General features: G+C 43.5%; 4 protein-coding genes across 5 annotated transcripts; 1 reads left to right on the top strand and 3 right to left on the bottom strand.

Moving 5' to 3' along the window:
- Positions 1–397: 397 nt before the first annotated feature.
- Positions 398–27,158, bottom strand: rassf5 (Ras association domain family member 5). The gene is made up of 6 exons (XM_070851162.1): positions 26,551–27,158; positions 13,641–13,768; positions 4,223–4,336; positions 3,321–3,654; positions 3,118–3,233; positions 398–2,894 (listed from the first exon to the last, which is right to left on the bottom strand). The coding sequence occupies exons 1-6, from the start codon at positions 27,128–27,130 to the stop codon at positions 2,751–2,753; spliced, it is 1,416 nt and encodes a 471-aa protein (XP_070707263.1). The 5' UTR covers positions 27,131–27,158; the 3' UTR covers positions 398–2,750.
- Positions 27,159–28,753: 1,595 nt separating this feature from the next.
- ikbke (inhibitor of nuclear factor kappa B kinase subunit epsilon) lies at positions 28,754–38,912 on the bottom strand. Its single transcript, XM_070844405.1, has 21 exons — positions 38,674–38,912; positions 38,110–38,209; positions 37,728–37,865; positions 37,450–37,579; positions 37,193–37,374; positions 35,715–35,875; positions 35,278–35,388; positions 34,988–35,167; positions 33,812–34,008; positions 33,461–33,519; positions 33,240–33,331; positions 33,025–33,126; positions 32,645–32,702; positions 31,781–31,893; positions 31,635–31,711; positions 31,513–31,552; positions 31,312–31,413; positions 30,477–30,573; positions 30,218–30,309; positions 30,043–30,114; positions 28,754–29,916 (listed from the first exon to the last, which is right to left on the bottom strand). The coding sequence occupies exons 2-21, from the start codon at positions 38,206–38,208 to the stop codon at positions 29,853–29,855; spliced, it is 2,166 nt and encodes a 721-aa protein (XP_070700506.1). The 5' UTR covers position 38,209; positions 38,674–38,912; the 3' UTR covers positions 28,754–29,852.
- A 2,059-nt stretch (positions 38,913–40,971) lies between these two features.
- On the bottom strand, positions 40,972–94,405 carry srgap2 (SLIT-ROBO Rho GTPase activating protein 2). 2 transcript variants are annotated; one of them, XM_070841400.1, is made up of 23 exons: positions 93,978–94,405; positions 64,600–64,792; positions 59,103–59,265; positions 56,185–56,247; positions 54,306–54,521; positions 53,799–53,927; positions 52,654–52,875; positions 52,387–52,488; positions 52,080–52,277; positions 51,854–51,938; positions 51,283–51,310; positions 50,980–51,010; positions 50,216–50,276; positions 49,935–50,012; positions 49,674–49,808; positions 49,477–49,582; positions 47,180–47,404; positions 46,006–46,085; positions 45,443–45,641; positions 44,854–44,991; positions 44,374–44,605; positions 44,171–44,281; positions 40,972–44,073 (listed from the first exon to the last, which is right to left on the bottom strand). In XM_070841400.1, exons 1-23 carry the CDS (start codon positions 94,042–94,044, stop codon positions 43,510–43,512), a joined length of 3,426 nt encoding a protein of 1,141 aa, XP_070697501.1. In that variant the 5' UTR covers positions 94,045–94,405; the 3' UTR covers positions 40,972–43,509. The 2 variants fall into 2 exon arrangements, with proteins under 2 accessions (XP_070697501.1, XP_070697509.1); XM_070841408.1 differs by having other exon boundaries at positions 45,443–45,623.
- A 1,119-nt stretch (positions 94,406–95,524) lies between these two features.
- LOC139211874 (protein FAM72A) lies at positions 95,525–97,552 on the top strand. The gene is made up of 4 exons (XM_070842300.1): positions 95,525–96,080; positions 96,319–96,396; positions 97,063–97,187; positions 97,288–97,552. The coding sequence occupies exons 1-4, from the start codon at positions 95,929–95,931 to the stop codon at positions 97,380–97,382; spliced, it is 450 nt and encodes a 149-aa protein (XP_070698401.1). The 5' UTR covers positions 95,525–95,928; the 3' UTR covers positions 97,383–97,552.
- Positions 97,553–121,896: the final 24,344 nt, after the last annotated feature.

The raw sequence follows: 121,896 nt of genomic DNA, 5'->3' as shown, positions 1-121,896 counted from the left end.
ATGGATTCCTTTGCAGCAAATCTCACTCCAGTGTTTGGTTGGAGTTCAGTGTCCAGGTCAAAGACACTTCTGCTGCACGGACCAACACTGAGAAGTGAAACTCAGTGGGTTCTCTTTCTTTTCCGTTACCTTGTCAGTCAAGGTAAATAAGAGGCGTCTCCTCTACTGTCTAGGCTATACCCTGTCATTTATAACTGTCTGAGAAAGACCGTTTCTGTGTAAGAAAATCTTTTCTGTGATGTGATGAAGACCTACACAAAGTGATTTTCTGTTCACATTAGAGCGACACACAGGGAACCATTCTGAGCCTCATAATGTAGAGACAACTTAGAATAGAGAAGAGGAACCACAAGTAACATTTTGTACTACTGCATGAGACATGAGGAGAACATTTCCATAAAGGGATGACCTTTTTATTTCATTTTGATATTCTGTACAGTTCTACTGCTATATTTATACACACTTCTGAACTTAAAACAAAATAAATTGAAAATAATGCATTAAGTCTCAACATCCTTGACATAATATCATATGGATAAGGGGGACCATGAAATAAATAACACGCACGCGCACACACAGAAAGGGTTTGTCGGAAAAGACAGAGTGTATTAAGGGTGGAGGAAAGAAATAAACATTACATATGCGACACCACCCAAGAAACACAGATTTGCACACATGCAAAAGCACCCATACGAACACTCAGGCACCTGTGTGCTGAAACACACCTTACATAGATACACAGGGGCACATGAAACAAAAGGCACTGCCAGCAGGAACAGCTTGGGCTTTGGGTGGTGGTGTTAAAACAAACAAACAGGTTTGGGTTTACTGAGAAGCATGTGCTGATGGACAACGGGCCTCATTTATCAGTATTTCAGTCGTATTAAATAAAAGATGGAGGAGAAAAGGGTGTGTGGAAAATGTTTACAGTAAATACTTTGGTTAAATGCATTCATTTTATGATACATGCATGCCAAATATCCAAAACAACCCATGTAAAAGGTGTAATGTACTATATCACATGCGCACTCAATGCATGTTTTAATACTTGATAAGTGAGGCCCCATGAGGGAGCGCTGATGACACACAGACACTCATTAAAAAACACTATTCACATTATCCTCACTGCCCGAGATGAGCACACACACACCAACCAGTAGGAATGATACCAAAAGAATATTAATATTCATTGCAATAACAACAAAGTTAAACCTTGTCACTCTTTTCCAGTGTCTACATAATACATACGCTTTGCAAACACATCATTGGTACATCATAGCCATTATCATGAATTTTATATTATTTTTTGTTTCTTTTTTTAGGTGGAAGGTGGGAGGAGATTATAGGAAAAAAAAAAAAAAAAAAAAGCAGAAATGCAAGCCCAGCCGCAGAGTTGTGGGCCATCCAGTGACCTGCATCTATATGTGCAAAAAACAGAAGCTGATTTAATTCTTACTTACACCACCTTTAATAAGATAAACTTCCAGATGTCTCTCATCGCTTTAGAAATTCTCTCAATAGATCTGTCCCTCTAAGCTTTGGTGTAAATATCCTCTCACATTCAAGCACAACCCATGTACAATAACAGTGTAAAATCACTTTTACAATAAAGTGTAAGATCTGTAAAGGTATGTGGAGTGCTTCGCTCAGTAGGAGTTCATGCAAGGTTGCTTAGATCAGGATTTAAGGGGGGAAATTAAATCACAGTTAACATCTGAGAAGAGGTTTGTCTGTGTGGGGAGAGGATTAGTAACTGGGTCAGATTGAAGATTTTTCTGTCAGCGAAGCACCTGACAGCTTTTTTGTTTCCTGCATGCCGTTAAAGTGGGTAAATAGACTGATTGGAACAAATAAAACTGGGATAAGAAAACTGAGGTTTTGGACGAAGTAGGTGGAGTTGGGTTCCTTTCCTCCTGTAGTTTTTCCTCTTTGCTCAATGCATGCTCCCTGAGAAAAATCAGAGAATGGATCTCGCTTTCTTATCTTTCCTTTCCTTCTGGTTCTGGCATCTAAAGTCTCCAGCCTAGATCCTAACAAACGCTTCCCGCATGAATCCACACGTCTTATATTCCAGCACAAAAAGAATACATTTGGTGATAACCCTATACATCAATTCCAAGAAACAAAAACGCTCAGTATGATTGTCCTTCCATCCCAAAGAGATGCTGAGAAACGTAATCATGCCTTCTGTTTTAATTCTAACTCTATGTGCAGGGGGATGAGCTGAGAGACTCATGCATAAGTAACACTTGCAGTAGCAGCAGCAGCAGTAGCAGAAGAGGAGGGAATCTTTAAAAACACTATTTTAATATCAGTCCCAAATGAAGTTTCAAGTTGGAGTTTCAGATCTTGCTGTGATCTTTCTGTGTGTGTGTGTGTGTGTGTGTGTCCTTGGCAATGAAAACACTTCTTGTCCAATCAGCTTGCGGACCACACACCCCGTATCCTTTCACGACGCTTTCAACCCCTGATTCTCTCCACGGGGAGTGGATGTATGGATTTGGGGGGGGGGGGGGGGCTTATATGCATCCTGAGAAAGGGTATGCGTCTGTGTGTGGATGTACTGTATGTTTGTGCATGTGTGTGTGTGTTGGGAGGGTGGACACAAGTTCAGTTACGGCTCCAGTCTCTGAATAGATCATGGCGCCTTGAGGGGTCGGTGTTCAGAGGGCCAGTCTCCCTGGGTTCAGTTTATAAGGTAACAGGTGAGGAGGAGGAGGAAGGGTGAGGGGAGGGGAGGGGGGGGGGGGTCAGGGGTCATGTTGTTGTAGGGCCTGTTGTAGTTTCTGTCGGTACACAGCGTATTTTTGCTCCACTGTCCGCATGCGCTCTGCCTCCTCTTTCTCCAGGATTACCAGGAAGTTTTGTAGCTCAGGGACAGAGAATGCATGCCACTGTCAGAGGAAGAGTGAAAACACAGAAAGAGTTAGTCTTTGCTACTAGCGTTCTATAAATGTCCACCAAAAAGAGATATCATCTCAGGAGCCTGGAGAATTTCCATTTCATGCTAGATAAAGTAGGTAAAAATGTGTGAGAAAATCACTGACACTTCAAATGTGCTTGTATACTACAGGTGTGTGTGTGTGTGTGTGTGTATAAGAATGTGTGCTTCCTCACCTCCACCTCTCCGGTCTCATTTTCCTTCAGGACAAAGGTGAGCTGCTCTGGGTCAGGCCCTGCTATCAACCTCAGAAGAAGAGGACGCTCACACAGAGGAAGTTTCTGGAACAGATCTGGAGGGACAAAACGCTCATCATTCAATACGGTCCGTTCCATTTGTTTTCTGCAAATTAGCTGCTAACTTGGTGTCTTTCCCTCACCCTGACTGTCGCGGTGCGTCTGCCTGTACAGCGCAAACTTGCGGGGATTGTCCAACACCATGAACTTATTCAGCAGGCCCTGGATGACCTCTCTCGTGGTGGTCAGAGAGCTGATGTGGATCTGCTTCATGCAGTCGCATGGTAGGTAGAAGGATGTTCTCTTATCACTCTGCCCACAGTCCGTCCCTTCCTGGCAATCTGACGGTGCTTGATTGTGGCTGCCCGTCTGCCTGGACGCTCCCTCTGAGCTCGCTGCCTTCATGTCGGGGACCGTGACTGGTCGACTGAGCCTCAGGTGGACCTTAATGAAGCCTGTATAGGATCCATCTGAGGCCTAGAGCACACAGAGAGAATGAGGGAGACAGTGAGAGAGTGGATGCACATTTCAGTGTTGGTATGTGAACGACATCAGGACTGGAAAGAAATATTGTATGTGCTTCTTTAAAGATGTAGTTCTGGGAAATAGCTTGGCAAAACAGCAAATAAATATAGTTCCTAAAATGTTGAACTATTTCTTTAAAGTTATAATGACATGCAAACTGCTTTTTTCACCTCCATCACCTTTACCAATGTTTGACATATACATGGAGGTGAAAAAACAACAAATATAAAAGGATATTTTAGAGTTATATCAGTTACTTTAATTTGATGAAATCATGCATCTGTGGAAAAGCATTCAAATCAATACCATGCACCTCTTATCTCATGTATACTAATATCCTACTTCTGTTTACTTCTGTTCCTACTTTTATATAATACCATTATATCCCTGCTCAATTTCCTGTTTCTATTCATGGAATTATGAAAGAGAGGAAGTTCTAAAAAATTTAGCGTTATTGTTTGTTTGACATTATTATAAAGTGCAGCACTCTCACCAGCAACAACAAGTGTTCAAAACTCACCAGGTTCATGCCATTTTCAGACACTTGAGTGTTATACTCTTCTATCCTTGTCCGCACCTCTTCCTCTGACAGGTCCTTTGTTCCTCTCTCCTCTTCCTCCTTTGCTTCATTCTGCTGTAACGCAGGGAGAGAAGGGATGTCAGTGTTCAAATGTCAGAGTGCTGGTTGTACTTGTGTTGTTATTATTATTATTATTATTATTGGTATTTTAACCAGCAGATGGTGCTGCTCCCATCATAAGTCCTGTAAAACACAAATGCTCTGTCTTCCTTTGCACAAATTTATGAATAGACATCTGAGAACACCAGAATCAAGAGAAACCCCTCCATCCTGCACCCCTTTAAAAAATTGGCCTGACTGACTTGCAGGCACACCAAGTGTCATATTTGATAAGAAGACTAAACAGCATCAAGGCCATTTCCTGCACACTCTGGTCTCTCTCTCATAGCAACTACTTGTGACAACACCTCCATCTCCAATACTGCATGTTTGTAAGCTGCAGGAAGAAAAGCTGCCTCTCTGTGGCTGATGGGAATTCTTATAGACACCAAGCTATCTCTTCCTCCTCATTACACAACTCCACACAGAGACAGGAAATGTTGTGAATGGAGCAAATCCCACATTCAGCATCGCAGCACAAGAATATTGACAGCACTGCCTCCCTCTAACTCTTACTCATGTTCCTCTGTGACTAAGACAGAGTGAGAGAGACAGAGAGAGGAAGAAGCGACGAAAGGAGGAGAGGGAGGGAGGCAAACGGGGGGGGGAGGCAGTGAAGGAGGCGAGTAAGGGGTAAAGAATGATGAAAGAGCGGCTGCTGAGCCAGCCTTAGCAACACACAGTTTGACTGGGTTATTTATAGTACAGTGGGATGCATCCTCTCTGTCTTACAATAGCATTTTTTTTTTCCTTCTACTGTTCGTTTGTATTTTCTGGGGCAGAGAGAGAGAGAGCATGTGTGTGTGAGAGAAAGAGAGAGAGAGAGAGAGGGAATGCTGGCAGCAATCGTTTTCGTAGGGGAGTCCTCGGGTTGTGTGATGAAGTCACCGTTTCATTCAGCAGAGATGCAGTGTGGAAGTGTATGCGAGTATCTGTGTGTGTGCACACATAGAGATTGAGGCCCCTTGTGGTAACAAACAACACATGCAGGCGCACACACACACACACACACAGCACACACACACACAGCACAAGTGTAGCTTAGCTGACATTTAGAAAAAAGAGTTGATGGCATTATAACATTTATTTAATAACATTTATTTATTAATTTCGAGGCTGACGTTCGGAGACGGATCCAAGGACGGGACTGTGCGTGTGTCCATGTGTGGACAGAAACAGCAAGAACAGAGGGACTTTTCATTTTGCCTACCACATAGCTCATTCTTTTTGCTGCCGCCTTTATCTCCTCCACACATCAGCCACTCCTCTGTGCAATTATGGCCCTACTATCAGTTAGGACACAAAAACACATTTAAAAATAAGAGTTTACAGCCCTGTTTTTGCATCTCCACAGACTCAAGTGCACTGCACTAATTACATTCATATAAGAACAAAATTAAATCCCCTACATTTGCTACAACTGTAGGACAAACATCAAGCCTGTATGGCAAATTCAGTTGTTAAGAAAAGAATCTGGGGAATATGGAGGAGTTGACTTGTATGTAAAATTCCCCCCAGTATAAAGCAACAAAGTGAAAAGAACTTTGCAGGAATTCCTGTGTTTGTATGCAAGTTTCTAAATGTATCAGAGGCAGTGCCCTGCCTCTCTTTCTGCATACCAGTGAGAGTGGTCTGGGGACAATGGAGAGGGACAATAGAGCAGTTTCCGCCCCTGAGAGTTCCACAAAGTCCTGGGACATCGCCCTGATCCGATCAGGTCATGAGGGAGAAAATGATCGGCAAGACACAGAGACGGAGAGATGTGAACCCTGAACAGGCTTGCAGACGGCTGTCTGCACTGCGGTTACAGGAAAACACCTAAGTTTTGAGTATAAGCACCGTTGTGTGTGAAGTGAAGCAAAAAATGCAAAATCACTACTATTCCCACAGTATGTCATCGGCTCTAGAACTCTATTTTCAGTGGTCATTATAAAGTGAATGATACAAAATGATGCAAGTCATATTAAGATAAACTGTTAGAGCTGTTTTACTGCTTTCCCACTCTGTCATGTTCGTTTTTCATTCATTTAGTGCTTTTATAAATTATTATTTAGATTTTTCATTTTCATTTATCATACACAATGTTAGGCATGGAGCGTCCACTGTACCCAATGACAAATGTGATCAAATACAACAACAAGAGGACAGTTTTACCCAGAAAACGTTAGACTCATTAGACTGATAGCGAGTGCACACACTGAATGATATGTCACTGACTGATTACAGGTGACAGGTCCAGGCCATTTAATCCTATTTAAATGATCAGTGATTCACATAGATGGAAAGTAGCTTAAGTGTGTAACGTATCTGGGACTGTTACATAAGGATCACACACACACATATGTGCACATGACATGCAGATACGCACACACCCCCCTCAGGGTGACGTGAGTAAGTGTTGGTGCTCTAACTCTGATGAGATCAGACAAGAGAGGTCATATGACTGCTTGAAGTGTCTGCAAAGTAGTCAGTATTAAACCATGTGCCACGCCCGTCTGTGTGGATAAAGCCGACTACGTTTTCGCTACTTTGAACTTACTCTTGACTTTGTCACTCAATCCTGTGTGTGTGTGTGTGTGTGTGTGTGTGTGCGCGCGCTCGATTGACATCATGATCTTCGGGAAACATTAGACTCGAGGATCTATTACTACTGGCCAAGATTGAGGACATGACGAACACAGTGGAGCTAAAGTAACAATAACAAACTAATTCACAGCAAAACAATCTTGACAGAAAGCAGGAGAAGCACGATGGAGAACCCACACGCTGATTTTATTTCACAGCTCAGAGAACGCTGTGTGCCAGCACTGCTAGTACACACACACACAAGTGTATGCTCTCTCTCTCTCTCTCTCACACACACACACACACACACACACACACATACACACACACATTTTTGACATATTTCAAATGAGAGGTTCTGTGTAGAAAAACATACTTCAGTATCAAAAGTAAATGAAATTAATGATACATCAAATATTCATTGTGTTGTCAGTGTTTTTTTGTTCCCAGTGGTGCTGATCTAACTTATTTCTATAGCATTGTAGCATACAGTCTTTGTCCATAAACAGGCGACAATAAAAACATTAAATATTTCCATCAGAAATGTTCTGCAGTGTAGGTGTAAAGCTGCACACAATAGTACTACAAAACTGTACTTAATACAGTACACTTCTATTATAAGTACTGCATTAAGTCCACCTCCACACACACACAGACGATCTTTGTTTCCTACCAACGCTGCCTGATGTGTGCTGCGTATCGACGCTGTAGAGATTTCTGCTGCACATGTGTATGTGACAACGGGTGTTTTAGTGTTGATGATCACCAACAGCAATGTGACTCATTCATGTTTACTGTATCAAGAAGCGGACTAGAAAAAAACTGAATATATCCCTCTGGTTCACACACACACACACACACAAGGTTGCACAGCTATCCTTATTAGGACACTGCATTGACTTCCATTCAATGCGTTCACCCAAAATCTAAACCTAACATCAACCTTATGAGCAGTAAAAGTAACAAAAACTCATTTTTAAAAATTGAACTGATGAAAATTGAGAACCAAAGACTCAATCAGTTAGTCAGTGGCCATTCTTTTGATTGACATTTTGGGTGGAAGTAATGCTGTAAACAATAAATGTCAGTTGGCTCAGTTCAGCCCTGCTGATCATCAGAGCAACACTGTTTCAAATAAAACGAGTTTATCTAAATCAAGTTTATCAATCACTTATATTATCAATTTGTGAGCATTTTCATGACTTTTTTTTCCAGTTATTTTTTGTTGCTTTCACCCTTGAGGCCACTTTGCTGAAAGGATGAATTTTTGTGTTGTGAATGATGAATGATGAATGATGAATGCAAAGCGAGGAAATATGAGACATGGCTCCGTTTTCATCACATCACAACTGCTAAATTAATCATATTACTTGATAATTTAATACTCTTTTTTTCATTTCACACTGATTTTTACTCCTTCACATGCCTTTTCACCACTTCCATTTTTTTTTTAAATAATTAATTGTTGTTACTTCCACCACTCAAATTACCAATCCTCAACACACACCTCACCTCTAACCTTAATCAGGACCTCAGAAATTACGTTTTGCCTTTTTAGGACCAGGCTTTGGACTACTGGGCCTGACAAGGTCTGTGTTTATACTGGTCCCACTTACGGTCCCAGTAAGGATAGAAAAACACAAATGCACACACACACACACACACACACACACACACACACACACACACACACACACCACATTAAAGATGGCTGGTTAATCTGGAGCAAAAGGCTCAGCTCTGGAAATAATTCATAAAGAAAAGAGGATCTGACCTCCTCTTCCTCTGTTTTGCTGAATGTAAGTATCTCCCTGTGTGCCTGTGTACATATGCTTGGAAGAAGACTTGACATAATGACACATTTTTTAATTCCTTACTCACAAAGTATAGGGCATGATAACATCTCTATTCACAGGATGTCACACAGATTTTTGCATGTCTCCTTTTCATATTCAAACACAGGGACACAGGACACTTTGACTGCAGGGCTACTTTTAGTGCTCTACCAGAGGACACAACTGAATCGCTAACAATAATGTAGAACCATTCCCTCCTATGTATAGCTGACTGAGCAGCTATACCATCGGCCTGTGGCAAACCATTTTTCCTTGGCTGAGAAATCAGTCTCCATCAGCTGGCAGCTTCTGTGCTGGCAGCCCAGACAAGCTAACCCCAATACCCTTCTGTTTCAGTACGGCAGCAACCCTAACTCCACACACTGACAACACAGCTGGTCAATTATTCAGAGATTACCTTCTCCAAGTCAGACACCAAAGGCACTGCCAGGACGAGGGCAGCGAGGAGGAGGGCTGAGCATGTTTGACACAAATGGTAACGTCCGTGTTGTTTCATCTCAAAGCTTCTTGTGCAACCGCAGACACTTTCTTCTTTTCTATCTGTCACATTTCTATCTGTCTCTTTTGCAATAGTAAATAGTTCACTCACCTCCAGTGCATCATGGGAAAAGCAGAAAACAACAAACAAGCAGCACCTAACACCCTACAGTGAAAGTAATACTGCAGTTACAGTGCATGACACAATTATGTGTTAAATAACTGCACGTACAGTAGACCAAAACCATATCTCAGGAAGTGCCAACAAAACCATGAGTTGCTATGGTAACTAGGTAAATGGTTTGCTACAGTTAAGTAGTTGCCCTACACACATGCGTGCACGCTTTCCAATACAAAATTATCAGCTTTGTTTCTACGGAAACCTCTCCCACACGCTGTAGAGAAGAAGCTTCTATGGAATCTGTAGGTTAACCTCATTACGTCAGTAACACACACAGTAGCCTTCACTCTGCAAACAACCTTTTTAGACTATAACTTTAAATCTATGCTGGTCGTTCACATGATAAATGAGCTGCCAAAAGGCATCAAGGTTGATGAACAAGGCTGACAGACTGCCAGATCAATGTCTGTCAACAGATGTATGACAGTAACCCCCCTCCTACACGCTCACACACATTCACCTAGTACCTGCCTACTTAAGAATGCACAAACACCACCACTTCCTCTTCATACTTCTGCTTTTTGATAGTACGTTTTTCGATTTAAATGGCAGATTGTTTCCCAGTCACCCTGAAACACCAACCATCTGACCCATCTGAGTGTGTCTAACTCTTACAATTTCACCTCTCAGAGCGAGTGTGGTCCTGAATCTGGTACCTTAGCTGCATGCTTGGGTCTGCGGAAGAACGAGGTCTTGGCTGTGAAGAAAGTGAAGTCTTCACTCTCGTCATCCAGGCTGCAGTACCCACTGCTCATGCTGTTGCTGCTGGTCATGGAGGGGGTCAGCACTGTGTTGACAGTCATGGAGGGCTCCAGAGATGGCGTCCGGCACCGGCACAGCTTGAGGAAGTGTTGGTTTATCTCTAGCACGCAGGGCTGGTGCGACACTCAGCCACAATCAGAGTCTACACGCATCTAACTGTCCTTTAGTCATCCAGAAAAAGTCAGCACTCCTCTGCTGATACATCCAGAGAGTTTAAGTCCCACCTGTGAGGGCGAGACAGGTGAACTCGGCTCAGATTCGGCGTTTTGCGTGCCACCGGAGAGGGGACCAGGAAATCTGAGAGCGAGCACAGATGTGTCACTTCCTCCTGCCGTGTGTATATGTGTGCTCTGACCACGGTGTCACAAACGCACGCGCATCGTACAGTATATGCACCTGGTCATTTGCAGCTAAACATTGGCATGTACACACTGATACACAGCATGTAGCTGTCTCACATAAACACACGTATAGGCACACACTGGTGTCACGGAGTCAGTTTACAGGTTGGTTTCAAGTTAACCCTGCTCACCTGAGAGCCTGTTATGCGCGCGAACAAATGCTCATAAAGGCAACCACGCAATACCACATCCTGCTTTCGCCCTGCTCTGTGTCACTGTTGCGACCCACTGCGTAGAAACGAAGAACCCTGCGAATGAAGTTCCGGGTGCAGTGATGCAGCTCACTTGTGCCGGCATTTATCTGTGTGAGCATCCATCCGACCGTCCAGAGTAAACAGCGGCAGAAGAGCAGCGGCAAGACGTCCACAGACTCTCTACTACCTCCTCTCTCCTCTTCTCTCAGTTGCTTTGGCAATACTACCAGAGAGATGGATGCCTCCCACTCAGCCTCTCTCTCTCTCCCTCTCTCCTTCGTGCTCTCTCCCTCCCTCTCCTCATTCTTTCTCTCTGTCTGTCTGTGCACCCGCTTTGCTCCCTCACTCCCTTGCAGCCTTGCTCAACCATCTGTGGTTGAGTGTTATCAGCCTGCAAGCGCCCTCCCCCTCCTCCCTCCACTCTGCTCTCTCTCTTCCTGCAAGCCACTGCACCCTGCAGAGCATGGCCACTTCCTCTTACAAAGAGAGCAGGAGAGGCATGGGTAAGTAGAAAGAGAAATGCTGATGAGTGAGAGATACGAAGCCTTACAGCTCCTGTTTTACATACGGAAGTGACAGGAAGCAGCAGAGGGAATGGGGAAGATGGCTGCTATTCTAGAGAGATCCTGCTGCAGCGTGCAATTGTTCACTAGAAGCCATCACCAAACACTGGAAACATGCTGTGTTTATGAAGAACCGAGCCATAATTAGGGCTTAAGTTTTAACACCCCAAACCAGTCGGGGACAGATACACACCAGCAAAAAACGCATAACCTCCACAGCTGCACTACCATTGCAGGTTTGATGGTGGAGGGGAGGGCTCACAATGCTTAAGGTGAGATTAAGAAAATAATGAATGAATGCCCTCAGGATAGAGATTACAGTGACCTCTAGCCTTACACTGACCCCACATCTGCCCTCTGACCCTGGCAGTGACCCCCTAGTTAAAAAGCATCTAATGCCCCTGTCACTGCCGAGATTGATGGCGCATATGTGCGTCTGTCCGCACATGCTGTCTCTGTGTGTGTAATATGATTTTGAAATGTACTCAGACATGATTATAGGTAAACCTATAGGCTACAGGAGGGCTGCAGCGTGCACGGACAGTGTGTCACCCTTTCATCGGGTGTCTTTCTGTCAGGTTTGAGCCAGCCGAAGACTGATTACCTGCGGCTCTGCTCCTCGCTTCCATCAGTGTAATCACGGAGGGAGGCAGCACGCAGGGGGTGGGATGCTACACACACACACACACTTGCATACTGAGCGACACTCCTGCTGGTTTCAAGTCGATGAAGCCAGGTCAGTGTGCTGCATGTACTGTACATGCACATTGAGGGTAAGAGGAGATCAATTTCTGCTGATGCACACACAATAAGGAGCTGTAAAGATAGAGGGGGAAACACAACAGAAGTGCTCTCACAACTGCAGCTATAAAACAGAGCAAAAGGGGAGAGATAGGACTGCAGGAAATGAAATGTCATATCTCCTCTTGTCTGCAGTTTGAGTGTACCCTACGAACCAAACAACACTGCGGAGGGAGACAGGCCTTAGTCACAGAGTTCATATACCTCCAAGACAGACATCATCAACGCTCACTTAATTCTGAGTTTTGGCTCATTATCTTTAACTACACAGTCATTAAACTCAGAAAGAGCAGCATTGGTTATGCTAAAAATGACTCCACAAAAATATGCCATTATATTGTTTGAGTTTGGAACACTGGAAGAGGAGTTTGTACAGATGCTGCCTGACATTTGGTAAAATTTACTCAGTTCATCCACCTTCTCACTTGCTCCCTTCAATTCTCACCCGTCCAATCGACATGTTTCAGGATAGCATGATCGTGTCTATTTGTTCACGCTCTCTCGAAGCAGAGTACGAGCTGGCACAGCACCAGTGGTCTAATTTTGTGTTATCTGTCCCCTGGGTATGGAGTCGCTGCCAACATTCTGCTGCAGGCCTGTGGGGTTATCCAGCTTTCTCTTGTGTGTGTGTGTGTGTGTGTGTGTGTGTATGGACCACACTGCGTGGGTGACTGAAGCTGGGCTGCCAAGAGCAGCTTGCAGGCTCACACTCTCCCAGGTTCCTCACACACACAAAGAGTGGGTGATGCACTATTCTGAGGATGAATTTTACATAATTACTGTATAACTGGATAGCCTGTGGCTCGTACAGTATGAGTATGAAAGCCGAAATGATGGATTTTGAGTTTGACTCGATGCATAACACTGAAATAATGGATACCTAATTACATTCCACTAGCACACACAATATGTTGAGCCAATGCAACTATGCCATAATACAGTTCCCTACAGAGAACAGTGATTAACCTAATTAGTTTTCACTCAAATTAGAGAAGCTGAGGCAGTGAGAAGATCAGGATGCACCACTGACTGAATAAATCAAACCCATACTACAGGACAGGGATGACACAGAAATGGAGGGAGGCCATGAGAGAAACAGAGGAGGCAAAAGAGAGGGAGGCACATCAGATGCTTTGGTGACGTAGCATATTTTGTCCCAGCAACATGCTGCGACCAAAAAAAGCAAATGAGTGCATACATGAATTCATAAGTAGACGACCGAGGAGGAGGAGGAGGAGGGACAACATGTGGTGAAAGAGGAGGATGGTTATGTAAAAGTGTCGGACCGGAGAGATGCTGCAGAGACTGACTCACGTACATCTCGCAAAGTAGCACGTTATTGCAGGGTCATTAGGTTTGCTCTTTGCTCAGTGCTCCTAAAAATGCCACAAATAGATCTCCACACTCTTTTCACTTAATACTTAGTAATATATATTTTTTGTGGTTTCCGAACATTCACCTTGTGTTGAGGGGCTGTGGAGGAGCAGTCGCTTTTGGAAGATGGAGTTTCTTCGGACTCTTGGTCCCTCTTGTTGCAGTCTAGTTGGACCTGGCTCTCACACTCCAGGTGGCAGGTGTAGCTGCAGTCTGAGGAACACAAAAACACACCCATCAGAGACGAGAGCACACGCGGTCACATGTTGTAGGACAGGACCAGACGCTGACAAAAACAGTGAATAAAATACTGATCCAGCATTGTGAACTGTACCCCACTGTGGTATTTCATCTCAGACTGTAATGCCCATTAGTCACCTGCAAGTGTGTAAGTTTCAAATGACAAAGATAACCCACTAATGCTCCATTTGCACAGAGAACTAGCTCCATCTAGTGGTGAAGACCAGACACACACCTCTGAGGCGCTGGAAGATATCGTATTCATTAACAAAACATACCTTAGAACACGTATTTGTGTGGAGTGACTTCTTTCAAATAGAACACACAGGATACATCTGTCCACTTCATAATATAACATGTAAATTTGACCAGCAATAAACAGTTGAACTCACAACTTAATCTACTAACTACACCTTTGAGACCTGCTTCCATACAGCTCATTTACCCATCTGACGGCAGGAAACACTCAGCTCTAACTGTCACAAACGAAATATGATATTTTCTGATGCAGACACATTACACAATTTATAATGGACATACTGCACAAGGTCCAGCATGACAGACTCAAATACATGATGTAATACAGACATAAGCTATTGTATCATAACAATGGATGGCCACATTTATTTTACACGTTCAAGGCCAACAAAGTGTACCAATATAGCAGCCTTAGTGTGGCCGACTCCCATCTTGCTGCTCAGCTCGAAAAGAAGAGATTTAGGTACTTCCCCCCAAAACTTCCCTAAATAGTCTGATGTTCTTTAATTTTTTTATTGGTTCCACATATGACAGCCTTGGCTCGCAGACTTTATTGTGGTCAGAGGTTTTTCCGCTGAGATCTATGGCCTCACAGCTTACTTCTCCTTTGCTGGTGAGATAATCCATGCAAAAGAAAAGAGACATTTTAAAACCGCATGGGCCAAGAGAGAACTGTAGTTAGGGAGAACCTCTGAGTCAGATCCTTGTTGTGGTCCTCAAGCAGGAAAGCTTCTTAAATAAAACACTGCACAGTAGGCGACACGCAATCAGCCCGTTCGAATAAAAATTTTCAACAATGTTCTGTTTAAAAACCAAACCAAACAACACAGTCAGTGCTGAATGAATGAGGTGAGCTCAGCCTGGTTGGTTCTCTGCCTACTGATATCAGTGGCTCTGTCTGTATCCCGCTAAGAGAGGGACACCACCTCGTCTCTCACGCTCAGCATCGGCCCCGTAACCATGGCAACAAGCTTCTTGATGACTGGTGTAGAAAGAGCAGAGCTGTACTTACATATGGTCACTGGTAGAAAGACGTGTGTGGAGGTGTTTTAGATATTAATTCGCTACAAAACTCAGATTAATGGCCACTTTCACTTTCATTTAAAAAAAAAAGGTTGTTTGAGAATGAAATTCTCCGTGTATTTTGCACTGACATGGAAAATAGTAGGCCTGATTACTGCAGAAGGGACAAGGAGGAGAGAGTTAAAGGGAGGACAGGGCTTATTGTCCAGAGGGATGTGTTTAGCAAAGAAAAAACGTTCAGATAAAAGATGCTTTGCTTATGACAGTTTAGAGGTCACTGCAGTAAGAGAGGGAGACAGATGTAAGTAAGTGCGTGTGACAGACAGGTTGGCAGACAGAGAAAGAGCCAGAGGGACGGGCCGCAATGCCTCGCTGACAGGAGGGATGTGTTGAGGAAAGAGTAGAGTTCAGATAAGGGAAACTCTGCACATGACAGCTTAGAGGTCACTGCAGAAGGAGAGAAAGAGAGGAAACACACGGGCGAAGGGAAGAGAGAAACTCCTATCCTGTCCTGCTTTCCTTCATTTACTCCATCCACCCTCACTTTGGATTACATACTGGGCCTACACCTCCACATGCAGTGGTAGAGATATTTGGGTTTTTTTGGGAAATACTCTTCTGTGCTTTCCTGCTGGCTAACGTAGCTTAGCACAAACAGCACTGCATGTATCACTCTATAGCGGTCAAAAACTCCACAGGGTAGCTTTAAGGTTCCTCTGCTGTCACTCAACAGAAATTGGTGTTTGTGTTGGGCGGTGGTTACTTAGAGAAAACCCTGCACTTGTCTTTGTCCTGATAACTGATTTAGAGGACAGGAATTGCTGCAGGGCAAACAGCGAGGAAAATAGGAGGAACGCTCAGAGACCGAAACCTTTCCCCATTCCACACCGTCAGACACACCACTGTCAGCAAGTCACGGTTCACCTAGGATCCAGATTATTCCCACACTGATAACACACACTGTCTTGACCTCTCACTCGCACACATGTATAGTACTGTAGACGCACACAAGGAAATCAGCATTTCAGCATTTTGGACCGAGAACTGCCTGTTATTAAAGTGACAGACGAACACGTAAATAAAAATTTGAGCAGCGTGTACTTTTGCTGACATCCTTGTGAAAACATGGTTAAATGGGACATCTTGCTTTACACCTGAGTTTGGATTTAAGCTAAATTAAATTACAGGATTAGGTTCAGTTCAGAACAGGTGTTACAGGGAAGGTTAAAGGTTCTACTTTCAGTGGATTTAAGGCCACCATATGTGCAACTGAAGTGATTGTGGATTTTTCTTGTACGTATGCAGTATAGGTGTGTGCCGTTCGTGTAGGTGTTTATTAGTGTGCAGGCCAGGTATTAGGTGCACCTCATTGGCATGCTGCACCATACATCTGTGAGTGCTAATGAACAGGTGGAGAAACTGCAGCAGTAATCCAGTGACCCAGAATGGCTTTGAAGGTTGTGAAGGTGTGCTGATGCAGGCACAATCACAGAGACTCATGAGGGAGACGAATGAAAGAGAAAGCATAAAAGGAGGGGGGGTCAGCAAAAAAGAAAATTTTTCTTGTGTGACTTTTTTTGACAACCGTTCGACTGCCTGAGCCGAAACTCCCCTCTGGGCTCCATGTCTGGACTTGCAGGGGTTTCCCTTTCGCTCTTCTGTGGAAAGTACACTATTGTGCAAACTATCATATGAGGAAGTTGCTTTAACTTTAAGGCAGTGAGGCATATTCCCCCCCCCCCCGTAGGGATTTTCAGGAGAAGCTGTGTTCAGGTCTGCTTACAGGAATGCCACAACCGGTTCAGTTAGAAGAGCCCCCGTCAATGGACTCATCACATGCACAGACACATTTGCAATTGTACTATTGCCATCCTACTTCCATATTTATCACTCCAAATCAGGCTGAAAAGTACTTTCTTCTGTCTTCTGCTCCCTTTGACTGTAAAGTGCTTCAGTCACACATAAAACTTCAAGAACCTGTTTCATTGGGCTCTTTTGACAGTATTTATGATCTGTAGGCGAGCTAATCTGGCTGTCACTGCTCATAGTATCAGAGTCTTTTATTTTACTGGCCTTTTAATTCACTTTGTCAGGTAAACTGAGCCATGATTGATGATTGATGACTGATTCTTTTGGGGATTTTCATATATTTATTGTGATTTTGGTTTGGTTTTCCCTTTTTTGTAATAGTATAGTCCTGATATTTAGCAATTTTCCGTTAAGCACCTGATCTTATCTCTTAAATTTGAATCACATGTTTTGTAACTATGTGTGTGTATGTGCTACTGTTGTGTTTGCTAGATCCAACGTCCTGTAAAAGACATTAAGATATCCTGATTAAATAAAGCTATTATAAAATTTAGACAGTTTCATGATAGTGAACCCACATGTGCATGTGGGGACGGGACATGAAGAGATGACTGTAATGAAGCTGAGCTATAAACACTCATCAGCATCTGTTCCTCCTGCACAGAGCCATAATGTCTACAGTCTGTGTGTGTTGTCTCAACACGAGGAAGGGCTGTGGTGTTGTGTGTCGCCATGCTAGACTGGCCTCGCTTGCTCCTCCACGGCAGGAGATGCGTGCACAGACTCCCCCCTTTGTCTCTCATCCCATCATTTCAGTCTGACTGCTTTTTAAGATGACACTGCCTCCAGACAGAGCGAGCCGATGATGGAGACGGAGAGAGAGACAGCACTAGGAAACTCACATCGGCCTCGTGGATAGAGGCGAAGGAGCTTTACATGTACAGCATGCAGAAATCTATACGTGGTGGCTGTGTTAACGTCCACTGCTCTGCACTTGGGTCGATAACACCCGCCGCGAGGGAAGACAGGAAAGGAGGAGCTTTGATTGCAGCGTGTTAAATTACGGCAATTCTGTGCTCAAAAGAGGACATTCAGAGTGTCTTGGTGGAGGCTGCTGAGTGATAGAGTGGTCGTATTTCTCTTCTCTATCTTGTAAAAAATCCCAGTCTTTTGTTCTCTTTCCACTCCCGTCACCATTGGAAACCAGAGGAGCCAGAAAATTGTCCCATTTCTGCATCATCTCCTGTAACTTTCTGGAAGGTAGGGGATGTGGGTGGTTGTTTTTTTTTCTGTGAGACAGTGGGTGTGGGACAGACAGGATAGGGATACAGATACAGATTAGCAGGTCATGGAGGATGTTTGTATGGCACCACATGGAGACAGAGGGAAGGACATATTGTGTATGTCTGGGTGAGGAGGGAGGGGGTAAATAGAGGTTAGGGCAGCTATAATGTAGGGGTGAGGATATTAACACGGCCACTAATGAACCTAAACGGAGCTCTGTGTGTCTTATAAAGGAATTAAAAGCAGCTTTGGGGTCTTTGGGGGGCTTTATCCAGTCTGATCCCATCATAGCTCATTTGGAGCAGTTACCTATGTTTTCCTACTGCGCTGCTCATTCACACACACACCATGGCACCCATACCCATCTCGTTTTTTAACCCCCATTCCATCATAACAAATCAAAAAAGTATGCTTTTGTTCTCATACATTCTCACTCAAACACGCGCTGCACTGCCACTGCTCACCTCGGCATCTGTGTGTATTTGGGCGCATACAATCATTTCATATTCCATACTGACATTCTTTCGTTTCTTTTATTTCGTTCGCTACAGCATCTCTATCTCCCCCTCCATCTGTCAAGCTACAGATGCTCCCCGAATTAACCAAGCAAACAAGAGAAGAACCAGGTTCTCTTTTTGTTTTGTTTTTTGTGGCTTATTATGTCCAATCAGCTGCAAATGGATGCAGATGAATACTTAAGGTGATATTTTTTGTTTCTTGAGATTATTTCAGTAGCTTAAGACTTTACTCAGTATTCGTCGAAATAGTTACATCACATGATGACAACTGAGGCATCTCCATGACAAGTGAGCAAACTCAACATCAGCTAATGGAAGCCACCACAAGTGGCTGAAAGCTCCGCAAGAAATCTAATAAGTGGATGTTGAGTTTGGAATTTATTTTTGACAAAAAGTACAGTCTCAAAAATAAACCTTTAAGCTCAATCACAACAATGTTCAGAGCAGTGAAATGGTTTCCAATGTTGATCAGACAAATCCAAAATCCAAATGTGTACAACAAAAAAATCTTCTCACACTAGATGGACCAAAGACTAGTCAGAATCAAAGCAGCAAGTTGCTAAATTTTTAGCAATTTGGAGAATTTGAGAAGAATTTCCAGTCAGCATCATCCAAGATTACGACTTAGACAGATGATAATAATACACAGAAGGAGCGATATAAGAGGAACTGAGGAATCTGGTTTGGTCCAGTTCAGTCTTAGAAGGATTAACTGGGTTTCCTTACAGGGAACACCATCTAAAAATACCCATCATCTGTCTGCAGCAGCTCGCGCTGTTGATGCTGTTTGTGAAGCTTTTGCAGCATGACGTCACTCAGGTGAAGTGGTGAGGTTTTAATGAGCAGCTCCCTGAGTCATGTTTGGTCAGGGTCTTATCGGGCTCACACAGGAGGGCGCACACACACACACACACACACACGCGCACACGCACACGCACACACACACACACACACACACACACACACACACACACACACACACACACACACACACACACACACAAAAAGCTGAAGTAACATCTTTTTTTTCTTCAGCTGTCAGTCTCTTGCTGTGAATGAATCAATAATTCTGCAGCACCCAGCCATTTTTCTCCCTCCTCTTTTTACTCCAGCCATACTTTGTGCTAATGTTACATTATGTATTCCCCCCCTCCAAAAAGAAAAATACGACTGCATTAGCCTGTCCTCTATTTGGAGAAAACATGGGAAAAATCGATACCATGCAGCCTCCAACAGACTAATTCTTATCTCAAATTTCTGCTACAAATATGAAAGCCAATATGATAATCCAGTTATGTAGGATTTTTCTCGACAGTTATGCAGTTGTGTAGGTTTCCTGTGTTTGTGTGTGTGTGTCTGGAGCAAGAATAGACTGTAGATCCAACTGCTTTCATCTGACCTGTTTACTGGACTATTCTGCCGTTTACAACCAATCTGCAGCCTGTTCACACACGATCTTACACACATAGACACTGTGTGCTCTTACACAAAAGCGAGAGGGATAGATCGGCCGATGGGGTGGGGGGGGCGTCATGGACAAAGAGTAACAGGGCTTGAGGGCATTGCAGTTCACAGATAGACAGACTGATGCACACAATACCCAAATATTTTGGCCCACAGCCGGCCTTTGAGGCCAACCCGGCTCAACCTGTCTACTCATCATCTTTCCTTGCTTTCCAAAATACTGACCCCTATCACAACCAAACTGACTGGGATTTAATGTAAAACTTGTAAGTCTCAATTCCCAGTTTTTACTACTTGTGCACATCCCATTCTCCTCTCCATACCTGAGGTGGTGAGCAGAGATCCATTAGAGGATGATCGTCGGAGGATCCTCAGGCTGTCACTCCAGGAGCGAGACTTGGGCAGCCTCTTCAGCAGCCGTCCCAGCCGGCGTGACACCTGCCCGAAACAGGCGCTGCCAACCTCCCCCTCCGAATCACCCTCCGGGTACACCTGGCCGAGAAACGCTCTGCCCACCCTGGCGCCTTCAACTCCCCCTAACCCGACCCCCACCCCAGCCTGTGCCTTCGCTTCCTCCCGCCCTGGGACGAGAGGTGCTATCTGTGCCATGGATGGAGCATGGTGGCACCATCCGGCAGGCACAGTCCTGTGCGTGTAACCTTCGCTGGCCCTCCTGTCCTGTCCCCGGCCACCCCTGTCCCTCTGAGGGCTGCCCCAGCGCCAGCCCCCCCAGTTCCCCCCTCTGCCATCCCAGCGCAGCCACTCTGCCACCGGTGCCACGCTCCGAATAAACAGCCCCCTCTCCGCTCGCTCTGCCACCCCTCCACCTGTACTCCAAACACACTCCCTAATGCTCTCACCTCTCTACTTGCCTCACACTTTTCTCCTCCGGCCTGCACCTGACCGGTCCTCCTGACACCTCAGCGTGTGGACATGAGTCCTGAATCCCTGCTGTACTACTTGTTCCTCTCTAACGTCTCTCTGTTATCACTGCTCCCTCATCCTCTCTCCTCCTCTCTCCCCACTTTCTCTCTCCCTCTCTCTGTCTCTACTGCAGCACCCACACACTCTGCAGTAACAAACAGCCAGTTTAAAGAGACAGAGACCCCCCTCGCAATACTGGCTTTTTTATTCCTCTCTCTTCTCTCTTTCCAGCAACAGGAGCCTTTCTCCTTTCTGTTCCCTCAGCGGGTGACACTTCCACATGGTGGGATCTCTGTACAACAGAGCTGAAACGTTACAGACCACTGCAGAGGTGATTTACCGACACCACCTCCTCTCTTCTCCCACTTTTCTGTCGCCTTGGTGTGAAACCCTACAGCTTGGATGAGGGGAAGTGACTCAGCCATCCTGTCTAACCCCACAACAGTAACATATCTTGTCAGTGTGAAGGACATGCATCACCTCAGCAGTGTGTGTATGGGTGGTTGTGTGTGTGGGTTGAGATGATGCGCAGTCCGTTATTAATATATTCACTGTGAAAAAGAAAGACGGAGCGAGCTACTGGGCGCTCTTCTGCCCTACTTCAGAAATTGGAGAGTTTGGAGGAACAGGATGTGCTCACCAGTTTCACTCACAAGCGAATGACATAATCACGAGCAATGCCATAAGAAGGTTACGCTCTGATGTCACCTCTTTTTTTTTTTTCACTGCAGCACAGAGTCTGACGTTATGTGTTTTTTAAAATCCCAAATCCCAAAATGATTCTCAACTAACAAGTGCCCAGGAATGTCTTTGTTGTGTCCTTTCTGCCCTCGCCACATCTTCCTCTGCAGTCCTCCTGCTATCACTATCCAACAAGGGCGACCTAAATATAGCCTGGTTGAAAATCCCCACTGTTCTGCCATACATACAGGCGAGCAGCAGTACACAGTGAGGAGAGCACAAACCACCATGCAAGAAATTTCTGCAAAAACAAAACCCCCATCTGCATGTTCTATCTTTCTTTTCTTTTTTTGTCAAGGTCGAAAAAAATGTTAAGCAGTGGGTGACTGGGCTCTTTCCACATGTTTGTTTCTAAGAAACTGAAGAAAGATTCAGTATAATGGAGGTGGTGGCTTGATGAACATGTGTTCATTAGCTTTCTTCAGTGCTCAATGCAGCCTTGTATTCAGATTCTGTTTGTTTTCAGCTTAAGATATGCGGGCACTGAATGAATGCTTTGGTCAAAGTCTAGTTAAAACTATATTCATCGCAGGTCTGGCAGAGCAGCAGCAGTGGTATGTCGGGACAAGCAGGTTATGAGCCATTTAACACAACCCTCCTCCTATGTTTTCGTCTTCTGCTGTGAATGGAGCTTTGAGAGGACCAACGCGAAACAGCTCAAGGGTTCTTAAAACAAGGTCTGCATTGTGGGGCAGAAGTAAAATAAGGAAGGGAAAAAAGTACCAAAAAAACATCCTCTAGAAAGAGATCAGGAATGCCATGGGGCATAAAATACACTCAAAGGGTTTCTGTGAAAGTCTGTAGCAAATGTGTGTGTGTGTGTGTGTTTAGGTGTGTGCATGTGTTGCTTCCATGTGTCAATGCGAGTATCCCTCCCCGTCTCTGCAGTGACCAGCACACGACCCAACATCTGCTGCTCTAACAACAACCACCTCCGCTCCGTTTGCAAATATTTAAGCGGGAATACTGTTTAGCAGAGCTTTTATCATGTTCAGAGATCTAGGTGAGCTTTGATCTCTGGGATAAATCGACTTGTTCTGACACAAGGAGCAGAGATATACAGGGCCAATAACAAACCAAAGTAAACAGTAGGGGGGAGAAGAAAGGTTCACACACACTTTGAAAATACCGTGGAGTACCTAGTTATCCAATTTAGCTGATAGCAACAGAAAATTTGACAATTTGTAACCATTTGAATCTTTCATTGAGCAAAATGCCAGAAATTCTCTGATTTCAGCTTCTAAAATGTGAGATTTTGCTGCTTTTTTCTGTTTTATATCATTGTTGATGCAAATTTGAGGTTTTTGGTCAGACAGGATGAACATTATTGACATCTTATAGCCAGAGCAATTAATTGTATTGTTGCAGCCTAAACTAAATATGTGTGTGTATGAGCCTCTCTTGATTGCCTCTTAAGATATTTTTTTTGTTTTTAATCCTCATACGCAGCATATAAAGTTAATGGTTTACAACACATTAATGTGGCTGTGAGTAAATATGTGTACATTTTGTTGAGGTTTTGATTTTGTTTTATTTCATTGTGTTTTTCCCTCTATGAAGCAACAGTTAACTTGTATTCAAGCACTTATTAACATGTATTAAATACATGTTCAAATTAGAATTAAAATCAATAAAATTGCTGATGGATGTTGGTAAAAATATCCTTGAATCTGCTTAAGTGCTTAAACCATTAATTGGTCATTTGCTGCTTAGACGCTATATTGGGAAGGTTAAGCGTTAACCTAATGAGGTTTAAGTGGCAACTAGATAAGTGGAAATTGTGTATACACAGTAAAAGGTGCATGTCTTTTTGTTTAACAGAGATTGAGGAGAGAACTGAAGCCAGTGGGTCAGAGCACTGGTGCCACAACAGCATGGTTCCCTGAAAGCTTTAATTAAATATTAATCTGACGTCTGACTCTGTCTGCCAGCCTGTAATCCCAACCTCTCCATCCCTGAGACATAATCCCAGGCAGGAGATACCCAGAGCGGGGATTAAGGAGGCTACCATTGCCCTCCCTCCCTCTCTCCCTCCCTCCCTTCCCACCTCCCCTGACCAGCGGCACAACATGGAGAGATGACACATCAAATCATAAGAACAATGACAAACAACAGCCACTGACAGGATGTAGCCCCTAATCTACTGAACAGATTTATATAACTCTTTCAAAAATCATTTTTATAATAGTAGGATTGTTGTGTATTATACTGTTAAGTGTGTTTTCCTGTGCATATAACAGTATAATGTTTGTCTTTTGCATATGAGAAGGGAGAACATCAGAGTTCGTCCCCAGATTAGTGTCACTGAAGTAAACACTTAGAGCTCATACATGTTTGGACTGACACTTATCAGACATGTTGCTTATATGCTTCATTATTACTTTTTTAGAGACTATTTTTTTGGCATTTTCTGCTTTATTTGAAAGTGGCAGTAGAGAGGCCAGACAAAGGCAAAGACTCCGCCTTAATAAACGGCCCTCGCTCTGCCAGGTGAGCCACTAGGGTACCCCATATGTTCCATTATTTCATACCCCCATTAGGCCCTGATGCCACATATGGCTCTCATCTGTATCTGAGTAGTGTAGTAAGCATATATATAGTGTGGGGGTGTTGGGGGACGTACCACAAATCAAACTCCCAAGAGGGGCAATAAAGATACAAATGGACGAAAGCCAGCGGTAGGAATAAATTCAGAGGACTACGCAGCGACAGAGCGGCAGACTACGAGGCTGGGAGCTCTGGCTAGATTGACAGATTCCACTGTGGGGCAAGGCCACATCACAACCGTACATGGGAGCTCTCAACTGTCCCAGGGGGGGGAGGAGCTGTATAGCCGTTCCTATGAGCTTCATATTCAACAAAGCCAACGCAGATACAGGGAGGAGGGCGATAAATTGGAGACAGACAGAGGGAGCGAGGCGCACAGCAAGACAAAGGAACGGAATGATGGTTGTTTATGGTCGCAAAGGCCTCCGTCTCTCACTCCCTGTCATTTGCTGGGTGTAGTTGAAAGAAGAGCGTGTGTGCGTGTGTGTGTATGCGTGCTGTTTCTATTTTGGCAGTTTTGGTTGCGTCTCTCCCCACAAAAATACCCCAAAATGCCTACATTTGTGTTGCTTGTCATAAATGTCCTGGTGACCCCCACCACTGTGTGCCGCATTCATCTCTGATGTTTTCTGAGAAAAGGGAGCAAAAAGGACACTTTAGAGGGCAGCTGCTGGCAGCATAAAACTACAGCTAATTAGGTTGTTATGAAGATTAAAAAACTTGTTTAAGTTCTTGGGTTGTAAAGAAACTCATGACTGTGTGTGTGTGTGTGTGTGTGTGTGTGAATAGTGCTCCAGTAATCACTGCTCTCGCTCCACTGAGCTCTTGCTGATAGCACACTAAATCAGACAGCTCTGCAGTGCTGGACAAACTCTCGCTCTTTTCTCCCATCCCTTACTCACCCCGGCTCTCTTCGGTCCTCATCGCTCTTGTTCTAGCTGTCCGTCTCTCCTCATCCCCATCACCCGGCCTTCCTCCACCTCTCCACTGACTCTTACCACTATTTTTGCTATCCCTGTTTCCAGCTACTTGTCCTCCTTCCCCTCTCTTGTCCAACTTCCCCTCGGCTCTGTGCCTCTGTGTGTTCTTGAACTGTCCTTTTCTTCTCTCACTTCTTTCCTCACTTTAAATCCTCTCTTTAATTGCTTTATCGCACACTGCTCTGCCCTGAGTGCTGCTGACACAATGCCAACTCAGCAGCCGCATGCACTCACAGACACACGCGTTCACAACATACACACACACGAACATACACAGCATGTATGTATGTATGTATGTATGACTGTACAGCATGTGCACAGAAAAGCCACCTCACACACATGCTCAAAACCTTTTGAGCATGTCCAGCAAACGGTGTGTGTGTGTGTGTGTGTGTGTGTGTGTGTGTGTGTGTGTGTGTGTGTGTGTGTGTGTGTGTGTGTGTGCGTGCGTTCAAACCAACCAAACAAATACCCATACTGTCAGGTCCAATGGGTTCGGCACAAACTCTCTGTGTCTCAAAGCTGTGCCTCCATCAGGCACAATGAATGTAAAAAGTTTTAAATGGCCTTAAAAAAGCACTCTGATATCCAGTTAGTGAATCTCTGCACAGGTCTTGGAGCAAACACTTTGTTCTCAATAACCTAAAACACCAAAAAGCATTAGTTCATGGACACTTGCAATAAACTGTGAGCTTTAAAGACATTTCTGCAGGGTGTCTGGATACCAGAAATGCACCTCTGTGAATTCTGCCATCTTTCCCTCGCTCTTTGAGCTGAGGCTGCAAATCACAGTGAGAACTCTGGGAGGCAAAGCTGGAAGGACGAGATAATGGGCTTTCCATGGAAGGTTTTTGGCTTTGTCTGTGGAGCAAAATGCTTGGAAATGTCCTTCCCTGTCACACTGACTGGCTCACAAAGGCACATGCACACTTCTTTGTGTACAAACACACACACACACCAGTATGGAAGAGTTCAGCACCAGGTTACTTGTACCCTTCACAAAATAACCAAATAGTGAACCAGAAATAAGATACAGGTCAGGAAGTCCCCCATTGTCCCCCCACCATCTCAAAAGGGAAATAAATACAACAGATGAGTCATTAGAGCATTTAGGGTTCACAAATTGTAATATGAGACAGTGCTGGTGGGTAACTAATGTCATCAATCTCCTCTGGGCATTCACAAAGATTATCTCAATACAACTTACTTCGACACTTGAGTGCCTGTGCGGTGATCTGACGGCTGCAGGCGTCACACCAGTCCTGCTGAACAGACTTGGCCTCGAACCGGTGTCCTTCTCCCTTCTCGGTCCTGATCCGGGGGTCCTTCCCCCGGGGAAAGATGGACCAGGCCTCCCTCCGGGGAGGTTCGGTGCGGACCAGCCTGACGACCCCAGTCCTGCCCTGTGTGAGCCGCGGGAGGCCGCCGCTCTCTGCTTGTGCTGACACGGAGGAGCGGTGTCTGCTGTCCCCGCTCCAGGTGTCCCGTCTCCCGTGCGGCGCGTCCCGGTGCCGGTGAGCTCCTCTGAGTCCATTAGGAACCGACCCGTTCGGCATGACATTGACACCCGGCCCCTTGAGAGAAGTCCCCCTCCGACCACCTGTGTTGTGGTTTGAGTCACAGTCGACGTTGCTGTTGCAGTCACCGGTCATGTGCCCGGTCCGACTTAGAGGAGCCTTGGCTGGGGAGCGCCTGTCGCAGTCCACGCTCCTGTCTTCTCTGCCCCGGTCTGCGCTACGTGGCGCAGCAGGGGCGGCCGGAGCTCCGCATCCTTCACCGGGCATCATCCCTGCTGCCACGGCCGGTCCTCCAGCTTGTCCCGGAGACAAGAGATGAGCTCCGGACCCCCCCTTAGCAGGGACCGAGCCGCGCTCCCCGCTGCTCACGGAGCTTCTCCTGAACATCATCTTCTCCGAGGACGGTTTCCTCGGCAGGGAGATCTTCTTTCTGCCGCCGGCCAGTTTGAAGAGCAGAGGCTGCGGCTCCGAGTCCAGTCTGAGCGGACCCGGGTGCTGCCCCACCACGCTCGCAGACGCCATTGTCCTGCTCCCCTGGAACTGCTTGTGTGTGTGTTTGTCTGTTTGGAGTCTGTATCAGAGTGTGTGTTTACTCCGTGCCCGGAATGTAAACTCAACTCACGCCTGCGAGCAGCGTGTAGTAGTGACGCAGGGGATCCGACCACTTTAAATACCGTGAGCGCGCATCTAAGAGACAGGCGCGCGCACCGTAATCCCTTCCTCACACTGTAGGTCTGATTTGGCATTAACTGAAGTATTACTGAGCACTAATTCACTGGATAACAACACTTAACTTCCTAATAACTGACTGTAATTTGTCAGCTGTTTTCTTTACTATTGCTACCAGGCCTTTGCTCTAAGTTTAGTCATAATAATAATCTTCTAAAACCACTTGTGCTAAAAGTAGACTTCTGAAAGCAGACTGGCATAAACCAGAGACCACAATCACAGATGAAGAATCTGTGCTGAGCCACCACAGTCTGGATTAAGAAGTATGACTCAGGGAACATAACGATAATAATAACGATAATAAGGATTTTGGTTTCCTATTCAAATTGTCCATACTATGTCAAGATTTCTTTAAAAACGTGGTTATAAATATTAAAGAACAATGTCATATAGTGCCTGCTTTTGACATTGATGGTTGGGGTTTGACAATGGAAAGTCATCTATTGAATGTAATTAATTATTTATACTTTTTTGTGGGTGCTTAAGTGGTGTGGGCAGAAGTGTGGCGTCACCGTTGAACCTACACAACAATCAGTTATCTCAATAGCAAAAAAACCTTTAATGTCTGATAAAATTGATGTGCAGACATGAAACAGGGCTGACACAGCGGGACAAAACTGTGGGCCTACAGTATTTGCTGAATATTGCCATGCTGAGCAGCAGTGAGAAAACCTAAGTGGTAAAAACACAGTGTCACATTTGTTGTGTGGATGAGGAACAGAAAAGTTATCAGACTTTCCACTTTGCCAAGAGCACGTCATATGAGCCACACAAAACCAGAGGCAGTTACGCTCTTCCCCCCCCTAAATAAATCGAAAAAGCCCCCGACGACACCCACACCAACCACACACAGGTCGAGAGAAAATCTTTCAATTTCATTCTCTGAACTATGATGTGTCACAACAGCTCATTTGTTTTCTGTTTTGTTTGAAACCTTTTATGCTCCCAGCACAGACACTCCCACCCACACCGAATTTAATGTTAAAGTAACTGAATATGAGAGTTTGCTGTTCAGTACACAGCGATTCATCCTCACAGAGGTATGCTGCTACTGTAAACTTAGTAGAGGGAACATACATTGGCTTTCACTTTCACTATTCAGCTGCTGTAACTTCATCAACTGAGATAATGTAATTTCTCAAGACATAAACAAATGACCCCAAATGTGTGGCAAAAGAGTTTTAAGTATAGTAAAAGTCAATTCAGTGGTATTTCTCTAACCTCGTGCATCGCCTGTGACCCCTTTATAAACAAACCCTGGGGCTTTCCCAGCGTTAATGTCATTTTGTTTCTGTGAATTTGCTGTAGTTCTGTCCAGAGGAGACACTGTGGCCACACTTCCCTGATTCTGTTACTTATCTTTCACAGTGGAAACCCTATGATAGAACACAGAGAAATAACTTATCATTCAAGTTGAACATCAAGAGGAAGATAGAGATACATTTCACTTGTAGACTACTGCCCTGTGGGCTTTGGAGAAGCTGGCAATCAATGATGTAATCAAGCACTGCTCAGTCAAGTCAACCTAGAAATTAAGTCAGGGGAAACCGCGTGAATGATCAACCATTGGGAAAAAAGACAGCAGATGACTGAAGCCCCTCTTTCAACAAGCACACACACAGACTCAAGACAAACACGTACACAGACAGAGAGAGATTTACAGTCAGTCTGGTTAAATTAATCATTTAAGGTTTTCCAGATGTCGCAGCGCTTCTTCTGCAGGATCAAGAAGAAACACAGCCTCTGAAAAAAAACTCTCTAGTAGCTGAGTTGGCATTCATTTCTCTTTATCCTGACAGTCCATCACCATGACGGCCTATTAGAAATACAATAGTACTAAAGGTATTAATGAGGTTTATATCGAACTGCTGTACTCAGCTGCCCCACACACACACACACACACACACACACACACACACACACACACACACACACACACACACACACACACACACACACACACACACACACACACACACACACACACACACACACACACACACACACACACACACACACACACACACACACACACACACACACACACACACACACACAAAATCCATCAGTGGCGTTCCCTGCTTCTCCATCCTGTGCTTCTTATCTCTAAACTGAGATCCACATTTTATTGATTGTCTTTGGCTGCTTCCTCTTCGTACAACACGGCCTGCAGGAAGTCCTTGAAACAAGATCCAGCCCTTTGTCCATAACTGCTCGTGAAGCAGCTTGTCAGACAGAGTGTGTGAATTTAAGAGTTAAGATGTCACAGTGTAGAAGGTCTGGCCAAGTTCGGCTCCAGAGCTGCTGCAGGGTTCACAGCTCCCAGACTGAAGGACAGAACAAATACAATCAATCAACATCATGGTTTCTGACCTACATTATATTAGGGGGGGTGGAGGAGGGGGTGACTTTTGACAGATGAGATGCACAGACGAGTGAGTCGCTTCACTGACCTCTCAATAATGTTGTTGTTACACTGAAGTTCTCTCACCAAAATCTCCATTTCATCCTTCAGCCGATGCATCCTACAGCAAAGGGAGATATGTTATCAGGGCAATCGGGTAACCGTCTCTATCTCGCACACACACACACACACACACACACACACTAACACACACAAAGACATACCTAGAGACCATCTGATCCTTGGCTGTGGGTGTGACCCCAGGCTGTTGTGTTGCACTCTTGGTCTGCAGATTGAAAAGGATTCTGTCCAGAGCCTGAGGAGGATTGATGAGATGTTACATCGCTGAGATGCTAATACTCCCAAATCTATCCAACTAAATAAAAATTCAAAATAATGAATAACTTTTACTAATCAGGGCAAGAATATATATTATTGTGCTTGATCTGAGCTGCAGAGACGGAGAGAAAGTCAAAAGTTTACCTCGTTTTGGCGCTGATCACTCATTTCCAGGTCTGCCAGCAAGCCTGTGGAGAAAGAACTGAAGTCCTGCAGTCGTGTCTGCATCTCCAGTAAAACACTGCAAACACACACTTCAGTCAGTCAAAGCTGCCGTCTTTACAACATTTGAAATTTTAAACCTGCTATGGACAATTGTGAACAAAAAAATGTATTCCACAATTAAGCAGTTTTGAATTTTTTGAATTGTATTTTATCATGTCCGTCTTATTAGACCTTTCTCTTAAAGCCAAAACAATACTAGAACATTAACCAGTTTTAGTTCACAAACGTTAATCAAGCCAACAGTTCCTCCGTGTCTGCAAAGCCTCATTTCAGTGTGTGAGATGCAACCATCTCACTGATTTGTTTGAAATGAGTAGATCTGCTAAATAGTAGTTCTGCAAATATTTTGTTAACACAGGAGCAAAATAGGTGTTGGTGGATGAGAAAAACACAAAGAGACCATTTTATGCAGCCATTTTAAGCAATATAAAAAAGATTTAAATGGAAACTTTAGTAGAGTCAAGAGTAATAAAATGTACAATTTCAACATCAGTTGCTTAACAACTGTGATGTGAGGATTAATAATGACTGCCAACTTAATCTGTTTGAGACGGACTGCTGAATACCAAGGTCCTACTGTCCTGTGTTAATCTTCTCCATATAAGCTTTCATCATCTGTGTGAATGGCTGTCAAACCAAACAAACTTGCTGTAAATAATCAAGCGTGCTTTGGATCAGACCGCTGAGGTGAATCTGGTCCAAAGTCTCCACTGTGTTTGGACTTGAAAAACGTGACTTGAGTGCCTGCGCTGACCTGCTCCACGTCCTCGTCGAGGCCAAAAGCTCTTTGTATCTCTGCACGCAGTCTTCTCTAAAGAGAGCTTTCACTCGCTTAATGTGGGATGACAGGTGGATTCTGGGATGGGGGAGTGAAAAGCAGATTACAGAAGGGCTGGGAATAAAACGCTGGGCAGGCTGAGAGAGCAGGACAGCAGCCGTGTGGACGCATACTTACTTCTCAAACTTGTGGATCTGCTCATCGTTATATGCCAACTCTATGGTGAAAATAAGAAAAGAGTGAGATACTGTCAATTTGATCACAAACAAAGAGTGAAAAACACAAGGAAACATACATACTGCCAGTAAGTCTGTCTTTACGATAATGCTGATGAATGGCCATTATCTTCTGGAGCAGCATCTCCATCTTCTGACAGCTGTGGGAGACAAGAGGTCAGAGTTCAACCTGTAAAAACACCCTGAGGCTTTGAGTCCCTGTTGAGTACCTCTTGTCATTGGCCAGTGTCTCTGCTAGCTTGGCCTGCTCTATCTGCAGATGGTCCAATCGGTTCTGAAACTCCTGGATGCCAGCGGCGTATATTGGCAAGTGCTCATGGACCTGTGGAGAGAGGCAGCCAGGGATTCTGATATCTCAATCAACAACTTTGCCACAAAATGAATGATTTGAAGCGCTTTATCCTGAATTAGTTTACATTTACAGCAAATGTGAGAGTATGGCAGTGTTGCACCTCTATCTAATCAGTCTTATCACTCAGGCATATGGTAATGTATACTCCTTGGGCATCCTGGTTGATTAGAATTCACTGTTTTTGCATGTGTTGTGGGTTTGAATTAATTATGACTCTCTGTCAAACCTCGTGATTTTTTACTATTTACTGGAATGTGTCTGTCTAGAAGGCTGGATTTGTCTTTTTCCCCATTCATTATATACGCCCAGATGAAACATGATTGTTGGGAGGCTCCAGTGCTTTAACATCTGACTTATTCTGTGTGGATCTGTTTATCCACGCAATATTTGATTCATCTCTGCAACATACAACTATTGAAGGTATAGGATGTAACAGATATAGTGTACAATTTTATTATTTTTTCTGATATTCTGTATTGTGAATGTCTCTATTATAGAGTTTTATATTTTATATTCATGTTTCTTGATTATGCACCAATACACCAATGTAAATTCATTGTTATGTGAAAACTCACTTGGAAATAATCCTAATTCTGATTCTGATATTCATGAAAGAATAACTGCATAAAAATAAGGAAAAAAACCCAATTCTCAACAACATTTCCATCAGCCACGTCAGGTTAAGCTGTTTTTTGTGATGCTTCTTCCTAACGCCACTCACCAGCTGCAGCTTGTGACTGTTATCAGCTAAAGCTTGGTCTTCTGAAGCGTAATGGCCTCTATCAAAAGATACAACAGATATGGGAAGAAATAGGGGGAAAAAGGAGGAGGCTGTAAATTAGATTATGACAATAAAAAATATGTGATTTCTCTACAAGTGTCAACAAATTACACATGTCAGAACATACTAAATTCATACAATAAGCAATCCAAAATTACAACACACACACAATGGCAAATTCAACCTCAAAAAGCAAGTATAAGTCTATTTTCCTGACTGCTGTGTATCATAATGCATGCCATTCAAATGTTTATCTGTGCAGTTAATCACCCCAAGCAAGAAATCACAGATTCCCCTTTAGAGTGTCTAGACATACTCACAGTGTGCGAGTCCTCTGTTCTACACTGAGGCAAGACTGCAGTCTGATGGTTATCATTGTAATACTGTTCATCACTTCGCCGCACTCCCTGCGCAACCTCATCCTGAGGAAAAGAGAGAACCAGAGGGGAGAAGGAGTTTGACAGGGGTCATTACATAACCGTGGAGGTATTTCTCTTAAATAAATAATCTGTATTTTAGCATGTGTGCGCCTCACATGTAGCTGTAGTATCCTTGCAGCAGCAGCTCTCGGTGGTTGTGCAACAACTTTACTATCCTCAGATACTGGTGGACCACTCCCACTATTACCTACAGAGGAGTGGGAGGTTACAGAAGATACTAAATAATGAGTTGGAGGGTTGCTATACACAATTAGAATTAAAAAAATAACATAATAGGAATGGAGGGGAGGGGAGAAAATCGGTGGAGCAGCGGTACCTTGGAGAAGTTGTAGTCTGCCATAACGTCAAACCTGGATGGGATGATTGGAGTCTCTGCTACAGAGGAGAGAAAAAAAACCCCACACTCCAAAAATGATGACTGTACTGTAACAGCGTGTACCTATGTGTGCCTGGGCATTAATAACTGCATTAATAACCTCTAAAGAATCTAGCAACTACAGAAATAAACTTGCCCAATACAGCTCATTCACAAAGATATTTATGTAAGTAAGTGGGACGCTGGAATACACCTCAAAACTTTTTCAAATCTCCCTAGCGGAACAGCAAAGATTAAAGAAGAGGAAAGCTTAAGACTTCACAGAAAGATATGTGTCTCAGATTGTCTTACGTTCTCTGAAGGGCAGGCTTGTATTTGCTTCAGGCCCGTTGCTGAGCAGAATGAGGGGCCGTGCGAACAGTGTATGCGGGAGGTTGACCACCTTCATGCTGCCCTCCAGAGGGAGGTCGTGACCCAGGTACAGCAGATGTTGCAGCTGCACTCCTACACCAGTCTGAGATGCCACCTCCTCAAAGAATACTGACACCCTGAGAGGAGTTCAAGATAAGGGCAGTGCTCTTAGTCACTGCAGCAACTATGAACATGTCATAGCCTTTACTTTGTTTGACTAAGGTTAACCAAATGAGGCTACATTTACATAGATGTGGCAATAACAACAATATTATCAGAGGCTGTTGGCTGCATGAACAATAAGACATAATTGCTTACAAAACATCCAAACTGCGTTATGGAAATAATTTCCTGATTCACCAACGTAAAATGTAACTCAATCATTTACAGTCATGATTCAGCCCACATCACATTGTGTGCCTCTAATTAGAAACTGCACATGTACAACACACATATACTCTGTTTTTCCAGACTCTCAGCCCTGCAGGGATTCAATCAACTGAGCAGGAAAGCCTTCACATGAGCAAACTGTGAACTACAGATATGATCGAGTGATCAGGAGAGACTCTACTGTAAAATAATCATTCCCATTATCACATTAAAAGCATCATACCAATTGTTCGGAATGATTCCGCAATTGCTTTGGTTTTTTTTTGTCTGGTTGGTGGAATCCTAAACTTAATGAGTCATGTTGTCAATAACTGATTCAATGTTTGACCAAAATGCCAACATCCCACCTTCCACTACATCATTTAAAAGAATCCACTTTGTTCTAAATCCCCACCTACTCTTGTGCTATGGTGTAAAGTAAACAAAAACATCAAATGAACAGGCCAAGAACAATTAAAGGTCAGGAAAATACGTGCATAGCACTGTACGCAACAAGCTTTGTGCAGCCATGAATACTAACCCTTTTCCCTTCTTTCCTGTTGTGAAATCAACATTATCTCAAAATAGGACAAATATGGGTAGAATTCTGCAGTTTGCACAATATTAAGACATGAGGAAGTTGTGGCATCCTTGTCTTCTTTCCTGCAAAAATCTGCCACCTGATAACTGGTGAAAAATACTTCTTATTTCAGTGTGATACAATTTAAAAAGTCCCCTCTGACTTACGTGTTATAGTGGTGTATGTAGATGCAATGCGCTGTGGCCTGTTGCAGAGAGAAGAGGTGAACCGGCTGCCGCTGCAGTATGTCTGTGGTGGCTGTGAAGAACTGATCGAAGCCCCAACACCTCTCCTGGTCAGCCTCTAGTATACCTGCTAGTACTGGAACCAGCTGCACCGTCAGACCCCTTCAGACAGACAGACAGAGATGGAGATAATAATGAAAAGAAAACAGCATGTTCTCATTAAAGAGTCTCTAAGATGCATGTTGAAATGCTCTTTACAGTATGCGACATACTGTGAGAGTTGACAGCTGTGAGGTAGGTTGTAGCTCCACTCTATAGGTCCGTCTGCCACTCGTTGTATTCCAGCTATTGCCCCCACAGGCTTCTCTGTAGTTATTTTGAACCTACATGACAAAACAAACACATCAGGCTGACGGATCATTGATGGACATTCAGGTTCTACCTGATACCCCAAAAAGAAACAACATGCAGCAAAGCATCTTTGTCCGAGAGAAATCTAAGCCTCTGGCACAGTTAAGTGGTGAGTTGAGTGGTGTTTTCATTAACAAAGGAAAAAAAGCCATGTACTGGTGGTATGTTTTCAAATACTGATAGGGAAGTATAATTACTTCATTTCCCATAGCTCAAGGGATGGTGTTCGATACTCAGTGCTGCTATCATCCATGTGTGGTCTGTGATTTACCTTTTCATACCTTATGTAGTGACTTACATGGTGGGCTTGTTCCTGCGGGGTCCTCCGTACGGTGTGAAGGGAAGACTCCCAGTGGCAGCATGGTAAAATGTCACACCAATACTCCACAGGTCGACGCTCACTCCGTAGGACTTCTGATGAGGCTTACGCAGCACAGCACGCTCATACATGTCTGGGTGCTGCACACACACAGAAATACACAGAAGATGAGACTCATGAAAGTCTGCGGAGGTGGTGGTACGGTCAGTGTAACAGTGTTTTGTGTTCACATGTATTCTTCACCAGGAAGACTCCTGGTTAGGGAACATCACATTTAGTAACATGCAGAAATGTAACAGTATAATGTGTGGTTGCTTTTATAAATAGCCCAACCAATTATTTAATCCGCACATACAGTGACTATAACATTTATCCATTTGTCCACTAGAGGGCCACACAGTCTTGATAATACAAATTGCTTTGAGACATCAAGATCTGAGCTTCACAAAGCCTTTTCAACACAGTCAGGCTGTCTTCACCATGAAACCACTGGTTATACAGGATTTTCACATCAAGCTGGAGGGGATTTACATGCAGTGGTGGGGTTTACAACAAACACTAATCACATGCAACAGGTAGAAATTCAGATAAATGTTTAGAGGGTAAGCTATCCTCATGTAGAAAGGAACAAGTTACAAACAACTACAGTACAAAAGGAAGCAACTGAATTACTGAGAGTGATAGAGACTACACTGGTTGCATACATAAGGCTGTGAAAATGGGCACCAGGAAGGAAATGTAATACTAACATACAAGTGCCTTATTTTCTCAGGAAAAGCTATTATTACAAAGGCAAACGGCAATGCTGTTTCTGCTACCAAACCTTGAAAGCTTTCCCTGGAGGAAAACTGAACTGAATAAGAAGGTTACCCGATGTGCAATAATCTTATAACCAGTGATGTAATGTTATTTTATCACTTTTTTTTTTTTTTTAAATGACTTTGCTGCCTTTATTTGTGCAGGACATCAGGTGAGCACGAATGCACTTTCTCAGTAATGTTCCCCTCCACTGAGGCAACAAAAAGGTTTTCTGTTCATAAACTCGTCTTGTGCTCTTTAAGGCTACAGCAATGGAATATGAATGTGACAGGATATGTTGAGATTGCCTGCGGGCTAACCTGTACTAAACGTGATGCACGAGAACTCTGCACACAACACAGGGTGGAAACAAATCTCTATAACACAACTGCGGAGACATCAAAGTGGTTTATGAAAATGTAATTTCCACCAGCGTTTCTTGTGGGCTCATCTTTTGTTGTTTATGACCTTCACCAAGTGGGTTATGTTCTCAGACCTGTTTCGGGTTTAGTTTGCAGGATTTATCAAAAAGTACCTCACACATTTTAATGAAATATGGTCAAATGTTAAGGACACCCTATAATCTATCTATCTAAGTTACTTTAATGAAAAAACAAAAGTCATTTTTGATTGGATGTTCCCATTTTAATCAATCTTACCAGATACTCTTCAGTTCCGTAGATAGACACAAACTTTTCATCATCATCCAGCTTTCTTGCTGCTCCAAAGTCAGTCAGCTTGTAAAAAGATTTGCCATCTTCTCCAACCTGCCGCATGATGTTGCCGGGCTTAATGTCTCGGTGTACCACTCCATTTTCTCTCAGGTGGTTCATCCCCTGCACTGAGGAGAAGAAAGAGAACAATGCTCCAGTTTGTGTTATATGAAATTATTGGGAAAACCAAGCTACACACCCACCTACACACTGCAAAACTGTGAGGAACTCTGTTTCAGGCAGGCCAAAAGCATTTTCTGGTTCCTCAAGCAGGCTGAGCAGACTTCCTCCTGAACAGTACTCCATCACCAGCACCTTCTGTTTAGAGGGCAGCTAGAGAGCGAGACATTAGGAGGTGAGCTGCGCGTCCTTCAACACTGTAAACATTATAAAAATATTAGGAAAAACAACAAATTGAATACTTGATTGATTTGATACTAAAACTTTGTTTTGGTCTTTGCTCCTCTCGTGGTAGCCGTACCTCCTCCACAGTGAACAGTCTGACAATATTGCTGTGGTTGAGCTTCCTCAGCATCTCAAACTCTCTCATCTGGACCTCATGGGGGCGGTTGTAGCTCACCACATTAAACACCTTGACAGCCACCAGCTCACCGGATCTCTGCAGACACACATTTACACCAGCACAACACATCACAGCATCATGTATGAACGTCATTAACAGGCCGCATCAGCACTGCAACCACAACCTTTTCTAATCACACATCCTGATGTCGCTTTGGAGCCAAAACGTGGGCTGAAACATCAGAGTTTAAGGCAGCAGTGACGTAAACGAGCTGATCGACGGTGAATAACAACTTGACAGTGTGTTGCGATAATAAATCATCCACAGTGTGGATTCCCACCTTGTTGCGTGCCTTGTAGACACTGGCAGTAGCCCCCTGTCCCAGCACATCTTGTGAAGACCACAGGTAGTTTGTTGTACTGGCTGTTATCCCTGACATACTGGGGGGAAGCAACATTGATAATAATTAAACAGAGAAATAGAGAAACATTAACACAGACTGGGGAGAAACACAAGTCCTCTTTGTCTAGGTGTACTTAAAGGGATAAAAAAAAACATCCTAAATCAATTATGAAATACAGAAAAAAGGAGCTACACACTAACTAGTTAGTTGCTAGAAGTAACTTATAACAACACCATGACAGCACAGACATCCCAAACTCTAAGCTACCATAGACACACTGAATTCCTTATGGAGATGTTTACAGACAGTTAGCTAAGCTACATATGAGCTAACTACACTTTTACATTGTTTTAGCTCAGTATCTGTAGACTGTAAACTTTACCAACAATTAACAACTAAATATGTTAGTAACTATGCTACTTAGTGGACAGCTAACAGCTATTTAGCAAGTTCATTTTAACTGAGTAACTAAAGTGAAAGCTAGCTGTAATGTTAGCTTACCTGGACTGCTGTAGCTAGCCGTGTTTTAACAGAAGTCCTCTAGCAAATGTCCCCGGTAGCCCTTAAACACTGTGCAGGCTGTTTACCAAGAAAATAACCTCGTCTCGTCAGTCACAGCTTCAACACTTGACGGTAAATCCCATTTAGGTGAAAACACAAGACGCCCACGGGTGACACTTCTTCCGCGGTGCCGAGCGGAGACAGCAGCATACCTGCGGGAAGGGCTGCTCTCCGGACAGGTGAGGTACCTGCAGGACCGGGGCGACAACTGTGGCGCAATAGACTGAACCCGCAGACTTCGGCAGCAGGCAGCACTGCTTTGTCACGTCTGTTTCAGGATGTGTGGTTGTCACACAGGGCGGCCTCTGGTCCGTGGATGAAGGCGGAAATGCAGCCAAGTGCAAACATGACAGCTTCTCCCTCCGCCTCAACTTCCCAAATGTTCCACTCTCAGAGAGCACAGAGCCGCATGCTGGGGCCCTTTGCCTGGGGGGTCCTGGGGGGTCCTGGGCCCCCCACACCCATCCAGATTAAAGGGAAACTAATCCAGGTTTTCCACCCTTACTATTCCCTGGTATTTGGAAGGACAATCAGCAGGTTTACAGTCATAATCAGTTGTTTCCTTGAGATACATTTGAGAGCATCGGGCCGTGAACTCATCACGGTTCACCCACAGTGAAGGACCATACAGTCTATGTATGATGATGATGATGATGATGATGATGATGATGATGATGAAATATGATGATTATTTAACAAGGAAAAAACAGTGATACCTCTAACAACTCATTGTGATTACAAAGCAAAGTTTCAGACATACAACATGTGACAGATTTCCGATCACAGTATGAATGTATCATAAGAAGAGTCAGGTCATCATATCCAGGATCACATCGGGACAATTCACTGGGTCAAAGCACCTACAGCCTAATTCATCTTCCCCAAACACCTAAAGAGGGACCATTATGGCTGCTGTGAGGGACTCATAGTTCATGTTTTGATATATTTAACCATTTCTGAGCCTCTGTCAGCTAAATCCACATAGCTCCTGCTGTAATAGTTTGATATGATTGTTTGATGCACGTGAATTAGTCCAGACAATATTACTGAAGACAAAAGGAGGGTAAATGTGCAGCTTTTGCTGCTCAAGTAGGAAATGCACAGACTGGACAGGTGATCTGTGGGATTTGTAGTTTACCAAATGTTTGTACTTTTACATTTTTACCCCTATAAAATGCACCCATACAAGTTTTTCTCTCCCAATCCCTCACCTCAAGGTATGTGCTGATACTGAGTACTGATCTGATACCAGTGTCCTCTTTTCCACAGTTACACAAATAAATACAAATTTAACATCTGCGTAGCTCCATGTTTGAAACTCTTGCAGGCATATTAGGTAATTTCTTGTGAGTCACAGAAGTTCAGTTATCAAGTAATCAAGTAAAATAGTAATAAGATTAATATTGTTCAGTGTTGATATGTAATTTTGTATCTGACTAACCCTTTTCCTTGTTTACTGTCTACAGGTCACTTCTTAGGCGCTTGAGGGGCTTTTTCATGTAGCTGTCTTCTACTGAAGGGGCACTCCAGAGATTTTGCACATGAAGTTCAGTTTACTCGACACTATGAGTCATTCTCTGTTGTATAATATCTCCTGTGGCTCTGGTGGGAACTACAGTTTGAAAAAAATAACCCTGATGATGTCAGTAGGGTTTTATTTTTCATCTCAGACTGGGCTTTTTTTCTTTTTTAACAGAAAGTATGCATTGCAAACTAGAGGTGTGGAGTTTTAAAGAGGTGAATATTTATGAGTCAGTGCAGGCTCTAATGAATGAGTCTGTTGAGTTGCATCCTGGGAAATGTAGGATCCAACAGCATCATCCTTACAAGGGGCTAAAAGTAGGAATATCTCGGCCTCTGTCGCTTCAGTTTTGACTGATATTTTTTTTATCTGCTTCTTGCAGGTCTCCCAGCTTCACGAAAGTGCAACACCAAACCACTAGAGGACCCCTTTGACCTCAGTTTTGTTTAAAGCTTCTCTTCCGTCTACACAGCTTAAGTAGGTTTGGTTTCCAATAGACCAGCAAAACATGTTGGTTAATGAAACCCCTCAATTTGTGCAGCACTTTGTGTCTTTGTGCTTTTTACTCTTGATCCCTCACAGGATAAATAGATTTCAGTGTATTCTATCATTATTTTTAATCAATAATATGTAATATTTTCTGTATTATTAAAAACAAAGGATTCGAGAATCTTTATAGCAAGCAATGTTTATTAAAAAACAGATCTACTACAAGAACTACACATAGAATTATATAAGGCCTATTTGATTAAACTACTATTGCTATTACTGTACAATATTGTACCAAAAAAGAGTGTACCTCTGTAATGTACAACATTGTATATACAAAGTACATCTGAACACAGGATTCTCCAGTAATACAGAGACAACTATAAATAGATTTGACATTACAGTCTTTTTTTTAGTTCTGCTGTTTTCAAATGGACACAAAAATGCATATTTAACAATATTCAATTCCGACAAATCATCCCCACACAGTTAGTTCACACGCAAACAACGTTGTTCAAGTGCACGATGATTGATTTGAGATCGAAGAGGGTCCCGGCTCCCCTTAACAGCACAGTCGGGACGAAACACACCAACCAACCACATGCATGTCTGTATGTGCGAGAGTGTGCATGTTGATAAAGGTGGGTTCATCTCTCACCACAAACACATGCACACAGTCACACTCCCTCCAGTTGATGAGGTAAGAGCAACACAAATACACCAGGTAATACACAAACAGTATACAGAGATAAAAAACCCCATAACAATTATAATTCATTACCTGGTAGAGAGCATACGGGAATGCAGTATGTGCTGTATATCTGGGAGAACTGGAACCTGGGCAAAGTTAATTCAATACTTCTTCACAAAGGTGAAATACAACAAGAAAGGCTTTATTCAGTTTACCCTGAATGGCATGTGTCCACTTCTGAAGTCAGTGTTTGCAGAATTATTCACATATTCCTTAATTCATCATCAGATCTAATTTCGCAAAGGTACATATTAGCAAATATCATAAAAAAAGAAAAGTTTAAGTCCTTGGAATTGAGTTTTCTCGTCTCCTTTCTTAAAGCTGGTCTGTCACTGGTGTCGTTAAAGCAGTGACTGTGGACGAGGCGACGTTTCATGTATCCCTGCAGGCTTTTCATCTGGCCTCATGTACCCAGTGCATATTCATTCAGCACTAAGGCTGCTGGTACTCCAGAACACGGGAGAAGTGTTTTCCTGTGTGTCTCCAGACAGTTGCTGTCGGGTGGCATCCCTTTACGATGGGTGGGCGGGGGCGGGATGAGGTGAGGTGCATACATACTCTACATCCACGCATGCTCACACATGCACACACCCAGACAGCTACACAGTTCAACATTTTACCATTACAGATTCTGAGCAATGATCAACAACTGGAAAAAAAAGAAAATAAAAAGGGAAACTTTGCTTAAGAACGCATTGGATGAGGTGGTTGGTTGTGCTTCTATCTACACACACTCAGGAGGATCCTCAACTCCATGCTTCCAGTTATCATCATGATTATTAAACATACATACACACCATTAGATTACTAAAACCCTTTTTACTGTTAAGTCTGAAGTATATAGTTAAAGGAGCAAGCCGTAACGTTGTTTCTGAAGCTGGTACTGCAGCTATATAAACTGATGCAATCAGCCAGCTCGCCATCGTGGCTGCTGTCGATGGCCCCAGCATGCAAGGAAAACCTGAAAGGCGTTTAGCTGCCACAAAACACCACCACACACACACACATTTGGGGAAAAAATGTGTTAGTGTGTGTGTGTACAGTCCAATATAACCTACAAAAATGCTGGGTTTCAGTGGTCCTCTACATACACAATAAAGCTGCAGGAAAGAAGCAGCATAATGCATCAAACTGCCAGCTTTTATTATTTTTATTGCTATGTTTGGACTTAGAACTACTATTGGCCATGTTAGGTTTTGGAGAATGCTGCTCCTGCTATGCTCCTTTTGCTTTTATTGTACTAGTACTGAACAGCAATTAAAAAAAAATCACCAACATATCAAACACTGGAGGAAGAGATAAAATAAAGCTCTTGATCACATGACTTACACTGATATTTGGCCCAGTTTTCTCTCTTTTCATCATTCCGAAAGTCCACCTTTATCTCCAGTCATCCACTTCTGAAGCAGCAAGTCAGTGTTTCATTTTTACACAGAGTGAGAGCTTAGCATTTCACAGTCTATTCTCAGGAATCAAACACTCCCTTCCAGTCTGCTAGTCATGGGTCAATAAAAAGAAAAAAAAAAACTGTCATGTCTACTATACAAAATCAAACAGTGCTTTTTGTTCCTCACTTAGATCTGTATGTAAAGGCAAGTAACACTCATGCACGCCCACTCAAACACATTTTTCAAACATCACAAACTAGTGTATGTAAGCTGTAGGTCTGTAGGTGCCTATCCTGAGTCCTGTTCCCTTGTGAAAAGACTTTAAATCCATCCCTGGAATCTCTGTGGTGGCAAAGAAAAAGAAGTGTCTTTGAAGGGTGTTAACTAATCTGTGCCCTGTAATAGTTGGCCTGTAGTAAGCAGAGCTGCCAGGAGAGGGCGGAAATAACTCTTGACACTCTAAAGGGAACACAGCGACTTAAGAACTCGCCTGGACACCTAGAAGTGAATGCTACACATGAGTTGTGGGTTAGGTCTCGTGTAAAACAAATTAAGTGCTTTCTGCACCTGGTAGAAGAGCTGTAGGAGTTTGTGAGAATCAGTAAAGTGGATCAAATTGGGAGGTCCTAAGCCGGGCAGGATTTGTCGCTAGACTGGGGTGGAGGTGGAGGAGGGGGGGTGTGAGGGAGAGAGTGTGTATGGCCTGCAGGCGGAGGTGGTGGCGTAGGGGGCACAGTAGAGGTCGGGGAGCCCGTGGCTGGACTGCCACCTCCTCCTCCGCTCTTTGGGAACACCACTGGCTTGGGCCTCGTCGCTGGGGGGCGCAGCTCTCTAAAGGAAGGTACAGATGAGGAGAGGGAGGAAGTGGAGAGAGACGGGGATGTGACAGAGGGCAAGGGGCTCCGCGGCTGGCTCTTGGCGGGGCGGAAGGAGGAGGGCACGTCGCTGGCGGACGAGGCGCTACGCTGGAGTGGGTGGGCATGTGAGGAACCACCCTCACTGTCCCGTAAGAGACGGGAGTGGAGTGGACTGGAGGGCTCTGAGGCTCCTCCTCCTCCTCCACCACTCACACCTTTCAGCTGCTCCAGTGTGTCCAGGACCACGTCAGGGGTGTGTGTATGCTTCGAGGTGCTCTGTCTCTCCAGCTTACTGAGCTCACTCAGGGCAGAGCTCATCGCAGCCTCAATGTCCTGCAAAAGGCAGACGTAAAAGTGAATATTACCTTGTGCATACAATTGCACAAAGTAGCAGATGGGACTGTAACTGATCTATGAAACGGAGTAGTACCTGTGAGCTGTGCTCCACCTGGGCAATGACCTCAGGCTCCAGTGGTCTGTGGTTGCTGAAGCTCTTAGAGCGCCCCGCTGTAGTAGTCTTCCGTAACTGTGGACTCTCCACCTAAATGTTGATAATGCCCTCAATTCAATGCTCAATTAAGCAAAATTGTCCATTAACTACATTCATTTTTTGAACACAAGATGTTACACTACCTTGGTCTTGAGAGAAGAGTGGCGGGTGACTGAGTTGAGGATGCTGTGTGCACTGACGGGCCGTTTGTCTCCAGTTTCTTTCACCAGAGCCCCACCAACAGGAAGAGAAGCTGTTCTCACCCCTCCTCCTCCTCCTCCTCCTCCTCCTCCGCTGGCTCCTGGACTGGTACTGTCGCTCTCTGAGCCCCGGAAGGTCCTTCGGATGCTCCCGGACTCCGGACGTTTCCTCAGCCTGAGTGAGACAAGTACTTCAGCTATATTGTTCTATTTCTTACTGTGGTGCTGTGATTGGGTTCAAGGGGTCAGCCAAAATAAAAAACAAACCCAAAACCATAAGGAAGAAATCTTCTGTTTATGGTTTTGGTTCCTGACTTTTTTTTACACTTTGGGGCCCCATGTTGATTTCCCCTCAACTGAAAACTAAAGTTGCAAATGAAAATCTATCATATACTGTAAATAGTATCTGCGCATTGGACACACTTGTTCAGATTGGCCAGGTAGATGTCAGCCACATGAGCTCCGGTGGGAGAAGCAGCGCTGCCTCTAGTAGACACCCTCTCCTCCAGCAGGTCCCTGCTGTCCACATCAGGCTTTGGACTCCCCCTGCCCCCGTCAGCTCTGAAACAATCAAGCAGTAGTTCATAAACTGTAAAAGAAATCCTCAAACTCATTTAAATGAACCACTCCGCCCGCATGAATACAACATGTAAAGTTGACAAGGAAGTTGATCTGCTGTAATACACAGCTTGCTACAGATCGTGAAAATGTCGTTATCCATGGGGATTTACACTGTACTACTTTGCATTTGATCAGATTATAGAGCAAGTGTAATTTCTCTGTATATTTACAGTAGAAGCCTCTTTGCTGTTTGCCTTGACGGCCAGAGTTTGCATTTCCTGAAATTCTACAGATGCAATGAGTAAAATATTATCATGATCAAATTTACAACAGACAAACATTTTGAGAATAAGACACAGAGTGACAAATACAAATACTGTTTCTGATTCATTTGTAATTCCGACGCTCATAGAGACATTTGATGAAGTCTAGGGACTGGAACACATCTTACGTGTCTTGGACCATGATGTACTGGTGTGGCACCAGTCCATCCACTCCATTATGTCTTCCCTCCCACCAGTCGTCAGAGGCTCGTTGGTACAGAAGAAGAGACGCACCCTTCTTGAATGATAACTCCCGACTAGTCCGGCCGGAGTAGTCGAACCGAGCGACTGCTTCGATTGGGTCGGACTCTGAAACAGCCAAGGAGCCTGAGATTCAGAGGATGGTGCACGGACACGGGAAGTGACAGAGAGGCAGGGGGCAGGGGGCAGCGACAAACAAGGGAGAACAGAGAGGTAGAAGAGAGGGGAGGCCAGATTAGTGCATAGCAGGTTAGTGCTGCTGTATTTGGTGACTGCGCAAATGTTAAAAAAAAGCTGAGCAGTAACAAAGCCGTATAATTAACAGGTTACTGAGAACAGGATGTGAGCTGGTTTAAAAAAGTTAGAGCCATAGTAACTGGTGAGAAAAGCAGGAGGAGATCACATGAACTCGTGACAAGAGTATTTACAATTTATAAAGTAGGTGTACTGCAAGTGTTCACGTGTGTGTGTGTGTGTGTGTGTTATGCACCATCTTCGCTGTTGTGGCTGACAGAGACGGTGTCGGGCGCAGGCTCTTCCACAAGGGGGGGCTCACAGTGTGGGCTGTCACTGATGTGGACACAGAGGGCAGATGAGGTTAGAGGACACAACAACTAAAGTCTCGGACTGACGACATGTGTTGATGACTCACAGCTTGACCTCATATTCCTTTATTAAATCACATAAGCTCATGCTCACTGCACAGGGATGGGACTATAACCAATGCTGCAAACTTGTACACTCCTTTAAATAACATTTATATTAAAAATGTAGCATCTGTCTCTGTATTTTCTGTAAACAAAATGTCCAAACTTCCTCTACGCTGCCAGGAATGCAAATATATAAATAAACATAATGAAAATTATACTGAGGAGGGGAAATGGTGACTGCTTTATTTTGCAATTTATTCATTTATTTTGTTGGCTTAAAAGTAGTCTAATTTTGCTATACCTGGACTAAAATAAACCAACTCAATACCCACTATAAATATTTTCAAATTGTTGAATGTAGACTACCCAAAGTTGTTTAAACTTCAAAATTCCCAGATGAAACACAGCATCGATCACATGATAGCTATGACCCTGGGTGCAACAAGTGTATATAGCAAGTATAGTAAGTGTTGTAATGTTTCCTGTCTACACTTTGTACAGCAGAGACTGAGAGCTGCTCCTCCAGCGTGACTTACAGTCTAAACAACTGCACTGACGGGCACTAACCATAATAACTGGTGCCGAGGCTTGTCATTACAGTAAAACTGAAAGTTGGCCCTTGTGTGCACTGTGGTGTGTGTGCATGTGTACGTGTGTGCGTGTGCGTGTGCGTGTGCGTGTGTGTGTGTGTGTGTGCATGCTGATGTGGTCAGGCGGTACTTTAATCTCCGGTGTGATGGAGGGTAAGTTGATCCCAATGGCCCCTTGGCCCTGAGCGGAGCAGACAAGCTGAGGCCCCCGTCACTCCGCGGCAGCCCCTAAATCAACCACCTGCCCACCCCCCCACCCTCTTCCTGGCCTCCTTATCATCTCCAAGCCCCCTCTAGTTGGATAACAATTGGACGAGACGCTTCCTGCTGTCCCTACCAGATTTAGCGATTCAAATTCATACCCTACACGGCTTTTTACTCTTCAAACTCCCCTCACATACACGCTCTCGTGCCCAGCCCTCACCAGAAGTCATCTCCAGCTCCCGGGATGGTGTAGATGGGACCCTGCAGCTCCTGCAGCCCGGGGAAGATAGTGTCATGGTGTATGATGATGGTTTTAATGAGCTCGTTGACGTGAGCCTGGCAAGAGACCTGGTCATGGCCCTCGGGGACAGACATCAGGGTGGGACCGAAACAGATGGCCAAGTTGTAGGGGTCCATCATGTTCTCCTCGCTGTACTGAGACAGGCTGGGAGGAAGGGAAAGCAGAGTCGTTTGGAGGGCATTACCTTATTTCTTAAACATATAACATACACAAAAACTGACTACACACACAAACAGCCATGACATGTCATTTATAGTCTTCATCACTCCCTGCTTGTGTATGTAAGCTGTGAATGCATACCTGTGTATGTCGGATCGTACGAGTTCCAACAGTAAACACTACCAGAGTCTGCATTGATGCATCACTTCATTTGTACACTGCAGTGATGAAGGATCTGATGATGTGTGTGTGTGTGTGTGTGTTTCAGTGTGTGAGAAGAAGCAGGAGCATTGAGGTGACCGTAAATCACTTAAGCAAAAAGAAGAAGCTCCTCTTCTGTCTCCACACGAGCTGTCTGGGGCCACTTGGTTTACCCAGGAGTCTCAAATTTCAGGTCTCCCACATCCCTTTTTTTTTTTTGTCTTTCACTCCCATTCGTCACCTCCCTTTACTGAGAGACTTCATCTTGGATTTTAGGGATGGATTGGACCACATGGAATGTGTGTTCAGATCATCCAGTATATTCAACTAATACTGCACCCAACAAAGTAAAGTAGTAAACCAGTGCTCACTATGACACAAGCCCTCCTCTTTATTTTAATGGCCTCTACTGAAGCTTCTTCAAACTCTCCCTTATCACCCGATGCTTTTCTGGTGGAATTTGTCTCTTTAAAGAGCTGTCGTGAGCGTGTCGTGGGCTATACAAATAAACTTGACCTTAAGTGGAAAATAGAATCACTCCTCAAGGAGCTTCCAGTTTCTTATGTAATGAAGAGGCAGAAATATTCTTTGCACTTTGGACTTTCATTACGGTCTGAACTTGACTTCCCACAAAGGTTAAAGGATGTTTAGATTTGATGTTGCAGAGCCAAATGAAGGTCTTTTAACCCCCTTTTGGTGTTTATTTATGGTGTTTTTGAGTGTGTGTGGGGTAATGTTAGTGGATCAGAAGAGTATAAGAATGCTCCTTAGAGTTACTCTCTTAGGCTCTATTGCTTTTATAAACGGCTGAACTAGTTTCAGGTTTTGTGCTCTTAATGCTAAATTATGCATCACTGTGTACTGATCTTGGACACAGGCAGTCACAGAGTGACAGCGCTTCCAGAAACAGCAGCTTTGAAAAGTTTATATCATAGTGGTTTTGTGGATACTGGATTCAAAGAAACCTTAGACTGTAGCTGTTGTAATTCTCTTCCCCTTAGACACTCTCATGAACAATAAAAGTGATGGTTCCTTATTGTATGGTGATTGAAAACAGTTTTTTATTGTCTTTTGTTTACTGAAAGATGTTTTTGTACATTGATTGATATTGGAAGAGAGTGACTTTGAGGGAGGAATCTTATTGTGACCCAACAGTTGTCTTTTCTAATAACACATTTTGTTCCCAGTGGTCAGAGCAACACATGCAGTCTTTTTAACCCTACACCCTGTGACACGATTACAGTAGAGACTGATGCAGGTTGGGTGCTCGGCTGAGACCATTTAGTATTCTTTGTGTGAGATGACTGTAAAGCAAACCAGATGAAGCCTGAAGATATCCTGAAACTCAAACAGAAGAAGTGGTGACTGTCACACTGGTTTCACTGACATGCTGCTAGTTGCAAATCCAATGAGTTGTTGCCTGTGGGCGGCTGTGACTCAGAGCTAGTTTGTTCCCCGACTCTTCCAGTAAGCATGTGGAAGTGTCCTTGGGCAAGACACTGAACTCCAAATTGCTCTCGAAGCTGTGCTTCAGTGGGAGAGTGTGTGTGTGTGTGTGCGTGTGTGAACAGTTAGTTTCTTCCTGACGGCAGTTTGGCAACCATCAGTATATGAATGGGTGAATGTGAGTGCAGCGTTGGCATGCTTTGTATTGTTGTTATTCAGGTAAAGTCGGTTTACCATTTGATTTGTATCAGTAAATTAGTTCTTTGGTTTTTCTCTTGTCATGTCATGTAACACACCTTACATTACAGCCACAGTTGCTAATCTAATACGAGATCTGTCTATTGCAGCAACTACTCAGAAATAAATGGTTGATTTCTCACACACTGGTGTGTGTGTGTCCTGTTACTCACTGGTTGAGAAAGGCGAATAGGTATCTCATGATGATGAGGGTTTTGCTCGGCAGAGATTGCAGAACTTTCTTAATGTGGACTGCTCGCTCCTGGAGGCTCTCCATCGCTGGAAAATAACACAGCCATGACACCCAGATTCACACAATTCAAGCATAAATAAAAGCTTACACAAACAGGCAGAAGGACGAGAGACTTACAGACACAGGATATGAGGTCATGGAAGACTTCCTTAGGGAAGAGGGCGTGGTCCAGTCCTCTAAAGTAGAGCTTCAGGACGCCAGCAATGGAATCCATGTCATGGTCATTCTGGTCCCCTGCCAGCGGGTCCTCACCTATATCCGGACAAGGAGACAGAGAGAAGAGGGAGGAGGAGGGAGCGGGAGACAGAACATAATAAGGCTTTGGACAACTTCAGTCTGTTTTAAATGCTCATGTTTCCTGCTGGATGATAGTCTGACCTCTCTCAAAGGCATTCTTGATATCATTGACTTCCACCTGAGAGCCGGACACTCTGAAGATGCCCTCATGCTGCAGACCTAAACAAAGTAGACATAAACAAACAGGTGTTTTTTTTTCATTTTCAGGATTATGCAGTTGTGAAAATTGTTTCCAGCTCAGAAATTCAGGTAAAATTCGCAGATTCATTTAATCCAGAACCAATCCCACTTGGCATGACAGTTCAACCAATCAGTGTGCAGGAAAACCTAAACCGATGACTTCACTGGAGAATTTCACTCACCATGGCGACTGATGAAGCGGATGCAGCTCTCGACCATTAGTGGGATGGCTTCACCAGAGTCCTAAAATAGGGAGAGAAGAATTACTCCCGATAGAGGAAGACAGGAGAGGAGACCGGTGTGGAAATACAACACAGCGCACTTGTTGTCAGGAGGATTTCCGCACACACGTCTGCACACGCACATGCATCAGTGCACACAGCTATGTGTGGGGTTGAGGGTGGGCACAGTATCCAGCTGTTGCTAGGAGACAGTGCGTTTTCTTTTTCCCTTTGTTTGTTTGGGGTTTCCAGAAATTTCTGGGATGTAAGGCTGTGGACATTATATGTCCCCATTGTTGTGTGAACTCCTTTGTGGTTTTAATAACACTAAAAACGTGATTATTATTTGAAATGAAAGATCAATGGATTTCTCTATAAATTAGAGATTATAGCAAAAAAAAACGATCCACAAGGGGGAGCTGCAAACATGAGATTCTCCAATGGAGTCCTTTCTTTTGATCACTTATGTGTTGTTTCAGACTGCATGACAGTTACCAACCAACTGTATGGATTCAGTTGTAGATATAACTGAATATATTTGTTCATCGGTTTATATGTGATAATGACCAACATGCTGTCAACCTGTAGGTGCCCATGTGTCCTGTGAGCGGAGGATACTGTGAATAAACATCTGGCTTGAGTTAAAAACAAAAGCGGCTCTGAGAAGCTGACAGCCAGTCAGGGGCAAATATACACAAACACACACACTTATGACAGATAATTACCTGCTTCCGTACGGACGAGTTTCTCCGTCCACTACACAGAGGGAGAGAGGGGAGAGAAAGAAACGGCGCTCTGTCATTATGTCTCCAGAGAAAGTCTATTTATACACACAACTCTGGTAACGCTCTATTTGTATACACAGACACATATGCACGTGTGTTGAGAATATCTATAAACAGTGACAGGGAAAATAATACCCCCGGCTGCCAAGAAATCAAGTTTAAATGCTGCTATGGTATATGCGAGTGTGTGCGTGTGTGTGTGTGTGTGTGTGTGAGCATATTTCCTTCCTTCACCACACCTACCTGGCAAGGCAACAGTCGGTCTTCTGACCTAAAGGAGAGGAGGGAGAAACAGGAAGAGGGGGAGGGGAAAGAGGAAAAGAGAGAGAGAGAGATAGACAGTTATAGTAGAAGCAGGACACATGAGGAAACGGCTTCAGATGGACAGAAACGGGGAAACAAACTTCCCTTTTAAGCCGTACACACACAATTTGGGAGAGGTTTTCCTGTAAGGTTGTGGAAATGCGGACACGTTTGGCCCTGAGGAACAACACCCCCTCCTCACACTTAAACTCACAGCTGCATCCACATATGGTCACTGTCACTGTGACCTAGCTCTCCACTCACACACACACTTGCACACAGAGCTTGTGATTATTAGATATATTAAACTCATTCCGCTTCTCTGCGTGGACCCTAATGTGTCCCACTACACCACTCATCTCTCTGATCTGCTCCCTATTCTGCCTCTGGGCATCTTCCTCCAACTGGGGGGGCTCCCTGTGGACACACACACACACACATGCACACACACACACAGGACACAAGGACATCATCTAAAAGATATGAAGGACACCACGACAGTCCCACTCACTCTCTCCCAGGGTCTTTTCGATGAGGTCATGCTTGGCCTCCAGCTTGGTGATCAGGTTCCTGCCTTCTAGAAACTCCTTCAGCTTCTACAACACGCAAACACAAACACAGTGTCACAATGTGTGCAGATTATGCTCAAATATAACAGCAGGAAAGGTTACAGCTTTGTTAATTAGAGGCTCGATCTCACTAATGCTCCTGAGACATTGAACGTGGTGAGCACTGACCGTGAAGTAAAACTGCTCCGTCTCCTGCTGATTGGCCCGCCGTTTGGCCAGGCTGGGCTTGCTGAGATAGGATTCGCTGAAAGTGGACTTGACCGACTCCATGCTGTTGCTGTGGTGGAAACACTCAGAGACGTCATAGTCCTCCACCGTCACCATGTCTTGGATGGTGGACAGAGTGGCTTCCATAGTCTTCTTCACCTGGTGGACAGTAAGGAGGACAAGAAAAGATATAAGACAAAAGCTGTGATTAACAATAGGAAGATTAATAAACAATATTGGAGGAAGAAGAAGAAGAAAGATGGCCGACCTCTTCATTCTCAATCTTGAGTGTGGAGAGGCGGGACTGCAGCTGCTGACACCTCTGGAGCAGCTCGCTTTCCACCGGCTGCTGTGCACACATCACTCCCATCTACACACACACGCATAACACAATGGGAAGAGAGATAGTTAACAATTTGAGATAACAGCATCACAAAAACAACCTGGTTCTGCCACAATTCCCATTGTGCAGATGCTTAATTTATCATTGTAGAAAAGACACTGAATAATAATGACTCGAGCACTAGAACTGTACCGTGTCTCCCATGTGGGACTGGAATTCAAAGCGAGTTGGAGGGCAGAAGACGTTGTTGTAGGTCTCCATCAGTTTTTGTTTGTCCCCGTTGGGCTCCAGACTCTCTGCGGCTCCATCCAGTGTCTCCAGGCCGGAGTGTTTGGACGTCTCTACGTTCTGTTCTGCAGATAAGTAGGTCCTCAGGGCACGGTGCAGGCTGGCATGGTAGCCTAGATCACAGCACTGTCACACAAACATGCACAAAAAAAAAATGCATAAACACATGTTAATATTGTTGGTTAAAGAATCTCAAATGGTCACCTTGTGTAATCCTGGTGTGAGGCATAATCTGAGGATTTTATCAAATTTTTGTATCTGAGATTTTGTGCTTGTTGAATGGATAAATGAACATACAGAAACAAAATGTCCATTGTTGCTTTGCTCTAATTTTCATCTGGAAGCTGCTAATGGCAATCTGATCTGTTGGGGCTCTGTAGAAGTTTGGAGTTAAGGGGCTTGTTTAGGGATCAAACTGATGATATTCCAGTGACAAGCCGTCCACAGTTAAGACCACCACCATGTAATGGTTAAATCAGGTGTATTCACTGTGCACACTTTGCAGATGGGATTCTTTGTTTATCAGTTCATTGGACATATTGTCTCCAGCTGGTACCTGCCAGACTGGTCTAAAGCAAATTTGTACAAAACTTGGATTTTTTACATAAGCAACAGATAAAACGTTTGGTACACTGAACTACTACAGTGCACGCTACTGAGCCTCCGTCAGTGCGATCAATCAGTGTGAGAGAATGAACACCTGCTCCTGACTGGCCCATCAGTCCAGCAAGCCGTTCAGTGTTTTTAATCAAGCAGAAAATAATCTGTTTTCATGCCATGTAGATGTTTTGGCCGCTGGCTGTCTATGCGGGGAGCAAAACACCACTCCGACGTGAGGAGTGTGTGGGACGAAGAGACAAAGATGGAGACAACATGCAGAGAGGCTGACCGGTCTACCGCCTTCATTAGGAGCACTGAAGCTAATGTGAAGAGACTGTCTGAAGGGCCACCACTGGCTAGAGCAAAGGGACACCGTGGGAGCAGCTAACATTTGTAGACATATTTTTGTGTGTGTGTATCCCAGAGTAACAGGGTGCGTCTATACTCACGTCAATGATGTCGGAGAGGTCGTGGATGTAGTATTTGAAGACACAGCTGTTGGTGGCCTCAAGAGCTAGCAAGTACTCATTCCTGGCTTTGATGGCCTTCAGCCTGTTCTCTGTGTACTTAGCTTGTCTCTGATAGGAGGCAGAGATAGAAGAACAACAGAGAAAAAGAGAGATTATAAAGGAGTGGCCGAAAGAAATCAGGCCCGAAGGAAAAAAGAAGTGTAATGACAGGTAGAGAGAGGGAAGGAAGGGAGAGGGATAATAGGTGTTAGAGTGAAACGCCTCAGTATTGATTATGGATAATAAGAAGTGGAAGACCGTGTTGCTGTGACAGGCCCCAGCTGTAGAAGACAAGGTTAGCAATAAGCCAGTCGTGCACTGATAAATTATTCATGAGACACGCGTTGTAAGTCAGTGTGACAACAGGTGGAGCACTCTGAAACAGCTTTCCTCCCTCCACTCGCTGTCCTCCACTTCACCTCCCCCGGCAGGCCCGGCCCTGCTCACCTTCTCCTTCATCTTCTCGATTTTTTTGACACTGGAGCGTCGGATGGGTTTCTCGTCGGCTTTGATGCTGGCCAAGGTGTCAGGGGAGCGCGGCGTTTGTCGGTCGTCTTGTCGACCGGAGCGCCCCATCTGCTTCTCCTCCTGCTTCTCCGCCTCCTTCAGCTTGGACTCTGCATTGATGCTGTCAGTGTTGTACATGTGGTACGTCTTCATCACCTGGGAACGAGGGTTGAGATTTGCGAGCAAACATTAGTGTGTGCTTTCCCAGAATGTCTCTTACTTCAGAATTTGGCTCTGGATCAAAAGTGGGATTACACCAGCCAGTATAATGAGAGTGGAGTATTGGGGCTCAGTACACAAACAGCACAAAACACTGACAGATTTTTTGGAATGAACGTCCGGGGCTGGCGTTCCAAAATGACTCACACACTCCTCTACTGTAAAACACTACTGCGTTTGGGCACGGTGGTATGAGTTTGACATGAAGAGTTAAACACATGAAACGAGCGTGTGTGCAGAGTCAGCCTTATTCCAGTGACCACCACCAGAGCCATCATTATACAGCTCAAACCCTTCCACGACACTGCATACTCAAAGACAGACACACTGCTCTGTCTATGAGTATGCATGTGAGCATGTGCGCGTCACTCAAACCAGATCTATTTCTATCTCTTACTATATACTATAATTACAGCACAAGAGCTGCTTTTATGGGCCTGGCTGAGCTGAAGTTATACAGTTGCTTGCTGCTCAGAGCTGTGGGGGGAAACTCTGCCCACACACACAGACAGTGAAACACACTGATTATCTCAGTCCTTTTGGCAGCACCATTGGCATGTGTAACAAGACACTATGATGTCCCTGACAGCATGAGAGGACCAAAACAACAGACAGTGATGATATCTAAAATATCAGTGATCAAATCCAACTACTAAGGATGTACACAACAGCGCTTTACAGAAGCATGAGTGTACAGTATTCAGTGTCAGATCGCTTTATAAAATATACTTCAACAGCCATGCTAGCGGCTCTGTGAGGCTGTACTTTGGCACAGTGGTGATTTGGGCTAAATGCTAATGTCAGCCTGCATGCTGACTCACTTGCAATAACAATGCTAACATGCTGATGTTTGCAGGTGTGACACTTAGAACGATCTTTTAGCATGCTAACATTAACAGTTAGAGTACAGCTGGGACAAAATAATTTGCAGGTATTCAGTCATGAACCAAAGTGTTGGACAAATTATAATTCTGACTTGATGATGGCGCTAACTGTCGTCTTAATCTCATCAATGTTGTTACAATTCATCTTGAGGGGACCATAAATGCGTGTTCCACATTTCATGACAACCTGGCCATTAGTTGCGAGGAATCTTATCCAAAACCATTAATGTCAACCTGCTTGTGGCTTTAGAGGAAACTTCAGGGAATCATCAAAGTCATTAGGCTTCCTCCTCTGGCGACAAGGAATACTTGTGCAAAACATTTCATGGCAATCCATCCAATAGTTGTTTGAGACGTTTCAGTCGGGACTAGTGCTGTCCAGACCGAATGACAGCTATCCCCCCCAAGCAAAGCCGCCAGTGTGGCTGAAAGTCCTTAATCCTTAGCTGACTATAGCCAAATTGCCTCCTTAATCTCTTTATGTCATGTTTTTGTGTCGTCTATATGCACTTTGCAGTATTTGTGTATTTGTATATGATTTTTTACTTGCAACTGCTCCTTGTAGTTAAGAACTTTGTACCTTTGGTTTTGAAATATGCTGTTATACAAAGTTAATAGGCACATTTTTAAAGCAATTTTCAGCATAACACCTCTATTACATAACACATAATTATGGATCAATATGTTGTAAATGCAATGGCAGCGGTTTCTCTTACCGTGTAAAGCTCATTAAGAACTTTCATCAGGTCCTCTTGCAGCTGTACGCCGACCTCTTTGCTCTGAAGAGACAGACAGAGAGACGGATTCATTTGAGAGAAGAGCCCTAACCATTAGCTCTGCGTTATCACTTCCAGCTTCTCCCATCTGTCCATCTACCTGGTCATCTCTCTGTCAACCAGCTCACCCTCATCATCATGCCTCATCATCAATCAAGACGAGATTATCTGACTAAACAGGAGTGGAGGAGTCACTCGTCCAGATAAATGAGCAAAGCAGTGCTGGATTTGATGGGTGTGGAGTTAAAGCAGGAAGCTTCGGATACAGATCATTAAATGTTGGCAGGGAGGGAAAAAATGCGCAAGACGGAGAGGGTAAGAGGACGACGGAGCCCAAGACATGAACATGAAGATAAAAAGAGACAGAAGAGGGAGGACAGGGAGTAATACAGACACTACCATTCTCCAGACATAACTGTTGAGAGCAACTAGTGACTGATGACTTCACAGCAACCCACAGATCAGTAGACTCCACACACATACGCAAACACACTCGTGTTGGGACTCTCCCCAACCATTAAAAAGACATCCATCGCACATTTCATAATGACACAGAGAGAGGCATAAACTGACTACAGATATGTGTGCACACAAATTCACACATGCACAAATAAAATGGTCTGAACTTGAAAGCAGACAGGAAAAACAAAGCAGGAGAAAATAGAAGAGGAGATAAAAGAAGCAATGACTGTCAGGTGAAAAAAAAATGGTTGAGGAATGCCGAATGAAAGCAAGAACAGATTTTGCTAGCGCATGTTGAACATCTGTGTTCTCCTGGGAGAGGGCGCAGGAGGGGGCGTGGTGGGGAGCAGTACGGGGATCAGAGGTGAGACAGTAAAAAAAAAAAGGTAAAGGGTGGTAAGTTGAAAAACGTCTCATCAAATGAAAGTGGAGAAATTGAAGGAAAGGGGGGGGGGGGGGGGGAGTGGATAACAAGCTGAAGGAGAGAGAGGGATGGGGTTATGGAGCAAAAGAAAGCAAAATTCATAATTATTAATCAATTTGGGAGAATTCCAGAGAGCGTAGAGGTGAGGGGTGTGTGCTGCAGAGGGAGGAAGTGACAGGGAACAGATTTAGGGTGGCGCAGCAGACGAAAAGAGGTAACCGGATAACGGAGGTTGTCCAGCTCTCGCTTTTTTAAGTGCTGTAAGAGGCTCATAGTAGTTGACAACCAGCCACACCACAGCCAATCAAAAAGCAATCAGCCACAACTGAGCCCGCCTATCTATCAACTGTGGATCATGACCTTTGGACTTCTCATCTTGCCTGTGGTCGTTTGTCTGGCTGAGCAAGACCGCAACAGAAACTAGGAACTAGCACGCTTCATTAGCCCCGATGTCTGTGGTCCAGGTTGAAACTGTGCACTCATTAACACAGTTTGACTCGTTAGTGCTTCCTCTCTTTCGGTGACAAGATCTCATAAACACTCCCGCTGTGCTCACACTATCATTCTGCACTACTTTCCACACTGGCTTGGGCGAACATTTTCTTCTCTAATAGGGGCTGTGATGCTCATCTCCATGAGTTGGGTGTGTGGGTGGGTGTACTGTGTGTGTCATGGCCCTTGGCACTACTGGTATTCATGCCACTGACGGGAAATGTTATAAATGAAGTAATTATCTGCTTAATTAGCCATTAGAGCATTCTCTGTGTGTATGTGTGCAGCCTGTTTGTGACCCAGACATGTTGGAAGCAACCCTCGTGCCAAAGAACAGCCAGTGTTATCTAAATAGAAATCAATGCCCGTGACTCAACCTAGAGTGAGAAAAAAAGGAGAGAAAGTGTGTTTTGTTTTTGCACGGGTGTATCAGACAGGCAGAAAAATGAGGGTGGAGGTTTATGTGTGTGTTCTCAACGCCTCAGACTGTAAATGCAGTTCAAAGACAACCTATCGAGGTTGGAAATCAGCAGCCTCTGCCATAACATTCCAGGCACAGACTGCTTCACTTTGCCTTCTACACACATACTTACTCACTACATTTGTGAGGGCTTTCCACTGGACACATTCTTTTCTTACGCCCTGTCCTCATTTTGATCCTTACCTAAAACTGAACACTTAATATTCTAACATAAACCTAAATCTTTAATCAAGATGGAAGCGATTTGACGGATCCTTTGAGGAGGTAAGGATCAGCCAAAATTACCTCAACTTACAGAAATGTCATCGCTCTAAAAGCCAAACAGAAAAGGATGCACATAAATGAAAACATGAACAGTTAAGAGGTTGCACTAAACAATGATCTTTACATGTTAACAAAACTAGCTTAAAGGCAAAAAATATACACTGAACTCTATATACATATACTGTAGATGAACAATACGACCGTCTCTCAGAGGAGGGCTGAGCCTTGGTATTTGCTCTACAAGGTCACAGCGAGCTCTGATCTCCAGAGAAATCGCTTCATCCCCTCTCAATTTTCTTTCTTGTCCTCTCATGTAGCCCCCCCGCTCTCTATTCCTATTCCCTCAGCACCCTCTTCCTCCACATCTCCTCTTTCTCGCCATCATTCTGCCTCGTCTCGTTTTTGCTCTGACTAGCAGGCAGAGATCAAAGGAGACAAGAATGAGGCTACTGTGTGAACCACAGACAACGTAAACTCCTCTGGCCTTAGGTTCGGATGAATTGCTGTCAGTCAATGAATCAGCCAAGACAGAAAACAGATGCTGGAGAGACTGATGGACAGAGCAAAAAGTAGGACATGGAAACAGCATGTCAGAATATAGTTGCTAGAACGATTATTATATTTTATTTACCAATAGATTGACTCAGAGGAGCAGCATCCTACCCTTCAAAACGTCTACGCATCACATACCTTCCAGAGTCCTGCTGTGTCTATGTGTGTTTGAGTGTGTGTTACCTTCTTGAAGAGGCGCACTGAATCCTCGCTGATCTGTGCGAAACGGGGAATGATGTTGTTGAGGTAGAGGTCGGACAGAGTGGCGTGGTCGCGGCTCTCCCTCTTCACCTGAAGCAGCAACAGGTTCCAGCAATTCACCGGGGATAAAATGCTCTGCTCTTTCCTGCACACAGAGCAAAAGAGAGTCTTAAAATGTATTCAAGTGCCTCCAAGCATCTTTTTAGATAAATGACGAGCATTAAGTCTCTTTCATCTTCTAATTTCCCCTTTCATCCTGCTGATAGATGTGCGCTCACACGTATACGCACAGGCCCCGCTTCATGTAAAATGTAGAAACAAGAATACTGCACAAAAAAAAAAAACACTCCTCACACACTTTTTTTATTTATTTTCTTTACAAAGATGAGACAAGGAATTTGGATAAAAGACGGGGAGGGAGAGAATGCCCAGACAGATTTATGCAGAAAACAACCTCCCTCTCTCACTTACTTACACACACACACACAGGGCCAGCGAGCCAGCCCAAACAGAGGATTCAGCCAGGGTACAAAACCCAGCGGGCAGAGGTAAGACTTCCCTACGAGCACAGCTGTCACAGACAGGAAAAAAAGAGAAAGAGTAAAAAGGAGAGAGAACATTTAAAAACAGCTAGAAAGAGAGAGACTTAAAGACTGGAATGACTTCACTAACAGGCTAATAGCTCAATACCGTTTCATTGTCTTTGCTTCAAGGGCCCATTAAGCTGTTACACAAATGCGAGGCTGTCAATGTCCTGCTTACAAGCCAACTCAACCCCTTTCAGAGTGTGTGCACACAATAAGTGCCACTGTGAGTGTGCATGCATGTGTGTGTGCGTGTACAGTACGTGTTATGGATGATCCATGGATGATCTAGTGGGTAAAATGGATTATGAGTGAGTGTAAGTGGATGAAAGAAGGTCTTTGTGCTGTTAAAAGCAGCTTTAACTGGATAGAAACAGCAGAAAGAGCTGCAAGGCATTTACATCACACACACACACACACACACAGATGGGGGTCAGTAAAAGTAGAGCAGTGACCCAAGCACAGATTAGGTCAGACAGACAGAGCAAGTCTTTGACCAAGGGCTACAGAGAGGGGGTGGTGTCCATGGGTGTGTGTGTGTGTGTGTGGGAAAGAAGAGTCTGATGAGATGAGTCATAGACAGTGATGTGATATGCTGGTACTGGCTGTCACTGGTCAGATGGTCAGATGACTAATTGAGCCCAATAACAATAATAATTTCAAGGAAAGGAAGAAGAAAAAAAAAAATCCACCCACTACTTATTACAAATCCCAAATTCTGAAACTCTCCATGTGTCACACGCTAAATTTGATGGTCATGTGTTGTTATTTTATATTTGTACTTTCTGCTCCAGCTTCTCTCTGCTGTCTGTTTCTTTTCCGGCACGTCTGTCTTCACTAGTTGCACAACATTTTTCTCCACCAAAAAGGGCCGCAGTTCCTCTATTTGCTGAAGCAACCGGCCTCTCTGCCTCCACGTGACATGTCTGCCTCAGCCCACCAGTGATCGCCATGGTAATGGCACTGCAGCACCCGATGAAATATCACCTTACTCTCTCCGACCCTCAGCTATCGCAAGGTAAACACTGAAATGTCAGCGACCCTCCGAAGGTCACATGGTGCTCGCTGGGAACAGAGTCAGTCCTCGGGTCAGGTGCTGCCGGTGACTCACTTTGGAGGAAAAATGCTAAATGGTCATTTAAATTCAGGATCAAAAAGTATAGCATTAAAGAGGGAATCCCTGCTGGCAGTTTTGTACAACTGAGGAGGCAGGCTGCAGATACTTTTAATTAAACTTTGATTGAAGAATGCATGAAGAAACTGGCTACACAAAAAAAATAGGCCCAACATACAATTACAACAACAATTGGATTTAGAATAAAAACTTTAAGATATTTGCATATTTTCCATAGTGTGATGTTAATTTTTTTCTGCTAATTTGCTTAAATGTTGTAGCCATATCATAATATCATCAGTGTTGACTGGATTAGGTATGAATGAGATTTTATCAAGCCTGATTCAAAAGCTGCTTTTCTTTATTGATTGTGGTTGTTATTGAATCTTGGTTCTAATTCCAGGCAGTGTTTTAATAATGAAAGACAGTAAACTATGTTGAAAGAAAATATCCTTTGTTTTCATTAGACTTAAGGTGGCATGAACTGTTGGTCATGTGAATCAGGAAGTATTTTGTGATTTTTGTTTTCAGAAAAAAAAAGGTAAAAATTGCTCCCTATCTTGCCAAGTTGTTCGTATTTTTCAGCACCATTAACAGAGTAAATGAATAGAGACGGCGAGTAGGAAAAAAGTACAGCACAAATATAAAAGAATACAGCCACAGTAGATGCAAAACAGTAATTTTCAGTCCACGTGTGGTCATATGACCATGTGATCTTTAGAATCAGAACCCAAAAACCATATTGAAATAATATGTGGCTGTGACCGTGGGTTGTATAAAGGGCTGCAGCGTATTAACAGTGAAACTGGCCTAATATTTAGCATAAGGACAGGCTTTGAATCAGTGTGCAACTTGTGAGGGCTTCTCCATGTGACCAATCAGCCTGTCAGCCTCAGGGCACACAAACACACACAAATAGACACACACACAGACAGAGACACACAAATACAGTTAAACCGTGTAACCCCCCCCCCCCACCACCACTGCTGTATGTGGCCTGCCAAATAGCAGGAATACCAGGGGTCTCCATGGGATCGACACACACACACACACATACCACACACCAACTCTCACACCCACATTGCTTGGAGCACCATCACCATTGCTTGGCTGTACAGAGAAACAGCCACAGGCACACACACACATACACACACACCTACATAGTGACACACAAAAATGCACACACATAACCGGAAAATAGCTGAAATTCCAGCGTGGCACCCGGACTGAGCAGCAGCAGATGCAGGGAGACTGTTAAATAGACAGATGTTGGATGAAAAGAAAAGCAAGAAGAGACTGGAGGAAGAGCAGAGAGAGAAATGAAACGTAAAGATTGAACACTTGTCTGTCAGTGAATTGAATTTTTTTTATTGTGACATCTTGATAGATTATGACGTGAGCAGACCTGCTGAGGCAGCTGCAGTAGCTGACCTCCTCAACTACATATTTTATTCTCTGTCCTTTGCCCTCCCTATCCCTCTGCTCACCCTCCCTCAATATGCAACACAGGAAAACACTTTGCAACTGTCTCGGTATTGATCTGAGCTGGAGGGTGTGTGTGTCTGTGTGTGTGTGTGTTGGGGGTATGTCCTCCTGGCTGGAATTGGGTTTCATTTAGAGGCCCCATCGATCCCTTTTAGTCTGTGCCTGCATGTGCATGAGACAGCATGGATGTGGGTTTGCCCCCAGCAGGGAAATGAATGTTTCTGGAAAAAAAAAAAAAAGTGAGCGATGCATAAAAAAAGAGAACAAGAAGAGCGTGGGGGAAAATGAGGAAGGTTGCTGTGGAGGAGGACATGGTTAACAGGAAGCCAAGGAGTAAAAGAAGACAAGCAAAAGAGTCCAGTCTTTCTTAACAGTTTTGGTAACAGTGGATACTCCTGTCAATCAATAAGTCAGCTAGTGTTTCCTCTACAGCACAGGGCTGCCAATAACACCTTTAATACAGCTAAAGTAAAAAATGACAAAAGAAAATAAGCTTCTCCTAATTGTTCTCTTAGAAACATAGTGATTCTCAAAGCAGTTAATCTCGTGAACAAGTAGAAAAACCTTTGCAACCTTTACGAAATGATACATTAGGTCCTAAGATGAAAGATGCTGCTGCACAATGTTTGATTTCTGATTTTGTTCACTGGTGGATGAACACACACCAAAAGTAGCATTTTACCCAACTGATGAACATAAAACCTTATTAATCAGAATAATAAGCTCATGCATTGCTATAGAGATAGGCCAAAGTAAAAATAGATGTAATAAAATGTAAGCGGCCTTGTGTTTATTTATGCAAGAATAGCTTTAGTGACAACCAACCTAGCATTGGACCCCAACATTATGGATGCTGTCCATTTAGCTAATGCGTCTCCTCGTCGCATCACTTGAATCTGTTCATTGCATCTTGGCTCTTTGCGGTGCAAAAGAGAGATGCATGGAAGGATGAGGAATGGTGTCTACTGAAGGGGTCATTGCTTACATTTTTGAAGAGTAAGCAATTACTGATAACGCACAGCTGTCCCACAAATCCTGACACACTAGATGCGACTACTCATGTCCCCACAGGTTGTCTGAAAGAAAACAGTGTTGCAGTAATGATATATTAATGATACTGCAGTAATGATCACAGAGCCTTACAGCCCCTTCAATTAGCAGCAGTCATCAATCATTAAAACACACAACCAAACGACTTCCTTGGGAAGGGTGTTGCTGACCAGTTAAACGCTGCAAAGGTTACACTTGTGTTTTCCTGCTCAAAGCTCCTCAACTCAATCTTCTCTTCTCCCAGATGCATTTAAGGTATTAAAAATATCCTCAATGATGGCAGACCTTGGTCAGTTTCCAGTCCTGGGCTAAAAGACGGAGGCGCGAGGACGCAAGGAGGCATAATTAGCTAAATGGAAAGCACCCTCTGCCGCAATTTATCTGTGGTAGCTCCGCTGAATTTGTGTGTGTGTGTGTGTGTGTGGTTTATGATTAGACAGCAGTTCAGTGAATCCTTCTCCACAGGGAAACAGGCCGCTCTCTCACCAAAAACCACCAGATAAATTATACAAGAACACGTCCCGCTGCTAAAGCTGATGAGCTCCAGTGTGTGCTTGTATTTGAGACAGAGAGAGAGACAGAGAGAGAGAGAGAGAGAGAGAGACAAAGAGAAAGAAAGAGAAAAGGAAGAGAAATCAGCCCTCTTTGATGAGAGAGAATCCCAGTTTGGGCAAGGTTACACACTCAGCAAGACACTGCAAAATAGTCAGAGCACAAAATCGCCACCTGGCCATTTCTGGCAAAATGTACAGTTACCGCGCGCACGCACGCACGCACGCACGCACGCACGCACGCACGGCCTCTCTTTTAACAGAAACAAAAGTCCTAATGAAATGTACAACAGGACATTCGATGGTGTTTCATTGGATCAAACTGGGAGGCTGTGAGGGATGTGCAGTACATCAGTATTTTGTCAGTATATGACTGACACACCAACATGATCTCCCTCGTCTTGGCCATTCTTCCGTTTTTAATTTTTGCCTGCTTCCACTTCTCTTTTTCTCAGGAAGGAAGTCATTCTACACTGTTTACAGGGCTAAATAAAGAAATTGGGTTTTCCATCTTGCTTGAAATCTTGAAAAAGTGAAGAATATTCACTGTTAAGGCTTTTGAACTAAACAAATAAATATGTAGACTTTAGACTTTTCTTTATTTGATCCCCCATAGGGGGAAATTCTCTCATGTAACATCGTGACCTGTGTGTACATGCTTTGTGTGTGTTAGAGCGGCTGTGAGTTTCCCGTACTTGAGTAGATGGTCCTTGGTACTGCGGGTCTTTGTGAGGAACCTCTCAGCCAGTTTCTCAAGGTTGCGGCTGTAGTCCACCTCAATCTCTGCCTTCTTTCTGAAGAAGTCCTGCAGGTCTTGCAGCAGCTGCACCCTCAGCTCACACTGCTGGTCCAGACACTTGAGCTGCTCCACCAGCTGGGCGCGGACCTCTGCCAGGGTGGAGGGAAGAGGGAGAAACAGAGATGAGTTTAACTTCTTTGTTGGCTTTTTAACACAAACCACAATCCAGCCACAGAGGACAGCCTACACAGAATGTTTATTACCCCACACTTCTAAAATGAAAGGCCTCTTTTCTTTAAAAAACGCAAACTACATGCAATTATGCATCCAGCTAGGGAGGAAGGTGCATACATTACTGTTGACAGCGCAATGCTATCATTAAGATGCGTTCCACAACAATGTGTCAGATTTTAAAGTCTAAAGCGGTTTCCTCTTTATGGCTAATGTAGATGGAGCCCAGCTCCGGCGAAACACCTGGCACAAGCCTGACACATCAGCCTGGAGTCCTGGCTGATATCCATCCCCCTCCCACCAGTCCGTAAAGTGTAGACTGCTGTGCATGTGTGTACATCGTCATTTTCATACACATGTGTGCATTTGCGTGTGTGCGATCTGTTATCCTCTTCCACACACAGAGATCTCCAGAGGCAGTCATTTATCCCAGCTTATCACTTTTCATTTTCCTCCTTCCCCTCTCCCTCCTCCATGCTGCTCCCCAGTCTGGCCTCAAATTAATAGAGTGCACTCAGTGCAGACACACTCAGTAACCATATTCAATCACTGGCTACAAAAAAAGTCCTCTGGAGAGTCCTGCCCACTGCAGTTATAGACTTGGACACGCAAAGCATCCACAGCAACATGTGCGCACACACACACACACACATACACACCCAAGGACATGATGATGATAAGCTGGATCAGTGCTGACAGCTGACAGATTAATGCTATGCTCTCATACCTGCCTGCCAATGCTGACTTGGCTGTGCATGCATCCTTTTTTAAAGAGTTAAGAAACAACGCACACGCTTGCCAATTGCCAGCCTGTGCAGCTGCATCATGGTTAGTCTACCAAAGCCGTCCTACCTTTACAGCGCAGGCTGAGGAGAAAGCGGATGGTTTTGGCCTCCATCCTGGCTTCAGTACAGTATAGACTCCCGTCACACACACACACTAATTCAAACACACACACACTCGCAGGCAGGCAGACAGTCAGCCGTCTATCCAGCCGACAGCGTCTGTTGATACCGCCTTTGTGTTTAACAGCTGAGAGAGCAGTTTCTCTTTACCACAAAGAGAAGTGGGATATCTAAATGTGTCTGTGACCACTCCGCTCCTCCCCCGTCTAGCACTTCTCTCTCCCTCTCTCATAAACACAGACCTAAACATTGTGCCACTAGCCAGCGGCTGTGTCCACTCACAGCCATTATTTACTGATTAAAAGGCCAGAACGGAGGAGTTTTGCGGCATTATGACGCTACGGCGGAAACACTCACATACAAAAGAAATGAATGCGCACACAGCCTAATGACCTGGTGTGAATATTTGCTTTGACAACCCGTGTTATTGACTTGTGGTCTGTGTGTGTGTGTGTGTGTGTGTGTGTGTGTGAGAGAGTGTTTGGGTGTAATTTCCTCATCGCACAAGACAGTCAATGATGGGGAGTGAGTCACTGTCCAGCCTCTCAAGGCTGCAACACAAAACCTTGAGATGGCAGTCTTATAATTAGCCTGCCCAAAACAACAGCACACGCCAAGTGAACAAACACCCAAAATGAAAACAAGCGCTCCTATAAGATGCATAAGACAGCACAAGGTAATCTTCAGGGAGGCAGACTGAGGGGTGTAGAAACAAACGGCAGCATCAGTCTCATGTGACCCCAATGTTTAGGAAGCAGGTTTAATGGGGGTAAAGTTAATTTAATAGGAAAGCCGTGCCCTGTGCCGTGAAACATCTCTCTGGGCCTTAACAGTCACATTAGGATGAAGAGTGATTCTGACAGTATGCTCCATTTATAAAATATATGGTTGTGTGACTGAACCAAAGCAAATCTTGAGCGACGCTGTGCTTTAATGATAATGGCTGCTAAGCTGAACTTCCCTGAGGGAAAAGTCTGTATCCATGTAAATGCTGTTGTCATCAACAGTAGAGGAGTATTTGCTGAGATACGAGGTGCTTGGTACAGCAATATGGAGAGATGCCGTCAGAAAAGACAGATGCAGGTCTTCCTTTCTCTGTAACGGTCATCATCCTCTTCAGCCAGTAAGAAGTGGGATGTGAACTGGAATGTGACGCCTCCACCCCCTCCAGACAGCCCAGTCACATTTTCCAGGCGGACGAGAGCAGGTCTTGTAATCGGGATCTGGGATTCTACTTTACTGATCCTCTACATTCTCTTTTTTCCTTCCTCCTCCTCCTCCTCTGTCTGTAGTGCTGAGGGCTGTCTGGCTCAGCCTGCACGAGCCTTGTTCATACACTTTTCACTTTGATCACCAGTCCCACAAACAGACCAAACACAAAACACGTAGGCAGAGGGAGATGGTTGCTAACCTTTGAAGCAGCTCTTCCACTCTGTGGGATTTTCATTTTTCTGTGTAACAACCTGTCTACATACTGAGCTTGTCGACCTACAGAAGGTATCTAGTGATGTCACAGTGCACCAAGATCACCACGGTCACTCAGTGGCAAACCACGACAGTCAACATCTGCCATTATTCACACAGCTAGAAACTGATAAAGCTGAGAAATCCTTCTTTACAATAACAACAGGCATCTACACCCATCAGGATTTGTTTAGTGTAGCGTTACTTCCCTGGTGTAAAGCTTCACATACACAAAGCTACGTATTTACACACACGTTTCATGAAAGTCCATTTCTGGCCATAATTCAACATCCACAGACAGCTGGCACACCCGTAAGGTGTATTGTAAGGACCACTGATTCCTATGGCCTTTCTTTCGCAAGATCTTTGTTTGTTTTCCTTCTGTTATCGTAACTCTACCCAGTCATAGGATCCACCTGTTGGTTTGTTTTGGCGCTCAGTTTGGGTGGGGGGTGGTGTCGTGTGAATGTGTGTTTGAATGCATACACTCCATATGTCTGGTTTTCTATGTAGAAAAATAAAACATGAGCATGAGATGGCAGAAATCAGGAGTCCAGTGGCTGTTTTGTCTTTCAAACCATTTCACCCAAACCTGCCCCTCTTCCATTATTGATTAGTTTGCTTATCCCGGCCCAGAAAAAGGAGGACAAAAATAGAGAGAGATGATGGCTGGAGACAGCGTAACTGCACTAGAATGACATTACCACCATGGCCAATGCCTGCTGTTAATTTTGCAGTGGGTTGTGGCTGAACGCATGAAGGGTCGGGCATGTTGCCGCATACAAACGTGTGGATGGATACGCAGGAGGGAATAAAACTAGAAAAGGAAATAGAGAAGCAACACAGCCAATAATATCATACTTGAGTCCCATTTTGGGAAGCACAGTGTGGAGCCTGAAAGTCATGTTTCTCCTGCAACATTACCTTTTGCAGCAAGCATGCCATTAGCTTCAGTGTGTTTATCTGGGAGCTGACTGAAGTGATGGTTGCCCTGGATGTTGTTCTGAGCTGGCCTAGATACAGGAGCCACACATCCTGCTGCGAGCACTCATTATACCTGAAAACACCCTGGGCTATGGGCACAGCACAGACATACACACTGACAGCAATGTGACACGATGCGAGTCCAAGCTGTCACTCTGAGCTGTTCTGACGGCAGCTACCAAACTCGTCTTTGGAGGCCCCAATCCAGATCTGTCCTCCTCCATTACTAGACTGGCTTGTAGAGACACACACACACACGCAAATGCGTGCACACACTTACGCACACATGGCAACTGTTAACAAGTAGACGTGATGAGTGTTCAAGACAAGGCTTGAACTGGAGATGGATGACAAACAACAAACCGACACAGACGGCAGGTTGGTTCAGTTAAAGGATAATTCTGGTTAATTACGACCTCAGTCTTATTTTTGCAGTTTCTAATCATGATACCTGTTGCTGAACAATGTACTCACCAAGATTTTCTCTCCGCATACAAATTACAATACTGAGTGCTTATCAGTGCTCTCTTTTCCTCAAATTTGAAACAGAGAAAAGCACAAGATTATCACCCAAACTCTTAATTGTAAACATACATCACAGTTTACAGACTAAGTTCTTGTTTAAACTTTAACCTTTGATCATATTTGTGTATGCACACAGCTTCTCTAAGCATAAAGAGATTAACTGTCAGTTTTATCTCCAAAACAAAGTTGTTTAGACAATCTGGCATAAGTGTTGGTGCTGACTTTGCTGTAGTGATGTTGCCATATTCTCATATCTCTGCAATTACTTTGGTGAGTCAAGTGTTGATAAAATCAATAGAAACGAAGGTCAAAACCAGAGATATGAGATAAGTTGTATAAACCAGGATAATCCTTTAAACACAGCCTCTCTGCCAGCAATGGGCCAACAACCTGTGCCAGGTAATCAGTGAACGCAGCGGGAACACAAAGACACACACACACACACACACCAGTTAGCTAGTTCTAAGAAATCCAAGACATCCAACCAGGCGATCTAGCCATCTGTGAGGTAGAATACTACCCGTTCTGTTTGTGTTTTTGTGTGTGCGTGTGAGCATGCGTTCATACTGTGTTTATGCAGTAAGGCCTGGTCTTTGTTGCCCCAGGGGCTGATACTGCAGCACAGAGCAGTGGAGAAGAGGGAGGGGGAGCAGAAGGGGGTAGTAATGGTTTTGAGTTGTACCACTGTGAGCTCATACTATTGTCCTCAGAAGAATGAAAGAAGCAGAAAGAAAAGGAGAAAGAACAGAAAGCAGTGTAAAGGGTGAGTAAGGGGCGGGCGGGCGGGCGGGCGGGCACTGCGTCACTGTGAATATGTCCATTCATCCCTGTACACACAGGAAGAGTGGACAGAGAGACAGGAAGTCAGTCGGACCAGTTCATTGCCAGTAGGGAGCACACGAGAGGGGAGGGTCATACTAAAACAACCGCAGGAAGCATGTGTATGTGTGTGTGTAAAGATGGAGTGCAGCAGGATGGGGGTTGGACTGAGGTGTGTGTGTGTCTGTTTCTTCAAATGAAAGGGCCTGAAGAAAAACAGGCAGCTGTGCAGTTCACCAATATAACCCTCCGAACCTGAAACCAGGCAGGAAAAAAAGAGGGGAGTGAGACTGATGGAGAGAAACTGGGCCAGGGGTTTGCAGGTTGAAGGGGGGCTAGCACTGTGCGTGTGTGTGTGTGGGAGAGAGAGAGAGTGAGTGGATGGTGGGGTAATGGGACGGGACTTTTAGGCAGTTGAATGACTTGGTAGTCTGAAGCCTCAGGTTGCAGGTAGTGTTTCCTAATAAGATTCTTCAGCAGGGTGGAATCTATTAGTTCCAGACATGCCTGCCTAATACTGCTTCACTGTACACACACTCTCACACACACGCACGCACGCACACACACACACACACACGCACGAGCGAGAAGGGGAGTAGAGGAAAAGATAGAATTACAGTACAGTAAGTGTTGGAGGGAAAACTATTGCAGGAATGGAACGATTCCAGCCAATGTCTTTTCCTTGGGTCTGGACTTTCCTCTGAAAACAAACACTCACACACAACACACACACACTAAAACTTATATAGGCATTTCCTCTCTCACCCAGAGCTCGAAACCTTTAGGAAAAGCAGTGTCGTCTTAAGGAGGCAAGTTAACAAGCTTAGTGACTTTTAGACATGGAAAACCCTGCTGAGGCCAAACCACAGCAGACCTGCTCTGTGCGGCAGAGGAGAGGAGAAAGACAGACAGGCAGAGAGCAGAGGAGAGAAATGAGAGCTACTCTGTGCCGTTCCTCAGCATAAATAAGTAAAGAACAGGAGATTTCAAAGGCTAAAAGTTATTTGGTGTCTCTCTGGTACTTCAGACATTTCACTTCTGGCCCAACTTTATAATAGAGAACCAAGTACTGAAGGAAGCTTTTAGCAAGAAGCAAGTCCCTTCTCTTATCTGCTTTCAGTTTTCACACACACACACACACACCTTCTATCTTGCTGCATGCACCAGTTAAACCACAGATAACCCAGAACATGCAAAAATTGATTATGAAAAACATAAAGGCGGCCACGATTTGAGCTTTCAGGAAATATTTCCCATCGTCCTTTGTAAACATCTTATTAAAAATGAATGAGCAAAGTTCGAATGATAAGTGGAACTCCTTAAAGGAATAGTTGAACATTTTGGGAAATGCACTGTCTTTCTTGCATAGAGTTAAAGGAGACGACTGACAATTGGCCGATTTTACGGTGGTTATGTGCCGTAATATTTCGTTCCTGGAGTCTCTGCTATGATAGATATAACAGTGGCTTCTATCTTCTGGGCTAACTCTTGACACAGCGGCTATGTCTAAGTGTTCCTTTGATATACTAAATACACTAATAAGGAGACGGGACATCCAGTGACACATGTTTCAACTATTACTTGCAATCAGGTGTGAAGAGCCCGACAACAGCTATTTGACAAATGGGCGGGATGTGGTACATGCATGGGTAAAATGCAGAATTTACCCATGAGATTGGGGTTTGAATGTCATGTGAAAACATATGTCAATACTGACTGTTTGGTTTGGTTGGGGTTACGCAACAAAACTACTTGGTTAGGTTTCAGCACCAAAACTAGGGATGTTATAGCATTTTTGAGAAAATTCTCTCAGGATGATAAAACGGCTGAGTCTAAATAGCTATATTGGCTATTCCACCGCAGGTGAAGAGAGCATCTCCCTTATTATTTTATAGTTTATTCCCAGTGATAAATGACAGAGGTCTGTTGATATAGCTCGCCTCCTCCCTAAGGTATAGCCTCGGTGTGGAAATCATCATTACTTCATCACGTTGCACCCCTCATAGTGGTTGTGCGGGGAAACGGAGCGAAAGAGGCTCGTGTGAGGAAAGAGAAATGGAGGTGACAGGGAGGGAGTGGGGGAGGTTATTGGGGGGGGTAGCACTCAGCGGGGGTGAATTCCTCTGCAGTACTACTCAGACCAGGAAGTCATTAACCCTTTACTAGCAGGCGAGATGCTTCATCTCCAGTTGGAGGAACACAGTGACAGGAAGGAGAGAGGACTGCCATGGAAGATGAGAAGTGTGTGTTAATGCATCTGTGGCCCACAGTAGGAGCCTTGGAGCCATGTGGGCTCTCATCAGGGTTCCTTGCACTCCGTGAGCTGGGTGCACAGGTCAGGGGTCAGGGGTCGCAAACCCACTGGAGGGGGTCAGTCTCCCACATCCACCAACTGATGGAAAACACCTAGAACAATAGATATATCACTTTCAGCTCTGACTACAGATAAGTAACTTAACTAATCCTGCTGCCAGGAATCTACTCCTCAACCAAAATGTCATCTCTTTGTGCATAAATATGATCAGGCTTTCCAGGAGTATATTCTACTTCTCAACCGTTCTGTAACACTTAGACCCTCCTGACACCGGCAGCCCTTTCCAGCCATCACATGCTCTGATTCCTCTCCGGTGGTGGCAGAGGGGTTGTAGGATTTTAGACTGGGGGCGGGGGTCTCTATGCATAATGAAAAAGGCTGCTTATCAAAAGTTAACAAGCTCCTCGCCCATTTACAGTCCCTGTCTGCTCTACTAACCCAGTCTGGAGAAGGCGCCGACAGAGTATGTGTGATGGGGGAGGGGGTACGTTTCATGCAGATGGAAGGACTGAGGATAGACGAAGAGACTTAAAATGAGATGAGCAAATAATTATTTTCATAATCCATTAATCTGTCATCTATGCTTTAATTAATTGCTCAATCATTTAGTCTATAGCTGAAACGATTAAATAACTAATCAGCAACCATTTTTCCAAGCAAAAATGCCAAACATTCCCTATTTTCAGCTTCTCAATTATAAGAACTTGGTGCTTCTTTTTGTATTACGGGATAGCAAACTGAAGTTCAGTGGGTTTTGAACCACTGGTCAGAAAAAACAAGCAACTTGAAGAAACTACGCCTTGGTTTTTAGGAAAATGTGATGGCCATTTTCACAATTTTCAGATATTCTGTAGACAAAAATGAATAATCAATTTATCAAAAAAAAAAACGAATAGGCAGATTATTTGATAATTGTGTGAGCACCAAATTAAGTTATAGTCTAATCTTACAATTCGTCAGTTCACATGATTTGAGACGGGCCTCGAGGCTAATTTGTGGGTATATGTGTGTGTAGTTCATCCTCAAGGGTACTATCCACCTGGTGTCACCTCTATTTCCTGTCTCTGCCGGACACAGCCATCTGGGCCTCAGTCTGTTCCAACAGCCTTCATCTCTGTCTCTCTCCATTTCACCAGCTCTCTTATTCACTCACACACACACACTTCACCATGGGGATGCAAACCACAAACCAGTATAGTGATTTACGCCATCTGTCTGAGGAGGTATGGACAGGTATCAGACAAAAACGTACACACATATTATACCATCCCAGGCCAGCAGTAGAGACAATATTATGCTGAGATGTCCCACTGTGTGTGTGGGTGGGTGGGTGGGTGTGTGTGTGTGTGTGTGTGTGTGTGTGTTGTGTGCGCGGCGTACACTTTCCAGTATTTCCAAATGACCAGTGCATAACACCCCCCTTAATCAGCTTAGCAGCCAGTCAGGGGATTTGACTAATCCACAACACAAGCATGGGAAGGAGCCCGCTGTGTGTGTGTCTGTCTGCGCGAGTGGTCTGTCTGACAGTGTGTGCAGCAAGTTAAATCAACCTGAAAAATCTTGGACAGCGCCCTCTCTAAGCATCGAGCGTGCTACGAGAATGTTCCACGACATGGCGCTACTTTCGAATAGCGATGGACAGACGTGGAGTTCTTTCATGTGCAGACACATCATTGGGTGGGTAGAGGTTAATTCCTGTCTTTATTAGCAGGTTAATACTCGTCATAATTCCAGTGTGCAATGAGTAATGCGGGTAATGATTCCCTACTTCTACATTCAACAGTCATCAATCACTTCAGTCTGGTTCAGTTCTCTCCTCTTTCTTCATCTTTCTTCCACTTCTGTCAGAATTAGTCTGGTCAGCACCAATGATTCATGGAGGCCTTGAAAACTTTGTGTGCATGTGCGCATGCATTCAAAGGCCCCCCTGAGGGAGGCATCAGTGCTTTTAAGCCTAACACGGTGTGTAATAGCCTCCCTCTGTCATTTAATAGTTGTGCATGACAGCCTCTGTCACACAGCAAACCACACACACACACACACACACGGGAAAAAGATACAGGATACTGAAATGAAACATGTACGTGAGTGTATGTATGCCCTTACGCAACAAACTCTTATCAGTGCATTCCAAAAGGCGTCAGTGGCTTGGTGAAAATGGCTGCAGAAAAAAAAAAACAGTGGAGATGGAGATAGAGGATACAGCAAGAGTTGAGCGGCACCACACGTTAAAGGCTGTATCTGCTGATGGCTGCCGATCCTTATCTGAGTGCCAGTGGAAAGCAGCGAGGCTGGGGGAAAAGAGCAGGGGAATATGTTCCATCAGACAAAGGACGGGTCCAAGAACAGCGGTTGATAACATGAGATATTATCGCCGCATCCACCTTGAGGCCACATCGTTGCTGTCTCCAGCTACAGCAACAGAGAGACAGAGGAGGGGAGGGATGGGGAGAGTGTTTATGGGCCAGACGAACAAGATATAGTGATGCAGTGGAAGGACTGCCAGGCACATGCGGATGTCTACTGTAATACACAGTCTGTGTGTGTGCACAAGTGTGTATGTTCTTTGATACTGATGAATTTTGTTCCATCTTGTCATTTCTTCACATTTATCAACATCTGCTATTACAACTGGCTTGTGGGAGATTAGAGACAATTGTAGAATAACTGCATTACTGCTAAATGATTGTGAATAATTAGTTAATCGACAGGAAAAGTAACCAACAACAAACAAATTCACGGTTTCTCATACAAAACAGCAAAATGAGACTCAGCTCTGGGAAACTGTGACTTTTTCTTTTCTTTTTTTTACATTTTCTGATATTTCACAGACTACATAAAAACTAAGCTGAGTTCTTCTATCAGGCTATGGAAGCTGAGGTTATATGGGGGTAAAAGCTGTAGATCATAATCAGAGAACACTGTGTGAGTCAGAGGTACAGTGTTTGGCTCTCATCCCTTAATCACTGAAGGCAGAAAAAGCTGAATCAGGTAGAGCCTTTGCAGCAACTGCAATCACAGCCCCCCTCCCTCTCTTCCCTTTTCTGCATCCATTTCACCCCTGTCTCTCCAACCCGCAGCTCCGGAGGTATAACTCACTCTCACAGCTGCTAATATCTGTATGTGTGCGTTTGCACACCATGGAGAAGTGGCCTTGCTGTGTAATGACTCCTGCAGAGGCGCAGCTCAGAGAGCCGGAGTTGCCAACAGTGACAGGCTGCTCAATGAAATATGGCCACCATTTCGACCAGGCGGCAGACTGTCACAACAGCCCTTGCAGATACCAAGCCTGGATATGTGAGGGACTGCTACGATGTGCACGTGGGAAGACCACAGCCCCACCCTACCTGCCCCCCACCCCATGGAGAATGTAGCATTGCAGTATAACAGGGGGCTTATAGAGCCAAGAGTATGACTGCAATGCTACTATGCAGCGTACTTCTTGACTTTTGTTCCCCACATTTAAGATCACATTCAGCCAGCTAGTTCTCACTCACACGCATTCCCACTCACTCACATACCCACCCAGATATTGTCTGAGCGCTGCAGAGACACAGAGGGATAGAGGCAGGGAAAGTGGGCCAAGCTGCATGAAGAAGGCTCCCAGGGAGGAGGACAACTCAACACCTCAGCACAACAAACCACCGCAGCAGAATTTTGTTGAACAGCACGGGAGCAGCGTAGGGGACTTGGCTGAGAAAAAGACTCTTTTCTTCTCATTCTGCTTTTTTGCAGCATTGTTTGGTCTTTAGCTGTGTTACACTTAGTTCCTTTCATGAACACAAAATGATTCTGCTCTTCTGAGGGAGACCAATAAGAGCAGCAAGTGGGGGCGAGTACTGAAACCCTGTATTAAACGGGATCGGGGCTAAATTATTAAAGAACGTAGTATGGATTAGCTCCTAGATTACCAGTTCTCGTTTACTGGAGAAATTAAGAGGATAGATTTCTTATTTCTTTAGGCTACATAAACATTACCGTGCACCTTTCATCTCACCAAACGTGCTTCTAATTTGCAAGAAGATAAATACATTCATCCATGATGCATTTTCACTAATCCCAGTTCAGACAAGAGATCTCTCTCATAGAGAGTCTGTCACATGTGGGAGGGGCAGCACACACACAGACCATGAGACCCTGCTCTTAGTGACAACAGATTAATTGGCTGAAGACAGAGCATGTCTGCTGGCCATGGCTTCCCTTCCATACTCAGCAGAATGGAAAGAAATTCTGTCTCACTAACAGTATTAATTAATCAATTTAATTAATTAACGAATTTAATGTCTTAAGGTGTTTTTAAAATTTTACAAACAATAAGAAGTGATAAACAAATGTAAAAATAAATGATTCATATTTAAATGATCTTATTGTTCTCATGTGAAGGCATAATGAGATGCATGCACCATTGAGTGGGTTACGTTATCCTATCACCAATAACGGCTCAGAAAAGAGACTTCTCACGGGTAGCAAATAAATGCACTGGTTCTACTGGTTTAGGTTGTGGGTAATTTAACACCATAGGCTACTGTTTCCGTCACTTTCTCAGTTGAATTCTTTTTAACACCAAGACTGAGTCCTTCATCTTAGTACAGAGAGGGGTCTTGAGCTGTGAAGATCACATTTGGCCACTGAGGATGTGATCACAGTAATCCTCAAACAAAAGCAATTAGTTGAGGAAGTGTCATAGCCTGTAGGTGTAGCTGATCCGCATGCCATGTCTGCAACTTGATATGACGGGATATCATGGGTCATCAGGCCCACGTGACATGAACATGGAAGATTGGTGTAAAAGGTGTCTGAATGAGGACCCAATTCAATGTCCAGTTCATCGACCTACTAGGTTAAAACCTACTTACTATTCAGACTTTTTTGCAGATTAGCCCTTTAATGAATATTTTGGTCCTCTAGACAAAGTAGGGAAGTGAGCTTATAGAAAATGCATAAGACGGGTCATTCATTTCAGCAGGCTTAATATGAGAGTGAAACAGATTACACTCTTCAGTGTCTACATGCTAGTTGGACAAATTCTTTGTGGACTAATTAACCTGGATATTTTTTTCTGAAATGAAATAATACATTTCTTCACTTAATAGTGTGACCATTGACTTTGTTTCCAGCATTCAAAAGAGGCACAGTGATGCAAATGTAGCTCCGGCAGAGAGGAGAGGCTTTTAGAATTCGAGCACTACAGTGTTTTCTAAGTCCTCTGACAGGATGAGCTCCAGCATAGACACACTCTATTAAACATCATGTGATTGTCTCAGATATGTCCACCACCAAGTAGTTGGACACATTCAAAAAACAAAGCTCAAGACCTTAAAGATTTGGGTATTCAGTGTATTCTGTAACATCTTGGGGCCGTGTCAGTAAAAAGTACAAAACCAGACTCGCTCAAGTCTTTGGTTTTCTTAGCTGGTTTAAAATGAACATTTTTTTGCCCAAATGTATGAATTCGTAAGCAACTGCTGCAGATCATTACATATCAAGCAACAGAGACACCTGTAAAGCAGGTGTGTGATTTGTTGTACACTCATTAAGTGGTTGGGATATATCACACTATATTAGTCTCACTGCAGCAGGACGAATCGGGGTCAGTTTGAGCTCACTGCCCATATAAAGCCCTGTCTTTGTACAGCTTAGTGTTATAGGCTGCATGATTCCGCAGTGCAGACCGTTCCAGTGTGCCTCAAGCACATCTTCCCAGTACATGGAAAGTAAAAATTAGAACAGCAAAGTCAGAAAGACGATACTGATGCAGAATGTGTTTGTAAACCACTGCAAAGCGAGGATGGCTCACCTGAGGTCAGCCCGAGGACGCCCTCATGCAATGAACACAGCCTTTGTGCTGCTCAAACACACAAACACACATACACCTTATTGTTTTGCTTTGTCACACATTTCTGCTCACTTAGCCACATGATTGTCCCCACGGCTCAAGTATCACCATCTCATGGGTCATAACAAGCATCTTCACAGTCTGATGATTCCCACAGTCAGCTAAGGACGGACTGTTAGCTACGCTCCGGGCTGCAGCCTACCTCGTATGCTACGAACATGCCACTGGCTGAGTTGAGTGCCAGACTAACCTAAAAAACTGGTCAGGTTTTGTATTGACTGAGACCATCATGTTGGCGCAATGGGGGCACCGCAGCACAAAGCTCTGTCAAACAAGAGCAAGGTCATTTATTGTTGATGATCCTGGCTTAGATTTTGTTGAAGCACAGTCAAATGTCATCCAGCAACACACTCTGCAAAGTATAATACCTTCGAGTACTGTGCCAATTCTGCCATTAACCTCCTAAGCACAGAGACAGAAAAGGCAATTGCTGCCATGCCTGATTTCTAGCTGTAAAATCCTGCCACAAAAAGGTGTACAGCTTGCTGAGCAGTGTGTTTTAGGCATCTGATAAGTTAAACTCATGGGTTTATTGTTCAAACTGGACTTTCTGGTACATATTTCATCTTCTCACCGGTGCCTGCAACAACACGCTCACACCCACGCCGCCTCTTGCTTTTATTCGTTACAGACCTGTCATCAGTTTGAACAGTCTAAATGATTAAGTAGATGTTCTTAACTCAAAAGGCCTGTCTCCACTCCTCAGTGACAGCAAACAAGCATCCACTGGAGCGGCTGCTCTCTAGCTGACCCTGAGCTTTGACCTCCCTGTGGAGGAGCCTCAATGACGAGACAAACTTCTGGAAGAAACAGACTATTACATTAGAAGTCTAGCTTCCTCCTCCTGGCATCCCTATGGCAGGCCCTGCAGCTAAGACCTACTGTTCAAGTCTTTCTCTCTCGGTCTTCCTGCCCTTTGACACCATGGGAGCCTGGTGTCCAGTGAGCACATGATAGAAAACAAAGCTATCTTTACAAAGGAATGAACAGCCCTGATACCGAGAGAATACGCCTCTCCGACGAGATGAGAGTGAACATGGGGTCAGTGACTCTACACAGCATGTGCTATTTTGTGTGTGATGTGATGTGTGTGTCAGAGAGAGGACGTGTCGGAATCAGCACAACACAATAGAGTGCTGCAGTGTGGGCGGCCACACCCTTTCCTCCTAGCTCCCCTCCACGGCCTCCTCTGCGGCCCCTCAAAACTGCCTTGATGAAATTTAAAAAGAAAGGGACAGAGGAGGGAGGCAGAGAGGGAGGGAGTGGACACACAAGGAATTAAATTCCCAATATATGATGAGAAAAAAAGACAGAAAAAGCAGGAGAGAGAGTAAAAGGAAAAGAAAAAAATAGACACTAATAAATGCAAGAAAATCAAGAGGTTTCATAAATTCTCAGCTCTGGTAGTGGAAACATGACAGAGAATGGAGAGAGACAAAGTGGGCAGAGCTAAGCAGACTGGGGGAGGGGGTACGAGAAACAAAATGGGGGCATAAAAACAGTCCAACAGGAGACAGATAAATACAGAGGAATCTGGAGGGAGGGAAAGAGAGAAAAAGCAACGCTGTGTGTAGCATTGTGTTCTGCAGTGTGTTGCTAAATTATTGATGCTGCCTCAGTGTTGAAGGGCGAGAAGAGGGAGCGATTTCACACACAGTGTAATCTCTGCATCATAAACATGCATGCACAAATACGCAAAGCTGTCAGGCTGCAGCAAATACATGCACAGTGATCATCCTTCAGCAGGTCTCCTGAGAGTGGCTGTGACTGGCAGGGGGGGGGTCAAAGGTCACAGCAGACCAGAGGGAGACATGTGGCCCACACCTGTTCTAAACTACCCTCAGTTGACTCTCACAGATAAATCATCACAAGTCGGACACAAGGTAAAGTGAGATAGTCATTAGTGCCATTTACTGCCACTTTACTAAAAATTCTCTCTAGTTTAAAAGACTACAAAGAGTTCACTTCTTGCTTTCCTTTATCCCTTCTCTTTCTGTGTTTTTCTTTCTCCCTAGCTGGCTCTCCCTCTTATCCGCAGAGGAAGCCTGTTTGATCTAGCAGAGTCCTGCTGTTCTGACTCTCCGGCTCCCAGACATCAGGCACACACTCCTCTTTCCCTCACTGAAGGAAAGAACTCCCTCCTTTTCTCTCCATGCTCCCACTTCTTCATAAAAAAAAAAAAAAAAAAAAAAAAAAGGAAAATCATAGCATTCCCTCCCCATCTTACTAGAAATCAGACACATTCTCCCTGTTGTACGAAAGACAACAAAATAATTCATGAATTCAAAATGGCCCCTGTGCTGTAGAAGCTGTGCCGAGGCCAGCTGTGCTGTGTGCATATGGACCATGTAGAATGTAAGCTATGACAGAGATGTATTTCACTCAGAGGACAGTGGCCGTCATTGTCATCCTCAATAAGAGCTGAACACAATGGAGAGGGATACAGCCAGGGACCTGACTCACACATACTGTAAGCCGTCCTGGCCATTATCGGCAACAAAGACACTGAAAACAATGGGCATTAAGTGTCAATGTGTTGTGTGCAGATACAATGGCTGCTTTAATACAGGACGGTTTGCCAAAACATTGCTGCGAGTTAGTTTTTCTTCATTTCATCTGAGCCCCTTTAGTACAATTTGAGTGAGTTGTATTCAACTTTACTTCCAGCAATCTTTCAAAGTATGAAATCTGCTGCCAGGAGTCGAGGATCAGCTGCTGAAAAAAAAAAAATGTCCATGTTGTTGAAGACACAAGGCAAACATGGATTCTGCGAAAAGGATGAGTTTGGTCTTTTCTTGCATTTAAGTTCTAATTCTTCAAATCGAACACAATCTTAATGTTATTTATCGCTTTCTTGGACAACAGCGATCAACAATGCACACTCAATGTAACATTATTCTGTAATTGTAAGTAGTTTCCATGGTTACTGGGGGAATCTGCCTTTCTCCCACAAGATTCAAATTGCACACCAACACAGAAGGGGTTCACAAGAAACAACGTGTGCAAATTGGACATGATGCGGCAGACAACGCACAGCTATGAGTAACTGTGCCAGACCATCTTCACAACAAATCCTTTTTGGCTGCTTGGAGTAGCTGCTCAGGGTGTGTAAGCAGCGCCCATTGATCAATAGTATTTGGCCTGGATTATTAGACCTGGATTATTGAAATGCTGTGCCGTTACCACAAGCAACCACAGGCAATCCCGTATCAATCAGATTTAAGGATTATAACTGGACATTTTCAGAATTTATATACAACCTCTGTTACAATGAATGTATAAAACAAATAGGACAACAAAGAGTCCTAAAGGCTTGCATTCATGCTCAGATCAAGCAGTGGGAATCCACCAGTCCAGACTGGGAAACTCTTATCCACATTCCTCAGAGGGAATACCATCAGCACATGACAAGAGCCCCTCTCACACTCGGCCACTTAGCCTGCTGCCTCCCACTGCAACCTTTACACACAGAGAATGTGAGTATGTGCGCATGTGTCATGGACAGAAACCTTTACCACGCCACACTGCCCTCAGACAGAAAGAAATCACAGAGAATGGGAGTGGGAGAGACAAGATTTGGAAAAAACGAGGACGACAAAAAGAGTGATGGGGGGCACTAGAACATGCTTGTGTCAAGCGGCTATGCCACAAATGTGATGAAGTGATTGATGGGAAAGTTCTTTGTGCTGTAGGGCGACCCCCCTCTTTACCCTCTATTCTTTCGTCTCCATCACCCCAATACTCTCGGCTCATCTGTTTTTTCCCCAAGAAAATCCACTTGGTCTTACTAAGCTTCCAGCTCTGCACAGTTTTAGGCAGAGATCCACTTCCTAACAAAAGTCCCTTTCACATATGAACGGCAACCCGGAGCTTATCTAGACATTAACCAGGAGGAGCTGTATGCGAGAACGCTCATGTCCGCATCAGTTGAACTGGGCATTAAGTGGACATTACCCTGCCAGCCACCTAGTACAAAGTCCATGTAATGTCCAACTGAATTGATTGAATGTGTGAATAGAGCAGGTAGATTTATGGAGAATCTACAGCAAACGAGTGGGCGTGTTGATGGCGTTTCTATGAAGTGACTGATACGAAATCAAAGAAGACAAACATTAGTGCTGTTTTCTCCACTCTTTCATCGATACTGCGGCTACATCCAAACAGTCATCATTAATGATGGGTCGATAGCCTCGTCCACTATCTTCGATGTGCTCTAAATACACTAGTAATTTACTGTTCTTTATGTGCCACGGCCTGCCCTCTGCTCGCTCACCTAGATTAAGTGGAGTAGTTCTAGGAGGTGAGAACGCATCTGACACCAACAAACTCCTGTTGGGTGCTACATGTGTGAAAGGACAACTCTGACTGTCCGTCTAAAGTTCACATGAGAAAGTGGCTAAAGTGAGTTGACAAGTGTAGCACATTGTGTATAATCTATATGGAAAGCTCTTATCAAAGCCACACCAACCCCTGTCAGGCATGGGCCACTGCACAACAGGAATGATGTATGTGTGTGTGCATGTCTAAGGAGAGGGATGTTCCCATTTCCACTCTGTTTGAAGCACATGGACTGAGTCGGAATGCGGAGGGGGGAGGGGGGCAGCAGAGGGAGGGTGAGGGGAGAGGTGAGGGTGGTAATCTGAGAGGGCTATCCCACAGCGCAGACCAGCACATGGTCTATACACTCTCTACTGTGGCAGCACAGACGGAGAGGGACACTGGCCATATAGATGAATGCTCAAGTGCTTGGAAGATGTTGCCAAGTTAAAATTTACCTTCTGACAATGCTTCTTTAATGACAATAACAATGTGTGACAGCGTCATTGCATCAGCCGCTCTAAAAATGTACAACTGCAGTTGATCTATGCAGCCTTTAAAATGTACTTTGCACTGTAACTAAGTTAACTTTAATATCAATATCAATTAATATCAATTATTCAAGATGTCTCAGCACATATTACTGCAATTTGTTGTCCGTGATGATGGAATGCAGCCGAGTCGTGATTCATTAAGCGATCTGTAAACTATGCCTTGCCGTCTTGGGACTCAACATTATCCTGCACACTCACGCCACAAAATATCCACCATTGCCTCTGTTTTGTGGGATTCTCACCATAACACCATCTGACTCTGGTATTAGCTCACATGGCTAATTTGCAATTGTGTCACCGCAGCTTGTGAGTGCGCCTCTTAAAATTTGATGCACTGCAATTCGTGGATGTGCTGACTGCATGGTGCTCATCGTCTGTGACTGGATGATGATGACGCTTTCAAAACCATCTGCTAAAACCACCACCAGCAACAAAAAAAAAAAAAAAAAAAGCACTCTCATCAATCTGACCACCTCACTATAACATTCCCATAGAGATCTGATGCAAAAGTGAAATGAAGTGCAAAGATCCTTGAAAAAGTTTCATAAGTATCCCATTAATCTTTTTAGATTAAATAAATATGTCTATATGAGAACTTTTATCCAATCATATTTCAGCCATCATGTGTTGCCAGGGTCAAAGAAATCTGCCCTGAGGCCTTCAGAATCAAAAGTGCAGGCGCCCGTAGCTTAAAATACATCGCAATGAAACTTTTGCTTTAACCAATCAGATTTCGAATTGGTGACCCCAGGGCCATCTAGCAGGCGTACGATGACGTTAGTATTTTCACGTCCTCTGATTGGATGGTCAGAGAGCGTAGCCAAAGCCAGCGATTCTTATCTGTAGCGACGGGCACAAGCTAAAACTTATTACGTATTAATAGCAGTTTTTTTTAACCCACAATGGCTGACATAGGAGAAGATGTTAATTTGGTCACAGATCTACTTAGAAATCCATTTTCAAGGCGGACTTTCCAAGAAAAGCTGGACATTTTGAGGAAATGCCGGCCCACCCCGAAGCTAGCAAGCCTGTCCCAGCCGGGAAAAGGGTTTGTCCGCCACTTTCAGCTCAGCAACTACGAGCGATACCTTTGGCTTACAGGCTCAGAGGAGCAAATTGTATTGCTGGGAATGCCTGGTATTGGCAACTGAACGACTCTGTGTTTGGAGCCGAGTCGGTGGTTAGAGTGTTTGATGTATATGGAGCAGGTGCACAGCAGCGCAGCTGTGGCTGCAGTGAAAGGAGACTTGTTGAATTCTTTTAATTGGGTTTCTTGCTTTAGTGATGACATTCATTCTCCAGCATGAGATACCTGTCTGCGATGCAACGTCCTGTTATTCTGCCTTTCTGTATAATATTGATGGTTTCTATAGCCGTGGCGTCATAATGATGGTATTAAGAGGTGGTTTGATTCAGGTAGGATGCCACTGAAGGCCCAGGTGGAAAATGAATGGCCCACCACTGATTTACTGTAACCCAAACACTTCATAAAAAGGCAAAAATAGAATCTTTCAACCAGTATTTCTTTCAAAAGGGACAAACATTTTCCCAATGAAAGCACAGGGATGAAATATGACCACTTCAGTGAGAGACGTGTTGATTCAACTCCATTAAAACCCCACACCTCTAATACAGTGTCAACAAAAATATATCAAGCGAGACAAAGATATGACTCATTGCAAAGCTACTGTATTCAATGCCATGAAGTCGTACAGGCATACTTACCACGATGAATGAATGGGTGGATAAAATGTATAGTGCAGTTGTGCAACAAACATCCAAGCCCCCTCTGTCCACGACAGGTTCAGAGACTTCGACAGTACATATTCCACAGCCTCAGGACACGCTTATACATGCATGAGTGAAGAGCACATATCAGCATGTTCTTCACACACACCATTGCCCCCTGGCCCACGCTCGGTGAGAGGCAGAACAAGAGAGCGAGTCTGCTAACAGATGCCTGCAAGCCACTTAGATACATATCAGGCCTCAGGTATGTGCCGCTGCCTCTAAACAACACAAGCACAACGTCTGGAGCAGGTACACAACATTCTCAGGATGGGCTCATCCATACCAGACGTGGCCCCAGCACTCACACACACCCTCCAACATGTACTGATAGGAGCCTGGAGATTGCCTGGAGAGTGTATACATGATGCACTTCCTCTGAACATGTGTTCAAGGCATGCTTGACCACATTCATACGAAAGCGCTGTGGCTCCTTGACTTCTTGTTTTCACTGTTCGCAGTAACTTGCATCTGCAAATGTAGTCTTCTTATACACACTGATACATACATCCATTTAGTGTCCAAAAAAGGTTATGTTTCTGTTCTCTCCACAAACTCCCATCCTCTGCATGACCTGTGTTTTTCTATCCACTTCTCCCTCTTGCTATTCTCATAGAATATGTTGTTTAAATGCTCTTTAAATGTCAAACTCACTGCAATAAATTAGCATCACTTTTTGAGTCATCTGTTTTGGAGTCAACCCAGACACTCATATTCATCTCAGGTCGGGTATGCAGTTATGACAGACAGTCAAAAACCTGTTAAACAACATGTTTGACTCATGTCGCTGTGTCAGGTAACATGTGTGACATTTAGCCTTTCTTGCTTTTGAACTGCACGAGTCTGCACACATGCAGACAGTTTCCTTGTTTGTACACAGCGGGGCCTCCTATCACGAGTTGTCCCACGTGGATGAGTGAAAAAGAAGACGACAGGAGGAAGTTTGATGTCCACATCTACTTCCTGCTGCTCCATAACTGGCTAACAGTGACCTAAAGGTAACCTCCACCCAAGGTCACCATGTTGGCAGCACACACACTCTAACACTGTCCACACAGCCGACATGCTGTTTAAGTGATGTGTGCGGTTGTGTGCAGAGGTGGTACATCTGGTTTGAGTGTGAAGTGAGGGGCCTGAAGCAGGGAAAGAAGGGCTGACTCTCCCTGTTTACAGGATCAGAGAGCAGAGGATGCTCCTATTCAGCTATCTAGCTTCCTATACAAGAGTGCTATTTTTTGGATTTTTTTTTTTTTTTTTAAATCATCATGCTGCACAAAACGTGTGCATGTGTGCCGACTGTGGGAAAGAAAACTACAGTATTCCCACATTCAAAGTCGGTTTAAAGTAAAGCTAGGACTCAGCACTTTCAACAAGCCTCTCTAAGCCTGTATATGTGCTGCAACAAACACTGGGAGAAATCTCCACCAGAGCGGCTTTGATGCTGGGAAAAACTAAAATAGAAATGGTGCATCAACATAGCAACCAAGGGGAAGAACACCGTGTCCTCACATATATTCGCATAAGAGAAAAGAGGATACAGGGTGAGAGGCTGCATGTGAGCGTGTGTGTGTAAGTGATGCAGATTCAGCCAAGACGAGGTGATGAATGGCTTCATTAAAACAGCATTAGCAGAGGTGTGAACCCGAATGGTGAGTGCCAGCGCGCAGTGATTGCTCAGTTCCAACAAACACACATAAACTTGTCACAATACTGAAATTCTGCCTTTGGAAGCAGCACACCTACCCACCCACTTGGCACCTACTGTAGTCGCTACTCATTTACAGTGTCTGATGCTGATGCAAGTCTGAAATGCAACCTCGGGCTTCCATAAATATCAAGCTTAAGACCTCAATGACAAGCTAAATTATTTTCAAGAAACAACAGACAATCCAGGATTTCCTTTAATCAAACCGCGACTCCTTTTATCTCACACACACACACACACACACACACAGTAGAGCATACCACCCCACAGCCCCGGGGGAGATGAGGAAACAGCATGGAAAAAGAAAGCGATGAAAACAGGGAATAAAGAAGGCGGACGAGAGAGCAAATAAGGAGAACAGGAATGCAAAGCAAGGAAGAAAAGGGGGGAAAAAACCTGAAAAGACCAAGGTCTGAAGGTTCAAAATGGATCCAGAGTGTGTGTATGTGTATAGCGGTAACCTGATTAGCCAGACCCTACAGGGGAGACAAATCTACATTATTCTTTCTCATTTTCCCTCTGTTCCTCACAAACCTAGAAAAATGGGGGCAATTCAGTAACCCTAGCAACCAACTCTGCCTACGTGCAGAGGGAAGCTGCTGATGGAGGGGGAAGGAGAGAGGAAGAGAGGGAGAGAGACGGAGATGGGGAGTGAAAAGGCTAATACAAGTGCATACTGTACTCACACACACACACACACACTTTGAATTGAGCAGATGGATCTTACAGTGGAAGTGGGGTTTATTCCCGCTTTAACACCTCCAGAAAATTCTCCTCTATTCAGGCCTCCTCTTGTACATTTGTATGATCCCTCCTCCTTTCTTCTCCTTCTCCTTTCTTCTCTCTGCCCCCCGTTTCCTCCCTTTTCCCTCCTTGGTCAGACTACTTGCTTTTTCTCCTGCTGCTTCTCTGGCCACGTATGAGGGCTGTTCAAACACAACCTGTTTCCTCTGGCGTCCCCCGGGAGCATTATCCAACCTTTCTACTGTTGTGTTTTCTCCCCTTCCCTTCTTTCTACCCCTCTCCTATTTATTTACAGCTACGTGTCTGCTCTCCTATTGATTGTTTTACAGAGGATATGAGTGGTCTTTGTCTCTGCCCTGCTCGGCTTTATATAGATCCCTCTGTTCTTAAAGATGTTCTCACAGCACACACAAACACACACAAACATCCTCTCTCTCAGCTGGTTGTGAGTCAGTGTCCGGTGCAGAGGCTCATGCATCCAAGCACAATGTGTGTGTCACATATGCTGAAATCATAAAGTGATGATTATTGGTTTAAGCTGCCACGGGAAGTGTGTTGAAAATGTGCGTGTCACATTTCATCACAACTGACAAACATCAGTAGAGAGAAAAGGAGTGATACAAAAAAAGAGAGAGGGAGCAAGAAGGAGTGAGAAAACAGAGAGTTTGAGTTGAAGACCAGCAGTTTGTTACACAATGGTCTGATTGTTCATTGGATGTAGGCTGACAGAAAGAAAAAGATTGAAAAAGAGGGAGAGGGAGTAGGGGATTGACAGACAGAGAGTGTGTGTATGAGGGGGTAGGGTAAAGCATAGCTTTGCCTTCGACATTTTTACACACTCTCACCGGTTGCTCTGCTGTTGCTGAGTGTGTGTGTGTGTCAGATAAAGAAGGTGAAATTTGAATGAGGCACCCCAACAGGGGTCAAGGCCCCTATATCAACTATGGGATAAGGTCACAAACACATTCACACATAGGCTTGGGCAGTGTGACCATAAATAATTCAGATCCGAAACAGTTAGATCAATGATAGACGAGAAGTGGCTCCAACTTATGAAATGTGAATGTTGGCTGGTTTTCTTCTTCTTTTACGTTGGTAAATTGAATGTCTTTCAATGTGTCAATTTGGGCTTTAGGGAACTTTCTGGGCATTTCTCCCTATCATCATTTTATAGGTCAAACACTTCATTCAAACACTTCCTCAATCACTTAATTGAAGAAATAATCAGAAAATAAATAGATAGTAGAAATAAACATGAGTTGATAACCACAAGATAACCACATCCTTCAAGTCACTGTACCAAATTCATGATCTCTGATCTGGTTATTTCATCAGTGGAAATGCTTCTCAGGTGAATTTCTAATAAATGTACAGTACCAAAATGTAAATTAAACATGCCATGATTAAATACATACAATACATTAAAGACATATATTATCATGTCAACAAAACTAACTGTCTGAGTGGAATGATACAGCTGACATTATGCAAAAAAACCCACAGTAGATAACAACAAAGTCTGCCAGGCTGGAGGGTGTGTATGTGTGTATGTGTGTGTGTGTGTGTTTTGCATGAATAAATATGACATCAGCTTCATTGCCTTTCAAAATGTCAGTATAAGAGGCAACCCATTGACTGGGCATACAAATCAGGTCAAACACACACACACGCTTTTCTTCTACATCACAGCAGGAACACCTGAAACAAGGGAGGGGAGTTTTCAACCAATCCCAACATGCCTCAGTACTAAAGGCCTAGTAAAGGGGTGGCAGCCAAAGTGTCAGGATTAGCCAACCAGGACAGACAGAACATCTGTTGCCCAATCAGAGCATCTGGAGCATCTGGCACCAATGAGCAGCAGTCATCTAGCAGCTGAACCCTGACCTTACCCACTTGGCTTCACCAGCTGCCTTTTTTTCTTCTCCACATGTTTAATTCTTTTTTTTCAGTCATTCTCCAGCACTCTCAATCTCCATCTGTCTGTCTCTGGCTTTGATGACCTGTTTGTTTTAGATCTGATACACTGGGTGTTGTTGTGCGCCTGTACTGGTTCGTCTGCATATCATGGTGACAGCAGACATTCCTCTTTTATCTCTCAGCTATCAACTGCATCCAAAATGTATGAGGCTAGGCAGGAATGGGTAAGACATCTCAATCCAAATCACATTAACACACACACACACACACACACACACACACACACACACACACACACACACACACACACACACACACACACACACACACACTGACTTATAAGCAGTGCTCTGTTTATCTATGTGTGTGTGTGTGTACTGAAGGAGGCCAACTCAGCACTTACAATGTGTGTTTTCTCCCAGGTGCTGCAGCAGCCCTGTGCTAGATTGTCATATTAAATACTGAAGAATGAGGAAGCACACAGGTAGAAGGGAACAGAAAATCAATGAGCTTTTTCAGACACGTCGTGTCGGGTGCTGACACAGCAGAAGTGCTACTGAGCGCACGCACACACACACACACACCTACATACAAACTGAGGGGATGCTGGGACACCAGTATGAAACACACTGTTCTATTGTGACTTATCAAAGGGAATAGAGGATTTTCTCTCTTAAAAATAACTCTACCTTTATCTCTCAGAGTTTTTCTATTCTGAAAGGCAAGAGTGCTGACTGCAGAGGTAAAAATCGTCACACGCCGAACAGTCGCGCGCATGTGTGTGATGTGAAAGGCAGTTGATTCCTTTGCCCGGACACAAAGCCGTGGGCCCAAACAGGAAGCTTCACACACTCCCTGTACGTTCTGTGTGTGCTCAATCCTGGCTCCTGAACCTCAGTTTCACACAAACATCCTTCCTGACAGATTATTTTAGGCTCCGTTAGCATTTTTAATTCAGCTCACAATACAAACACAAAGATACAAGACCCTCCCTCCTTCCATTTTACCAAGTCACTCTGGCCCACATCCATGCACAGTGTATGGAGACTTAACAATACCTTTCAGAGATGTTTGATTGACTTGTGGTTGCACCACTGGACCAGCCCTAACTGACAAGGGGTTGTTAAATGATCACACACACACAAAGCCCTTAAAACTACCACTAATTGATTAGCTTAAAGATGTCATCTCACATCCTTCCACCCACATGTGATGTTCACATGCTTATGCGAGGTGAAAGGGGTTGTTAGCGTTACAATAGCAATCCTGTCTTTCTCAAGTTCTCCTGCCTCTTACCACTTCGTTGTTAATAAATGAGAGACACACCCTCTACAATGTCCCTGCTCCTCCTGATCAAATACACAATCAGCCACATAGGGAAAAAAAAAGAAATATTCAGCCCAGGCGTGGAGCCTCACATGCACACACAGACACGGACCCGCAGTCCTGTTTGCAGACAAATCTCTTGCTGTGTCACCACCTTTCCTATTGTGCGCTAGTGAAAGCAGCCATTTATCCTAAATCATATGTTTCTCTGGCTGCCTTGTAAACAGGCAGCCTAGTAACGTACACGTAGGCAGACACACAGTTTTAGTTTATGGCCACGGCCAATCAGCCCTCTTCAGGGAGACACATCTACATCATATCTGCACTGCTGGATGAGTTTATTAGCCAGACTGGAAAGTTATAATTGTCTACATCTGTTATACCGCCTGTGCATAACTCCTTGTATGTGAGTATTTAGTCTGAAGACCAATAAAAGTTATTCAGCACATTATTAGATTTGCTGGCCATACATGCCACTCTCGATTTCTGTGACAGAGTCCAAAACACCATAATCAATAGGTTTCTTCAGCAGCCACTTAACATTCCCAGATGTGTAAAACACTGACATATGCTGAAGCACTGAGCCAAAATGTACTTGAAAAATGAAACATCTGTCAAATGATTTTAAAGACTCAGCACTCCCTAATTTACCTCTAAAGTGTTTCCCATTGCCTGAATCAAAGCTTTCCTTTTTTTAAAAAAAGAGAGATAATAAAAACATGGTGATCTTGCAGACTGGTAAACGAGTGATGGAGACAGCTTATAGATGTGCGCTGACTGGATAAATGCAATGGAGCCTGTAATAGACAAAGCTGGGAGCAAAGCAATGTATCTGTCTGGATTTAATTCCAAATAAGTGCTCTGTGAACTGCGAGTGGTAGGTGATAAGCTCATTCCGTAACTCCATTTATGTGTATAACCACTTGCATCTGTGTTAGAACATTCCTAACCTTCTTTTAGTGTGTCACACTCACTTTCTCCATCTTCCTCTTGTCATCTCTCGCTTTTCCTAAACACTTTCTTTTTCTCCTTTTTCATGCCAACTATTTCTCTTTCAGTCACTCCGTTGCTCTCCCTCACACACACACACTCTCACACACACCCTCTTTCCTGAGCAGTAGGAACATTCCTCGCATCAGCCAGAATCCCATATTAGAGAATCAGCACTCTGCCCGTGAGAAACAACACAGACTGAGAAAAGGATGGCGATATTCAAGCATGCATTTGTGTGTGTGCACTTAGAAAAGCAATGCTCTTCAGCTCACACCAACAGGTGAGACAACAGTGTCCATAATATCCCAATGTCTACTTTTAGTAATCACTTCATGACAATGGTGCTACAGTAGACTATGATAGTGCTGCATCAGTGATCCATCTATGGCCAAATTAAATGTGCATCACACAAACCAAATGCAAAATTATGGTATTCAATAAGCCTGGGGAGGGTCTTGAAAATAACAGTTATTTTTTCAAGCCCTCGTTTGTGTGAATGTGTGCGTGGTTGTGTGTGCATCATGCATCTTCCTTTCCTGCTGCAGAGATTTCTGAACGTAAGCCATTGGAGGATTCACATTTATTGCTCTCATGATGCTGCAGTGTATGGCTCGAGCGTGAAATGGCTATTCCTGCTGCCAGGTTAGAGCAGACACATACGTTTGATTTATCAGCTAGCTGGACCACAATAGTTATTTAGTCTATTAAAGGTTTGGGAAACAAGAGACATGTGCTAGCAAAATATAAGGACACAGAGGTGTGACGTGGAGGTGCTTCATGTGTTGCTGCTTGATACCCTCCATTAGAGAATCTCTAACAGCAGTGTTCAGGGTAATGACAGACTGTCTGTGTCTCCCAGAGAGGGCAGACTGCTGGGAATGTCACAGCAGAGACGCAGCATCTGGAGACGCCTCTACACAAATGAAAAACAAACGCACACCTCAAACAGCGATGTGGATGCACAGGTTTATCCTTTCATTTGTTCAATCCAGACAGGGAAGACTGTATGTGGGAAAACGTGTGCACAGAGCGAGGAAGGGAGAGGCAGCTCGACACAGATGTTCGCAAGGGATCAGCGAAGTAACTGACAGGAGGGATCGATACAGGGGGTCGATGGACAAACATTAAGTCCAAAAGCTGACAAACACAGCAGACAGCCCTCACAATGCAGCACGGACAGAAAGCCTTTACACAGGCTGCCAAGCATAAACAACAGCCTACTGGGACACTGAAGCAATAGCACTGATGTCACTGTGGTGACAGCTAAAGGAGTTAGCAGGTAAACAAGAGGAAGTAGCTAATAAGAGGTGGTAAACAGCGAGCGAAGTCGAGTTACCCTCGACTACGCAGTTCATTTAACTGACTAGATTATAAGACAAAATCAAAGCTTTCGTGTGGATGTACAGACAAGTCGCAAACTACATAACTAATATGACGTCACTTCTGGATGTCCACTCATCTGAACACCTGTGATCTTTTTGGGAAAACAGTGTTCATCCCACCAGTGGAGCTCCAGAAACTTGTTGAATCTATTAGCCATGATGCATGGAAGACGTTTCTGCAGCTTTCGGTGGCTCCACATCACACTAAGACACATTATGGTGTTTTTTTTTTTTTCCTCTTTAATTTGTCACCCCTCTGTTTATTAAGACCAGAAATTCCAGACTTAAATCATAGCCATTTATAATTACGCTCTACACGTTTGCTTCACTTGTGTGTATCCAACAGCTCTACACAAGCATAGGGGCGACCAGGAGGTGACAGTTTTGGACACAAGGCTGGCAAGAGGATGGGTGCTCTTAAAGTGACAGGAGAAGTGGGTGCAATGAGGAAGCTCATTTTATCTGGAGATCTGCAGCAGCAGTGGAAACATGCTGTTAATGAGGAGGGTTATATCCTGTCCTCTCTCTCTCCCTCTCTTCCACATCCATCTCCCCTTCCCTACCACCTCTGTGCTTTCCCCAGACGGTAAACCACTAACCTAAACCTACGGATCTAATAAGCAATCACTGTCACTCTGACGGATACTGGACCAACACACACACACACACACACACACACACACACACCAGCAAGTAAACGGTTAAAATCTGAACGCCCCTTTCTAACCACTACAATCTGCACTCCCACCCCTGCTGCTCTCTCGTGTCCTTGATCATCGGCAGGGGCGACACCAATGAACTGTGATCAATGGACAAGCCTTTGCACAAATTGATCATTCAATCGCCATTTGCGTTAAAGCCGCACACACACACACAAATACACATATACATGTGCAGAATGAACGGAGGACAGCGCACACCAGCAGCACAGACAAGCAGGAGACAGAGAGGGAGAGAAAACGCCCTGCCTTGTTCCATGTCGAAACCCCAGCCCTCTGGGTAGTCTACTCAACACACACACACACATATATATATATATATATATGCACACACCACCTTCACATGAGCTTTCCTTTAGAGACCACATACAAGCCACATCTGGATAACAACACTGATTTCTGAGCGGTTTTCTCTCTGTCTTTGTTGGCCATCTGTGTGCTGCGTTAAAGCGAGGCGATCCCACGCTGGAAAACATGCCGATCTTGGTGTTGTATTAATGGGCGCAATTATTGATATACTATTGATCTGCCACGTCCGCATAATGACAATTAACCTTCACAAATGATTGGTGAAATACAAAGGCAAGCGTACCCTTTACGCATGATAGGAGAGGTGAGGGTACAGAGAACCATGCAATCAGCCAAGTCAAGGAAAAAACACACCACACAGCCAGAAAGCACAGATTTAACGGTACACTGCTAAAGCTTGAGCCATATATTAACATGTGATACGCTTTTTTAAAAGTTTTACCTTTGACTTGAGTTTCATATTCGGCCACTATCTCCTTGTCCTTTCGGAATTTCGCCGGAGACGTCATGGCTGAGTTTGGAGATCAAACCACTTGCCCTCGTAGCGCAGTCAATTTTGTCTCAATCAATCAATAAACCGGCCGTAGACGGGAGGGGATGCCACTCTGGGAGAGGTTTGGAAAAGAAAAAAAAGACAAGAGAGAGGGCCAGATGAGAGGTTGCAGCTCCTCAGTGTGCCCGCGGATCTGTATTGTCTCCCTGCCTCTGTTCACTCCGGGCGCATTGTGAGTTTGGCGCTGCTGCTGCTGCTGCTGCTGCTGCTGAATGTTCCCATCCGCCGCCGCGCCTCACCGCCTCCTCCAAACCGGTTATGGTGCAAACAACTTCAAGAGAAAGGAGATTCATTCCACTCTTAAAAAGCAAACAGCGACAGCTCGTCAGTCGGCACCTCCAAAACTTTTTATTATATCGGCCCTGGGCGGGTGTCGGGTCTCGCAGCTGCCCGTCCGCCTGTCTGAACTAAACTGCTCTCCTCTCTCTCCACCCCCCTCCTCCTCCTGAAGGAAGGAGTGAGAGAGAGGAGGAACCGAGTGGGGATGGAGGGGCTGGCTGCCTTGGTCAGCCACACTGCGCAGGACAGGCATGGATGCACACATGGTCGTGGATGGCATTCATTTTGGGTGCAGAAGCCACATTTTTTATACAAACAAGCCATTAATGTGTTAAAAAAAAAAAGAAAAGAAAAATCCTTTAGGAGTGTTTGGTGGAGTGTTGATATGTCTTCAAGTTTCATTACAATGTATAGCAGTGACGGTTTATCCAACAGGCAAACTTTTGTCAATTCATATTCAAAAAAAAAAAGAAGCAGCATTTAGAGTGATGGACTGAGCAATGTGGGGTTAATGTATTCCAGGGAGGGTAAAGTGAGGGAAAAAGGAGTTCTGCCTTCTGACAGGAGACTATATGCTGAATTTAAGCGACTGTACAACTCAGTATTTACTAAACAAAACAGCACATTCACCACTGTCTCTAAGGATGTAGCTAACGTTTGCATTCAATTGTCCAAAAACTCTAACTGTAGCTTTAGCTTGCTAGCAAACAACTCCATAACTCTGTCCGTTTATACTCACTATTTCTATTCATTGACGCGATGGAAATGCCTTTACCTTGTCTCCTATTTCGATAACATTTTTTGTCAAATAAATAATGCTGTGTAAACTGTCTATTTAAAGGGCAAACGTCAATGTATCAACTTTTTTTCCACACCGATTTAACTACAGCCCCGCCTGATTTTGTAGAACAAGAGCTCTACTTCCCACACCGCGATTGGTGAATAGGGATTTGATTGGCATGCGAAGAGACCAATCGGCTGTCAGAACTTTTGAATGTGGGCTTTTCAACTTGAATTTTTAGCCAATCAAATTTGGACTTTGTGATAAAAGCTGGCCAATGGTGACGGTTACTATGGAATGTATCCAATCAGAGTCAGGTGTGGGGTCTTTTAAAGATAGTTTCAGGAAGTGCCGTTGAGTACCAGGAAGTTGTAAACAAAGCTGACAGCTATTTAGTTAGCTGTTAACTACATCTGAATGGATGCCGAGGCAGTCGTGTAAAACAGGCTAGTTACCCACCGATATCGTGTATTTATCAAAAATACAGCAAACCATTTCATTTTATATAGAGATCGTTTCTCGCAAATAGACATTTTCCGTGCTTTTGCTCCGCTAGCTAACGTTAGCTGCCTTCCGTTTTCTCGTTAGGAAAAGGCTAACGCTTGCACAAGGACGTTAAAGCTAGCGTTAACGCATTCGAAGTTAACGTGAAATCGCATATTAGATTCACGAAATAAACGGAGAGAGAGCGCCATCGGTACCCGATTCTTGTTTCTCTGCTGCATTTGCTGTCTGGGGGCAGAAAGAGCGAGAGAGTTCGTCCATTTTAGGAGGACAACAATGTCTACATCCAACGCTAATTTCAAAAACAAGTGTGTGACCCAGGTGAACTGCATATTTTGTGACAGTCTGCTCTGCACAAGAGGCATGAAAGCAGTGCTTCTTGCAGACACTGAGGTTGAGCTTTTTTCGACCGATATACCCCCCAATAGGTGAGTGCTAATCTAGTTAGCAATGCTGCTAGCCTTTGTTTATGTCTGCTGTTGTTGCCAAGGCAAAGTGTACTTGAAACAAACTGATGTCTAACTATCATTTTTAGGGAAGAGGGACGCAATATTTGCAACTATACTGTGACTAATATGTTGTTTTTTGCATGATCATGTGAAATTAATGTGGGTTTTAACCTGTCCTTGCTTTGTTTGTTTCCCATTACACGCACCCTCCCTCTAGAACTGTTGACTTTGTGGCCAGCTGCTACTCGACTGAAAGCTGCAAATGCAAACTGAGAGACATCGCATGTCTCAAGTGGTAGGTAAAGCTCCTCTATAGCCTGCAGGGCATGACCATCTGCTGACATGGGATGTTGATAAAAGCAGAGCCACCATAGTTGACATAGCAAACAAGAAGGTCCTACTCATAGAGCTGTTTATCATAGTACAAACCTGCAGAGCTGCACCTAACAGTTATTTTCTTTGTCCATTTATATATCTGATAATGAATCAGTTAGTCAATTAAACAGTAGAAGAGGGGAAATCTTAATTTGTCTTCTTTTGTCTTGCCAATACTCCAAAATCCAAGTGTATTCAATTTGCAGTGATCTAAACCTGATCTGAGAGGCTGGACCCAGAAAATATTTGGTGGCTCTACTTGAAAAATGCAATATCTTATCACAATTGTTGCTCATTTCCTGTCAATGATAACAGGACTGTTGTCTAATTATTTCAGCTCCATACACCTGTAGTTAAACTGCCATTTTGCATATATTTCTGATTGACCCAAAGGAGAGTTTGGTGCTACAGTGGGGCTTTATGGAGCCGCTTTTGTATTCCCAGGCCTTTGTTGTTGTACACAGGGCAAAAACAAACATCTGTTGGATAATAGACACCCACTAGTGGAGTTAGCACTTTTCAGAAGTGCTCCCAGTGAAGTGCTGACACACGTTTCTTCTTTATTCTCTCTCCCTCCCACTCCCAGCGGTAATGTTGTGGGCTACCATGTTGTGGCCCCCTGTAAACCCTGCCTGCTTTCCTGTAACAACGGCCATTTCTGGATGTTCAATAGCGATGCTGTGTCTACTCTCAACAGACTGGATGTGACAGGTCAGTGTAAGCTCCCCTTTTTGAAAATTGGAATTCTTCGTAGTTTCGCTCGATTAAATCTGCTTCATAAGCCCTTTGTCACCTTCCAATGTGTCTGCAGGTCTGAATCTGCTCCTGTGGGGAGATCTTCCCGAGCTGGATGACAGTGAGAACGAAGAATCAGAAAACCCATCAGAGGAGGAGTGTATTAGGTAGAGAGGGAAACGGACAATGTGAGAGACCAGGAGCGCCAACATTTGAGAGGTGGAGCTGGAAGAGTGTACAAAATCATGCTTAAGAGAGAAAAAAGAGGCCTTAAAGGGTAATTTAATACTGAATCACACAGGGCAGAGAAGTATTGTTGCACTGCTCTGCATGGGTTAAAAGATTAAACTGTGTTGCATATCTGGCCACATCCCGCTCAGTGATGTCACAGCAGGTGTTTGCCTTTAACAGCTGACGGAGAACACCTGCTGTGACATCACTGAACGGGGTGTGGCCCGAAGGCCGCAATCTCCAAACTTTGAAACCACCGAGAACAGTGTAGCAAAAGTTTTTGGCCCTACGTAATTTAGCGTTGAATTACCTTTTAACCCGTGACCATGCCTTTCCTCATCACTTTTCACTGTTAAAAGCACACACTGTTGCACATGCTCTCTCCTCTCTTTTTCTCTTTTTGTACATTTGCGTGGGCTTATATAAAACATGTTGCTGAAGTAGACTGAAAATAACAGACAACTAGAATCCTTAATCTGGTGTATTCTACTTTTCATCAGTCTTCACTGAACTCATGGTTTTGATAAGCCTCATGAGGAGTTTGGGGGGTTTGGTATGATAAGTCAGTGGAACTTAACAGTGAATGCTGTGCTTTGTCACGCTGTCAAGTCCAAGTTTTCTGATAAAACAACCACAATTCACCAACTTTTTTTAATGGCAGTTGTAATCCGTACATTGAATATGCTGTAATAAGCAAACACTCCTATTAACAGTCGTGTCTTAAAGGCTTATATTCTCTCTGTGTGGCTGGGTGCTGACTGAAAGTTGGAGTGCTTTTGAATCCCATATATTGGAGAAGTAGCACAATTATTGAATGATATATATCTTATGAGTATGAGTTTCATGCTTTTTAAGGGCATATTTGATTTAGGTTACCTTATGATCTGGCATTTGATATGCTAAAACAGTGTTTGTTACACACCTGACAGCAGCAGTATGTGTTTAAGACGCAGGTGAACCTGTAGAAGCATCCGATACTAACATACTAATTTATGCGTAGGGTTTGCTTCCGCAGAAGCCTGGAGAAGTTAAGCTTCAAAGTTTAGTGTTTAAGAGGTCAAATCAAGTAACAAATTCTCAGATTGGTGATCTAAAGATAGAGTGGGAACTCACAAAGGTGCACTTTTGTAACAGTCCCTAACTCTTCAATGCCGATAATTAAGCAAAATGCGAAATCGTGAATGGATTTCTGTGTCCATGCTCTGTTTTTGTTGCATTACAGTTTTTTTGTAGCAGCGTAATTGTAGCACCTGAAGAGTGGACTCAACTCCAAAGAATAATGGAACATATCAATATTGAACTTAAGGACTGGCTCCCCCTCTAAAAACAAAAGATAGTCATGTCGTGTTGAGCAGGTTTACTGAGTAGCATTTCACATGTTTAAGGAATCTGTTAAGCTGAAACTCTCGCCCCTCAGTATGCTGTTGGCCTTACTGATGCTGTGATCACTGACAGAGAAGCTCTTGCTAAGCTGTGGATCTCGGGGGTTGATGCTGTACGTTAGTTGGTCGCCACCGACTGACCAGGCCTCCTCCTCTGCATGTTGTGCCAGACACAAGCTTTGACATCCTCCAGTCACGAGGGACTGACACCAAGTGGTCCTTTTTTGGCAGTGCCATCCCTCTGCTCTTGTTCTTGTTTCACTGCTGTGCCCCGTTCATGCTCTGAATCTGTCTTAATGTAACAGTCGATCAGGAATGAATGAGATTTGCCTGTGTTGTCAGCAAAAGTTGTTGAACATGCAAACATAGTGTCACATCTTACCTGAAAGAAAATGATAAAAGGAAGTAGGTCTTTTTAATTTCCACTGGCCTCTATATGCTATAGCCTTTAGTTGTGGAAAAATACTCAGAAAAAGGAGGAAAACTTTGTCCAGAATTTCACATCCTTCTCCTTAAAGTTATAACTGACAGTCTGCTATACTTGCACACCAAATACTGTCTATGTGGTAAAGCTAGGATGCAGTGCATCAGCTAGGTATTTATTAAATCCACAAACCAAATATCTATAACCACATCCTTCCTGTTAAGTTTACAAGCTTTGTTTACAAATGCATTGGTTTGTATCGTGCTATAGTACTTATGGTTTTGTTCACGTATTTAATATTTCATTTGTGATGTAGTGCTATGATTTGTTCGTTAAAGATTGGATGTGTACAGTTTTACCTCAAGAAGGTATCACTTGCGAGCTTCCTCTGGCTAGGACAATTGTCAAATGATAATCCAAAAAAAAAAAAGAAATTATTTAAATGGCTGTTTCTGACGTGAATAACTTTGATTAACATGCCCTGTTGAAAAATGTATATTTTGGAATTGCACTGAAACTGCATTGGTAGTTTGAAAAGATGATTTGTTGTTTTGTATGCTTGTTAAATTAATAAACTTTTTTTTCAAAATATCTTAAATTGCCTGCAGTTGTGTTGTTGGATCCACATTAGCTTCTACTACCATATGCTGCTGCTTATCCACGGCTCCAAGGAAAGCTTTGAGGACAAAATTGATTTTAAATGCCCCTTACAGTGAAGATGCACAGCAGATTATAGTCATCGACAAATGAGCCTGCGTTCTCTAACCCTTCGCTGTGTACAGATGACTCCCAGGAGTGATTATGAGTTCATCAAACAGTCATCAAAACACTTTTATTTATAGCCTCAAATCTGAAGTTTGTCTCGCAGGGATTCAAAATTTGATCAACACACATCACCCTCTATCCTTATACTGTCGAGTCAGATAAGGAAAAACAGGATCCTGAAATTGGGTCTGTCTTCAAGGGTGGACAGACATGCATGAGTGTAAAATAAAGTGCAGCAGGTTATTTGTGACTGAAAGTAACAATTGTTAATAATCTCTTCGGCAGACATTTTGGTTCCACAAGTGTGATTATGACGCAGTATTTCCTGGTGTCGGCTCTCTGGGTAATGACTTGAGTAAACATATACAATCAAGAAACTGGATTATCCTCCTGCAAATGATGTTTTGAGCCTGTATTACTTTGTGTTCTCTGATACCAACAAAAGGGGGAGGGAGGGGTGGCTCTGTGGATGTCACAACCTGCACTACCTAGTCTGCAGACAGTGTCCATGTGTTATATATGGGTGTGTGTTCGGAAATCTCAAGGGAAATTGTTCAGCATTGATGTCATTGACTCAAACTGCTAAACCGCTCTGCAGGGAAACGCAGGGGTTATCTCTGACCGACAGGGCTGGAGTCAATTCTGTCACTGCATTGGAATTGGGTTTTTTCATTCATGCACTATGCAGATTTATAGTATTCATCAACAACTTTCACACTGAGGAGCCTGACATTTTAGCTGAATATGTATGAGCCCTCCTACGCTGATACACAGGTTTCGTTTTGGTGGGCAGGTTCAAAATGTGAGGGCCGACTTTCTGTGGATGTACTGAAAATTCATGAGTTTAGTTTTTAGACTTCCATTCAGGAGGAGACAGTAAACCAGAATATACAGAATAGTAGTCTAAACTAATAAAAAAAAACTTTATTTCAACCCAAAATACAAGTAGAGTGTCAGACTTTTGCCTTTCAGGGCTGCAATATGTGGTTAAATAACAAAATCCATTCATTTTGCAAGCATAATCTGATCTGTGGCTCTTTGCATCGGTTCTGAGTGTTTGGTTGTGAACTTCCACGTGTGGAGAAAACTAGTTCCTTTTTTTATGAAATGATCTGACTGAAGTTTGGTAATTTGTTCTTGCATACCTGCTCAAACATTCTCTGCTGCTGTTGGGACACGCACAGTGCAATTTAGGTAGTGATTGCAAGAAAAATCAGAAACAAATACTTGTGGCTTGCTCTGTTTTCACATGTTTTTGTAGCATCCGGCCAAATTACAAGCCATGCTCTCACAGCGACAGCTCTGTGTTTGTGTTTTATCTTAACACCCCCTTGTGAGCTGTATCAGCCTGTTGTTTTCCGTGCAAATTCAATAACTTCGCCCACAGACTTCCTCACAGAGATTCAAAGGTCAGGAAAAACTGTGGCCTGGATGTTCTTAACTTAAAGTCATTCTCTGCTTCAACTAGAATTTCCCCTATAAATGAAAACTAAACAAACGGACTCCTGGAGCCATTTGGGGCCCGAAGGAGAAACACTTCAAACTATTACTGCGCCTTCAAGGTACCCAGTGGTCAGCAGGAGAACCTGGGTTGCTCTGTGCAGCTTCCAGGAGTGTTTAAACTTGAAGCAAAGAGTGTTGCTGAATAAAAGAACATATGCACAGCACTCAGTGCATGGTTGCCTTCCCTAGACAAATAAAGGATAAATGAATCCAATGTGCAGCCTCTTTGCTTCAGTGACAGCCAAGCTGGTTAATCAGGCAGAGAAAAGTCTAACACATCAGATCCTGTCGTACCAACCCTGGGTTACACAAATAAACAACACGATGACCTTGTAGCTAGCTATGGTCAACTAAAGCACCAACATGTTGATGATGGCTTGGAATAACTGTTTTGTGTGGTTTGTGTGGTCTTTACGGGGCATTTGTAAAGCTCAGGTTTGTTACTGGCCATAGACTAGAATAGGATTGATAAATAGGATTTAATGCTTATTTGTTTTTATTTCTTTATTTTATTGATAGTGTCAATGATATCCTACTATTACTAGTATCAATAATAAGTTGTCTACAATTTTAAAACAACTTTTCCTTTGGTTGAACACTGCTACCTGTCACCTGACTGTCAGTTGGTGGTTCCCATGCTGGCAGTTAGGATCCTCTCGGGGGTTTGCAGGATAAACATAATGGGGTTGTGTGTTAATTAACAAGACTGGAAATAAATATTTTTCTACCACAATTATTGTTTTTTTTCATGATGGCTTCTCAAATCTTTGCTTTTTTAAAATGCTCAACAGCTTCTAAGACCTATTTAAATGAAGCATCCCAAGAGGGGAACATGAAAGAGACATCTAACGTGTGACAATAGTGGGTCATCAGCCAAAAAGGATCATAATTAGTGTTTTATCACACTGAATGAATCTTTTTTTTTTTTTTTTTTTTAAGACTACATTTTTTTTCCTTTTCCGTAACAAAAGCCTAAAATAATTACACGAGTAATGTAATTTCACACAGATCGGCTTTGAGCTGAGCAGGAAACCAGGCAGACAGGTATGGAGCTGATGTGGCAGCTGTATGAGTGAACTGTTTGTTAATGTTGGACAGGTGGGTGGAACATAAAGCAGCTACAAGGAGGCAGGTGCACAAGTTTATGTAAAAGATAAACAGCTGCCAGGTGAGTAGACACAGAGTGAGGAAACAAGGTACATATGATTCAACTGGCCTCATCAGTTTAACCCTTTAACGCCAAGGGTATCATATTTGATAGATACACCTCTACATCATCAGTGTGTGTTTTATATGCTTTTGTCTGTTTAAGATAAACAAACCGTGAGCAATAAATTGCACAAATATGCCAGATGTAGCAAAAATGATACAAATTAAAACTTTTTTTTGTTGTTGTCATTTGTCAGAAGGTTCAATAAACACTCCAGTTTCAAAAAAATATAAATTTCTGCTAATTATTTCATGGTTCGTGGCTTTAAAGGGTTAAGACATGCTGATTGAAAGTGAAACTCACAATAATGCAGCACTCTACTCTGCATTTTTTCAATGAGAAAATGCTAATAGAATCAATAACTTATTAAGCAAATACAGAAATAGACCTTTTTCATGACAGCATTGTGACTCATTACATTAATGATGTCTCTGTTCCATTAAAATGTCCTGGAATTTAATCATTATACCTCTGCTTTTCCTCCTGTGACATGACTGAAAAAAGCTTCGGCCACTTTAATATTCAGTCCCTCAGGTGTGAGTAAAAGAGCTTAATCAAAAAACACTTTATGTTAAAATGTAATTAAATAAACATAATTAAAAAAATCATCCTTCCCACATTAATAAAATGTATGAAAGTAAACCATTTTGTCTGATCCTTAGAAATATGAAATCAGTTTTGGGATGCTGACAAACCAAATTAAAATAAAGTCACTAATATGAGAAGAATTACAAGGTAAAAGTGAAAACATGCTTTGGAGAATCATCACAAGAACAGTTTCACTCAACTTAAAAGCTCTGCACATCCACCACAGGTGAATGTAATATGTTTCAATACAATGGTGGAGTTACAGTAGTGCACAGGACTCCATGTACTGCTAAGAAAGATAAATGTGCCCTTACAGGTGAAACAAAACTGAAAGAGGGGATGAGGGAGATGTCAGTCATGTGTATAATGCACATGCCCACACAGCACAGAGACATAGTCTGACCTGTCAAAAACAAGTAAACTCCTCTCTGTGTCTGTAACCTGGGTATTAAGGACCTTTGACTACAGTAAATGGAGCAAATCGATCACTACAAGCTCAGACTCAGGGTAATCTACCAGATGCTTTGGTGGAACATCTCAGAGAGAACACTCTGGCGCTCTCTGTTGGATGTGAGGGGAAAATCACAAAGACAGAAGACTGACTGAGACAACACACTTTGTATTTTATTATCTGATACACAAACCTAAAATATGGCAGTGACACAACAATAAAAGTGCCCACTGTAGAATAAGGCTCTAAAATAAAATGTATTTTAGAGGTGAATTAATTCATACATCAATCTATTTGTTATTTTCCAAATATATTAAGAAAAGAAAAGCCACCCTTCACATTACCTTACATCTGCCAAATGTTTATTATATTCATCTAAAGCCAAACTAAAAACTAGACTTTAGAAAAAAATGAACTAAAGCGATGCTGTGTAATTATGACAAATAAAAATAAATAAATAAATGAAATAAAATCTAATGAAAAATACAAACCTATAATAACTCTGACCTGTACTTGTTTTGTCACCTCTTATTATATTCGACTTGATGTTTTTGCATGAAAAGGTCCTCAGAAATTAATTAAGAGAGAAACCTGTAAACACAGCAGCTTTTAGACGCCACCCATTCAGCGTTGGTGTGCTCAGGTCCCTTCTGTGGTGACCTGTGAGGCAAAGCAGATGATGCTTTAGTATAATTATGATTAAATAATCAGAATTAAATCATGTCAGCCTTGGGTATTCATGTAATTCGGGGCACACTGATTGTGGTGGAAACTCTATGATGGTTGTCATGGTTACATAATCCTAAACATCTTGGTCCTCTGTTCAAGATGGTCAAGAGCGGAGGAAGGACTTCTCCATGATTAGAAATAAAGAAATCTATGTATTAATAGATACAAAAATAAATGCATGTACAATAAAGAAAACCACAGTTGTCCATTAGATAAAATATATTACATCGATTATATATTATATAATCATAAGAAAAATAATGATGAGCTGTGTTGGGGAAGCTTCCAAACACTTCCTATGTTATATTCATAAAGCTAAGTACTTTATAAAAGCAATGATCAAATTGACAATGCACACATGATACAAAATTATAAAGTATAGTATAAAATACAAAAAAGTCACATGCCAGAGAAAACTGCCACTCTATTGAGTTTATTACAAAAATGACCACTTGTTGACATGTCAAACATAAGCCAAAAAAAAAAAGATTTATATACCTCCAACAATAAAATGCTCCTTTATTCATTTGAATCTGCAAGGAATGTCAGCTTTGGTTTTACATACAATGTCCATCAGACAGAAGCTAGTTCAGGGGGTTCAATTACAGTGGAGAAGCAATGATAATGTAAAAAAAACCAAAAAAAAAACATTCCTTTTCTTTTGTGGCCCAAAATTGTTTGTAGTTTCAGTTGCTGACTTCACAAAAAATGGCAAAAAAGGTTATCTAACCACTTGAGTCCTATATGAATATGAATGTATTTAAAGTACTAGTTTAACTACATGATATTGCGGTTGCATCCAATAGACATGCTGTTGCCAAATCATAAAGCAAGAATGAAATGTATATTGAAAAAAGTGGAAAAAAAGGATTCATCCAAAAACAGCAGTGAGGGAGAAATAGCTAAGAAAGAGAAAAAGAAAAAGAGCAATGTACTTACAAAAGCCTAAATGTGGAAAGAAGAGAGAGCAGAAGTTGCCACAAATGTCTTTTTTTTTTACATCCAGGAGCTGAGTGCTCTGGGGTCTCTACAAATATGGAAATACATGAAAGTCAAGTCAAGTACAAGGCAATATCAATGTTCTCATATCAAGAAAACATTCAACTCAGAGTTCAGAGATGCCTGGAATAACAAAAAAGAAAATGTAATACCAACAGGCCTGAATCGGTGAGTGCTGCCATATTAAAGGTCCAGTCTTTGGACCATTTAAATTACACATTTATTCACATGCATATTTCAAATATTTTTCTTATACACGAAAAATAAGCATTTTGGTGTCTTTTCCAAATGACCACATTTAGAAATAGTACCACTACTACAAACCACTACTAACAGAAAACATTAATGACTTAGAGTAGTTGTTGTCTGCCGTTAGTCCTTGTATTAAAAGGACCAATTAATTCTTTGCTTTACAATTGAGGCAGCGATTTTACTTTGAAGACTCATTAAGAAAACCTCTGAAATGTTCCGGTATCTAAACAATTGTATAAAAGATTGTTTCTCAGTATTGTATAATGAATATGGCTGGTTTGTCTTGTAAAATGCTACTACAGTGAGTGTTTTTTTTCTCAGAATTTATTAGAGCTCAGGAACTGTGCGCGCTGACCAAATATTAGTTTGCCTTCTCGACACTAGATGGTGCAGTTGTACCATGAATGGGGGCCACCATCCTTTCGTTGATCAGGACAGAGTGACAGCTGCATACAACACCTCAGTGTCAAGGAAACACATGAGAATAAACTCATTTAGTCTTAAAAAAAAAAGTTTATGGTATGTTTGCTGTGTCACTAACAGCAGTATTTTATTTCAGAGAGCTCCGACAGACACATTTCTTTCTTAGAGGTAATTAAAATTAAAAATCAACAGCCTCTGATAAAGACAAGTTGTGTCTTTATCAATTTCTTCCCAAAGATTTCACTCAAACATCAACATCCTGTTTGTTTCATGAAGAGGACAGACATTTTAAAAGACTGAGCTACCTCCCTTTTTATGCGCAATAAATAATTTTGCATTTAAATACTCCAAGTGGGTATCATTATTATACTAGCTAGGAAAGATGAAGGGATTGCCATCAAATTAGCGGTCACCTTGATCATCAGAGGGAACAGAATATCTTATAAGAAATACAAGTAGGTTCATAAAAGCTCTGCAGTCTGTCATGGTCATCTCCTGATAATAGACCTAAAAGGCTAGGCTAATGTCCAGCTTTGCCTGATTATGCATATTAATGACACCTCAAGAATTCATCACAAAAATCTTTTTTCAGCGGGTGAGGAGGGCAAACGGTAATAAATGGCTGAATTTATTCACTTTAGAAATAATCCCTTTAATCAGGAGAGGAAGCTGTCATGAGATTGGTAGGCCAGGCTGCTGGAATTCTTCAATAATTTTACTAAATCAATTTTGCTTGTAATATGATCACTTAACCACAAAAAAAAAACAAATCCTTCAGGAACTAATGAGCTCATAAGCTTGAGAACATTAGCTTCATAATTAAGACATAATAAAAACAATTGCTTATCCATGCTTTGTCTGGGGAAACAGAACTGCAGGTGCCATATGCAACAGTGCAGGTTTTCAACAACTGGGCTGCCTACTGGCCCCACATTATACTCTGAGGCAAGCAGCACTGGGCTTTTGTTGAAGTGCTCAAGATAACACAAAGAAAACTTCAAACAGGCCTCTTATTGTGTTCTATTCTTCTGGGCAAGCTGATTACAGTTAAGGATAAAAGTTGTTCCTATACAGTAAACTAATGCAGAGAATCAGAGAGCACTAATTAAGTCATGTGGGATCCGAGGCGGTCGGCATGGATGTGTTCCCCAACACCCAGACCACGGGGGTTTAGTGGGAACTTTACAGCCCAACAGCAGTCAGCATCAAACGTGTTTATTGTCAGCTGAATGTCCGGTTCAGGCATGAACCACTGGATCTGCAAAGCCACCTGGGAAAAAGAGCAGAAGCTGCAGCTTCTTAGCGAAAGGCTTGTCTATTCGCCTTTTTTTTTTCTTCCCTCCATCTCAGTGCCCCTAGCAGAGCTTAGAAAGTTGCTCCAAATGCCATCAGTGTCTGAAGCAAACACAGCCACTGACTGTGTATCAAAGCAGAGAGTGTGTCAGTTTTTCTTCCGGTCCATGTTCATAGATGTGGTTTAAGGAGCTGAACCCAGGCGGGATTTAAATACATGTTCACGTAATGGCACAGAGAGTGAATTTCAAAAATCTGCTGCAATTTAACCTTTGGTTTAACTTTAATTGGTAACCATGAAAACTAAATCTGACGGAACAGTTTTTTTTATTTATGACGGTTGTAAAGAACCATTAGACTTCTGATATCTACAACAATCTCAGATAAATATTTAGACCATGAACCAGTCTTTCATGTCAGTGTCAGCATGTTATGTTTTTTCTCAAGTGTGTGTGTGTTTGTGTACTGTGCTATTTAAGGATGCATGGATATGATATTCAAGTCTGTGTGAATTAAGTGTATGGGAATAGATGTATGGATGGCAGTGGCTAACCACACACACACACACACACACACACGCACACATGCACACACACACACACATTGAGTTTCTAGTGTTTTGGCCTTTCTTTGCTTTTCTTTTTATGCTGCTGGTTTTATCATTTGTCCTTGCGTTAGCCTGGTCCTTATGTTCTGTTATTTCTTGCATGCATCATTCTTGAGTATCTCCTCTATATTTCTACGCTCTCTGTCTGCTTTATATTGCACATTTTTATATTTCTTTAGCTAATTTGAAGCTCTGTAAAGGCCTCACCGGTCAACCTTTCCAGCAGCACCACCTGTTTGAAAATTTTTTTTATACATACATGCACACATACTGATGCTTGTTTCTCTTTTTCAATACTGTTTGTATGATTTAGCCTTTGCCATATTAATAGGAGTTATTCAACTACAGATGTATTGTTTTTGCATTTTAAAGCAAATTATGTATGAATGAGCAGCTTCTGTAGCAGCGAGAAGTCAGCTGGGACATTATTAACAAAATGTTGCTGTGTTTTTATTAGTGTAGTGGTGTCTTGTAAGATTTAGTTGTGCCCATTTGGAGTGGTGCACACACACACACACACACACACACACACACACATTTTTTTGTGCACACACATACGCAGACACACGTTTTTCTTAACCTCTTTTTTCATTATTGGGAGGGCCTGTCCTACTGCCTATAGCCACCTGCAAATTACAATTTAGTACTCCAAGAGTTAAGACTGTGTTCTTTCAGCCCATTGTGTGTGTGTGTTTGTGTGTTTGTGAGTGTGTGTGTGTGTGTGTGTGTGTGTGTGTGTGTGTATATATGTGTGTGTGCCGGGGGAGGGGTAGAGAGAGTCTGGTAGAAAACCTTTAATCCGGGTGCTGTCAGGCCCAAACCCGGCTTGACGTCCCATTGATGTGGAACAGAACAAAACACAGGGCCCCTTGCTAAGCTCCCACTGGCTCACTCACACACTCTCACACACACACACACACACACACACACACACACACAGGGCCCCTCTCTAAAGCCCCTAGCCTGGGCCCCTGCTCCCTAACCGGGAAGGGCATTCCTCAGCCTATGCACACGCGTGTGCATACACAAACTCACACACACACACACACACTGAACTGAAAGAACACAATCTTAACCCTTCAAGTGCTGTGCTGTAATTTGCAGGTGGTAAGAGTGCAAAGGTCTTTCCCTCTTTTTTACGGGCTATGTGTCCATTCATTTCCATATTTAAACCTGGAGTGTGTATGTGTGAGTGTGTGTTCAAGGGAGGTGGAGGACTCTTACGTTTGAGAGTGCATCAGCCAACAATCTATTTGATTTGTAGACACATATGTACACCACACACACACACACACACACACACACACACACACACACACACACACAGATGTCATAGGTTTGTGAGATGCTTGGATACAGTTAACAGAAGCCAGATGCTCCAGTGTGTGTTGGTGTGTATCCGTGGTGACAACAAACAGTTATTATTGTCCTGCTGTTTGGACAGCTCCCAGCCCGCAGCATCTCTGTTTACTATTAGCTTAAAGACAGAGAAACAGAGAGAGGGAGACAGAAAGCAGAGACAGAGAAAGCAAGCGACAGATGCATGTCTCAGCGGATACAAAAAGCGACTTATATTAGAATAAACATATGTTTTAGCTAATGGTCTGGAACTGTCAAGGATATTAATGTTTATTTGGCTGGTGTTCTTTTTGTAGCCACCAGGTGGGGATGTGGGCAGCAGTCATGGAGTTGTGGAGAAGAATATCCTGCTCAAACTTTGACCCAACGATGGCCTTAAGGTTGAAGCATTATGGTTCATCAGTTCAGTTTCAGTCCGTCCCACCAGAACTGAGGTGGTCCTGGGTGTCTCAGCTTTAAGTTTGGGGGTGGCTGCCACTGGTTATCGCTCTGCTCTGGGAACGCAGCCCAAACTTAAAATAAACTGGAGGACGTAAGGGAGCCACACGCCTACTGCATGATAACCATTCCCACCTGTGATCGTACACAGCCACTCACACCTACATGGTCAGCTCATTTCCCTCTTCACCTTCTCCAGGACCAAACGCACTCCTCGGTTTCCTCTGTTAAATTACAGAGATCTTTATTCCCTGGAATTCTGCCGCTTCCGTTTTGGAATGTCAGAGCTCCGAGTGAGCCGTTTGTTTGGGCCGGGCTGCCGTCCAGAGAGGCCTGAGCAGTCCCAACCAAAATGTTTTTATTGACGGGCAGAAGCAGTCAGGCCGACAGCACCGATTGGCTGTAATTGGTCGGCAAGTCAGTGGTGTGTTTGAAATACCCTATGTAAAGTGGCAGCCTTTAAAAGCACACACACACACACACGCCCACCCCTGTTTCTCCCCTCCCGTCGCTTTAAGAGAAGCCAGATGGGCCACGGGGAAGCAATCACCCCTCTATTTGTCTTGGTGCTGATCAGGTTAGTGAAGTGTTCTCAGGCCTGGCCAGGAGTCTACACACTGCTGCCTGTTGTCCCTGTAGCTTAGTGCACTGCACGGCTCCAGCCAACTGGCCCGGTCAGAGGGCTCTGGGACTGTCTAAACAGCAGTGCGCTGAGTGAGGTGAAATGCTCTATCACCACTAGAGGGGCAATAAAGGCCAGAAGTAATGATTGTTGTCTGTTAACGTCTTTTTGTGGATGTTTGATATAGAACTGGGCGCAGTTGAAGGCCAGCTTTCTCCCTATTGTAGCGCAAAGAGCGAAGTAGCTGTCTTAGCTAATGTATAAATATGAGGGTCAGCGAGGAAGCTGGTAGCTAACATCTTTCATCTGTTGATATGGACACCACCATTTAGGGCTGGGTCAATGGATGGGAGGTGTGGAGGCAACAGCATGTGTGTGTGTGTGGAGAACATTCCAGCCATTGAACACACAGATGGTTTGGTTTAAGCACTGAAATGAGCACCAGACACAGTGCAGTGACAGTGAACGAAAGCCTCAACGATGCGCATACACACACACATACACATATCCCTGACTGCACGGGTTAATGGAGTGACGGAATCCAGAAGGAATTTACTCAAGGACTCAGGGAATCAACTATTAGGTAGCCTCTAAACTGCCCTGCAGAAACTCCAAGAGCACTGCTCAGCTTTTTGAATTGTAATTCAATTCAATTCAATTCAATTCAATTTCAATTCAATTTTATTTGTATAGCCCAATATCACAACAGAGTTGTCTCACAGTGCTTTACAAAGTTCACTGAAATAAACAAGTGTAAGCGAACAAACAATCTAATAAAGAGTCCAGCAGTCGATGAGGCCAATGGATCAGTCCGAGGCATCACCTGCCCTTTATGACCCTCCTTCTTTGGGAAGGAAAAACTCAAAAAACCCAGTGGGAAAAGAGAAACCTCCGGGAGCACCACAGTGAAGGAGAGATCCAGCTCCCAAGGACGGACAGGCTGTAGCCTTGGACAGACACACATCCATTGGCTGATGGAGAACCACATCAGCGGGACCAGGACCAGGATCCATAGGAACCTGGGAACCACATCAGCAGAACCAGGACCAGGATCCACAGGAACCAGAGAACCACATCAGCGGGACCGGGACCAGGACCCACAGGAACCAGAGAACCACATCAGCAGGGCCAGGACCAGGATCCACAGGATCCACAGGAACCTGAGAGATGAGAAAGCACAGAAAGGCTCTGGGGAAGATAGCAAGTTAGAGGCAGACATTTGACTGACATGAGACATAACGATGGAGAGGAAGAGGAGGATAGAGAATAGAGGAGCTCAGTGCACCATAGGAGTCCCCCGGCAGTCTGAGCCTATAGCAGCATAACTAGGGGCTGGTCTAAGGCCTGAGCCAGCCCTTAAATATATGCTTTGTCAAAAAGGAAGGTTTTTAGTCTACTCTTAAATGTAGAGAGGGTGTCTGCCCCCCGAACCCAAACTGGAAGGAGATTCCACAGGAGAGGAGCCTGATAGCTGAAGGCTCTGCCTCCTGAACTACTTTTGGAGACTTTGGGAACCACCAGTAGACCTGCATTCTGGGAGCGCAGTGCTCTAGTGGGGTAGTACGGTACTATGAGCTCTTTAAGATATGATGGGGCCTGACCCTTAAGAACCTTGTAGGTGAGGAGAAGGATTTTAAACTCTATTCTAGATTTTACTGGAAGCCAGTGAAGAGAAGCCAGTACAGGAGAAATGTGGTCTCTTCTTTTAGTTCTCGTCAGAACACGAGCAGCAGCATTCTGGACCAGCTGGAGAGTCTTTAAGGACTTATTGGGGCAGCCTGATAATAATGAGTTACAATAGTCCAACCTAGAAGTGACAAATGCATGGACTAATTTTTCTGCATCGTCTGTGGTTATGATGGGCCTGATTTTGGCAATATTACGTAGATGGAAAAAGGCAGTTCTAGAAATCTGTTTAATGTGGGAGTTACCTAACGCACCTATAACTTCTTAACAAGGGCATTGCATACACAAGGATGAAAGAGCTGTGTGCATAGAAACTGAAGGATAGCGTAGGTGACAGATATATCAAAAAGACACAAAGATGGCCATCAAGGAAGATAAGGGAGCAAAAAGACGGTGAAGCAAGTTGCAACGGGGCGGAGCAGGACTGACTTGAGGCTCCTTGGCAGTGAAACCTGATCCCCCTTAGATTTGCCCACCTTCTGATTGGCTGGCCCTCTCATGAACCCTGACCCTTGACGTTGTCTGGGTCTTGTGACCTTGAGTGAAGTACAGGCCCGGCGTTGCGTCTCCTCCCAGACTCCCGTCTGTGCTCCTTCTCCCCTCTCTTTCTCTCTCCCCTGGCTGTTCCTCTTTGCCCATTCGTCTCCAGTGAGAGAGGGTCGGTGGGGAGGAGATGGAGAGCAGAAATGTCAGCGAGACATTAAACAGAGTGCGTCTGTGTGTGCTCTCATAGTCCAACCTGTCTGATTTCCCTCTCCTCCATCCCTCCCCCTCTTCCTCCTCCTCACATCTCCTCTATATACGCTTCTCCACAGAGCAATAAATTCATCCTCTCTTCTCCAGATCTCCAAATCTCTTTGTCTTTTTTGCTCCATCAACACCCTTATCACTTTCTCTGCAGATCCTTTCTGCCTCCCTTTGCACTCATATAGTTTATTGCACCCAGTGTCAAGGCCTCTACCGCCAGCAATTCAAATGAAATGGTTGTGTTTTAGTAGTTCTGGCAAAACACTGTGGCTTAAAAGGGAAATACCAACCATAGAAGAAGTATACTATTTATGTAGCCTTAAATTAATGATCAGTCAACATGCATAGTTATAAATAAAGAAAAACGATTAATCAACAAACCAAGGCAGTGTCATAACAATGTATAATTATGACTGAATAAAAAAGAGGTTATGAGGAAAGCTTCCATCCAAATGAGTTGAAAGAAATAGTTCAACATTTTGGAAGAAGATTGAAGATTGGTACCACTCTCATGTCTGTGGACAGTTAATAAGTAATAAGTAAATAAAAATGATCATGCAAGTGTCTATGTCTAAATGTCTCCTCTCCTCTCCTCTCCTCTCCCCTCCCCTCCTCTCCTCTCCTCTCCTCTCCTCTCCTCTCCTCTCCTCTCCTCTCCTCTCACACCTGTGGACACACATGTACTGTACACATGCCCACATGTAGCGCTGGCAGACGCACACAGAAGTCTCTCTGTACTGTCCCAGCGCAGAACATTGCAGCAGAGCGCAGCAAAGCACAGCCGAGTGGTGTTTATTTTATTGGATGTTTATTTCGCTCTGTAAAACATGCCACTCAGGGACCTTGTGGAACGATGCACTCAAACCCCTTTCTCTCTCTCTCTCTCTCCCCCCTCTCTCTCTCCCAGTGTAAACAGTGTGTATATTGGGAGTGTTTCCTTCACTTGTCTGTGTAGAAGTGTAATCCATCCAGTCAGACATTGTAAACAACATCTCTATGTGTTTATAAATACTGCCCAACCACTCTAATGAATTTATGGTAATGCCTTGTTCTACTGCTTCTGCTGTGTGTATGAGTATGTGTATGAGTATGCTTATGTGTGTAAGGTGTGGGTGTGCATGTATCACTACTCTGCTAAAGAGCACTGCACACATTTTACCGGTTTCTGATGTTTCTGGAGGGGAGTTTTATTTCCTGGTGCGTACAGCCTGGTTAAAAGCTTAAACCCTGTGACAGCAGCGAGCAGTGACTGACTGATAGGAACCAATGCGCCACAGTACGAAGTCCATTAGCAAACCAACGCCGTTTTATTCCATTTACCTCACTTTAACTCACCACAGCAAGAGCTAATCTCTCGAAGCATATGTGTTATGTTTTTGTAGAAGTTTGTTCCATTGATTTTGACTTTGATGATTTTTTAAACACATAGCGGAGACAGCCGCTGCCGCTGGAAATGTGCGCACATTATTAAACTTGCCATTAACTTGCTGGAGTCTTATTTCACCACATTTCCTTGTTTGTAAAAAATACAGAGACGTTAAACTTAATTTCCAGAGTTGGAAATACAGTGAAGAGCCAACCAAGGTATTACTCAGTGGATAAGTGGCTGTTTCATTTGCCTTTTTATGGAATTCAGTTTGTTATTTTGCCTTTCGAAATGCAACTGTGACTTAAGCATTTCAGTTTAATCTGATGTTTTTACCTGTTCTTATTGAACTACATTTACATATAACACCTGGAAGTGGAAGGGTGGGCTTATAAATAGGTCCACTGGTCACTTAGGTCATGTGATGACACCTGAGCCAGGTCCATTGGCTGATTAAAACAATGAGTTGAAAGCTATGAAAAAGCTAGGATGTGGACCTTTGACTTGGACATGAGGAACAACCCACTATAGGTTTCAGTGACAAAGCTGTCCAGTGGTCATGTGAATTATGACTTCTGACCGTCAGATGCAAAGAAGGAAATAGTGGAGGCCACAAAGTCCAGGATGGATGGTCAACGAAAGCAATGGTTTCTTTTAACCATGACCATAATAATTCCCAAATTATACAAAATAGCAATCACTCTGATTGTATCAAACGAGAATGTGAAAACAATGTGAAATGGATCACTCTTAGTGATAAATCAACAGAAAATTATCTTTTGAATCTGCAACTGCCCTTTACGGAGCTGTTCAGCCTGCAGCTTTATTGTTTTGGTTTATGCTCGCCGCTCTCAGCAGCAGCAGGAAGCTGCTGTCAGAAAAAAGCTCTACAAACCCACTGCACACTGTCTGCTCAGCACCAAACACAGACAAACACAGTTAGCAACTTGCTGGAGTACACAGGGGAGCATTTAGCAGCTACAGAGCCAGATATTTCCTCCAGGGGTTGGTAGAGACCAAAAATAGAGCTAAAAAAGTTTTGAACATTGGACTTACATTCAACAGGTGGCCACAAACTCAATTCAAATGGTGCTTTTCCACTAGCGCCTACTCGGCTCTGCTCGACTCGACTCTACTTGATTTTAGGGTTTTCCATTAGGTGACAGTACCTGGTACCAGGCACTTTTTAGTACCTACTCGGCCGGTTCGAGTCGAGCCAAAAATGTGACGTCAACAGACTGCAGGCCAGGGAGTGACGTCACTGGATGAGTCATGTGAGCGAGTCGTTAACAAGAATCACACCCGCCATTTTTGAAACCCTGGCAACAGCGACCGTGCGTTTTTATTATTTCTGTCTATCTATCTATATGAGTTTTTACTGCCCTCAAGTGTCAAAACAAACAAAGAAATTGTTTTCTTTGTCAATGGCCACTTATCTTTTTCCATTATCTTGTTTCAATGGGTTTCCTGCAGCGCCCCCTCTGGTGTGTCACAGTGGTAACATGTCGGCGCAATGACGGTGTGTCACAGGTGTCAAACACTGCAGAACAAAGGTGGAGTTGGCATTATTTGCACTAAAAATATCACAACAAGTATCAAACGTGTGGACTGAGAAGTGCGTGGCCCTGCAACTAGAAAGTTAACAACATCATTTAGATGAAGCAACCGGAAGAAGCAGCTTGTTTTCCACTGTTGCTAATGACATTAGCTATTTTGTTGTTGTTGCAAGAGTTTAGCAAGCGGAGTCAACAGCCATGAAGGATAATTCATCTGCATGAAAGAGCTGCGACGTCAAGTAACGTGAGTCAGCACAAATACTCACTCTCTGTCTGTCTGTCTGTCTTCGCTGGTTTCCTCTGCGTGTGTTTAACCACAGCCAGAGGTCATATAATCTGCCTGGACACTGATGCTGTTGTGTTTACACAGACACAGTCCAGACACACAGCCTACAGGACTTAAAATAATGTGTTACATCTCCAGTTTTTCACGTGTTGGGCGCTCAGTCACCTGTCGGCGGTGTGTTTTGTGAATGAGTCTGTGCAGAAACGTCTGCTGCAAGTTGCTTGTAGGAATTTCTTCTTTCTTCTCTGTTTTAAAGCTGTTTTAATGTTGTATATTGAGCCATACAGTAACTATACTGCAGGGCTTGGAGGCTACATCCACATAGGAGTGTGTAAGTCATGTATTTGATACATGCAACAGTATTTTATTGTTCAGTACTCTTATGCACTGACCTGTTCCTCTACCTGTATTTGAGCATGAGCTTCGTAGTACTGATTGTATGCTAAGAGAATACACACCTGTAACACCTGTAAGTTAAGATATATGCATTGCTTCTTTTTTCATGTGAATATGCACTCAGTGGCCAGTTTATCTGGTACAGTGTGGTAAAACAAATGCATTCCAATACAACAGTCCTGCACTAAATCCTCCCTTCATTAAGAATATAAAGTCCAGTTTTTGTTGAAGCTGTGTCAGTGAGGTGCTGATTAAACTTGTGCAGGCTGTAGCTTGTGGTGCTGTTACTGTAAATGATGTTGCATCGCACTGAGAGGTGTTTCTACAATTATGTCCCATAACGAGAGCAGACAGAACAATAGAAACACCTGTCAGCGTAATGTAATACGGCTCAAGCGGCAACACACACTGCGGCCTCCAAAATGACCACTTTAGCAGTTGAAACCACAACTGAAAATTATAACCTCGATGAAGGTAGGATTTATTTACTGACATTAGCCACCATTAGTTTTAACCAGCTGTGCTTAATGAGCTGGCGACTGAGTGTAAATCTGAGATAGCAGAGTTGAATCTTGAGTGGTTTGTTGAGGCACAAGACACCAGAGTAAAGTGATACTGATTTGAAGATGCTAATTTTGTTGGTAAAGTGACACACTATCCCGCTATTTCTTCAGACGACTTGATGACTTGGCTTCTTAATCACTCTGCAGCTCAAATGAGCCGTAACTTCTATTTTTTATTTAACTCTGACCCTCTAAAAGACAGAGCCCCTGTGATTTACATCGGCTAGAACCATCACTTTATGCATAAACTTAACTTGACAAAATTAGTTTATTCTTCAGTTTTGGAAGGTACTGACAAATGATGTCGCCCTGCTGATAGAAAACGTAAACTTAAATGCATCATTCAGGAGAGCAGCCACAAATGATGTGTTATAGTTTGGAGCACTTTTTGTTGTGTTGAGATTACTTTGTCAAGCAGCTTGTTTTATTAGAACTCATGTATGCCTTTTCATTCTTCCAGCTGTTGCTGCAAAGTAAAATAGGGCATATGATAGGAGAGAGTAAGTTTCCTCCCGATACAGAGGAAGCTTCACATGCTGAATATCATCATCATTACAGAGAGAAGACACAACCATAATGGAGCCAGCTCTGCACAACCACTCATTCTATCAGACCTAATCTAATGTGTGTATGTACCGGTGTGCCACTAAGCTTAAACAGAAAAAGTGGCTTTGCTCTTCAGCGGCTCCTGTTGCTTGTTACACGTGTTTTGTCAATTTGATTATTTTGCATGTGTGTGTAAGCACCTGTGTGGGACTATGCATGTACGTGAGTGTGTGTCCACCGCTCTCAGACTAAGCCATCATGGCTCCCTCCTCATCAGGCCCGACAGGTGTTATTACATTGAAATGAGAGCAGTGATGTATGCATCTGTAATGTGGACCTGTCCTCTTCTGCTTGATGGAATCTGACGCTTCTCATTATCCTGACGCGTCTGAGAAAAGAACAAAGTACCAACACCTCGCCCGAAGTGCTGTTCGTAAGGCGTTATGGAGCGTCGTAAGCACATTTCGTCAAGATGTTGAGGGAGAGTGACACATCACATTTTAAGATTCTTTCAATGAGCCAACAAATCTGATGTCAGTTCTATTTAGTGCAGATAAATGACGTTTCTTTTGCAATTTATGCTCAGGATGTTGAAGTACTTAAGAAGAGGGTGAAACGATAATGACAGAATAATGCATTTTATTTAGATTTGACTATCAAAACAGTGTCACCGGGTATTTATATCAATAATAGCATTTGCAGACTGAGGAGTGCAGTTAAAACATACATCGCTGATTTGTAAATGGTGGCTGACAACAGCTGTATTAAAATAAAAAATAAATCTCCCATCCTTTTGTCTAAATGCCAAAACAGAAATAAAAAACAATTACACCAGCTCCTCTGCTCATCTCCTGATAGAGAAATATCTTGATTGCTATAGCAAAAACTGTTCTGATCCACTGCTGTAGAAATACAATAAAATAAACACATCACAGCCAGGCTTATATTTGCCATATTGTTCATCAGCAGCTTTTACTTGCAAGCTGCTTTTCTTTTCATGCCACCTGGAAGACAACTCTATATTCAGTTCACATATCTCAGCTACTGATTTGTAAAAGCCACAATACCCTCTTTTTATTCTTTGTTGTTAATTAACAAAGCTTTGATATGTTGTTGTCCCACCCGGTGGTTGTTGTGCCACCGAGACCCAAGGATGAGCAGGTTTTTGTTCCCCGACACAGTGCAGCAGCGAATTTGACTGCCGTGCCACTGTGATCACTCACAATGAGCAGCGATAAAATAAAAGACAAAGATAAAGATGCTCTTTTGTTACACGAAGAGAAGAAAGAAAAGGAGGGGAAACAAAAGAAGCAACAAAGTAAATACGGCCTCTGTAGAAAGCAGTGCTCAGATTTATCTTGGGGACGTTTTGGTTCTTGGGAGAGGGTCACTACCTTTTACCTCAACTATGTGTTGTTATATTTTGTCGTTTTACTGTATTTACTCATCGTATTCATATTTTAATTTCTGTAAACCTTGCATGCTGTTATCATATTTTGATTTCCTCCTTGCACTTGTGCTTTCATTCCTTGTAAATGATCCTTAGATGTTATTTGAGAGAATTTCAGATATCTCTTTGACTAGCCCATAAAATCAACAGCCAAAGGTGCTATCTTAAAACATGTCTCACAAAATGTCATGCAGTTGCATCCAATTTCCAACTGGATTATGCTGCGTGCACATATCTCCGCTTATCTGACAACAACTAAACAGTCTTGATTACCAAGCCCAGAATCATATTCAGCTCTGCCTGAACATCTGTCCCATTTAAATTCAGTCCAACTAATTTTATTTTGTAGCAAAACAGATGTGATCCCATGTCTATAAAGCAGTAGCCCAAGCTGCAGAATGATACTGAAAGAAAAACAAGATAGAAATATTTGGTATGTGCCTGTTTCCTATCTGTGAACCAGGCTGCTGAGCTTTTATTCTGCATTTTGTGTTCTGCTCCCCCAGTATTAGCCTGTATAAAATCACACAAAGTTACTCATTAAAAAGCATTTATTCTCTACAAGAATATATTCAACAATTGTTAAGTCTGAGCTGTGGATTTGTAGCTTGAGATATGATTCTTTTTAACTTCACTTGAAGTGAATGAGAAGCTGGAAGGGGACCATTAAGAGAAGTTGGTGCTGGTGTGACTGCTCCCTGGTTCGCACGGGTTTGACATGTCCGGCCCACCACAGGGATGCATGCTCTCTTTTTTTTTTTCTCTCTCCCTCCTCTACTCCCACGATACCTATTCATCAAGCTTCTTTAATGTTTGTACAATGCAACCTGAATGACACAGCAGAGAGGTGGCGTGCCGGCTTGCCTCATGGTTCCCTGTCTGAATTTAAGAGCTGTGGCTGACAACAGAGCCATCTGCCCCTGGATGAAAACCTCTCCTGGGTATGTCCTCTTGGCATTAAAAAAAATTCTCAATGTAATGAACCCATTACTGATTTACAGATCTGCATGTCTACAGATCAATAGTTACAAACATTATTACAATGTCCATCACAGTGTAGCTTTGCTTTCTGTGTGTCATTCACGCTGCTGAGCTGATAATTGGCTCAATGCTGGCTACTAAAAACCTTTCATTCAGAACAAATGGCGAGATTGCAACTGACACCTTGCTTTCCAATCAACTCACAGTTTTATACATTTCTCTGTGTTGCTTTTCTTCTTCCTGTCATTTAGAGAGCGAGTCCTACTAAGAAATGTACCTCACATTTGGACTAACACTCAAGAAACTCACCCAATTGTCAACTTACCTTTTTTGCTTGCCTTGGAAGGACTTTACAACAGTGCTATCTCATTCACAGCACGCTCAAACCATCATACCATTAGTGCACCAAGATTGTACTAATTTCTTTTTTAGCCGCTAAAGAGTATTTTAAGAGAATATGGCACCACAAGATGGGACAGAGGCAGCATGAGGACACATTTTAGCAGTCAAGCTTCCCAGCATGCTCTGCTGTGATCAACCCATTGCTTTGGTGAGTGGCCAGTTCTGATTAGATAGAGGATGTCTGCTATGGTTACATAATGGCAGGACTCTAAGTAAACATTTCGAGCAACACTTTTGAGTGAAGTTTTTCTGTCCCTTTTCGGCCGTCAGTCTTGTAATACATTGTGAGTGTGAGCATGCTGCTGTTTCCCTCGTAGATGGCCTAGGGGAATTGCATGAAAGGACCACTCAAGTGTATTAGCGAATAAAGTATACACATTTTATTACCCTTCATCCCTTTATCTGTGGATGTGAAAGGGTCTATTCACTCGGCTGGGCTTATGCAGTGCACGAACAGGCAGCCGGTCCCGTGTGTGCTGGCTGAGTTTGTCCATGTTCGCTCCAACAATTGAGGGGGACAAAGGTGAACCAACTGATTTGTTGCAGTCGCTAAAATAATAGAGCAATTTCTTTCCTTAATGCTCATGGTCGGCTGTTGACTCACACAGACACTCTGACGTACACACGCGCACACACACACACACGGACGGCCAGGTCTGCTGAGAACAGGCTGTTCGCTCAAATCGTCCTCAAACAATGAAGTGCTGAACAGATCACATCAATCTCTCTCAAGAGAAATATTAGTTTCCCGCACCTTCCTTCCCCCCACCCACACATACTGGAGGAGGCCGGGGTTGCGTATGTATTCTCATGTCTGTGCTTGAGTGTGTGTGTGTGTGTGTGTGTGCGCTTATACTATCTGTGGATGTGTGTGACAGTGCTCAGGGAGCTAGACAGTGGAAAAAAGATACATTTTCAGCTTGTCTCAAATTTACCTCCGTCAGTCCCCCCATGAGGCTTACACAACTGGCGAAAATAGTCAGTGAGATTCCTCTGCCATGACCGTCCCGCCGAGACATAAAACAACCTCTAACTGGCAACTCGCAGCACATCAATTACACCTTTATTTGTTGGCTGGAGGTAGGGTGAAAGAGGGCTTATTTTCACAGCAGCTTAAAAAGGGATTTTACTGCAATAGCAGGGCAATGATTTATATTTTGGCCTATTTTAATAGCAGCAGTATCATCCTAAAATGTGCTTAACAGTAAGTAAATCATATGCTTTCACTGTTTAATGCCACTTTTAATAAGCAGGATGTTACATGAGAAGTTTTTAATATCAGAATTAGAAATTAGTTTTGAAAATTTGAAAGAGAGAGGACTGACTGATAAGGCAGGTTTAGGCTTTAAAGAAGTTTCTCTTTTTTTCAAGTTTTAAGAAAGGCATTCTCTCCCCGTCTCTCTCTCCCACCCCCCACTAATCTCTGTATA

Source organism: Pempheris klunzingeri, chromosome 2, assembly GCF_042242105.1.
Source record: "Pempheris klunzingeri isolate RE-2024b chromosome 2, fPemKlu1.hap1, whole genome shotgun sequence".
Lineage (NCBI taxonomy): Eukaryota > Metazoa > Chordata > Actinopteri > Acropomatiformes > Pempheridae > Pempheris > Pempheris klunzingeri.
The sequence above is the reverse complement of the archived record's forward strand: the minus strand, read 5'-3'. Positions and strand labels throughout refer to the sequence as shown.

Coding starts and splice junctions, on each gene's coding strand:
- rassf5 (XM_070851162.1), bottom strand. CDS start 27,130: ATGATGCCCGGTGAAGGATGCGGAGCTCCGGCCGCCCCTGCTGCGCCA. Junction 13,769..26,550: donor ACAGGCACTCAAGTGTCGAA/GTAAGTTGTATT, acceptor TGTGTTCCTCAG/ACTGCAGCTACACCTGCCAC. Junction 2,895..3,117: donor ATGAGACCGGAGAGGTGGAG/GTGAGGAAGCAC, acceptor TTCCTCTGACAG/TGGCATGCATTCTCTGTCCC.
- ikbke (XM_070844405.1), bottom strand. CDS start 38,208: ATGTCAGGGATAACAGCCAGTACAACAAACTACCTGTGGTCTTCACAA. Junction 33,332..33,460: donor CAGACTACAACTTCTCCAAG/GTACCGCTGCTC, acceptor ACTCCTCTGTAG/GTAATAGTGGGAGTGGTCCA. Junction 30,310..30,476: donor GTGATCAGCGCCAAAACGAG/GTAAACTTTTGA, acceptor AATCCTCCTCAG/GCTCTGGACAGAATCCTTTT.
- srgap2 (XM_070841400.1), bottom strand. CDS start 94,044: ATGACGTCTCCGGCGAAATTCCGAAAGGACAAGGAGATAGTGGCCGAA. Junction 64,793..93,977: donor ATATGAAACTCAAGTCAAAG/GTAAAACTTTTA, acceptor CCACCCTGGCAG/AGGTCCGCGCCCAGCTGGTG. Junction 50,277..50,979: donor ACTCGTCCGTACGGAAGCAG/GTAATTATCTGT, acceptor TCCCTATTTTAG/GACTCTGGTGAAGCCATCCC.
- LOC139211874 (XM_070842300.1), top strand. CDS start 95,929: ATGTCTACATCCAACGCTAATTTCAAAAACAAGTGTGTGACCCAGGTG. Junction 96,081..96,318: donor ACCGATATACCCCCCAATAG/GTGAGTGCTAAT, acceptor CCCTCCCTCTAG/AACTGTTGACTTTGTGGCCA. Junction 97,188..97,287: donor CAACAGACTGGATGTGACAG/GTCAGTGTAAGC, acceptor ATGTGTCTGCAG/GTCTGAATCTGCTCCTGTGG.